Source organism: Simochromis diagramma, unplaced genomic scaffold (genome assembly GCF_900408965.1).
Source record: "Simochromis diagramma unplaced genomic scaffold, fSimDia1.1 OVJJ01000308.1, whole genome shotgun sequence".
Lineage (NCBI taxonomy): Eukaryota > Metazoa > Chordata > Actinopteri > Cichliformes > Cichlidae > Simochromis > Simochromis diagramma.
The window spans coordinates 565044-707226 of NW_024386785.1; the positions used below are offsets into that span (position 1 = coordinate 565044).

Consider the following 142183-nt stretch of genomic DNA (forward strand, 5'->3'; position numbering starts at 1 on the left):
TAGACAGTGTTGCTTGACCTGTGGTTTTCAGCCAGCCTCAGTGATACAGCTGAGATGTGCACGTTCCTAAGAAGCAACCTAGAACACAGATTGTGTGTCATGTTGTGTAATGTGCTGGAAATCTTGGACAGAAATCATTCTGACACACTTCTGAGCTTTTAAGGTGGAAACAGTGGCCTGAAAACACAAATTTAAAAGCTTGTTATACCCTAACTCTTATGTCTGCACCCAGGCACAAGAGGACAGCAGAATAGTTACTTTTGCATGAATAATATGACTTCTGTCTTTGTTTGTATCTAAACACAGGTTCCCTTTCAGTTGGTACAACACACAGTGTGGAATATCACAACCTCACATGTCATCCCATACGCTATATCTCACTTCCCTGTATCTTCAGGGAACAGAAGTTACAGACATAATTGTTTGCCTTTTATTGTTCTTTCGGTTAGTACTATGTACTTTTACTGGAATAACCTTGTACCAGCCTCACTTTCTGAAACATTTTCTTTGTGAGATACCTCTCTGCTCTCTCATTGTCTTTAAAAGTGTCGCATAAACACAGAACTTCACATGTCTTCACAGTCCCTGCTTCACTTTTTAACCCAGCCATCCTCTGCCTTCCACATCTGATACCGTGCTTCTGGCACAATCTTTGTCGCTGTCACTCCATCAGGATAGAAAAGCCTCTTAACAGCTTTGACACAGAAGCTGCATTCACAGCCCGCGTTTGGAAGAAACCATCTGAAAGCAGAGAGGGTTATGCTGACAGCTATAGCATTAAAGTAATGTGCTGGTGTTTCTGATCTATCAGCTTTACTTCTGTGTTCAGGGTGCCTACGCTGGCTTGATGGGACACTGATGCTGTCTTGCTGCCATCTGCTGATTACAGTCTGTAATGACATCACGATCAGAGAAGATGAACTGATGCACTGAAAATCTAAAAAAAATAATAATAATACCTTTAATAGTAACTATTAATAGTTACTTTTCCTTAATTAGTAATAGTGATGGCACTGGCTAATTATTATTACCACTGATTGCTCAGATGTTGCAAGTTAAAATGTTTCAAAATCATAGAGCTAAACTTTCTTAAAGAGAATATGTATAATATAACATATAATTTGAATAAATAATCCGTTATTGTAACAGGACATACATATGAAAGGAGATAAAGGAAGGCGTAATAGGTCCACTCGAACTTTGCTCTGCCCCTCTCTGCCTGCCTGTGTCTGTCAACTCTGAATTAGGACTAATATAGTCTTAGCATAGAGGCAATTTAAGATCCATCCATCCACTTATCCACTTCAGGGAACCTGTCCCAGCAGTCACAGGACAAAAAGCAGGGTACACCCTGGACAGGTTACCAGTTTTGCCAGGGTAACATAGAAAGACTGACCACCTCGTACAGTCACATTCACACCTGTGGCCAATTAAGAATTGCTAATTAGTCTAACCCATGTGGGAGGAAGCCTGGGTGCTCGAGAAAACTCATGCAAGCATAGGAAGAAGTTGCAAATTCCATGCAGAAACAACAACAATAATAATAATAATAATAAGCTCAGACGGTAAGCAAACTGATTTGGTAGTAAGATATTTGGTTATAAGTGTTATCGTGGAACTTTGCAGTTAGTTCAAAAATCTTATAATTGAATCCAGCTTCACAGCTTGTCCTATAATTCAGCTGGTTTGAACTCAGAGCTTCCAGCTGAAACCTTTAAATTATGTAACTTTTAACTTGAATAAATTTTGTTTTTTGTTTCAAATGAAAAACATCTCTGCTCACAGTTTACGAGAGACTGCTGAGCTCTTACATAGAAAAAGACTTGAGCAGGTCATTCTGAAGTTTTTATCAAGAATGATGGTTTTTATCCAGTATTTCATCTTCCTCTGCTTGTCCATGCAATAACAAACTAACAGCCAGACAACGTAAATCAAAACCTGCAGCAGATCAACTGGAAAACCTTCACAGACACACAAAAAATAGTTTTGAGAGGATTTTTTTTAAAGGAAAACGAAATCTAAAAAAAACAAAAAAATAAATCTGTGTTCAAGAAGAATAAAAATGTGAAACGGCCAAATTAAAACAAAGAACTCTATAAATTAGGCAGGAAAAACATAAAAACACACTCTTCAAATGAAGGTACGTCATGCTGAACTTTTACCTGCATTGAATCAGGAAACCTCGGGTTTAATGTGAGTTTTTTGAATCCCAAACCGACTTCATCACAAACACTAAAAGAAAGAAAAGAAGACTAAACACTCTCCAGCAGCCTATAAAAACAAAATCACTTTAGAAAAGAAGAGTGTGCTCAGACAGATAGCGCTGAATGTTCGTGCACGTCAGCAGCAGCTCTTACACATTTCATGTTTATGGAGAGAGAAGCTCAAATCTGCAGCAGCTTTTTGACTCCATTCTGGCAAAAAGCACCAATATCTTCATTTGTCTCTGCACAAAATGAATTCTGACGTATCAGCCCATTGTATGCAGTTTATCGGTTATCACTCTCACAAATGTTGCCTGTAGGAAGCCTCAACATGCAGACTCAGCAGGCTCAGAAAGACAGAACGGGAAAATGAAGAGGACGTGAAGATAAAGAACAAGTGCAGCGGGCAGGAAAATGGCGAAGATAAGGACTATATAAGTTGTAAATGACTTTAGTTTGATATATTGAGGGATGGCCTAGTTTCCTGTGGTTAGTATTCCACACCTAAGTTAGTAAAAGTGACTGACTTCACACAGTATCTGTGCTTGAAAACATTCCCTAATTACATGTATCGATTACACCAACTTTACTGTGGAGAAGTTTGTACATAAAACAAATAGATACTGTCTGTAAGCGCTGTGTGAAGTTTCCTCACAAGTCAGATTCACTTCATTTATCTCCTAACAGCTTCTCTGCTGAGTCCTTTTTTGTACACGGTCATTTAAGTTACTTTTCTTTCTGTTTTAGATTTAGTTGCATTTTTATTACCCCTCTCTGTCTGCACCTTATCCAGGATTTCCACTTTACTCAGTCCTCCAAACAAACCTGTTTTAGCAGTTACTCTATATTTGCAAAGCATTTGCTTCTCTGCCTTCACACACGTATGAACTTATCTCACTCTTAATCCACAGGTCTAATATTACGGCGGTCCACCCTTTCGGGCTATAACTGCTTCAACCTTCCTGGGAAGACTTCCCACTAGGTTTAGCAGTTGTTTATGGGAATTCTTGACCATTCTTCCAAAAGCACATTTGTGAGGTCGCACACTGATATTGAACAAAAAGGCCTGGCTCCTGGTTTCCACTCTGATCCCAAAGGTGCTTTATCGGCCTTGAGGTCCAGACTCTTCCTACAAAATTGGGAACATGAAATTGTCCCAAATGTCTCTGTGTGCTGAAGCATTAAGAGTTTCTTTGACCTGAACTAAGGGGACAACGCCACACCATAATCCACAATTCGGCACAATGCAGTCAGGCATGTACTGTTGTCCTGGCAACACGGCCATGGAAGTGATGGAAACACTTGAATTCAATGATTTGGATGGACGAGTGAATACTACAGTACAGCGTACCTGTTAACTGTAATATCAAAGTAGAAACACTAATAAAGTCTAATAAACAAACAGCCAACACTGATAATAAATAAAGGATTTTAATATTTATGTACTTTAAATATATCCAGTATACATGAAGTAAACATAATTGTACACAATAACAGGATATACTTTCTTTTTCATACTTGGACTCATATTTCAAGTATGCAGATCCATTATAGCATCAGATATGTCGCAGTGCTTTCTTGGCAAATGGAAGATTATTCAAATGAACAGCATAGAAGTTATCTGGAAGAATCCCATCATGCAGTGCAGTATATTGCAGATAACTTTGGTATGGTGTCGACCAAAACAAAGCATGTTAGTTCATTTACAAAAGCAGAGAAAACAGCATTTGCATCTATGTGGACCAGAAACATGCATGTTTCTCCATAGGTCACTAAAATGTTCCTAAACGTGACAAACATAGCAGACATGAACCCTGCTGCTGCCTCGCTTTGCATGATTTTGAATGATTCTTGTTTTGTGTCCCGTTTTGTTTAATAATTCATGTAAAAGCAAAATGTCCAAATCTGATAAAAGGTGTTAATACAATAAAAAAAAAATCCCCTTTAGCAACAGCGGATTTGAAGTTTAGCATCAGGAGCACCGGCTTTCAATTTTGAGGACATTAACTTCCCTCTAAAAGGCATCAAGTGTGTTTTTGTTGTATGAAATAGAGGCAAACTGAAGATTTCATGCACCAGGATGTACTGCTCCCATCACAGAGCCGTGCAAACTGGATCTAAGCAAGAGGACACATATGTACACGTGCAGTCTCCCCACAAAGCAGCACGATATGGGCACATTTAACAAAGCTGCCAGTTCAGGGTCTGTGAAACGCTTGGTTTGTGGTGGGAGCAGCACACACCAATGCACGAAACAATGATCCAGCTTTTGATTTTAATGACGTCTTTTTGTTGTTATAAATGGAGGCTGTTTAAAGAAGGGAAACTAATGGCTTCATACATCACAATGTACTGTTCCCTTCCCTGAGCTTCAGTAACTGGATATTATTAGAATGGAAAAGAGAGAGAAGACATGTACATGTGAAAATACAGCGTTTGTAGTTTGAGAACCAGCCCAGTCGGTCTTACGTGCACCTTTTAATAAAGTAGTACACGCCATTGTATGATGATCTGTTAACTCTGCATTAGGCAACACACTGCATGTGGAAAACTCAAGTGATGACTGCTGAAAATGTACCTGTAAAATCCTGTCCTGAAGGATTTCTGACCATTTTGCTTTAATCTCAGATTAAAGCAAAAGTGCTTTTCTTTCAACAACTGGGACGTAGTGTGCTCCTGAGTTCTTTTACGTTATTTCATGTTCCTAAAACCAAAAATGCAGATCAATCAGTGACCTCTGAAGAAACATGCGCTCTGAACTTTCACATCTATACGCCGTTTCCTGTGCAATTGAGCAGCAGCTGAGGAACAACAACACTGCAGCGTGCAGATTAAAACCTGTGATTATCTCTAATAATCAGTAACTCTGTACACATTATTACTGTAAACCCAGCCAACATTAAACTACCGACCACATCAACAGTTTAGAGTTACATTCAACAGTCATTTGTTTTAACCCAGCATTAGCACGGCTGACAGAAGCTTCACCTTTAGTCTGACTCTCCCCCGTCACATCACTTTGAACACATTTAAGTCCTAAAAGAAAAACACACAGGTTGCAGTCAAATAGTCAGTTTTCCTCAGGAAAGGTAAGCAGCTAATACCCATGCCTAATTTGCAACAATTATATGTAATTAGGTCAAATAAAAGAGCCACAGGGAAGGTTGCAGTATACCTCAGTTTGCATGGATATGTTCTCTTTTTGTGCATTGCTGTGTTGCCAGCTTTGAGGATTATTACTGTTACTTCAGTCACAGATACTGGAAGCCTTAGACAAAGGTTGGTGAGGAAGTCATATTTATACTCTTCCTGAAACAGAACACATGGGACAAAATAACTAAGACGAGATTTTTGCATCGCTGGAGACAGAAACACCAAAGCATCTGCTGCCAGTTTAGTGTGTGAGCAGCCTGAGCACCGTGGCTCTTTGAAGTCCTTATAAATCATCCTTTTGTAACATGTTTCATTGAAGTTAAGGAAAAGTGATTAGAAAATTACACAGGTGATCATTTTTTTTGACCATTTGACTGCAGCCAGTGTCCAATTTTATTCACAGAAACACAGTAAACACTCTGAATTACTACCTATAACGGCAACTCACCTCCACAATGTTTTATCGTTTCGTTTCAATGATTCACGGGGAGCAAAAGTCTGAATATTTTCAGTCTGATATCTTTTTCTGGCATTTAAAAAAAATGTACACCTCTAGAATCCATTCTAACTTTTTAAGACTTCAGACTTCAGCTGCCGTTCAATAAAACAATCAAACATAACGGAGGTGCGTTCGTTTACGGGCACTGGATGTCTCCAACCTCCCACAAACATCCAACTGTATGCAACATTTTTACAGCAGATTGAAAAGTCAGCTTCCTCTGAGTCAAACACCTTGTTCGATGGTTATTATTGTCTTATTATTTCTCTATTGCTAAGATTTCTTCACAGCTAAAAAATAAAGATTCACATCAAGAACAGCTTATCTCTTAAAAATATGAACACTCTTAAAACTGATAAGAATACAAAAAAAAATGAAATAAAAATAAAAACTGGCTTTTTGAAATTACATCTGTTTTTGAAGGGATGAAATCTGAAAACTACCTGAAGGTTATATGAATCCCATCCAGCGACACCTGGACTCTGTGCAGGGGAAGATTAGGTCTCAACGAGGATGTGAATCTCTTTAAAATGTTCTTTTGCAGTCTGTTTCCACACAGGCTAAAAACCACGAGCTGCAAAAAGTTCTTTATGAAAGAGAACGCGATGCTGCGTGTAATTTGCCATCAAAAATTGGGAATTTCCTATGAAATGCGCAACAGACAATCGGCTGACTGCTGGTTGAGTCTGTGCAGAAACAAACTTGTTTGGCTAATTCTGTTTAAACAGCAGCAATCAGTGCCCTGCATTTTCCTCTGACATGTCATGGGGTCTAATGAGGCAAAGGCATCACACTTTTCAACAGTCTCCATGACAAAAAAAAAAAAACAAAAACAAAAAAAACCCTACTTACTGATCTCCAATAAACACAAAAAAACAAAATAAAACTCCAGTTGAAATAAATTCTCTGTGATAAGCTATATACGGCAGATTTATGGTGTTACCGTCTCTTGGTATTAATATATATATATATATTAACAGTATTACAGTATAAAGTTCGAGTGTACAACACACACATGCAGGACAGCAGAAATCAGGTTCACACTTTCAAAATAAAAGCAAAGGTTTAAATTTCCACAGATGTGTGTTTGGCTTCTCCTGCAGGCTGTTTAATAGTAACACTGAAGTGTAAAATGTAATACTGCAAACCGAAACACAATCGGCAGCTCGACACAGATAAGGAGACCGCTGAAGAGCTGCGGGTTTGAAACAGAGAACATTCGTCTTCAGCCTTTAATGTGAAAACCGCGCCTGTTTTCCTCTCGCTGCAGGCTCGACGTTACTCTGACGGTTTCATCTCATGTTCGGTAGCACGTTAAAAAAAATATTAAAATAAATCAAGCTGCAATTTAGGGAAAACTTTGGAGTCAAAATTTTTGAATGTTTGTTTTTTATGTGTTTAACAAACTGAATTTTTATTGTGTTTCATCAGGTGTTATTAAAGTTTTAAGCAGGTACAGTTCAGCACGCTGGGACTGGATCGTGGCTTCAGTTTAACGCTGACTTTGCTGCCGCAGATGTTCACACGGGTGATATGACGTATACGGCTGTTTCCAGGGGTTTCCATGACAGCAGAGCTGAATTCCAGGTTTTCCAGGACTTTCACCAACTTGATATTTATGTGTTTAATCTTTGCAGTGAAGATGGAAGACAAACCCTCCTGGAGAAGCTTTTACTACTATTCACCCGTTCATCTCTCCGTGTGCCGAGGTGAAGCTCTGAAGCCCGTTTCCGTTAGTCACAATATTCTGTGCTCTGATTGGTCAGGTAGCTGCAGCGAATCATAATTTCCTCTCTGTGTAAACAACGGGCTTCATCTTCTCGTCATAAATAATAGTAACTTCTGTTTTCTTCTACTCTGTTGCACTTGCTGTTAGTCAGTAAAGTAACTTGCAGTAAATCCTCTAGCAAAAAAAAAGCATCATCATCATCGTCACTTCCTGTCCTGTCAGTTTCCCTTTGTTTGTCCAGCAGCAGACTCCGCCTCGCCACGATGTCAGAAAAGCATACTCCGCCTCCTGTTTGGACTGTTTGCTGGACAGAAAGACAAAAATAGACGATGTCAGTGTCAGACTAACCCAGCAGGGAGCCACGTGGCTCTGCTTCCTTCCCACACAGACTGTTACCTGGATCCGGTGCTGCTGCTGTTGGTCTCATCGTTTCCTTTTCAAGCTGAATCTCTGGCAGGGTGAAGATGGACGTCGCTGAAACAAAAACAACCACAGCGCCTCTGTGACGTTACCGTAACAACAGGGACCAAATGGGACCGGTGTGAACTTTAAACTTACTGTCAGGAAGTAACTTCACTCTCTTTCCAAGGTTACTGAAGTAAGAGTGGCTCATCGACTCGTCTGCAGAGATCCTCTTCTTCCCCTCAAACTAAAGTTTAAATAAAGTTTAAACTTAAAATTTTTATTTTCCCCATCACATAAATGAACACAAAAAAACCCCCAAAATGTTATTTATTGGTTATGATTCAGAAAGAAAAGGAGACGCACAAACACTGCGAGGTTAACTGACCTGCAGGAATTCTGACAACAGCTCCACTCCTTCAGTGCTGAGCCTGAACACAAAAACACAAACTTCGTTATCTGGTGCAGTGAGCCTTTAAGATTACTGCACATCTGTGTGCAGCTGCAGATCTGGTGACTTAAACTAAAAGTAAAGAGGAAGGCTCTCTGGAGGCCACTGCAAAGGAATCACACGGATCCTGGTGGGTCAGCAGCAACAGGGTGGACATATGGATGAGGAGGCTTAGTGTTTTAACCCCTGGCTACTAAAACATGTGTAGGTGTACATGTGTGCAGCTCTGCACCTGGGAGTGTGGTTACTCAGTCTCTCTGCTTTGTATTGAGGATAGTTAAACGCCACAAACTCCTCATTAGAAGTGATCCCAGGCCAGGTCTGCTCTGTGGGAGTACCTGCACACAAAATACATACGAGGTTTATTATAAATATAAATGCAAAAGCTTAACAGCTACTATTTTTTTGAAACATACATTTAAATTAATTTACAAAATAAAGCTAAAAACAGCAGCATGATGAGGTCTGGTGAGACGTCCCTCCCACGTCCAACCCAAGGCATGCTTTTAATCAACACAGGTCGATGGTGTCCTCAAAAGATTACGAAGTAGAAGATGATTGGTTCTCACCCAACAATTTAAAGATAAAGTGAAGCTCCTCCTCGACTGTGGAACCGGGAAACAGAGGTCGACCTGTCGCCATCTCGTAAAAAATGCAGCCAACACCCCTAAAAACAGACAGACAAGCGCAAAGACACGCACACACACGGCAAGAGGTTTGTCTCATCAGATGGTTTAACCATAGTTGATCATTTCACCACAGAAGAATCGATTTTTTTAAAATGTAATTTATCAAATTTTCTAGTAGCAGTACTACAATAGAGTAGTACAGTGTACTGCATCACTGACCACATGTCGATGTGAGTGGAGTAGTCGGTGCTGCCCAGCAGGATGTCAGGTGGTCGGTACCACAGCGTCACCACCTCGTTGGAGTACGTCTTTGTTGGGATCGACTTTGCTCGAGCCAAACCTGAAACAAACACACACACACGCACGCACACACACACACACACACGTGTCATTAAAGCCTCATCAACACTGTCTTTACACTGATTCAGATTACATTTGTATCCTAACAGCTAAAATAAATGTATTCATTCTCCGTAAGGACCACGACTCACACTGCCTCAAAAGGCATTTTAAATACTTTCTGGGCGTTGCATTACAAATAGACGATGGGATGATGTGCAGTGACTTCACCGAGGAGGTCATTCTGTCTCTGGTTGTGGAGGTCAGACGTGTGTCTGTAATCCTCCTCTGCCAAACTGCACAGAGCAAATCCATGTCTCTGGCTCATCGTCAAAGTCCAGGCATAAAAAGGGATCGGTCGCCCTCTGTGTCTAACCGCACGGCCTGAAGCAGTTTTAATATCCAATTCTCACAGGAACCAAAAATCGACTCTCTTCCAATAAAACTGTCTCCACAGGTAATACGGGAAGAACGGCTCTCTGCGATGCTGTGATAAATAAATGAAGTGAAGGTCTGAGAGAGGTCCCTGAAGAACTTCACATCTTCATCACTAACATGACATAACTGCCAGCTGGTTGGAATGACAACAACAACAAGATGAAGAAAATCACGAGGTTTAGTGATAATCGTGGAGCTGGAAAGGCAGGGATTCAGCCGGGGGCTCCCACTGGCCAAGGGTTCGGTCTGCAATTTAATAAGTAGCACTTGTTGTGTGTGTGTGTGTGTGTGTGTGTGTGTGTGTGTGTGTGTGTGTGTGTGTGTGTGTGTCAGAGATGGGCTTGGCAACAGCTGGGCAGCTCTTCACACACACAGTTGATTTGGTCTTTTACTTTCTTGTAATCCTCTTCCAGTGTCTTAATTTTCTCTCTACGCAGCTTCACTGAAGTCAGAAGTTGAGAATAAATAAAATTTGATATTTTGCTCAGACGAGCAAGATGTTCCTCCAACCAATAAATAATGGACGTGACTGTCGGTCCATTTCTTCACGTTTTGTTCCACCTTCAGAGCCAACTGGTCTTGTTTTCTTGTTTGCCTTTTCCTTAGTTTTAGCGTGACAGGTGCCGGTAGCTCACGCTTAAATCATTACACATTTACATCACTCAAAGGTGAGTTTTGCACAAGAAAAACCTCAGACGCTAAGATTTAAATAGGTCCTAACTTTACAAAAAAAAAAAAAAAACACACTAAGACAGTGTCTGCAGGACTCACCAAAGTCTGCTAGCTTGAGCTCTCCTCGCTCGTTGATCAGCAGATTTTGTGGTTTTAGATCTCGATGGAGAACTTTCCTCCGGTGGCAGTACGACAAACCTCGCAGCAGCTGGAAAAGGAAGAGCTGAGGACAGAAACACCACTGCAGTTACAGGAAAAGTCGATGAGCACACGATGCAAAGAAAAACCCTCAAAAACAGGGAAACAAGAGAAGAAGAATTCCTTCTGCTCTTTTAAATTCATTTTTTATCATTGTTTAAAAATCTACCAAAATCAGAAAAGTTAAATCACCAGCAGGTTTGTCACATCAGTTTGTGCCACACACACACACACACACACACTTTCATTATACTAAGAATAAAACAAACTTTTCTCACTTTGACATTGTGAACATGAATGACATTTCCACAGTCGTCCAGATACTGCTTCAGATCCTTGTCCTGAAACACATGAACACACATTCAAACACACCAAAGAAGAAGAAGAAGAAGAGTTTGTGTATTGTTGTGTGCATTTCTTACCAGGTACTCAAACACCAGTGTGAGGGATTTCTGCGTGTGGATGATGTCATGAAGCGTGACGATGTTGGCATGTTTCAAATCTTTCAACAGAGACACTGAGGAGTAAAAAGTACAAACATGCTGTCATTAGTACTTCTACTACTGTAGTACCAGTAGTACTTCTGTTGGTTCAGTGTCACTGATGCAGTACCTTCTCTGATTGCAGTACACGGAGCTCCTTCTTCATGTTCCAGTCTAATTTCCTTCAGAGCCACGAGATTTTCAGTCAGTTTACTCCGACCTTTATACACTGTGGCATAGGTCCCCTACACACAGGTGAGACACAGAGAGGAGAGAGGCGGGGCATTTGGGCCATCGGAATCTTATTTATTGATTTCTGGAGCCAAAAGCAAACATTACAACAAAAAGAGTGGACTGTCAGGCAAAGCTTTTTACACTTAATTTGTAGAAAAGGTCAGAAAACTTTACATTAGTTAGTGAGTCTGAAATGAAACCTTTAAGGAGTGTCACAGAGCAGCACGGAGCACTTAGATCCTGTTTGTGTTCTTTATTAAACAGTTTCAAAGATCTGTCTGACATCAACAGACAGAAGGAGATAATGTGGCCTCACCTCTCCCAGTTTGTCCAGCTTGATGTAAGTCTCCAGCTTCCCAAAACCAATCTCTGACTGCAGGCAAAGAGGCAGAGATGAGAGGGTTAAAATAACCTGCGCTGGCACACTAAATGCAAGAGAAACAACACAACAAACATCCTGCATTACTTGAAACAACAGAATCAGAAACTGGTTTCACACTTGCATCCCCCCCTACAGACACACAGTCTGCAGCCCAGCGTATCCAAATTCAGGGGAAGCATCCTTCGGAGGCCGCATTTGTAGGCCGATTACGTTACAGCGGCGCGACAAAGGCTGTCCAAATGTCTGGGTCACAAAATAAACGTTTAACATATTTCCAGGCGAGAATGTAGCTGTGTAAACCTCGAGTATCAGCTCGGTTTATCAAGACATCACATATTTGTAAAAGCGCTCCGACGTTTTCGGAGACGTCTGTTACCCACCAGCTGGATAGCGAGCCCGGGTTCAAGGCTCACTAGATCCGGCAAGAACAGCGAACTCCCAGCACATCGTTTTCAACCCCCCCCCCCGCGCGATCTTTCGCTACTCAGGTTAAACATGATTTATAAGTCACTTAGATAACTTAAAAATGTTATTGTTTGGCTTAATAAACCATCATCTTGTCTTTATTTTTAGTTAGAAATGATAGTTATATTAGAGCAGATGCTGGTCCAATAAGCTGTACTTTCCACGTCCACTGGACGCATGATCCGATTAGTCGACTGATCACAAAAATAATCGGTGACTAGTCGACTATCAAAATCATCGTTTGTGGCAGGCCTACCCAAAACTGCCCCAAACACCTGCGTGAAAACGAAAAGAAGCAGTTACACATACCAGAGACACTCTACGCAGCCGCCTGCTGATTGGCTGCTCGAACAGAGCTGGACCAATCACATTAAACTTCTCCAGGTAATCGTCTGGAAGACGGATGTCAGCCGGTAACGACAGACGTTTGTTGATGTCCTGAAACAGAGAAGAAACACAACAGAATTCACGTGAACGTTCACCTTCATCCTCCGCAGCACCTGACAGTTTATTTTCATCAGCAAAGACCTTTTACTGCTGCCGGTAAATGTTCAGTCATCATGAAAGGAACCGTTTCATTTTAACATGAAATGTCTGCACTGGATCTGAAGTAGCACTAAAAACAAACAAAGGGCAGACAGCACTGGAAATGCAGGCCCTGGATGCAACCTGTGACCACTGCAGCAAACAGTAATCGCACCCGATTCCTCTTAAAGATGGCTGCCTGAGCGAGATTAGAAAAAGAACCCACGAACTCCACAGCTGCTCGTTTGGCTCTCGGTCTCAGGGTGAGACCAACATGGTGAGGAATCCACCTCCACCTGTGCTTTAATGTAGCAGCAGAGGTCAGGATCTACAGGAGGAGCCGAAAGAAAATACAAAATCTGACCCAGCGGTAGCTGCAGAGCCAGACACATGGAGGTGCCTCGGAGGAGAAGCCTTTACAGACTAATGGAAGAACAATGTGAAATTATGAGCTGGATAAAGTCCCTCCCCTGACCTGAATCCATCAGAAAACCTTTAGAGGATTTTAAAACAGAAGGCAGAGAAACAAAACCTCCGGCCAGGAGTCAGAACATCTGTCCACAGATGTGTGACAGACTGGCATCAACCATTAGCCGCGAGGGGAGGTGGTGTGGGGGGGGTCACACATCTGCCTGCAAAAACAAAAGCCCACACAGAAAATAAAAAGCTCACAGATGAAAGAGTCCTCACTCTCTAAGCTGTTTGCTTTTAATGACACAGCAGCTCAATCAGCCCACACTTCAGCCTGACAGTTATTGTAGCCTGTTGGCTCTTTTACAGCTTTACCAGCACTGCACAGGTAAACCCAGCGTTGTTAAGCACCAGTTCGAGTCTGGTGCTGAAACGAACACATTTTGCTCGCTCGTTCCTTAAAAGCAGGACCTGGACCAGCCAGCATCACAGCTGTGCATCTGTACCCGGAGACCAGCCGAGTCTTTCAGTCGTGAAAAAGATGAAGACAAGCTCGCTGACATGTTTGGGAAGCTGCAGGCTAAACCACTCCAACGCATCTTTGCATCTGATAAATATTAATGTTAGAGAAACACACGGCACCGTCTCAGCCAGAGCAGTGTGAAGGGCCTCCGTCAGCAGCTACGACGCGCTGGACTGAAGAAGCAACAAGAAATCTCAAACCAGACTTAGCTCTATAACACTGAAGATGTTCCTTTGGAAGGAATGTAAGCCTGCAGAGCACGCAAGCTGAAACACCCACATCCAAACAGCTAAACAGCCAGAAAACGAGCAGCTGGAGAAGAAAATATCAAAAACGAAACCAACCAAGGAGGCGAAGAGCTGCACCAAACCGCTAAAAGGTCCTCAAGGCTTTGCAGGAAACAAATAGTGAGTGCTCCTTAAAGACTGGGGAATATCCCAACATCTCTGCTAGTAAGCTCAGTGTGTGTGTGTGTGTGTGTGTGTGTGTGTGTGTGTGTGTGTGTGTGTGTGTGTGTGTGTGTGTGTTTATATGTGTGTGTGTGTGTACCTCAGTAGAGATCTTCTTATTCCTCATTCTGACTTTAACTGGACTCTGAACATCATCAGAAGAAGAAGCTGGATCGCTTTCTCCATCTGAGCTCATTTTCACATCTTCATGGACGATCTCTGAAAACACACACGAATAACAGTCACACGCATACAAAGAGTAGAGCAGGCCTTAAATTCCCCATATCACCAAAATGCACCAAAACAAGTCCGATCTACAGAGGCTCCTCCCTACAACTCATCTCAGAAATCCCGTGTCCAGGCAGGTCAGAGCTGTTTTGGTGGCATGACTCACAACTAATCCTCCTCTGCAGTAGCGTCAAAAACAGGAATATCCTGCCTGAGCGTGATGCTGAAAACGCACTCCGCTGTATCTGTCACTTCCAGGCTGGACTACTGTAATTCATTTATATCAGGATGTACTCATAGCTCTCTGAAAAGCCTCCAGCTGATAAAGAAATGCTGTAGTAAGAGTACTAACGAGGACTAGAGAAAGAGCCATTTCTCCCATATTAATTCTCTCATATTAACTTGTCTTCATTGGCCCCTTGTGAACTCTAGTATAGAGCTTAAAATCATTTTCCTCACACACAAAGTCCTGAATGAGCAGAGTCCATCATATCTTAAAGACTTAATAGTATTGCATTATCCCAGCAGAGCACTTCGCTCTCACAGTGCAGGCTTATTGTGGTTCCTGGAGACAGAGGCAGAGCCACGCTGATCTCTTCTATGGCACAACATTATTTCCTGCGACACTCCATAGAATTGGAGGCAGAGCCTTGAGCTATCAGACGTCTCTGCTGTGGAACCAGCTCCCAGTCTGGGTTCGGGAGTCAGACACCCTCCCTGATTTTAAGCTTTTCTTTTTGGAAACAATTACGTTTCGGGCTGGATCAGGTGACTCGAACGCTCCTTGGTCATGTTACACAACTTCTCATATTACGCACCTCTCCTGTGCTCTCTTTTACTTTTTATATGCTGTGATTGCATGCATCCATTTGGTTTCTTCCATCTCCCCACAGTCTCTGCTCTCTCTGTATCTGTTCTGCAGGCTAACCTGCTCAGTATTTCATCTTATATTCTTTCTATTTCTACATCGCTCTGCTTTTTCCTGTCACTGCAACCGGTTGCAGCAGACGGCTGTTTAAGCCTGGGTCAGCTGCAGGCAAATTCTTATTTCTCAGTTCAGAGTAAATGGTAAAAATGGTAAATGGCCTGTATTTGTATAGCGCTTTACTAGAGAGCTGATATGCAGCAGAATGCAACTATGCAGCGCATGTTCTGCACAGCCAGTCTGCAAAGATTTGGGAAAGAATTCATCAGTTCATGGACAAAACGCAGCGCTGTTTGTATGACGTGGCTAAGAAAACATCCACAGAGTAGACTTTGTAAATTTACAATTACAAGAAGAAATACAAACACCATTTCTGTGTAAAATGATCGTGCACGCCGTGTGTAAAACAAAGTATTTTGACTGGTGTGTTTTTATATTTATGGAGTGCATCTCTGCAGCACGTACACTCTCAAGCCCAGAAAAGCCACTTTCATTGATTAGAGCAGAAGTGTGACGTTGCAGCATTCAGCCTGCCAACACATGAAGCCACAGCGTCCGTCGGACTGTTGTTTTCTGGCTGTACTGAAGTTAAATCGAGGGGAATGCCTCTTTCACTGCTCCAGCATTCAGATTTAAACTCACCAATTATGACTTCATTCCTGTTTCACAGCCAACAACTGATCTATGTTTTCACTTCACAAGAGAAATTAAATTTAGTTAGTCGTTAAAATAAAAACATCACCAGTTAAACTCCTCATCTACATTTTCAAGCATACAGCAAAATCAACTTCTATTTTTATGTTGATAGATGCGCAGTACATGATTATACTGCATATATTCAGCACGTATGTGTGTATTAGTGGTACAGTACTTGTGCATGTACATGTATTTGCGGCATTAGTACCCAGTCTGGTGGCGTGGTTCAGGTAGGAGCTCAGGCTGCGTCCGAGGCCTCTGGGTTTCCTCAGTGAGGTGCTGTACGACTGAAGTAAAGACTGAACTGAAGAGGATGAAGATCGAACCTTCAAACCTCCAGAGGAACGAAGAGACACCACCTCTGAGGGGAGAGATGAAGGGGTGAAGTGAGGGAAGGATGTGGGGAGGAAAGGAGGTAACAGAAGGGCGATGGAGGGATGAGGGAGGTGTAGGAGGAGGTGAGGGGAGGAGGCGGGTAACGGTTGGTTGATTTGGAAGGAAAAAAAAATGAAAGTGGGGTTAAAGGAGAAAAAATAAATTCAAATTAAACAAGTGTTATATTATTGATTAATTGATTGATTGACAGGTCCAAGAGGCAACCAATCAAATCACAGATCCAACCAACCAGTCAGATCAGAGGAGGGAATCAGGCGGGAAGTGTCAGGAATTAAACCAGCAAGCTTCCAGTTACTGGTTTGCTGTGTGAGTGGCAGACCAGTTTATAAAGCTGGTTAGCAGCTGGTTAGTTCTTGACTGTTTTAACTGGGAATAATTTTAATTAGTTAGCTACATATTTAAAAAAAAAGAGGGGGAAAATAAAATGAATAAATATATTTTATTCATGTTATTTACATACTAAAGCATTCAGCCAATCAGGACAAAGTTCTGCCATCACAGAGGTGGTTCCCTATTGGTGGAGCCGGAGGAAAAAGTCTGCAGCTCACTGCAGTCGCCAAGCTCACGGCAGGTTATGTCACCATGTGACACAGTGACACTCTGCAGCACCAGCGGACTTCAGACAAATCTTTAACCAGCATCCATCACGGCAAGCCAGCGCTGCACAGCCGGTCATGTGGTCGCCCGTACTACAACATATGTCCAACATGCCCAGAATATCTTTGCCTTATCGGGCTTCACTTTCTCTGACATCCACAGTCAGACTGAACAGTCACACAAAGGTGGCCATCGACTCGACAAGCTTTCAGTCAAGTTACAAGTGAGTTCCCACGAGCTGTGACAACCTGCTGGGATCATGTGGGAAAAACACAAAAACATAACAAACACTATACAGTTGCTGTGGTTCAAATGGAAGCGTGTGACAGGAAAAGCACTGGATAAACAGCATTTAAATCCAGGAACTAACACTGGGGGTGGGATTCCTTATTTTCTGTCATATATACATATACTGGTAAAACAGTCGATGCTAGGGCTGGGAAATTTATCAAGTGCGTAGTCTTTGGAACATAAAGTCTGGAGTTCAAATCCCGGGTAGAGCAAGCATCCAGGCTATTCAAGCCTACCGTGGAACATGAGCGAGGTAAGCATGGAAGCAGTCCCAGCTTAACAAGCTCTGTGTCAGGTGTTGCCAGGACATACTGATGGGAAGTGGGTTACTCTTTGCACTGTGTGACATCAGAAAGCGAGGACAACCCCGACGTGGTCACCACGGAGGATAAACACATAAGCCCCAAACAGATCAGTAGCTAAACTACTGCAGTAGAACGAGAGATTAGAAACAAAATGAGCACAAGTCTCCTTTATAGACTTGTCATGGCAGCACGAGTGGATACGACTATAATTACAACTGTGTATTGCATTAAATGAACGCGTTGCTTCGCTGTATTCTTATGTGTAAAACAGCATTAGCATTATTGTTTCCCTGAGGCTTTTTGACTGTCTGAGAACAAATGGAAACATAATTCTAAATGGTAAGTAGGCTGCCTTGCAAATTTCATATAACATATAAAGTATTTAACCCTAGAACACTAACGTCGGGTGATGTTCACCCACGCGGTGAATAAAAATCACTCGGAGGTAAATTCCAAGGGAATTTATACAGTTAGCTGGTCATTTTCTCTCTCTCACAGATGTCAGTAATGTAGGGAAACTGGACAAAGCTCACATGTCCCAGGAATGGGTGCACCAAAGAATTTCCCCGTTTCATTATTTATTTTTAGGACTTTTTTGTTCCACATGTTACCTTTTTTCTCTTTATGACACGTTGTATAAGGGGAAAATAAGAGTACTTTAATTTCCCATTTATTGTTGTATGTTTTTATATATATGCGTCTCTGTCCATCAAGGTTCAAGACATCTTCTAGGAATGGTGACACTATATCCAGTGGACAGCAATTTTCCATGCTGATCTCTCATCTCAAGCATAACCTGCACCTGAGCAGCCAGGTGTGTGGCATTAATTAAAGTCCGCCATCATAAAAATTGAAAACCCAGCGCTGAGCTGTAAAATCTCGGCACAGGCCTCTGTTCACACCTGACAGGATTACCTGAGTCGCTGTGTGACGTTGCTTCCTGAGTGATGGTGTCACTCAGTGTCCTGTCCCCTCCCCCTGACCCACCCCTCCCCAGAGTGAGTGACAGCTGCCGTTTGATCTTCCTCATCCTCTCCATTAGCGGGGGCCGAGGGGGGAGAGGGGGACGTGACGCCAAGGGGGGCGGGGCTGCCAGTCTGGAGACCACGCCTGGACAGGTAGAAATAAAAGGACAAAAATGTAAATAGCCAAACAGTTGGAAACACCTGAACGCCTCAACATCTGACTCATCATGCCTGAATTAGTAGTTATGCATATTCATCTACCATTCATTCACCATCATCACCTGCCACACCACAGCCGAATAGGTCTACCTCACAAGAATCACTGGTCTCACCTGAACATCATCACCTGTAGATCACCAGCTATAGATTCGGCTCACCTGTACATGACCACCTGTATTACCTGTGACATCATCCTCTTTGTGCTCATCTCACATTGAAATCACTACATGCACTCTCATCTCACCTGCAGGTAATCGCGTGACACTTAAAACGAATCCCACGGAACACCCTGAAAACGCGGGCACGAGTTTCCACAGGTGAATCTGACGCACACAGGTGAGTGTGATGTTACTCAGTGTTGATGAAAAGACTCGAGGCCTCGGGTCTGTGTAGCAGGAAGTACCCGCACTCACTAATGAACCCAAACAGCCACTTAGATCCGCTTCATGTCACGTGCACACCTGACGGCTAACACCTGGCTGAGTGACAGGACATGTACCTGACAGATGCGTTACGTCACTGCCCGTGGATCTGACGGCACGGAACGGGAACTGAAGCTACGTGTGTGTGTCCCCGTGGCAGCTGTTGTTTGTGTTCTGCCGCTTCGGGTGTCGTGTCTCCGTGGACCTGCCTACGCCTGTGTGTTTCTGAGCTGGAGAGCCGAGGACGGGAGCCGTGTATTTCCTGCAGTAAACCGTCCTCCTCACTGTTAAAAATAGCAGCGGAGGCGGAGCGGCCGCTGCTCCCTCAACGACTCACTCACCATTTGATAAAGACGGTTTTCCGGTTACACGCGAGGCCCGGGGGTGACCGTTACTCACCGGGAGGGTTTATCCCGGTCTGTCCCGGGTTATCCGTGGCTCGGTTCAGTCTGACAGCTTCTCGGATCTTCCTGGCTCCCAGTAATCTGCAGCCATGTTGCTGCTCTGCTCAGCTCCGCTCCTCCGGTGCGTCCTGACGGAGACGCTCACGGCACCGTCGGTGACGTAACAACCCGGCACGTGTCCCCGCCCCTTTTTCATTTCTTTATATATATTTTTTATTAAATAATATGTAAACATGTTGATTATACAAACAGAGCAGCTAAAAACAACAAGAAATCTGTTCCGAAAAGAAGCCAGTCGTTTGTTTGCTATACAAACAATTTAGTTAATAATAAGTCACACTTGGATATGAGGGATATTTTTATACTTTTACTAAATAAAAAGTTAAATAATCACTTTGTTAGTAGCTCGTCACAAACGCATAATTTGTTCGTTCATTGCTTTTCAATCTATAAAAAAATGACCAAACATGACTGTTAGACCAGCAAGCTGATTCGCTGTTATGTCCATATCTTGACATAATGTGGAGAGTAACTGGACACGTGGAGTAATGTCCTTTAAGAAACAGGAAAAAAAGCCCTGACACATGTCTGGTCTTTGAGTTGATCCACTCATCACTGAAGCCTCATCACAAATGGTATCAGTGGAAGGGTGGCTACAAAGGAACATGACTCAAAAATCCTGCCTCAGGTTGTACAGAGTTTGGTTTAAGTAGTCATCAATACGTATGGAGGAGGTCAGGAGAGAGAGAGTGTCTGCAGCCGTCTATAAAACAGCCTCTGTCATCATGTGGGTTTGGACTTCAGTGTTATTGGAGATTTTGTCAAAATCGATGGAATTATGAATGCAGATGAGTATCAACATCTTTTGATACATAAAATACCATCTGTGGGGTCTAATTAGCAACAACTTCATTTTTGAACGTGACAGTGATTGCAAACATACTGCCAATGCAGTAAAAGCTGCATATAAAAACACAATCAGTCATGGATCGGCCTCCCCAGAGCCCACACCTCATCATCACTGAAGCAGTGTGGGATCATCGTCACAGAGAACAAAAGGCAGCCGACATCCAAAGAAGAACTTTGGAGAACTATTCCTGAAGGCTGTGCTGAAAAAATAAAGGCGTCATATCAAATATCGAATTTCATGCTCATGAACCCATGAGTTTATTCAAACTGTTTCCCAATTTCCTAACAAAATATCAAGAAACCAGGAGTGGCTCAAGACCTTTGAATAGTAATTCTCCAGTGATCAGCAGATCCAGCCCACAGAATTTGTCCCCAGTGATTTTCTTCTCTCAGAAATGACCCCAGCTTCTGTCCTCAAGCCTGACGACATGTGAGCTGATCCCGAAAAGATACCCAGGCAGAAATGTCTGCTCACCAACACCGCATCGCTGGAACGGCGCACAAACATTAACATAAAATAACACGTGAAGAAAAAATATTGAATCTTTCCAAAAATATTTTAATATAATCCAGAACTCCCACTCCAGACTCACAGTGGACACTCACAGGGTAGCGTGTACCATATGAGGCCCTGTGGATCTTCGACTGCAGTCAAATATCTTTCTGAAGGTTTAAGAGACCTCGCAGCACCACATTCTGCTGAAGTGAGTATCAGCAGCCCGGAGCCACACATGGAAACTTCCTGCTCTGGTTAAACTAAGCTCGTAACGCCTGTTGGGAGTCATCACTGGGAAACGTGCTTCGAGGTGACAGACCAATCGGCATGTTTTAGCAGAATGCTAGCATCTTATGAGCAAACTCAACTTTGCTTTAATAAAATCTAAATATAAGTGTTGTGTATTTCAACTCAGACATGTTAGCGGCACTGCCATTAGCTTCACTGGGCGCCCTCTTCTGTACCTGTAAGTTAATCACAACAATTTCTATAAAATGAGCTGAAAAGGAAGTGGGATGACTCCTCCATATTGGCTCTCCTCCACTCCCTTTGCTCCGCCCCTTCCCCTGCCAAAACTGGCCTTTGATTGGTTGGGGAAAGGAATCTACACTTTCTACGGAAACATTTGTCCAGGAGTTCATGAAGCATCTCTCTGTTGTCATTGTGACGGTTTGGAGTTGAAAATTTTGGCCAGAAGCGAGACGTTCGATTGGCTCTTCTGCTCCATGAGGCGGGCCTTGTCCAGGTGCTTCTGCAAAACAGAGTCCTTCTTCCTCTTCTTCTTCATCTGGATCTCCTCCTCCGTCTGGCGCTGAGTGAAGTCCCACGTCTTCTCTTCCACCTGACGATGACAAACAGTTTTAGAGCGAACGTGCGTCTCTGCCTGAGCAGGGCTAACATTCGTCGCTTCAGCTCGTGCTTCAGCGTTTACCTGCTCTCCGTCTCTCTGCCTCTTCTTTCTCAGCTTGTCCAGGTGAGCGCTCTTCTCCACGTTGTTCAGGTAGAAGTTTGTTTCTCTCTTCGCCTGTGAAACTTCAGTCCTGAGCCTCTGGTTTAGGACCGTCTGCTCGTAGGCCAGCCGCTCACTCAGGTGAATCCACTGGAACCTGTGCAGGTACTGTGGACACACAGGTAAGCAGTAGGGACAAATTATTTGACACTATGATGACATTAAACAACTGTGTGTCTGCATTTTCAGCGTAATCGGTGTGCATTAATAGGGAAGAAGAGACCTACCTTCATGCACCACAGGTCAGAGGAGAAGCGCTGGCGTTTCCTGGTTCCCATCGGTGTGTTGTGGAGCGACGCCGCCACTTTCTTAGCCACACGTTTATCTCTGAACTCCACCCATCCTTCTGTGAAGTCACACCTCCGCAGCCCAGCCTTCTTCTTCCGTTTCCTCACCTGTCTGTCTGCAAGATGAGCGCATCGAACATTAACAGGTGATAAATATCTGAGGGGCTATGGTGAAAGCTGCACTTTTCCTCACTTGCTGTTCATGCAGTGGCGCTGACGTGTGAGATCAAGTGTTTAACATGGCTGAAACGTACCATCACAGGATCAGGTTAGCCTCTCAGAACTTTACCTGTCCCCCAACAGGACAGGTGGACCCACAAAACTGGTAGCCACGTTCTCCAACTCCACATCAGACCCACTGATTCAGGTTTTTTAATTTGTCACTCATTTGATCTTTGAGTGTACATTTTCCCAACACAGATTAGGTCCCTTAAACTTTTTTGGTGATAAATTTAGAATATTTATCGTAAAAATTTTAAACATGTTATGTTTCCTATATTTCAATAAAAACAAACCTTTTTGAAAGCAGCTGACTCAGTCTTATAGACATCCAAGGTCTCAATAAATACATCCGTTAAGAGTTTAAATAATGTTTAATAAAGATGTCACCAAACAGACTAGAAGTAAGGATATTTCCTCTATTTATTTTATTTCAGTTAGCCTCCCAAGGCCCTAACATCTTTGTTAGTTAAAAATCTTTTGTTGGGATGATCAGGTCAGCGGTAAATCTGGAGTCGAGTTATTGAGCAGTACAGACCCGTTGCAGTTCGGGACATCTTGGCATAACGCTGCCTCTTATTGATTTCTGGAGGAGGAGTTCTGTTTTCTTTTTAGGATGTTGTGGGCTGAAGTGAGATGTTCTGAAGGCTGACTCCTGCCCACATGTGATATAAAACCATTGACTGTAAAATTACAGCTCCAGTGCGTTTCGTGGAGTGTTTTATTTCGAATAAAATAACCCCTCGAGGAGAAATAGAACCAAAAAACAAGCAGAATGCAGACACTCGCTGAAAAATTCTGCTTTAAACATTTAGTATCGCTCCATAACAAAGGCATCCACACAAGGTTTAAGTCTGAGAGTTCAGAGCACTGCCTGTCTGTAGGTTAATCAAAAAAAGGCATTTTTGGACTGGACCCTCTGGAATTTTTATATCCAGGAGAAGCTTTTAATTGTGTATTTTTTTTTTCAGGACATAAACCGAAAGAACGAGATCGCGAATACAAGCAGCGGAAATGAGTTTCCTCCGAAGGGTGGCTGGCCTCTCCCTTAGAGATAGGGTGAGAAGTTCGGCCATTCGGGAGGGGCTCAGAGTAGAGCCGCTGCTCCTCCACACTGAAAGGAGCCAGTTGAGGTGGTTCAGGCATCTGACAAGGATGCCCCCTGGGTGCTTCCTGGGCGAGGTTTTCCAGGCCCCAAGGCAGACCCAGGACACGCTGGAGAGATTATATCTCTCGGCTGGCCTGGGAACGCCTTGGTGTTCCCCCGGATAAGCTGGAGGAGGTGGCTGGGGAGAGGGAGGTCTGGGCTTCTCAGCTCGGGCTGCTGCCCCTGCGACCCGACCCCGGATAAGCGGAAGAAAATGCATGGATGGATGGATGGACATAAACTGTGAAAAATGAAACAGTGACCCTTGTTTCATTTTTTAAATTCCATCACTCCCAGAAAGCACAGAGAGCTGGTACTCTAGATTACTGATCCAGGTACAGTTTGTTTTCGTTCATTCATTAGTGTTGTGTGTGTATCGAAGGAGTATATCTGCACCACATACTGTCTGTGTTATACTGTGGTAGTAATATCTGTGTGTATTCTGGTAGTACTTGTACCTTCAGGCTGTAGAAATATGCGTCCGATCTCTCCGTACACTGATAGCAGGTTCCTCAGCTGTTTGGGGCGGAACCTCGGAGGAATATGACCCAGGTAGATGATTCCAGGGACGCACTTCCTGTCCTGAAATACGTTCTTTACCTTCTTCTTCTTCTCTTTTACCTCAACAGCGTCTTTGTCACCAACATCTTTATCCTCATCATCTCTTCTGTCTGCGAAAGCTCCCTCCTCCTCATCATCATCATCATCAAAATCACCATCTTCCCGCTTCTCCTCCTCGTCGTCTTGTTCTTCTTCATCTTCACTCTGAGCAATCGCCTTCGTGTCCTCGTCTTCCTCTCTTCTCTCCATCTCTATAAAACAAAACGTGTTTGCACGTGACTCAGACTGAAGAGATAATCGCGAGAGCAGGAAAACTGGACCCAGAATAACTTCCGCGTGCAGACTTTTTCAAACTAAAACACTTAAAACTCACAATAAATGCTTACTTTGAGATTTCTTTGACGAACTTCTGTCACAGTTACGTTTCACGTGCCCAAACCGTCGCATGTGATTGACGAAACAGAGCGTTGCACTAACAAAGATCAGCTGACAGTTGACTTCCGGTTATGCCTTCAAAATAAAACATTAGGTGGGCGTTGTATAATCTTCTTTCATAAAGGAAAAAATTTTGTCTTTCCCCAGCAGTTTATTTGTTGAAATAATTTTTTAATCAGATTTATTTATTTATTCATTTATTTATTTATTGTGTAAAATGATGTCAAAGCTGTGGGCAAAATGTACCTTAAACTCCATAGCATTTTTATTAAAGCTTTAGGTATTACTTGTTATTTTACTACTACGTTCTGCTGTATTATTATAGCCATCGCTGCCTGGCAGTACAGAAATAATGAAAAACTTCTCAATTACAACATTAAAGTGGTATACACATTAATGGACTAGTATTTCTGATTCATTAGTACCATGGATATGATTCTGAATAATTAGTTATAAAGTATTTTCACATGCTGAACTTCATGTACTGTTACTTCTGTAGATTATGATATTTACTTAAATAAAGAGTCTGAAAAACCCTTTCTCGACTTTGTAAAATATTTCTTAAAAACAAAATGATGTTTGAATTCTAGCGCAGCTCCATCTTTAGGACATTGGCGGTTCATGAGTCTAAAAATCCTGCAGTGTTTTTCTCTACAAACTTTAATCTAAGCTGTATTTCTTCCACCTTGTTTTTTCACTTTTATAAATCCTAGGAACCATGTTCTGCACTCAGTCATCGAACCTTCAGGAAACCTGGCGAGAAATGCTGCAAACAGGAGGATCCCAGATTCAGGACCAATATTAGATGTGTTTTTCAAAAAGTGAAACAAGAGATCATTAACAGCCGAAGGAAGTCAAACGGCTCTTATTTTGAAGTTCAATCCGGATGTAAGTTTTTGTTTTCGCGTGTGAAACGCACGCCGGTGACGGCGGGTTGCTTTGAAGCTGTTAGCGTTTAGCAGCGGAGATGCAGAGACCGGTGTCCAGTTTGCCTCTGAGCCAGGCTGTGAGGCTGAAACTGGGTAGTGCTGGTTTCCAGCTCACCGCGGACCTATTGGACTTCAAACCGGACAAGCTTAGCAAAGGTACCGCTCCATTTCCCCCCACAGTTCCCAAAAACTCCGGTCAAAATGTGTCACATTTTAGCTAGTCTGTCTTTTAAAGCCCTGCAGCAGTAAAAATCACAGCTAAAACAGGTTCACAGCGTCCTGGTAACTCATGGTTTTCTCATAGTCTCTGAGAAGACCGTTTGTAATAAGGAGCAGGGATGGCTGAAAGCTGTTTGTTTGTTTACCTTTTATATTCTGCTGAAATGCAGACTTATGGACAGGAAGGTGCTCAAAACACTGACACTGAACTGAGTCACGTTCTTCATCACAATAAACATCAAGCTGCTTTTTATGTGAAACACAGCTGAGCCTTTGGAAGAAAACAAAGTACGTGAGATTTATCGAGGAGTTTCATTTCAGAGACCGGCCTGAGCGAAGAGGAGGCTGTGGAGGTGCTGAAGGCTGTGAAAGGTGGAGGAGGAGGAGGCGGAAGTGGTGACATCTCAGCATCTCTGACCGCTCTGGAGCTCCTGCAGAAGGAGGAGGAGTTAAGGAGCATCGTGACATTCTCCTCTCAGCTAGATGAATGTCTCGGAGGAGGAATCCCTGTCGGGAAAATAACGGAAGTCTGTGGAGTTCCAGGAATCGGAAAAACGCAGCTGTGGTAAGAAATACACACACACACACACACACACACACACACACACACACACACACACACACACCATCATCTATAACCTTACAGATGTTTTGGAGCTGTGATGATGGCGTGAGGAAAACAGTCGAGGAAAATTAGTCACCGTGATGTGGATCAGTAAAGTGAGTGATGATGTCGCCCTTTCAGTCTGCAGCTGGCGGTGGATGTTCAGGTGCCTCAGTGCTTCGGGGGGGTCGAAGGTCAGGTAATGTTTATTGACACAGTGGGCAGCTTCCTGCTTCAGAGGGTCACCGACATCGCAGCAGCCGCCGTTAGACACTGCTCCTTATTGGCTGAGGACGATGAGCAACGAGCCGCCATGGAGACCTTCACCGTGGAGACCATCCTGTCCAACATCTTCTTGGTAATGTCTACTAAGTGATGTATGCAGTGATGTCACTATGCATCTGCAAACGTCTAAAATTCTGATTGGCTCTCTATCTCGCCTCACTCAGGTGCGTTGCCATGACTATGTGGAGCTGCTAGCTGAGCTCCATCTACTTCCTGACTTCCTGTCCCAGCATCCAAAGATCCGCCTCCTGGTGATCGACAGTGTGGCATTTCCTTTCCGCCTGCTCTTTGACGAGCTTTCACAAAGGACACGCCTCCTTAATGGCGTCGGCCAGCAGCTAATCACCATGGCAATAAACCATAACATTGCAGTGGTAATCACCAACCAGATGACGACCCGGATCCGGGACGGCCAATCCCACATTGTCCCTGCCCTTGGGGAGTGTTGGGGCCACGCCCCTACAATCAGGCTCCTCCTACAGTGGGAAGGGTCGCGGCGTCTGGCGACCATCTTTAAGTCTCCATGTCACGTGGAAACCATGGTGCAATACCAGATCACCCCCGAAGGCTTCAGAGATGCCGATCAATCAGAAATGCCGCACAGCAAACGGCCTCGAATGGACACTGACCAATCAGCTGCTGAGCCAAAAGACACAAGCAGCTGATTGGTTGGAAACTGTCCAGTAAGAAGAGGCTGATTGAGCATTTGTCTTGTGTGGATTTAATGACACTGCTGTGTTCACACAGGAGGTTCCTGTTTAAATAAAGTTCAGTTTGAGTCCAGCAGGTGGAGACACAGAACTGGTTATCAGTCAGTGGCTCCTCCTGTCTGCGCCGTTCATCCCCTGACTTTCCCGAGCAGATGCTGAATACTTCTGCGTTTAGAGAAGCTGCTCTGCAGAAGAGACGGGGTCAGAGGTTAGAGGGTGGCCCTCTTGCTTGCAGATTCTTCATATTTAGATATGTCGATATTTATAGAGGGAGATTAGCACTACAGACACATCTGGATTCATTTAGTTTATTAAAACATTGTTTCTGTTGTTTCTACTGAGACGATCTTGTCTTACCCTCAGGTGCAACACACATTACTGTTGTGTTCAAGCTTTTCTTCTGCTGGAAATAGGCAGAAACACTGGCTCATTTCCAGTCCACCTTCTCAGTCCATGATGAGTGTGATTCTGTTTAGAGTGCCTAAGGGTCGCTTAATTAAGGGGTGGGGTAGAAATACAGCGGCGAGCTTTGGGATGTCCTCGCTTTTCACTGATGGAAAACAAGAGGATTGATGTGTTAAAGCTTCTTACTGACTGATGACTATAAGCATCAAGCCACATTGGAGAGCTTCATGACTGCTTGTAGAAATTGTGTCTGGAATTTTCACCTGTTGAGTTTAAATTTCATTTAGGTCAAGTCAAAGTCAAAAAAACTTTATTTATCCCTGAGGGGCAATTAAGATAAAGTTTTTTGACATGAAATGGATTTATTCTTTTTCTTTTATTATTGTGACAGCAACAATACAACAACAATACATCTCAATACTTTTAGTGGCCCCCATATGAAAAAAAATTCTGGAGGCACTCGTGGTTATGGCTTCAAAATCCAGACGCTAACAGCAATGCCCGGTGTCCATCTTTTACATACAGTCTGTCTTTTCTCATGGGAGAGTCCACACACAAAGCCTGTTGGGGTTACTTCAGGTAGGACATCTGACATAAATACAAATCTAGCAAATTAAAACATGTCGAGCTGCCTGCTGTGCTGTAGTGAATAAGGGAGCAGCTGAAAAAAGCTTCTTCAGTGTGTGGATTTTCCACACAGAAGTAAGGAGAGAAAGGGCAACTAATAAATAAACACCATCTCCCATGATGCACTTCTGCTGACATGATTTTCTGCTGCAGAAATAAACTGAAATAATTTCAAAGAAGTTTTTGTCATTCCGAACTTTTTTATTACTATTATTGTTTTTGACACTGAATATTTACAGGCAGATGTTCCCTAGCAACAGATGTTGTTATCACTACACACAGGAAGATCAAAGTGGGTTTAAACATCAGGAGGTAAACACTGAACACCTGTCCGACACCTGAGCAGGTAAACACTCAGAAGTGACAGAAGCCAGCAGTGGTGGCTGTCGGTAAACAAAGGGTCAGCTTGGTACATTTTGGGCACTTTTCAGGGCATTTCTTACCACTGCTGCCCAGAGATGTTTCTGAGTTACAGAAATCGGATATGCATATGCTTTATTAAAAGTTGGGTGGTTACTGTTTTCTCCAGCTTAGTGAAGACCAAACAGAAGTCCTTCAGCACAGATTTGTGCCTAAGCTAAAGGAAACTCCAGGTCCTTTTCAGAAACCTCGGTTTTCACTACAGATGTTCACTCACTTAAAAAATGTTAATGTTTTGTCATTAATGCTTTTATTTCATCACCCCTGGATTTCTGTTATTAATTGTTCATTTCTCTTCGTAAAACCTCCTCATTAGCTTCAGAGTTCACTGTAAGAATCTGGTTTTTAATTGTAGAGCTCCGTATGGACGGTGAATCATCCCCATCTCTCAGCCTGAGATCGGTGGATTCAGTCTGTTTATAAAAAAAATACTCAAAATCATTCTTTTAAACTTGTTTATAGGTAACTTTTTTGTTGTGAAGCATTTTATATTTACCTTGAAATGTCCTATATAAGTAAAATTGTACTTTTTGTCACACCTGACCTTCAGAGATCGACTCTAAAATAATCACTGGGCTAAATTAAAAAGCTAATAATAAAGTAAAAACATGTTCACGGAACACACACACCTACTTTCTCGTTGTGTGCTCGCAAAGACCCTCATTAACATGATTCAACCTGATTTGCAGAAACCTTCAAACAGCAGCGAGCAAAACGTGGTCCTCGCGCTGCAGGGAAGTCCTCAGCCCAGTCCTCATAAGGATGGTAAAACCAGTGCACGCCGAGCGTTAGTGTGCATGTTTTAATTAGACAGACAGACAGGCAGGCAGGTGGAGAGACAGACGGGATATTCAGTCCGCTGATTGGAGGAGCAGCAGGAGGTGAACCGGAGTTTGACTCAGTCGCCGGGACCAGCGGAGAGTTTACCGGAGAGGAGCGGCGGCTGTCTGCGGACCTGCAGGCGGAGCGGAGCGGGTTCGGGACTGAGCTCGGACCGCGAGGAGAGGGATCCCGCTGCGGTGAGTGCAGAACCTGGTGAAGGAAAACCAGTCAGAGAAAATGATTCCAGCAGAACCAGTGAATGAAACCAGTCCACGATACAGCAGGACTATCAGGCGAACACGGAAAACAAGCTGCTTTTATGTAATGGTCAACTGTGAGGCTTATTTTTCTTTTAAACCCAGATAACTGTTTAACCTCCGGGGAGGAGTGAGTGTGATGTGCAGCACGCATTTGGCTGTGTAAACATTCAATGAGCTGAACTCATCTGATCAATATATTTGTGACTTAACTGATCAATAAATAGATACATGAAAGTGATTCATGTCTATGTTCTGATGGTCGCTCTATTACTGTTAAACTTTAGATTGCTTTTTTCAATAATATTGAATTTTTGGAGGATGTTGAGCTGAGAGATGCTTCTTGCCTCACACGCTGCAGATCATTTTTTCAGGACTTCCATCTTCCTCTTTGAAGACTCATTCTGTTGAAAGCCCCTCCGGCTCACTGATAACGGGCTCTCGCTGCTCTTCAGTAACCACCAGGCTCACTGGATGATCCTGTTAATAAAATCTTAATTTAAGATTAAAATATGACACATATCAAACTGACTTTCTACTTCAAGAACAAACTGAGCTGCTGATGGATCCAACATCCTTAATTAAATTCAGCACAGACATAAGTTTCTGACTTTCACTCAAAAGTAAAAAAGGCTAAGTCTGCATTTTTTTTTCAGTACTGGGAAACAAAATTTTTCCATGAATATAGAGATAATGCTTTACCAGGGAGTGCTTAGTGAGAATACATCATCTGACCATTACTAGACTGCTAATCTAATCAGGAAGTGTTCCTCTGGGAAAATCAAGAAGGAAGAAGGAGGAAAAGATCTGAGTGAAGCTGGAGTCTCGTTAACATGGCTCGCACTTTTGTTTAATTTGTGTAAAAAGCGTTTTTTCTTTTTTTATGGTGAGTTTGAAACATGCAGTTAAGCTTATCTTTGGTCTTCTCTGGTGCTTTCATCTGCCACGTACGATGTGTCAAACTGCTGAAGGAGCAAAAAATAAAGAGTACAGTAGAGCTTAGAGATTTGGAGCATTTTATCTGATTCAACTTTAATTTGATTAGTAGTGTGTTAAATGGCAGTGATTATTGGAGTCATTCATCATTAGATAGTTTATTATTTCTAACGGAGGTTTGGAGACTGTGACACTGACAAAAGGATAAGAGGTGGTGCAAGGTGCAAAAGACAGCTCAGCGGTTTGGAGGCAAAGTTAGAGACATGAGGTTGAGAAGGTTTGGACATGTGCAGAGGAGCAGATATATTGGATAAAGGATGCTGAATATGAAGCTGCCGGGCAGGGGAAAAGGAGGAGCACAGAGAAGATTCGTGGATGCAGTGAAAGAGGACATGCAGAGTGTTGAGGGGATGGTTTAGAGGGTGCAGTGGAGGTAGATGATCTGCTGTGGTGACCCCAAAAGAGAGCAGGTGGAAGAAGAAGAACAGAGGCAGCTTTTCCTCTGTTCCACTGGAACTGTGATTGCTAATAAAGTTTATCTCTTTAAAATGTTAGCACAGCTGAAAACTGCTGTGATCATCAAAGAGGAAGTAATAAATCTGGCAAACTGAGTGTGTGAAGCAACTGTGGGTTTGACTGTAGCCTCAAAATGCCCCTAAAAGCTAAACTGTGCGCTTGTCCTTTCACAGCCTCGCAGAGTTTGGCTCTGACCATTTAATGAAGCAGCCATTTGAGGACCTGTGCCAATTTCTGTTTGTATTTTGCTTATCACAGGACAACCTTTGAGTCGTAGTGGAGTTACTGACACCACTGACTGTTTCTTGTCTCCTTAGGTTTCCACAGCAGGATGAAAGCTCAGTTCTGAACATCACCTCAGTATGACATCATCAGGCCCTGCCCTATCCTCTCTCCCCCTCCACCATCATCATCATCTTCATTACCTTCATGTCTTCTTCTGCACTTTCTGCCAATATCATCTGTGGCCCCGCCTCCTGCTATCTCTCTGCCTCTGGACTGGTGGACAGGTGGTCCAGGTGAGCGCTTCTCACCAGCACTTCCACCCCCACTCCATAAAGATACCAGGTGACATCACTCTGGGCGGGCTGTTCCCCATCCATGCCCGCGGACCCCATGGTGTAAATTGTGGGGAGCTAAAGAAGGAAAAGGGGATCCACCGCATGGAGGCCATGCTGTACGCTCTGGACCAGATTAACAGCGACCCTGAGCTGCTGCCAAATATCACACTTGGGGCCCGGATCCTGGACACCTGCTCCAGAGACACCTACGCTCTGGAACAGTCACTCACCTTTGTGCAGGCTCTTATCCAGAAAGACACATCCGACATTCGCTGCTCCAATGGCGAGCCGCCCATCATCCGAAAGCCGGAGAGGGTGGTGGGAGTGATCGGAGCATCAGCCAGCTCTGTGTCGATCATGGTGGCCAACATCCTGCGGCTTTTTGAAGTAAGAGCACACCTGTCTTTATACAGCATGAATATAGAGATTATAGCGAGTTAGCCCTAAAGATGGTTAAAATAACTGGAGGTTGTGAATTATTGAACTAAAAACTGAGACATTACTCAGTATTTACTCCACACAGAGCAAAATACATCAAATGTCTTGTTTTAGATTATATGGGGTTGCAAAAAGACTTCATAAACATACACTGGTGCTGGAGACTGGTGCACATATGGACTGGGATCCCTTTAAAGTAAGGTAATGAACAAGAAATAGAGTGGCTATTGGAGTATATGTATCACTGGCATCATTTGGATGTTAAAGAGCTTCTCGGTGGATTTTCTTGAGCAGTTTGAATTTATAGAAAATAATTTTTGAAAAGCAACTGTGGAGGGGAAGGAGTTCAAACACAAAAGCTGGGCAAAATCCCAACATTGTTGGTCAGATTAAATCTGGTAAATCCAAAAATGGAGACCTTATTGTTTGTTAGATTACAATTACAAAACAATAAATATAATTTCCCAGTCAGATTAGACTCTGCACAGTTAACAAAGGGATACTGCCATTGCATAATGAAACAGGAACACAGCAGTGTGAGTTAAATCAGGTGTAGAATGAAGTTCAGTTTGTTTTATATTAGATCATCATTTACAACAAAAATTGTTTAGAAAGTTGAGAATTTGTTAGTTTATTTTTTTTTTTACTTTATGGTTTATTTATTTATTTATTTATTTCATTTTTGAACGACATAAATTCTTCATGTAAGTGAAATTAAAATGTGTGTTCATTTGTATGGTGGTCTGAAAAACACGTGCAGAATTAGATTTGTTTTTTTTTCAAGTTTATTCTTTATTTATTATTTATACAGCACTGATCCATTCAAAGCAGTTTCTATTTCAAGATAAAAACCCTGGGACTCTATAGAGAGAAGGCCAACTGTTCTCCTATTAGCAACATGAGGGAGAATAAAACACCCTTTTAACAGGAAGCCGCCTCGAGCACACTTAGAAAAGATCATAGGGAGACAACAAACAAAATAATAATAACACACATTGTTGATTTAGCCCAGGAGCCGATGATACCAGTACGAGGAGGTGTAAGAATAGCAGTGACAAAGCACAAACTACAGGAGACCAAAAACGCAAAGTTAATGATATTTAATAGTTATTAATAACACATAAATGCAGGGAGAGCAAAAGACAGCAGAGTTGGTTGAGGTGGTGAGTGCATTATAAGAAGCCCCCCAGCAGTCTGGGCAATATTGAAGCATAACCTTATGGATGGATCTCAGTAACCTCATTCAGCGCTGACGATAAGACCGTGACCCAGACTGTGACCTGTAAAGTTTAAAAAGTACCGGCTCTATCACAGAAGCCTGTTTGCATCATTCTTCATTAACATGAACTAAATGCAGGACTGAGATCCAGCAGGACAAATATGGAGACGAGTCCATGTGTGAGTCTTTGAGGAGATAGTTAGAGGCTGTCAGCGTTAGAGGCTGGATATCAGCTAAAAGGCTCAAAGTTAAAGGTTTATATATGCAGCCCAGCCGTCCCCAAACTTTTTTGTGCCACGGACGGTTTAATGTCAGACAATATTTTCACCACCGGCCTTTAAGGTGTTGTGGATAAATGCAACAAAATAAAATGATACGACCGAGACAAAAACTGTGGTATTTTTTTAAAATATAATAATAAATTCTGTTTGTAATTGTGTAACTTTATTAGCAGCGTCCTCCTGAAATGCACCAACAACATTGAGAGTAACACCCTCCTCTCTGCCCCTTAGTGCTCTCTGGTCGCTATGGTAATGCGTAAATATTTATTTCAAAATAAGACACAAAACTACAACAGAGGAAAAGACCCAGGGAAACTGAGTTAACAACAAAACCCCTCAAAACCATAAATTTCACACCCGAGCCGGGTTTGGATGGAATACTGAGGTTGGTTTAGAAGCAAGTATCTGTGCTTGCTGATGTATCTGGGCCATCTGCAGGAAGCAGCTGAAGATCAAAAAACTAACCACAGCCTTTATTTATATAGAACTTCATAAAGTATTTAATTCTGAGAACTAAAGGATTACAAGGCTCAACAGAGCTGTGACCCTTTTGTGTTAAAAAGAAGCCTGAAGTTGTTCTTGGTTTCTTAATGATGAATATGAGTATACCCGCCACCACAACTTCTATAGATTAGCATTTTTGAGTTGTACAATTTCTCTGAGTTGTTTCTTTTGGTTTCAAATGGGCTGCATCAACTTAATCGACTTATGTAGGAGCACACTTTAGATCGCCGCTCTCTGTCATATATCAAGAGTGACTGTATTATAATAATTAAATGTGGTGTCTGGCTTTCATTTTCAGTATCTATAGTTCAGGTTTCCCATTTTGGGTGCAAAACTAAGAGCAGTCAAGTGTAGGTTGATTGTGCATGTGTGTTGTAATGGTGCTTTTTGCAGATGCCACAGACAAATTTCACCCACAGACCCATGCATATACAATATGTACGTATCTTCTAGGTGTGGAAGGTGAAGACACCACTATCTTAAAACTGCCCTCCTTATAAGAGCTTTGTGGTCAGCAGGCAGTGGCTCTTGTTAGAAAAACATGAAAGGGCATTGGGTTCAAAGGTTAGTGCAAAGGTAAGAGCTAGTATTGGGGGTTGGAGGAAAAGGTTTGGTGAGGATGGTGAAGGTCGCACATGCTCTTTTAGCAATAGTTTTAACTCATCTTCTGTTGGTAGCAGACTTCTGCAGGATCCCACAGTATTAGGGCCTTTATGTTGGATGAAGCCAAGAACTTTCATTCAACCAGCGCACGTAGAAGGACGGCTAGAAGAACGAAAACAGTGAGGGTTAGGAACAGGGTTCGTTTTTCGGTCTTTTCGCACTAGAAAAGAGCATATCATAGATAGAAACTGACTTTGGACTTTTCATTTGGAGTAAAATAGATCATAAACAAGGTTTTTTTTGTCATCGAAGAGTTGCTTTCAGATGATTGTGCAGTATTGTTTGGTTTCTCAGTCAGATCCGCCCCTCTTTCATAACAACCCAGACAGCAACGGCGTTGATTTTACAACCTAGTAAGTGATGTCACGACGATCACGCCCATGTTTTCTATACAACCCATAACTTCTTATGGATTGTGTGTATATATATATATATATATATAAGGATGGCTAATCTGGTTTAACATACACTCTTAGAGACAGACAGGTACAGTAGGGCAGACAGTGGATGGATGAAGCCGTCTGGTTGGTGGATTAATGTTTTAAACAGACACTTTGTGTCTGGATGACTGACTGACTCTAATGAAAGCTTTTAATGACTCTGTTACGGGTGCTCTCTGTGTGCGTTTTTGTGAAGATGTGTGTCCTCAAATTAGGTCAGATTTTTAAAGGGTTTTTGAGCGTTCAGAGCCGGGTTTGAAGGTTCAGTCTAGAACCGGGTTTACACTCCTGACTGAGTGTCCGTGAACCACACACACGTGTCTCGGGTATATTTTCAGCAGCTGAATTTTAAAGCAAACCCCAGCAGAATACACGTAATCACACATTACAAACGTCAGCTTCTGGCACATATGGAGCCCCATCTGTATTAAATCATGACTGTTATGTTTTGACCGATGAATGGAAAGTGCACTGAAAGCCATTTTCTCCATTTACGTACTTTAAGCTCATGATTTGGGATGGGTGTCGTGCTCAGAGACACTGCTGCATGTATACTAGAACAGCCAAGTGTCAAACCACCAACCTTACAATTATAACCCAATTGATCCCATGAGCCATAGCTACCAAATTTAGCAAACTGGTCAATTAGCTGCAAGCAGCGTTATCTGCGTTAACGCCTTCTTTTATAGAGAACCGAAAGCTGAGAGGACCCGATCACCTGAGCACAGACCTGCACCCCTGCTAGGTGATGTCACAGAGAGTTGGTGGGGGGTTGATGGTGCCATGGAGCGTTCCTAGGTGCTCACTGTTGACATAAATTAAGTGCAGAGGAAAAAGTGAAGGCTATAAAGTGAGACTCAGTTCATGTCTGTTTCGCTCCACTGAGGATTCTCCCTGATGATGATGATGGCTGTCATAACGAGGTCTGCTCTCATTAATGTGGAGACCTTCATTATTTTGCTCACAGACACACACACATACACACAGGCGCAGTGTTGTGCGTTAATGTGATTGTTATTCTGTTTATTGAGGCTCTGACACACATTCTGCTCAGCTGTTACACAACATTAATCCTCTATGTGCGTGCGTGTGTGCGTATTGTGTTCCTGGCCTGTTAAACTCCAGCAGCGTCTCCAGTCTGACCAGTGTGTTTAATTTAACCTGAGCGCTGACTGTCAGGATAAAGGACGCGTCTTTGATCAGATTCTGTTTAAACCTGTCACCTGTTGGATGATTGTCTCTCAGATCCCTCAGGTGAGCTATGCATCCACTGCTCCGGAGCTCAGTGATAACAACCGGTACGACTACTTCTCCAGGGTGGTTCCTCCGGACTCATACCAGGCTCAGGCCATGCTGGACATCGTCAAAGCCATGGGCTGGAACTACGTGTCCACCCTGGCCTCGGAGGGTAACTATGGAGAGAGCGGAGTCGACGCCTTCATGCAGATCTCCAGAGAGGCTGGTACACAGAGCTTTCTTTCAACTTGCGTGTTTTTCCTGATCTGTCCATCTCTTGGTAACATCTTTCTTTTTATGTCAGGTGGGGTGTGTATCGCTCAGTCGGTGAAGATTCCTCGCGAGCCAACAGCTGGAGAGTTTGACAAGATCATCAAACGTCTGATGGAGACGAGTAATGCCAGAGGCGTGATCATTTTTGCCAATGAGGATGACATCAAGTAAACACACAAACATCACTTTGTAGAAATCCCCTTTTTATTTATGTAGCAACAGTTCACAACAAGGTCCATTTCACAACTGTCTCACTGTATGGTAAAGACCATGAAGTATTAAAGAGAGAACTACAATGACACAATCTCCAGTGAGAAAGCATTTGGCAACAGTGGGAAGGAAGAACTCCTTTGTAACAAGAAGAGATCTCCAACACACCAGGGGCAGCCATTTCTGGTGACATTATAGGAAGGTTCAACAATCCTATGGGAGCTTAAATAAGGGATGCTTCAGGATCAGCTGATTCAGCACTTACTTTAACCTTTAATAAAACCCAAACTGAGAGCTGGCTCCACTGATAGCTGAAGGCGCTGCCTCCCATTTTCCTTATTGAAACTCTAAAGAACCATAAGTAAGCCTGCAGTCTAAAAGCGAAGCGTTCTTTTGGTATAATATGATACTTTGAAGTCTTCGAGACACAATGGAGCCTGATCATGAAACTTTGTATGTGAGGAAAACAATTTAACAGGGAGCCAATGAACAGAAGCCAATATGGGACACATATGTTCTCCATTTCTAGTCCCTTTCAGTAATCACTGCAGCTTTTTGTGTCCACTGAAGGCTTTTCATGGAGCTTTTAGAGCAACCGGATAATAAAGACTTACAATATTCCAGCTTAGAAACAAATGCATGAACTAGTTTTTCATCAGCACTTTGAGACCAGATGTTGCCTGATTTTGGCAATATTGCACAGATGAAAGTGGGCGGTCCCAGAAGTCTGTTTAACAAAAAACCCAACCTGACCACAACTAAGTCCATTAATCCTTTTACGTTTAGTCCAGATCAGGAGTTTTGACCAGCAGTGCAGGTGATTAGACACTATGAAAAACCAGTGACCTCCAAAAACCACCAGCAGATATTTTACAACATTGTCATAATATGAAGAACTTATTGGAACTTTTCTCAGGTTTAACTGATTTTATTTTACTTCTCAACCGTTTAAGGTTGATGGAATTTGAAGTGTTCTGAAAATCCTGTTAATGCGATAACTCAAGAAGGAAGTCAGAATTTTCAAATTAATGCCATAGTTGCATCTATTTAAAAACTCAGATGAGTTTCAATCTCTTTGACCTTGACCTCAAGGTCAGAGGTCAAGTTTTCTGGGGAATGAGGCGACTTTGAAATCGATACCATATGTGTGTCTGCTCAGAGGCTGAGGAGTAGCAATGGCAGCGGACTCATCCTCATGTGTTGTCACATCACTTACTGTCTGATTCTTTCTGTCTCTTTCTGGTAGGCGTGTCCTTGAGGCAGCAAAACGTGCTAACCTGACGGGCCACTTCCTGTTTGTGGGGTCAGACAGCTGGGGTGCAAAAAGCTCACCGGTCACTGAGCTGGAGGATGTTGCCGAGGGTGCAGTCACCATCCTGCCAAAGCGGGCTTCGATTGACGGTAAAACCAAGAAAACAAAAACGCAACAGGCTGGAATCCCAAAAAGTTGATTCATCTGGACGCTTTCAGACTCGATGCTGTTCGTGTTTTATGCGTGTTATACTTTTGTTGTGCAGGGTTTGATCAGTACTTCATGACTCGCTCCCTGGAGAACAACCGCAGGAACATCTGGTTTGCTGAGTTCTGGGAAGACGATTTCAGGTGTAAACTGACCCGGCCTGGAATCAAACTGGACCCCGATAAGAAGAAATGTACAGGTGTGGCTACACCTGAAGGGCGTCTGGGACCAGCTGTGAGTCAACTTATCGAGTAGTTTCCCATTATATGACACAGTGTGTGTTCCTGCAGGTGACGAGAGGATCGGACGGGACTCGCTCTACGAGCAGGAAGGAAAGGTTCAGTTTGTGATCGATGCGGTCTACGCCATGGCTCACGCTCTGCACAACATGCACCAGGATATGTGTCCCGGCAGCTCCGGAGTCTGCAACAACATGGACCCTGTGGAGGGACAAGTGCTGCTGAACTACATCAGAACCGTCAACTTCAATGGTAAGAAAACACGCAGACAACACATTACACTGTTTTACGGTAACAGTGCTTTACCTGAAGTAAAGATACGAATGTGTCCCCATACTCAGACCTGGTCTTGAACCTTGGCTCGTGAGGCATTGTGGTTGCTAGAGGAATGGGCAGAGTGCTTGGTTTGGTTGCTATTGTAAAACTGGTTCCATGTACATCATCTCTCTGGGGAAAAAACGTGATGCCAACTGGGTGTAATTCGTCTCCGCACTCTGGAAACAAACCCTTGGAGAGCAGCTGGACTGCCTTTCCGGAGATATCAAGGTTGGGATTCACACTACGTGGCAGTAGTAAGAAAAACAAGTGGCCCGAGGGGCGGATGCTGTCATATGTGGGTGGTAAACATTAAATTGGCATTTTTGAAGCACCAAAACACCTGAGGACCAGGATGTGGTCAGGTGTACATCTTCCACACTGAGGTTAAGAGGGGAGCAGAGCTTCAGGGCAGAATCAGTCCTGGCTGTTTTGAGTGAGAAGATGATTTGCATGCACTGACCAGGGATAACTGACAAGCAGCGGAAAGAATCCTTTGAGGAACTCCTGAAAGTGACGGATCTGTCCTTAATAGAGAAGGCTAATCTGTAAGACTTAGAGAAAAGCTCACACATATCCACGTAAGAGTGTGCTGATGTGAGTCTGCAGGTGTGAACAAGATTCTTCTGAAGATGCTGAAGGCTCGGGACCTGACTGTGAAGCATCACGGCAGAGAGGAGACACAGGGAGGAGGCTCATGAATCATTTATGTTAACTAAGAGCTTAATGTTAACACAAATGGACGATACAATGAATGTGGCAGTCAAAGGTGCGCCATGTGGTGAAACGACGTTGGATTTCATAAATCAAACATATGCAGGGGGAGAAGAGCTACACTCAGACTGAGGAACAGTGAGAGTTTATAGCAGGGAATGGGCTTTTCCTCCAGCTGTTGGGTCTTTAATGGACTCCTAAAGAAATTAACTAAAAGGTAGTAAAGTGAATATAAACATGTCCAAGTTGTCTGTGTACTGCTTGTAGACTTTGTACTGCAGGATTGTGTAGTTTGCTCTCAGTGCAACACGAGTGGAAGAAGAAGCTGCACAGCTCACATTTAGCAAGCAGCAACCTCGAGGGCTGAGGGTTGTTTTTTTTAAAGCAACCATTTTTATGCAATCTATCATGTTTAAACAGACACAACAAAAACTGAAGCTCCTGCCAAGTAACCTTCAGTGATGCCACCAAATCCCAGGAACACACCCAAATTGACCACAGAAGGACAAAAGAGTAGAAAAAAATAAAGCACAACATGAACATGAGACAGATGAATAATCTTCTGACTAAAATATTTACCGTATGACTGCAGTGTAGCCTTTTTTTTCTCTTTTAATTCATATACAAATATGTTTCAGTCAATTCAATGAACTTTTTTCTGTTTTTGCCATCAAACATTTAGACGTTGATTAACCGTCAGCTGCAGGTCTTTTCATGACGTCCAATCATAGTTGGACTTTACCATGATGTCGGCTTGAGTTACATCTTTGTTTCATTAGTTTCTAATAAGAATGATTCCTTATTCCGGAGTTGCTTCCTACAATCTCTGCATCGAATAAAATGTCAAATAAAATGATATAAACACATTTTTAAGCAAGTTGTTTGATAGAAAGAATAACAAGAATCCTCCATGTTTCCTACTGGAATAATTGACTTGACATTAATCAAGCAGCATTCCTGAGTCTGTAAGTTCACCAAATGAAACAGAAGTGAAATTTAAATAACTCGTGTTGCAGCCTGTGCGCGTCTATCCACAGTCATGCTGCTGTTGTCTTTTTTTTTAAAAAGATAAATGTGTTTCATTCTGATCTCTGTTTCTACTTTTGTAAGAGGCAGTTTGATCTCTAATCTTTGTGGATCAATATCAACATTCACACGTCTACAGTTCAGTTTTTGCCGTTGTATCGCAACCAGTTTTGACCAGAGAGAAGCTACAAAAAACTCTTTCTGTTATCAGACTCAGAATACTTTATTAATCCATAAGGAAATGATGTGGTTACAGGTGCTCGAAGACAATAAGAACAGCAACAGACTGAACTAAATGAAATAATACAGCATATTACAAAGTTACTGAATATAAGAAACAGCTCTAATACTTACAAATAGCTCAATTAGAAATATCCAGAATATTACAGAGATTAAATATACATGATTGACATTTTAATCTATTTAAATGCTGCATAAATGCGTTAACGGCAACTTTAGTTCAATTTTCAAGAGGAGTTTCACATTTTTAACAGTTAGCATTTCATAGATATCAGGGGCACCAGCCGGGTGGTCTGCAGGATTTCACTGTCCCAGTGAAGGAGCCTCCATCCATCCATCCATCCATCCATCCAACATCCATTCTCTTCCATGTATCCTTATCGGAGTCATAGAGGGGCTGGAGTCTATCCCAGCTACCACAGGGTCAGGGTACACCCTGGACAGGTCACCAATATGATGCAAGGCTAACACAAAGAGACAGACAACCATTGGCACTCACATTCACACCTGTAAGCAACTTAGAATGAATCAACCAATCAATCTAACCCCATCGATGGTTTTTATTTTTTGTTTTTTTAGCATCTCTCTACATCTACAGAAACTCCTCAGGACCAGGTTTTAGATTTTTTTTTTTTTTCAAGCAACTGAACAAACTGTTCCTGTTAGACATCAAATCCATATTTTATAAAGATGTGAAGCTGCAGCAGCTGGAAGACCGAGAGGATTTAATCTGTAACCACCGGAGCTGCATGCCACAAAGCACGCCAGTCTCTCTCATTCCTTCGTCTCCCTCTACATAAACTTCATCTTCTTCAAATCATCAATATTTTATCATTTTAGTCCAACTGTGTTCTTATTTATGGTTCTTTCTGATTTTTAGGAGATTGAACTTTAAGAAAGGCTGATTTTTGGTTCTGTGAGACTAGACACAAACCTGAACAGGGACAACACAACCAAAGGTGAATCCTGCAGACAGACACCTGGTGGTCATGTGATCTCTGAGGCCCTCTCATACTAATACTGGGATTTTTCTCTATAATGAAAATATTGCATCATAAAGAGCAACAGAATACGAGGAGCAGTGTTTTGAGTTCATGTTCTCTTCATTTAGACTGAAAGTTGCTTTTAAAGGAGAGCCTGGTGATATATTGATATATTCGGTTATTACTGTAACCTCGGTGTTATGGGCAGCGGGTGCTGAAGGGAGATTGCTCTGATTTTTCAAGTTTTATTTATATAAAAAAAATACAAAGTGCCTTGAAATCATAATAATTCTTATTTTTAACAGTAATAATCACAATAATGACCAGTTTAAGGTACTTTTTATTGTAAAATCGAGTCTTTATAACATTATTGTGAACTACACAATGATCGACAATCCCATTTGAGGAGCACTTGGTAACACTGGGGAGGATAATATTATTACATTGAAATCTATCTAACTATGTAATAATAGGCAAGAAACTGGGGATAATAATGTTATAATAAATTAATGCCTTTGAAGCAAAACCAGTTTTTATAGGACAGTAATATATTTGTAACAATGTCATAACCTGCTACCAATAAAATGACAATATCTTTGCATAATGTGCAAATTTTTATAAAGTGACTCGTGAAGAGTCAAAATTTCACATTTATATCTAATTCCATGTTAATAGCCTATTAAAGTAAACCTCAAGAAGAATGATGATAACCTGGAAACACATGTGATCGTTTATTTATAATTCCCTAAACAATGCAAAACTTCATTGTTCATTCTTAATGTGGAATTAGACAGAAACAGGACCACCATGCATGTTTTCAGTTAATATCACACAATGTTAAACACATAATTTATAATGTTACTTTCAAACAAAAAATACTACTGCAGACATAAGGTAGGATTTATTCAACCATTATTACATGGTAATAATATCTTGAGCCACGGGGCGATCGTGGCTCAAGAGTTGGGAGTTCGCCTTGTAATCGGAAGGTTGCCGGTTCGAGCCCCGGCTTGCACAGTCTCGGTCGTTGTGTCCTTGGGCAAGACACTTCACCCGTTGCCTACTGGTGGTGGTCAGAGGGCCCGGTGGCGCCAGTGTCCGGCAGCCTCGCCTCTGTCAGTGCACTCCAGGGTGGCTGTGGCTACAATGTAGCTTGTGTGTGAATGTGTGTGTGAATGGGTGGATGACTGGTTGTGTAAAGCGCTGGGGGGTCCTTAGGAACTAGTAAAGCGCTATACAAATACATGCCATTTATCCTAATATGGTATGGAATCAACCAATATTATGCTCATACTATGAGGTTATTGCCACATGTCAATATATAGAAAATTACCATTTTATTGCTGGCAGGTTATTATGTTGTTACCAAAACATCACTATACTACTACAAACTGGTATTGCATTACAGGCATTCGTTATTACCTGTTCTTACCCAGTTACATACATTTCAATCTAATATAAAACCACTAAACAGATAAAACCACTGACGCAAGATAAATATTTGGGTATTACTTTGGCAATTTCCAGTAATTAAGAGGTAAAAATTTGTTTCCATACTATTACTGCCTTGTTTCAGCTTATTACCACACTGTCACCATGTTATTACCAAGTTGTAATGGAAATGACTCTACGAGGACAACACGTTCTGGATCAGCTGGAGTTCTCTATCTTCTGATCGCTGCGTGGTTCAGGTGTTGGTTTAATTTCCACAGCTGGTTTTTGTTTTTATTCAGAGTCACGGAGAGATAATAAGTTAATGCACTTTGCCTGTTTCCCCTGTGGACTCGGTCTTTCTGATGCACCGTGTGTGTGTGTGTGTTAATAATTAAAGGATGCAGCTGCTGAAAACTCTGAAGAAGCTTTCTGCTTAAAGGACTAGCGAGAGAGTTGTGAGAGTTGAGTGAATGTGCTGCAGTTACAGGCAGTAAAGGTAGTTCTGCTCTCTGTGATCTCAGGATAAAATCAGATTTAATACAACCATGAATTTCTGATGTCTTGTCTGTATGCACAAATGCAAAAAGACCAGCAGGTTGGCTTTTGTTGGGATAGACCTCAAGAGCAGTTAAACCAAAGTTAAACCAACACAGAGCTTTGAAAGTCTGAGGTAATCCCAGCAGGAAGTCCAGCTCTGTCAAACTGATCCTTTAAATCCCTCCACCTGAAGCTTCAGTGTTCCCTTTGAGTTCATTAATATGTTGATTCATTCTGTCCTACTGTCAAACTGGATTATGTTCCTGCTATTTCTTTCAGCTCAGGTCCACGTCCATGTGAGAATGACCAACTTTTAGCTAAGTGTCCTAACTAGCTACACTCTGAGTTGTTGGGTCTTTAACTGTCTTGTCCAGCTTTCTATCAGCCAAATAATGTAGTTATTGTGCAGCTGAGTGTAGCTGCTGTTTCCCCTTAAAGTGGAGATGCCACATGTGGCCTCACAGAGATGAGCTGTTAAAGGTGACGTGGCCTGTCTGTCTCGCAGGAAGTGCTGGTACAAGCGTTTTGTTCAACGAGAACGGAGACGCTCCTGGACGCTACGACATCTTCCAGTTTCAGATGACCAATCACAGCCACCCTGGCTACCATGTCATCGGCCAGTGGACCAACAATTTGAGACTCAATGTAAGAAGAGTGAACATGAAAGTACTCCTGCTGGGTTTTAGTGTTCTGTCTTTCTTTGTGTGGCTGTACGCCTCTCTTTCTTCCTGGGTGTCTGTAGCTGGAGGAGATGCAGTGGTCAGGAGGGGATAGATCCGTTCCAGAGTCCATCTGCAGTTTTCCTTGTAAACCAGGAGAAAGGAAGAAGATGGTGAAGGGAGTTCCTTGCTGCTGGCACTGTGAGGTAAACGTGCAGCATGCATGCATCTTTTTATCTGAATTCTGAGAATTTATAATTAATTTGCTGTTTAGATCATCTTCGCTTTATCTGTGCACTATTATTAAAATTAGGAACATCCTGTCTTAGAGAAAGCCTGCAGTTGATGCAAGACGTTGCAGCAGAAACTAGAAATCAAAACTATGTCTCTCCTATATTAGCTTCCCTTTATTGTCCCAACAAAATCTGACTACAGTTTAATATAACATCACTCTGCTGACATGCAAAGCCCTCAAGCACTAAGCTTCATCAGTTTTCTTCCTGTTAAAAAGATTTTTTTTCCCCCTCACTGGCACCAAGTGTTGCACATTACGGATCACTGGATTCGAGTTTGTCTTCTAACCTGTCGTTTCTCTGATCGTTTGAATGTTGTGCTTCTAAAACCGATGACAGTCGTTCTTCAGGCTAAACAGTTTCTCTCCCCTGTCTGCAGCTGTGTGATGGGTATCAGTACCAGCTGGATGAGTTTAACTGTGAGACCTGTCCGTCAGACATGCGGCCGGTCCCCAACAGAACCGCCTGCCGTCCCACTCCCATCATCAAACTGGAGTGGAACTCTCCCTGGGCCCTAGTGCCTGCCTCTCTCGCTATGCTCGGTATCCTGGCGACCAGCGCTGTGGTTGGCACCTTCATCCGCTTCAATGACACGCCCATTGTCAGGGCGTCAGGGAGGGAGCTCAGCTATGTACTGCTGACAGGTGTGTATCGGTAATTACATCATCAGCTGTGATGATGACGCCATCATGAGGGTGCCGTCACCTGTCCGCCCCTCTCTCTCTCGCTCGCTGCAGGTATCTTCCTGATCTACCTGATCACCTTCCTGATGATTGCGGAGCCAGGTGTGGTAGTTTGTGCATTCCGGCGCCTCCTGCTGGGCCTCGGCATGGCCATCACCTACTCTGCCATGCTGACCAAAACCAACCGCATCTACCGCATCTTTGAACAGGGCAAGAGGTCGGTGACCCCGCCCAAATTCATCAGCCCCACGTCCCAGCTGATCATCACCTTCATCCTCATCTGTGTCCAGGTGAGTCCACATGACTTCCTGTTTCTGCCTATAGCATCTCCTCACATGATTCCCACTTTTTGTTCTCTGTGTGCGCGGCAGGTCCTCGGTGTGTTTGTGTGGTTTGGCGTCGTCCCCCCTCACACCATTATCGATTATGACGAGCTCCGCCCTCCGAACCCTGACCTGGCCCGGGGGATCCTGAAGTGTGACATGTCTGACTTGTCAATCATCTGCTGCCTCAGCTACAGCATCGTTCTCATGGTAACACACTGACCTGTAGCAGATACGTCAATGACCATCTCATAGAGCACAGATTCATCGATGTTGCTAGGCAACCTTTATCAATCCTGCTTGTTTCGCTGTTAGGTAACGTGTACGGTGTACGCCGTGAAGAGTCGTGGCGTTCCAGAGACGTTCAACGAAGCAAAACCAATTGGCTTCACTATGTACACAACCTGCATCGTCTGGCTCGCATTCGTACCCATCTTCTTTGGTACCGCACAGTCCACCGAGAAGGTAAGAACCAGGCCAAACCGAGCCAAGCTAGGTCAAGCTGCAACCAGAATCGGGTATATTTAAGAAGGCACGTACAAAAACATAGATATAATCATGTGACCTCACTTACTGGTTTGCATAGAGCTGTTTTATGGTGGAGTGCATTACATACACACAGTTAATGGTGAGTAACGTGACGTTCAGATGCTGGAGTTTCACTCACCAAAACTAGACTGCAGACTTTTTAGAGTTAATCACACCGCGTTATATTATCTGTTAGATAATGGCATTAAGAATACTCCACAAGACACCAACAGCACAAATACAGTGAAGTGACCCAGTTCACTGGCACATATTAGCTGAAGTTCAGCAGAGAGTCTGAGCAGATGTGCTTCTAAAATGCATAATGTATTAATAATATGTAGATCTTTGAATTACATTAAAAAAAAAAGCCACCATACTGCTGTTACGGTGGGGGGAAAATAACCCAAGGATTACAAAGGCGTTTATGTAGCAGGTTGTAACATGTTTATTTCTGATCTAATTTCCTGTTTGTAGAAGATGATGATTCACTTTTGGACGCAGCCTCAGGTGGACATTCAAAGAACTGCAGTCAACTTGGTCAGACCGGGCGGTACCAGGCTGACTGTCTTGTCAGCATATTGTTTTCGGGGTTAATCGAACTTCTCTGTCATGTTTTGGTGCTGCTCTGTGAGTGTTTTTAACGGACTTATCAGACAAACGCATGTCCATGCAGGAAGCCTGTGCTTTGATTGGACGAATTAGTTTTATTTTTATGCACTAATTACCAAATATCAGTCTAACACACAGAGTTCAAAATGTGAACGGTGTGGCTGACATCATATTGGCTTCATCTGTTATATGCATCAATAGATCCTCAGTTTTTCTTGTGACAGACCGTCAGGGAGATTGAACCCAGCAGACACATAAAAAGTCTTTTGATGCTAATATAAAAAATGCATTTCTTTACTCTCATTAACAAATAACCTGAAACGGTGAACCTCATAGGATCTCGTTACTCTTTAAGGAGGAAACCAGGAGTCACTGTTGAATTCTGGTGAGCTGTGCTTGAACTCATTTCTGAACTCGTCCTTCCTGCATGTCCGCAATAGGACCTTCATCATCACGCTGAGGAAGGTCATGTGATATAATCGCGAGCTGTGCCTAAACGCTGGCCTTATTTATTTACAGCCACGGGGAAACACAAATACGTCCTCACCTGCAGAGCGACGAGCTCCTGCTTTTGTTTCCTGTGAGGGGAAAATTAAAACTGTGAATTGACCCAGAAATGTGGTGAAAGCGGGTTTTAGTGTTTGTGGTTTAGTCTGAGCTGAGGGAGGGACGAGTCTTTAATGCTGCAGATAAACCGGAGCAGAATTAGACACAAAGTGGAGGCTGAGAGGGGAACAGCTGGATTATACAGATTATGGACAAACACAGGACGTAATTATAGAATAACTTTTTTAAACCAAAGTTACAAAGAGCTCCACCAAACAGATAAAAGAGACAATAAAAGACTAAAATAAGAGGAAGGAAAGAGCAGCGTCAGAAAGAAGCACGTCCAGCAGATTTATCTCAGAGCGGAGAGGAAACCACAGGGGAAGAAGAAAAGAGGCTTCTGGGAAGAAGAGATTTAACACGAGTGCAAACATAAAGATACAGAGCAGACCATCCTCGTGTGTTTTTGCTTCTGCTCTTTCCACTTTAATAGCTTGGATCCTGTAGCCTGAGGTCACCGCTTAGGCCAAACTTTCATGGTAACAGCACAGTTTGCAGTCCTGCTGAATGATTTGGTGACATGTTGTCTGCATGTTGTGTGAAGCTGTACAGCAGACCACAGCAGCCAGTCTGGCAGGTGTTTCATTAGACCGGCGCTGAGCAGCCCTCCTTCCAGCTGAAAACCAACCAGAGCTGCCAGAAACAGCACAGAGGTGAAGCACGAGCCAGATTTCCTCCGTGTTGGAGTCGATCAGCTCACACGGGCTCCTGCCTGTCACCGTCAGCCTGAACGGAATAAGCTGCCGTCACCACGGAAACCGAGAAACGCTAAAACTACATTAAGTGCGATTGTTTGTTTGTTTGTTTGTGTAAAATCCAGGAAAGAGTGTGCGATGTTGTGGAGGAGCAATCACTAAAATTAGAATTAAAATCCTTCCGCCTCCTCCTCTTTTGTTCCTCCTCTGCTCCTCCTGCCTCACTCTGATAACATTCAGTCCTCCTCGCTCCTCGTCTCTCCTCCTCCTGCCTCAGAGTCGAGGAGTGACGGATGCTGGATGGAGGAGAAAATAAAAGAAGCTGTTTTTATTGTCGTCTTTTTTTTTTTTATCTGAGGCCGAGAGAACAAACACGCACACAGAGCTGCAGGAGGATTAACGGAGAGAGAGGGAGCGTGTGTGGTTTGACTGTGGGGACATAAATCTGTTTGCACACTGTGGCCACTCGCCTCTCTTCTGGAGACAAAAACAGGTTCCTGTAAATCACTGCGGTTCAGCAGTAAGATTTCGAGTGAAGGTCAGACCCCAGAAAGCGAATCCAGCTTAGTGTGATATCGTCTGAAGTGATGGAAACACAGCTGTGTGGTTGAGGGAATTAACATGTCTGCAGGAGTTCACACGCACTTAAATAAAGCAACGCGATGGAAACTTGCTGGCACTGTGTTTGTGGGTTCCTGTGCGTGCTGCAGTGTGTGTGCTGTATGTATTTTATGTCCTCACATGTCACACACAGCATTGTGCAAATGTCCTGAACTCTTCCTTTCTTTATTTTTTGCTTCAACAAGCCAGAGTTATTTCTTTAAACTGGTCTTGAACCATCGCTCGTCTGAAGAGGTTTTTCTTTGGACATTCGCTGCTTTTTCTCTCATTTTCAGTCCAGTTTCTGTACCTCATCATTTTTTTATTCATTAAAAATTTTAATGTTGACCAATGAATCCTTCAGGCATAAAAAACTCTCTATGGAAGTGTAGTGTCTACACATAACAGACAATTTTGTTTTTGTATATTTAGGCACTGCTACTAACACACAATGTACTCACATTTCTTTAGCTGAATCTGAATAGGCAAAATGGCAGAGATAACAAAGTTTGACTGGCATGAAATATTATTTATGCACCGACGAGGTGACTCACAACGAGGTTGTAGCTGAAAACGTGGCATATCTCAGCACCGTGAGCAGTTCTCTTACAAATTTGAGGAAACTAAACAAGTAGAGGACAAAAGAAGAAGTGACAGGCGTATAGAAACATCTACAGCAGATGAACAGTATCTGAACCTTCAGCTGATCTGTCTACTGTTCGCTGAAGCCTCAGTAAAAAGGGAGACGGGAAGAAGAAGCTGAGGTACCAAATTATTCCTGAAGACTACTTAAAGAAATTACAGAAAGCTGCCTTGGAGATTTCAGCATGTGTTGAAGAACAGAAGTATTCATACCAAACTTTTATTTTCCAGCTTGTCAGTCTTTCAGTTCAGTTTTTGTCTTAGTTTCTGTATTTCCATCTATGTTTCTACTTGTTTTGATAAATTTCCTGTTTCACATGAAGCATAAACTGGTAAACTGCACAGCAACACCCAGTACTGTATTACACCTCCGTGTTGCAGTGTGTGTTTTTGCATATTTCACAGGTGCACCAGTAAAACATTCGAATAGCAAACTGGTCGTCCAGTTGTGACCTTTAAAAAAATGTCCCTTTAAGCCTGATTTGGTCACAAATTGATTGAAATTCTTCTTTTCAGGCTGTTACAAAGGCTTACCGAACTCCGGGCGTTCACCGATATCCCGCTGAGCAATTTTCTGCTGATTGGAGTTCTAAAAAAAATCTGCCTCGACCATGAAAAGTTTAAAAAATCGTGACTGTTGGTGAATCTGCTAGACGTCGGGGTTGCTAGAAGTCAAAGTAATGAATTTGCACAGAGGTCACCTTTACGTGGACAAACGTTCTTCAGCATCAGCCTCTCTTTCCACAGATGTTCATCCAGACAGCCACTCTGACCGTCTCCATGTCTCTCAGTGCGTCCGTCTCTCTCGGGATGCTCTACATGCCCAAAGTTTACGTCATCGTTTTCCATCCCGAGCAAAACGTCCAGAAGAGGAAGAGAAGCTTCAAGGTCTGAGAGCATCTTCGTCTTCCTGTCGTTGTCGTTGCTTCCAAGTTGCTGTGTTGCCTCACAGTTGCTGTGTTGCTGTGTTGCAGGCTGTTGTCCAGGCTGCCACATTGTCTCAAAAATCTACAAGTGACAAACAGAATGGAGAGACAAGGATTGAACCTGACAGAACGCAGTAATGCTGCAGTAATACTACAAACTAAAGGTACTGAAACTACAAACTGTACACACTGACGATCGGCCTTTGTTTGAAATGAGTCTTAAATGTGGGATAATTAGACCTCCCCTTTATTGCCATTGGTAAACTTTTCCAATATTTAGCTTCTTCCTGTCAGCACAGTTTGTTCGGCTTATGAGGCATCTCACAGTGCCCTCTGGTGGTAGCGCTTTTGCTAACGCAACAGTGTAGTTAACCTTCAGCAGCTGCCCCTTCTAACACCAGTGTTGGATGAGTGGATGAAGCTGTCCACAGAGGCTGAGCCTTTTTTCTTTACCAGGCTGTTAGGTCTCCTAACATGTGAGTTTATGATAATTCACTCATTTTTAGAGGCAGCTTCAAGTGGCCATTAAAGGAATTGCAGTTTTTTGCACTTCCATCTTTGTCTGGTACTAGTAAGAGACGGGCAGGATGTGAGGAAACACAACCCTGAAGCTGAGATGACTCCAGCACTCACGTGAATTTATTCTGCTGGTTTGCTGATAGTCCAAGACTCCTGCATGGATGGCAGGTGGAGGTTACATGTGTCTAATGAACAGAAGGCAGACGACTCCTGGCTCGTGGAAGCCGCTGCAGATATTTTTGGAGCTTCTGATGAATATTTCAGCCGCTGGTTAAAGATTTATCTTGATGTTAACAGCTGAGGTTCTTTGTCCTCAGAAGCAAGGCACCAGCACTAACGGGTGGCGGTTCTATTCCCTGTGGAACAGGGCGTAGCGTAGCATCTTATTCCTCTTCTGTATTCTCTGCTGGCTGATGCGACTGCTACCTTTCTCCTCGGGGAAAAGCACCAGACTGTTAGCCACAGGGTGAATTTAAGAGAGCAGAGGAACACCATCTTTGCACGTCCAGTGGTTTCCAGTGTTGTGTTTGATCACCTTTCAACTGTTACACAACTCTGATTATTGCTGATAAAGAGGTTCTGCTGCTTCTAAATTGAGGTTTCATGTTTTTAAATTTGAAACCCTAATCGTTGTATACTCCACAGCTGAGCTCTCATTCACTTCAATACAAACTGCACGTTCTCCATGTACTCAGCTCCTAAAGTACATTTATGAAGGCAGACCATAACGCAGACACAAAACATGAATAGAAAAGGATGCCAACACAGAAGATGGGTGGGTGAAGTGGAGCAGGAAGGATAAAAAGTGATTTAAAAAATGCATTTTTCTGCATTTACAAGAAGTCATAATTACTGCATCTTCTAGTTTTTTTTTTTATTTGCTTCAAACTTTGATATATAAGTTCAAGACATTAAGATTGAAGTTCTAGTCGGTTAAAACTGTTTTTATTATCCAAAATCTGCAGAAAAAAATCAAGACTCATCAGACCAGGCAACGGTTTTGAGCCTTCTATTGTCCAATCAGTGGTCCCCAACCCGTCCGTGAGTCGCTTGGTGCCGGGCCACGTGAGGCTCGGGGGGCAAAGTTATGGTTTTCAGGGTTTTTATAGTTAACTCTGTTTCCCTGGGTCTTTTCCTGTGTTGTAGTTGTGTCTTATTTTGAAAGAAATCTTTACACATTACCATAGCGACCAGAGAGCATTAAGGGGCAGAGAGCAGGATGTTACTCTCAATGTTGTTGGTGCATTTCAGGAAAACGCTGCTAATAAAGTTACATAATTACACCGTGAATTCGTGTTTATTATTAGATTTACAAAATACCACAGTTTTTGTCTCGGTCGTATCGTTTTATTATGTTGTATTTATCCGCGACACCTTAAAGGCCGCTCCATGAAAATACTGTCTGACATTAAACGGGTCCGTGGCCCAAAAAAGGTTGGGGACCGCTGCCTTAGATCACCTATCTTCATTTTCAGGCACAAAGATTCTTAAGATCAGGAACTGAATCTCTGACCAAAAATGTCAAAAGCTAAAATGACTTTACTTTTATGAAACAGGAAGTTGTGATGTTTTACAGTGTGCAAAGAATGTGAAGTGTAAAGCCCACGTCAGTCAGGATTTATGTTTGTATCCTGCAATTGTCTCAAACCTGATTGGCTGATATCCAGTTTGTTCTTAATAAACAACAGCACGATGTTACACACTCCCACCACCTGCCAGTAAATAGCAAATGTTGTAGCACTAAACTTTTAATAAATGCCCATGTTTGGGGTTTTTTCTAATTTTGTAATTTTTGTTGAGTGAGAGATGTGGAGTAGGATCTTTTAACACTTCATTATGTGTCACTGGCAGGTCGTGATCAGCTGTTTGCAGGTCGGACAGAGAATCAGAGCAGGCTGGGTGTAACACCGAGCACATACCTGTGTGTCACTTCGACAGCTAGGTTTGCTCTGCCCTTATAAGACATTCAATCTGGTAAAGTGGCGACATGTTGTCAGTCAGATATGGGTCACTCTTCTGCTGGTGTTTTCTACAGCTTTAGTCAGAAACAACAGTGAGAGAGAGAAATGGACAGTGCATCAGCTGCATTTTCTTTAAATCATATTAAGAATTTCATTGTCATTTAGAAAATGCTTCACATTTGGAAATCCACAGATAAAAGCAAGTATCAGCACACTGCGTATAATAAACACCTGTGTGTGTGTGTGTGTGTGTGTGTGTGTGTGTGTGTGTGTGTGTGTGTGTGTGTGTGTGTGTGTGTGTGTGTGTGTGTGTGTGTGAGAAACATCACCAAGATTAAAGAGTGCAACTAAACCAAAATAAAACCACCAGATTATTTATGACGAGGTTGAACTTTAAAATGTGTTTTCAGCCAAAACATCTACAGGAGGCTGTTGCACCACCTCAGTGCAGCCTGGTGGTTTTGTGTGGGTAGCTCCCGAAATGCACAAAACATTCGTCCTTTGGTCTCGTGTGGACCTTTCAGCACCAGTTACATCCTGTAAATCTGGAGTTTTACAGTAAATGCACTGGAAAGACGACATCAAACCAGCTTCTGGTTCTTGCAGTCTGGTCAGTTTGTAATAGATGTGAGACTGCGGAGAAAAGTGAACAATGGAAAACTAAAGATTACTGATGATTTTAGCTCCGCCAGCTAAAGGCATGCAGGTCTCACTGGGTCCAAGTTCATGTCCTTGGAGGTTCATATATGGACCATGTGCTAGTCAGTGGTACCCTGACCGCTGTTAGGTACCAGGTTAAAATCCTCACATTACTCAAATTCAAATTCAAATTCAAATTTTATTTGTCACGTACACAGTCATACACAGTACGATATGTAGTGAAATGCTTGGACAACTGCTCGTGACCCAAAGAAAACAAAAAAAGGAAAGGCTATGAATAAGATAGGAAATAAATATGAAAAATTAAAAAGGGTAAATTTAACTAGGAAGGAATAAAATATAAATTAAGGTTAAAAATGAAATAACTGTACAACACAAATTAGAATGAAGGGTAAATTTAACTGGGAAGAATAAGATAAAATATATAAATTAAAGTTGAAAATAAAATAACTGTACAACAAAATACACAATACACAATATAGAACTATATAAGAATGTATGAAGAAATCTAAATATAAATATATATACACAATAACAGCAGCTGTACAAGTATTACCGGAAATGAAGAATATAGTGACCAGTGTTGTGCAAAAACAAAGTCCAGAAAGTCCAGTGTGTGTGTAAGAACTGTATGTGTGGGTCAGTACTGTGTGGTGGTGTGATTGAGAGACCGTATCGCCTGCGGGAAGAAGCTCCTCCTCAGTCTCTCTGTGTTGGTCTTCAGGGAGCGGAATCGCTTTCCTGACCTCAACAGAGAGAACAGTCTGTTGTTGGGATGTCAGTCATACTGTCAGTCATATCCTGATGCACTGGGTCCTCAGTTCATCCTGGTCCAGGACAATGTCATGCCCCATGTGGCCAGTGTGTGTAGACAGTTCCTGGATGATTAAGCTTCTGACAGGACAAACCTGCATCCAATTGAGAACCTCTGGGATGTTATGCATCCAAATAACACCACAAACTGTACACTGTACACTCACTAATCATCTATTGTTGACTTCCACAGAAAAATGAAGAGGTTGCATATTCAGATATGTTTAGTTGCCATCAGATTAATGAAACGAGCGCATGTCAGACATAAAACTTCTTTCACCTCATTGTCTGATCGACTCCTGCTTCTTTCTGTTCAGACGTGTGCATGAGATTCAGGCATCATGTCATTAGAGGTTTGTGTGCCCACCTCCAGCAGACTTTCAGATCCACACTGCAGAAGACAACCCATCACTTTCAGCGTGGCTCGTTGCTCCGATAAATAAATACCAACGTCTGCTGACTGCTCAGAGTGCAGCACAGCAGCTGGTTGTCAGCCGCACCTGCCTTTAGTTCAAATCAATTTTATTTTCAGTCCCAAATCCAAAGTTATGTAACGCAGAGCCACTTTTTCATAGGAAGGTCAAGACCTTCGGTATTAGAGTGAAAAAGCCAGCCATTCTCCACTGAGCATCAGATTAGTGCCCCTGCTTTACATGAGCATTCAGGACGTGTTGTTTTTGGTGTTGGTGACGGAGGCTGGGCCGTCACATAGGCAGGCGCTTTCACACAGTTAAAAATTAAATCAAAAAGGAAATGTGAATAATAATCAGGACTAATGGAAACGTGTCAGGTAACACGACTCAAGCACTCACTCGGTTTTTGCTTTTTTCCCCATAGGTAGCTGTGGACCAATCCCCATGCAGAGCCTGATGACATCATCATGAAGATCACATGGTCATACACACACACACACACACACTCAGAACAACAATACACTCAAGTGCATAATATTATGTCAAAATGAAACTATCAGCTGGAGCATCAGGAGTTCCTGTGGGTTCAGGCAGAAAATCTTCATCGCTCATCTGTGAAACTTAAATACGAACAGGAAATGTTACAGAGACGTGCGCTAATTGGCTCAAATGATTGGCTGAAGCATAACATTCGTCATTATGTTGACGATGCTCTGTTGTCACTAAAGAGATAATATCAGTGAGGACAAAAAGTCACAGTGGATCCTCTAACATCTCAGAGGTCACGTTGAAGCGCCTGTAGCCTCTCCCTTTGATTAAAGCCACACGGTGACCTTTCCACAGCTCTCAGATAACCAGGTAAACCTGAGAACTTCCTGTCTGAAAACAACCGACTCGGCTGTTCATCCCAAGGTTCACCCCCCCCCCGACTTTCAGATAAAGCAACACCGGGAGCCTCTATTCATAACCATTACATACACACAAAACTAGGCCTGGAACAGTACGGCACAGGTAATATTTGTGATCTAAACTCTCATTTTGGAAACGAGGGAAAATGAAACAGGAATACGACACATTTTATTTCTCACTTTCATCATTCCAACTTGTTCCTAAACACTGAAATCAGTCATTTTATCATCATTTTCTCCTGCATTAAACCTTTCAACTATAAATCAACCAGCTTAGACTTCAAATCAAATTCTGTTTACCACGGTCACCATCACACTCACCAGCCCTGGAGTGCAGATGAGAGGCCCAGGCTGTGTGCTGTGACTCGGAAAAGGTAAACCTGAGGATTTCCTGCCAGGACTGTTTCTTTTTTTTATTATTCCTTTTACACTAATTATATTTGGTGATATAGCTCTGTTCTGGGACACGTCCGCTCTTAAAAGCAAATATGTGTAAAGCCTAAAGGCAGAGAACTAAACAGAGCAGCCACCGGTGACAATGATTGTTTAAGTCAGAAGTAGCATGAAATAGAGGTGTTGGGGTGGTGGTGGGTATCAAAGTGGCTTGCAGAGATTTTTCAAAAAAGGTGTGCCGAATGGCACGCACTGGAGTGAGCTGATCTACTGGAGCTGCTGGCTGAGCTTGACTGAGTGGCAAACCAGAGCTAATGTTATGTCTACTTAGTGGAGTAGCTCAAATGAAATGCATTATGATGCCGGGATGTAGCAGCTGGATTCTGGAAAGTCAGACTCAGTTTTCCCCCAAAATTAACCTGTTAACCTGTCAGAAATTTTCTTCACCTCACACAAAAAACATGATCACCGGCTAACCAAGAAAACCAAGTCCCAGTTTTAGTGGATCACAAAACATTTAATAGTTGTGAGATTTTTTTTATTTCAAAAAGGAATTTTCATATTTTCTAGGAAATATTTAAAGACTTTTTTTGTTTAAACTTTGAAGAAATCCAATATCTCAAATTATCAGGACATTTCATTCTGTCCTGATAAGTAAATCATTAAATAACTTACTATTAAGACGGCATAATTACTGTGTATCTCTCAGTCTAGTTGGTTGCTGAAAAACCTGGCTGTTCAGAGTGATGTATAGACGCATATTAATGGAAGGTCGGCTGGAAGGTAAAGGTATGCCTGGAGAAAAGGTGCGGAAGCAACAGGGATGACCACAGCCTCGAAAAGATTTACAAGAAAAGTCAGTTCGAGAATATAAGAGCTTCACAAGGATTGGGCTAAGGCTGGTGTCAGCGTGTCAAGAATCACCACTGATGCATCAAGTCACTCCTGAACCAACGACAGCACCGTAAGCATCTTACCTGGTCAAAGGAGAAAAAGAGCTGGACTGTTGAGCAGTGGTCTGGTTTTAGAAGAAAGCACAATCCTAGGATTGTAGAGAAAGTCCCAGAGTCTGGAAGAAGAGGTGAATCCAAGGTGTTTGAAGTCCAGAGTGAAGTTTGGAGTGTCGTATCATCTACTGTTGGTGGTAACGCACTGTCAGGTGCCATTCGGTTCATCTGGACGCAGCATTTTCAACAGGAAGAACATTTCTTTAGTCATCCAAGTGAGTTCTTCAGTCTTCAGCTGACTGCAGGTTTCCCCAGCGCTATCAACAGTACAGATTCAGTTGGGTGGCTGAAGCTCAGGAAGCAGAGCAGGTCACCTGCTCCAGTCTGCATCCCAAATATCCTTGGACAAGATAATAGCACATATTAACAATCATGAAACTGAGCTTGTGGATTGTTAAGCAACGGTACTAGTTTTGGTTGTAAGATGGTGAGATATGTACTCTTAGGCCCCCTCTCTGGTGCAGAGATGGTCTTCCCCTTTTCATGTAAACCGCCTCCTCGACTTCCTGCTCAAACTTGTGTTCCTGCCTGTCCAGGATGCACACATGCTCCTCTCTGAAAGAGTGGTTGCTTGCCTTCAGGTGTAAATAGACTACAGAGTCCTGGCCTGATGGCGTATCTCTTCCGTGTTGTGCCATTCCCTGAGTCAGCACTTGTTTGGTTTGCTCAGTTCAGAACCTGATCCATGCGCCGGATCACTTTTTGGCATGGAGCGTTTTCAGGTTTGAAAGCCACAGAGACCTGATGTACTGTAAAATATGTCTCACCTGTTCCAATACTTCTGACTCATAATGGCTTACCGATGGTTTCTTAGGGTATCTTACTAGTTTTGACACATGACCAGCTGGGATAAGCACATTTGATCAGGGTCTCTTTGATTGGATGTTCTTCTGCTTCTCTGCCCACTTTGTCTGTGGGACTGGTGTTCGCTCTGTTTTGCAGAGTCCTGTGGAATGTGGGAATTTCACAGTCTGAAAATGCACAGCTGTAATTTTTATATCCTCTCTGGTGAACGTGATGTGTGTGTCCACCAGGTTAATAAGATCAGTGAACTGTGGTTCATCCTGAGATTTGATTTTCACCCAGGTGTCATCCGCATACCTGAACCATTAGCTCGGTGGTGTTTCAGGAATGATATCAGAGCCCTCTTCTTGACTTTCTCCATATGCAAGTTAGTCACAATAGGGTCAAGTGGAAAACCCACGGTGCATCACTGTGTCTGTCTGTATATGAAATATGTAGCTTGAAGTAACAGCTCTCAAAAATCTGAACCCTTCAGCCTTGGTTAAATAATGCCACCCAAGCACTCAGATGGGTGTGTAGGAGAGCTGAACAAAAATAAAGGATAGACTTCTGGTGTCTTTTCATGTTCTTAGAGAGTCTCTGTTAAATTATCAGAGGCGTTCCAGTAAAAACAAAGTGTTTGTCTGATATTGTTTCTCACAACTGTCACAGACGACCCTGTTTTATTCAGCATTATTAACTCTGTTGTTAATCCTCCTGGTTCCTCCTCTCATAGAGTCCAAAGCAGTAGATGAGAATTTGATTTTGATGCCAGGATTGTAAGTATTCGGTCTCATATCATCCCTCCTGGCTCTGACCCATCGTTTCACACATCCTCTGTTGCTTTTGACCACTTTGAGTCTTTGTCTTTGCCCCTTAAAACCCACAAAATGTCTCCTGGACATTCATCTTGGCGACTGATGGATATTTTTGGCACTATAGCAATGAGTTTACTCACTATTATCAATGGCAGTGGCATACTGTGGTGGAGTCTATTGTTTCAAAGCAAAACCTTGAGCCCACAGTTTTATCCGACTTCAGACTGATGTCTAAACTTCTTTCTAGTCTAAGGTCCTGGAGAAAGCTGTTTTCCTTCTCTCTGTTCCTTTTTGGATCAAAGCAGTGTTACTGAAGAGTTTCAGAATAAAAGGGGCTGGAATGGTTTAAATCTTGCTTTACCAAACAATTTTACAGCTTAGGCGTGCATCTTCCTTTCTTATGTGGAGCCACTCGAGTCCATTCTTGGTCCTTTTTTCATTTTTAGATGCTTTTAGATGCTCTGGCAGTTGACAGTATTTTTATTCTTTGGCTTTTAAACCGGACTGCGTACCGATGACTTTTTATCCACGCTGTTTTACTTATCTTCTAATCTTTTTTAGATATACAGCACTTTTTACATCTGTTGTTTTCAAATGTGCTTATAAATAAACTTGACTGGACAGAGACACTTGGTTGGTGTTGAGGGTGGGCTTGTCCTCTAATCTCTTATGAGCTGGTCCGGTAGCTGTAACACAAGTGAAGAAGATGTAACGGCCTCATAAGAGGCCATTGTTTCATCTGGTGTCGTCCAGCGTGATTCGAATGTTGCGTTTGGTGCTGCACACGAAGCGATTCAGGACCAAAGCCAGAAACTTGGAGATAGGTGACAGAAATGATCATATAAAGTTGGGGAAACCTGCAGTCAGCTGACATGAGCGATGAAACCTTTTTCCCACAGACAATGCTGAATCCAGATGAACGAAATCAACTTTCTGAGATTTCCTTATCTGGATCATTGAGTCGACACCAAGACATCTACCAGGAGGTTTTGAAGAAATGTTTCCTTTCACTGAAAGCTTTATGGAGAAGCCAAATTCGTTTTCACCAGGACTTAGCACCACTCACAATGTTAAAACTGCTCCCAAATGATTTGCTGACCGTGTTATTATCATGTTATTATCATGTTATTATCATGCTTAATCATACAGCCAACTTGCCTGATCTGGATCCCACAGAGAATCTGTGGAGATTGTCAAGAGGAAGATGAGAAAAACCTGATCCACAGAAGGCTGCTGTCAAAGCAACCTGAGCTTCAGTAACATCCATACCTCCATGCCACGCTGCATTGATGCAGTAATTCATGGAGCCTCAAAAGAGTACTGTGTATACAATCAAAACATAATAAACTACACATTATTACATCATTATTATTATTATTAAAATATATTCTGCCCACAATTCTAATTTTAACCTTTGATTTTATATATTTCGGGTTTTTACTCAAAATAATTGCTTCATGTTTATTGAAGATGACAAATCTTTTTTTTTATTATTATTATTATTATATAATAGATACAGTTTTCAAAGGTTTCTGCATTTCCTTTTTAGATTGATCTTTGGAAATATCCTAATAATTTGAGATACTGGATTTCTGATTTTCATTAGCTGTAATGGTGTAATTAGCCATAAACACCAAAATGAAAACAAAAAACATCATTTTTAGTCAATTCATATAGAATATTCAAAAGTTATTTATTGAAATTACCACAAATGTATTTTTTTGTGATATTCAATGGTTTTTAGATGCACTAGTAGATGGTAGCAACACGTGATCCTGTTAGTTTTAATTTTGTTTTGTGGAAAATTACTGCAGTTAACAAAACTGTCCTGTCAAATAAAAAAATAAATGATGTTCACGTGAGAATCCAGAGGTGAAGGTACTGTAGTTGCCATAGTTTCGGAAAGTTGTGGGTCATTTTCTCTGGTGTAAACGTACAAATACTGCAGATAAACGAATGCGTAACGATGGTTAAATGGACTAGTACTTAAATGGCACTTTTCTATTCTTTTCCTCCCTGACATGCGTGTAAACATGTCTTATGAATGAGGCTTCTGGACTCCTGTTCGCGTAGCATTTATTTTATGAAGAGGACTTAGTTTGATGGTGAAGTCACGCGAACCAGCATCAGTTTGATGTTGGCGCTCAGACTCAGATCGGTGTGCCAGATGTTGATGGTCAGAGGAGTTCGGGATGACTCACCTTGTAGGTGACCAGGATTTCTGCCCCGCACACGCTCAGTAACCTTTATTCAATTCAGTTTTATTTATACAGCGCTAACTCCCAACAACAGTCGCCTCAAGGCACAGATGTTATCCAGCTGCTGCACAGACTTCATGTGTTTTAAACCAGCTACCATTTGAAGACGCATAAAACATTTCTACAAATATATGCATCAGAACCTAGACGCAACTGAAATAAGCCAATGACTGCTCAGAGTGGGCGTGGTCATAGACAGGAACCAATCACAGTGCTCGGTGTCCTGGATTAAGACCCAGAGACTCTTCTGCAGCTGCAGCTCCATCGTTGCTTTTAAACCTCCTCATTTATTGATCCATTCATGTCAAAGTGTTTCTTTTCCCATCTCGTTCAGACAGGATTTAATATTTCAGACAGAGCAGGTGATGAAATATTAGTCTGATACTCAAACACCTGCAGCTGCTGGTCCAGGATCTGGTCTGGGTTCTGGAGCCATGAAGGGTTTTTTGTTTTTTTCTGAGGTTTCTAAATTCATATTTAGTTCTTAAAAATGGAGTTCACATCCAGATCAGCCCTCACGCACTGCAGGAAACATCACATACATACAGAGGATTCACAGATAAACGTGTGGGTGCTGAAATCAGTAAAAGAAGAAACAGAGCACGAGAAGGAGAGAGTGCAGGAGGAGGATTAAAAGCCTGCAGTGAAATCCTGTCTGAATGAGCTTTTATTCTGAAAGAAAAAGAAGACCAGCAGGATTTTCACAATAAATTGGTTGTCAGAGAGACAGAAAGCTGCAGGTCAGCAGCTGATTAATTCGACCCTCACTTTTCTGTCTGTCTGTGAGGACCCGTGGTTTCATACTGTACAGCCAAAAGTACGTGGACGGCACCGGCTGGGTGTAGCCAAATATTTAGCATCTTGTTGCCTGTTAAAGAAGAAACTCCCAGTTTCCATCTGTTGTGTGCAAAGATGATGTGGTGATGATATAATGAAGTGTTCATTATTTAGACGAGGTTGGTTTTTTTCCAGGTTAAATCAAATATTAATGACATGTCTTATTTTATAAAGACTGAAAGTTTTATCTTGAAATAAACACTTGTTTTACTTTATATTTATCATGTAATTAGACGACTTTTTGAGGATGAGATTACTGAAAGATTTTAAGGTACTGCTGAAAGATTATTTTTGCGGTTTTAAAGTTCGTCTTGAGAAACGTCATCAGTCCTTTTGGGCGTTTGTGGTGATTTTACGGTTTAGTTCCACATAAATGTGTTTTTAAGGGATTTGTTGTGTTTGTGTTTTAACACAAACAGCTGCATGTTACGCTGTCATGTGTGTACAGCTGTCCACATACTTTTGGCCATAAACTGTTTCTATATTTGCTGTGTTTATAAAGTTGATGTGATCGTCATTTCTGCACTGACAATAAAGGTTTCTGTTAAACTGATCAAGGATTTATTATTGTTATTATTATTATTTATTTTAATAAGCTTAAGAAAAATGATCATTTTTCTTTCTCTGAGGCGTCCACGAACTAAATTCTCAGACACATCAATGTTTCTAAATAGATATGGAAACATGACAACCACCTTCCACCACTTTAACCCAGTTAATTTGCAGTTTTTATTTCCTTTTATCAGAGGTAGCCTTCATCATATTCCCCAAAAAATTGTTGCATATGACTTTCAACTTTTGGCGGAGCACAGAAAGCAAAAGATGGTGACCAGCTCACCAGCAGGCGACATCTTCATCAACATGTATCAGAGTCCCCCTAAAGAGGGACATCTGCTCACCCTGAGCGGCACATGGGGGACTGAACAAAGCAGAAAGGGAACACATTCAGTGTAAAGAGCTGGTTTAGAGCAGAGTGCATTGGTTTTGGTGATCACGGGGCTCATGTGCAGCCCTGGGCCCGCCTACTGATGTATTATATGAAAAATGGCTGCACAGTAAGTTTAAACATTTCCCTTCAGTTTTATTTCTATAGTGCCAAATCGAAACAGCAGTTGCTTCAGGCTCTAAAACTCTACAATAATTGTATGGACAAAGTTTGCATCCAAAATTTTAATAAAGCAGAAGAAGGAAGCATAACACAGAAATACTTAGCAAATATATTTGGACATTGACACGAGTTTATGTTTTTTTTCACCTGTTTACTGAAGCATATTCCAATTCTAGTTATATAATGGACATGGACATAATGTGCAGACCCTCAGCTTTCATTTGAGGGTATACGAATATTTATGGACCTACCTGTAAATGACTGAAAGCTCAAATGATCATTTTGGAGGATTTCTGGTTATTTTTATAAATTATATACACTGCCAATTTCCAATATATGTATTCCCAGGACACTTTAAACTGTAAGGTAAAATAAATAGCAACGATCACAGAGATAAAAGCATGTGGAGAGAAAAAAACTCCCTTTTAAAAGGAAGAAGCTTCCATCAGAACGGACACCAAATATCTGCCTTAAAAGGTTGGAGTAACTGGAAAAGAGAAAAGATGAACACAAAGGCACAAAGGGATGACAAACAGCAAAAGAATATACGAAAAACAACTCAGCAGGTTAGTGGAGCCATCAACCAAACATCAGGAATATGCAGGTCCAGTGTCAGACATTCCTTTCTGTGGGAATTTCTATTATTCCAGGAGAAAGGCACAGAGATAGAGCACAAACTGTTGAAGAGAGAAGACAGAAAGGCAACGGCATGCAAGAGCGGTACATAAATAAATTCAATGAGTGCGAAGGAAATTAGAGATGAAGAAAGCTCCTCCGGGCCTATAGCGACAGAACTAATGCATGCTTCAGGGTCACATTTAAAAATATAATACAGACTAAAAGCAACACAGCTGCTGCTGCCGGTGCTGAAGGAAACCTGGAAAATGTGACTGTGAACATGTGAGTTAATATTAATAGGATCACTGGGGAGGTGAGGAAGCATGCGTTGCATCCATTCATTAGGTGAATATTTGAAAATGTCTGGAAAAGTGAAACAGCTGCAATAACACAATCTCCACAGCTGCAGACTCCGAGGTAACGTCAGCCAATGAACTAAAATTCTTCTTTGTGCTTTGATTGTGCGATTAAAGTTTAGTTATTATGCTTTTTTCTTATTCTCTGTCTTGTGTTACGATGATGGATGTTCACTTTAAACATGGCTGAAGTTTTAAATAATAAGTTTGGCTATAAAAACGATCCCTATGAGCCAAAACCTCCAACATTTTATTCAACAGCGGTGCCGGGTGGAGATCAGCTCCATTTCATTAAATGTATGAATTGTTTAATACAGTTTCAAAATGCAGTTCTGGTTGTGTTTAAAAGGTTGTAGGAAGAGTGAATACACAAACAACAAGTAAATGATTTCAGGGTCTGCAGTTTAGGATCACATCCCTGTACAAACACTATGAAACACTCGGACTGCAGCTCAGCGCCTCCCTGAGAATCTCTTTTTCACAGTGATGTTAATCAGTGAAAGGTGTCGAAAAACTCCTTAATAACTCTCACGAATGGCACACTGAGACCTTTTAATGCCATATTCCTGAGAACTTATTGCTTTCATATGAGCTGAACTGATATCTGGAACTTAACCTGCTTTCACTCAGACCTCCATCCGGAGGCAGACATTTGAGAAGCCTCAAACTGAATCAAATCCTTCCTCAGACAGCAGATGAAGACAGCATGAATGTAGAACATTTCTAAGTAAAATAATAATAAATAATGTGGACAGTAGGTTTGGTTTTTTTGTAAGTCTCGCTTATGTTTAGGTGGATTTCTGTTGAGTTGCTGCCACCTGCAGGTGGACAACAGAACCTGCACAGACCGAAACTGGACAACAGTACATATTTGATTCTATTATGCGTAAATACATACCAGTTAATTCATCCTACATTTGTGTTGAAAAGGATGATGATGGTGACCCTGAGAGGAAAGAGAAAAAATGCTGCAAAAGCTTTAAAAAAAATCAGGAAAGAAAATGGAAGTGTTTCTGGGACACTTGACTGAACAGCTGCAAAGAACTGCAGTGAGGCACGTTCAAAAGAAGCAGAGGGTTCGTTAGTGTTGTGAGATCTGAGGGTGTAAGGCAATGAGTGATTTAATCACATTATTCGTTTAATACTCTACACACATGTTTGTTACTGTTTACTGTTAGCGTGTCACTTCCACCGGGGTTCAGTCAAGTTTTTGTTTCCCAAGAAACGCTTCTGTTTTCTTTCCTGATTTTTTTCCTCAGTTTTTTGTTGCTGTTTTTTCTATTTCCTTTGTGTTTTGTGTGCTTTTGCAGCATTTTCCTATTTGCTGGTGTGTTTTTTTAAAAGTTGCAGTCCATTTGAACTCTCAGGGCCGCCGTACAATAACAGTTGAGCAGTCTCCTGTGTGTGTAATGTCTGGTTTAAAAAAAACAAACAAACTAAAATGACAACAGTGGAAACCAGCAGCTACATCCATCATTTATATACAGTCTATGAGAGTTTACGTGTTTCTCCTTTTCTCATTTGTTATTTAAAAGTAAGTGCGGTTAGTCAATGGTCTTCCTAGTGGAAGACATTCCTTCGGTTACATAAATGGTTACATAATCTGTAAAACCTTAGATCTTCCATGTCACGTTCATCCATTTATGACCACAGTGTGCCCGTGTTCTGATACCAGGCTAACATACAATGTCACAAAGCTAAAATCATCTTAAACCGGTTTCTGGTTGTGGTAGAAAAGGACATTCACATCATGGACAATTGTGGAGAGCTGGGAGTGGCAAAACGGATTAATTAAATAATGAATTAAATGTTTCATTAATTATTTAAAATTGGAATGAATTCATTAAATAAATATTTCAATAATTAATTAAATGGCCATTCATTTCATTTAAAACATTTAATTATTTATTTTCAGTTGTATTTAATTGATGACATTTTAATTAATGATATATTTAATTAATTATTGACACATTCAATTCATTTTTAATGATGTATTTATTTAATTCCTTTTGGCACTCCTGGGCCTCCACAGTACAATAATGTCAACATGGACGGAAAGTTTCCAGCACCTTGATGAATCTGACAATTAGAGCAGTTCAGAGTTTACATGCATGTCTGTTTATTTCTTTAGCTTTTTGTCACAGTCCCGTTTCGATTGGAAGGAGCACGCTTTTCCTGAACAATCGCTTCTGTCTGATCTCTGTTTCTGCACTCGGCTCCTTCCGTCTGTCAGACCCAACATGGCGGCCTCCGCGGCTTCACGTGAGGTCTTCACGGAGGGAGTCCGAGCGGTTCTTCGAACCTGGCCGGTTCTTCAGGTGAGTTAGAGCCGATCGAGTGCCTCCTGAGCGGCAGGCAGACGGGTCCAGCTGATACCCAGACGGGTTACTGATTCAACGATAACCGATATGAAGCTAACATGCTAACAGCTTCTCACGTGAGGAGCTTATGTTCTATTAAACCAAATCACAGACCTACACAGAGCATTTTTATGGCAGCGGGACCTTTTAACTGGATAAATAAAAGATAAATACAAAAGTCACTCTGCCACAAACTGACGGCGACTTCTACCTTGTGAGACGAATGTTGTTTGTGGCTCAAGATGACTTGATATCATACATGAGGGAGACAGTTCACATATATCTCACATATTATAGGTCAAAATGTCTTTTTTATGGAAGTGTAAATACCGGGAATCACTTTTTGGCACACGGGCGTTGTGTTGTGATTGTTTTTATGTTGCTAAGTAGACTGTAGTCGGCAGGATTTAGAAAGCAGTTTTATATCAAATAAACAGAAGACCTGTTTTGGAAGTATCTTCGTGATTCTGCGTTACTGTACCCACATCATCATCAATCCAGTCCTTCTTGGTCAAGATGAGTGTTATTTATTGAAGTGTGGAGCTCAGTTCGGATGTGTAAAGATGGAGCTGCAATGCAGGAGGACAATTTGAAGACCAGGATTAGATTCAGCGATGTAGTGAAGCAGCACATGCAGAGAGTTGGTGTGACTGTAGACAGATGATCTGCTGTGGCGATCCCTAAAGGGGGCAACCAAAAGAAGGTGATGAACTTTGACCTTTGGATAGTTCATCTTTTTAAATGTTTCAAAATGATTCATTACTTCAGCAGAATGCAGGTAGAGCTTGGAGTGTGGGCGTCTGGATGCTGGGTGGTGGAGTCAACACATAGAAGAAGAAGTGGGGAAATTTAAACAGACGTGTAGGGAGGATGTGTTTGAGTTGGGTGCCTGCAACATCTCGCAGGATTCTCTGTTTATGAGAATTTATTAATTAGCTCGTTTATTCTTAAGTCAACATTAGAAATCTGATGTTATGTATGATGTGAGGTCACAGCAATAAAATGTACCATCTCTGTTTGTCGGACAGATTGCGGTGGATAACGGGTTTGGAGGCGTCTACGGCCAGCAGAAAGCTGATTGGATGGTGGATGTGGTTCAGCAGTATTTCCATGACAACGGTGGGTATGTGTAGTTGTTACGGTGCTAATTAGAAGTGGGTGAACCCTTTAAATCGAGTTTAAGCTTTCAGTGATCATTAGATGTGATCTGGGTCGTCTCAGTTTCAGCTCGTGAGGATGCATGAATAAAAGTGACTTTGAACCTCCAACGGTTCAGCCTGTTCTTTGAATCTGACAAAGGACAGCGTGAGATATGGATTACATTTAATGTTGCATAAGAAAAGACAAATAATTAGGCAAAGTTTCTGTCGATATCAAGTTGATTAAAGGGAAACTCAGTCAAGTGTGTCTCAGAGGTTTAAAGGGCTCCTGTTGTCCTTCTTTTCTGCTCCATGTTCACATCAAACTTAAGTCTCAAATAATGAGGTATGAATGTAAAAGCAACCCATGTGAGCCTAAAGGCTTCAGACTGCTCCAAATGCTCCTCAATAAGATGCCAGAGAAAGAGGATATGTCTAATATGTTCATCTGAACACGGCTCTTCCTGTAGATGCTGAAACCCCGCCCACCTGTAGTTTAAACCCTCTGTTTACAAGACGTAGCCTGTCAGAAGAAGTTTGGTTTAAAGGGAGATGATCTATAATATTTCAGACAGGATGAACTGAGGAGCAGTTTAAGATGTTTTGAACTGTGCGCCATGCAGAGCTTTACTAGTAGAGTCTAAGAATAGAAATAAGGAGCAGAACCACGTTTAATTAAACAGCAAAGCTTCAGGGTCATTTTTGATGTTGTGTTAACATCTCCGTGTGTCTGTGTGTCAGCTGACCTGCAGCAGTACGAAGTCGAGGACTTCATCGCTGAGCTGATGGATCAGGAGTTCAATACAGTGGTGGATGATGGGAGTTTACCACAGGTACACACACACACAAAGACAACAGCAATAACAGTGTTTCTTTTTTAAATCCTGTTTTTAAAACGCACTCATCTTCACTATATTTAAGTCTTCTGTGGAGAAAAGTAAACCCTCGGGATCAGAGGCTACATTTCTCATTCTCTGCATGGATATGATGTTATAATAAAAACATGTTTATGACATGTCTGCATGTAAATTCTGGTTGTCTTCATCACCCTCCTGCCTCCTGATGTCAGCATTATATCTGCGTGGTCTTATTAACGTCTTCATCAGTTAGTTCAGTAGGACGAGCGAGGCATGAGTTCATCGGTTCTTCTTCTCGCCAGGAGAATATTTAGTTTAGTCTTTTTGTTGTGTTTGTGAAAAGCATGATACACGGCAGTTCTCGCGCTCGTACTGCCTCACGAACGAAGCTGCAGCGTTCACTATGATGTGATTAATGATGCAGAACTCGTGGTTGAAAATGGGCTGTTCGTGTTTTATGGTCGAGCAGAGGTGGTGCGTTCGCTGTCCGCTCCAGAGCTGGCAGCGAGCTCTGTAGTCAGGTGGAGGCGGTGCACGATGTGCTACAGCCAGTCTGTGGTTCGCAGAACATAAACACTGTGTGATGATGAGCTCCCAGATGTTTCCATAACCCCGTCCGTCCTGCTGCTTCATCACTTTTCTTATCTGATGCCTCCTCTTTCCTTTATGCGGTTTTTGTTCCTGGGTGTTTCCTGGTCGTCCTTTTGGAGCTGGCGTTGAGTCCTCAGAGATTCATGTCGGTCTCATCCTGGAGAAGAGTCACACCTGCTGCTTTTCTTCAAATTTAGCATCCACCTTAACAACACCTGCTTCTCTGTCACTTTGAAGTTTTGCTGCCTTTTGAACAAAAGCGCTGCGGATTCTGGTAAAGCGGCTCCGTTTGATCTCTTCTGCTTTGTTTGAGCCTCGTTATTTCTTCTTTCCTGACGCTTTCCAGGACGACTCGGTTTCTCTGAGCTCTTTGTTCTTGTAAACATTCAAGCGGCCAACTTTTCACTGTTCAAACCTCTAAACTCTCCACACAGTTGTTTCCTCATTGACGTCAACTTGTTTGAACTAAAGCGCAGCAATTAAAGTAGTTTTATTATTTTATTCCACACCGAACAAAAACTGAAGGAATGAACACAGAATCGTCTGCTTGGTGCTGGTCTGCAGGTGTGGATGTTTGAAGGTGGTGTGTGTGTGTTTGTAGGTGTCCGCCAATCTGCTGCAGATGTTCGGTCAGTGGCGGCAGGGGGCACTGGAGCAGCTCAAACACACCATCAACACTCTGACACAGAATAAGAGTCAAAGGGCAAAGGTCACGGCTCAGCCCACGCAGTCTGATGAAGAGAGCAACGATGACGCACAGGTACGGCTCACCTGACAGACACACACACACACACACACACAGGTCAGAATCAGGACTGTGGATTTTGATCTCCGTCACTCCCACTGAGAATCTCTGAGCGACGTTCAACCTTTTTGAACGAGTAATCTGAATCTTTCACACCTGAATTACATTTTATAGGCTTTGTTAAAACCTGCAGCCCGATCAGTTGTGCGCCCACTCAAGCAGAAATCTTCAAAAAGTGTATTTTGTGTGAGTTTTGCAGTGTTGTATCCATTTTGATCTTCTAGCCGTGATTCCTTTTGTGGTTTAAAAAAAAAAAAAAATGACTGTATCACATAATTACGGAGTATTTGCCATGGACTGTCCAGTATGTGTCTTGCTTTCAGCTCCAGCTCTGGATGGAAGGAAACTGTAGTTTGAAAATCTTTCAGCTTCTCCTCTGATGCAGTTACATCCTCGTTCTGTCCGTTTGTAAAGTTGTGCTGCTTCTGTGCTCATATTATAATCGTAAACAGACAAACATTACGATATGTGGAGTGGGTGTAAAATGGATTTGGTTGCTGTTTTAAAACAAAACTCAAATGTGTTTCATGAAGTTATGAAGGTTTAAAATTCCTGGAAAAACCACGACACTAAAAAGCTAAATATGGCCCCGCCCCGTGTACGTCAGGGGCTCATTCATAGTATGAAGACACAGCTGACTGAGGGCTTCAGGTGGAAACTTTTTATATATATAGATAATGAAATCACCCGGGTTGAGTGATGGTTGTTTGTGTGTGCAGGAGATGGAGTGTGAAGCGTCTGGTCCATCGGTCAGCAGGACACATCCTCCTCCTCCTACTCAGGATGAAGAAGATGGCTGGACGGTGGTGAGGAAGAAGAAGTGAAGATTTTAGGATGAACTGTTAAACTGAGAGACTGAAGCAGCTGACCTTTGACCTACAGGAAGAGACTTTTTAGTGAAAGCTGGGCCTCAGCCTCCACCTGCTCCAGACTGAAAGGGTCCTGCAGGCTCAGAAAGGCGTGCTGTTTGTCAGCCGCCTGCAGGGACGTTCAGTCTGGAGCAGGTGGACGGGGACGAGGACGATGTCCTTAAACCGGAGTCACTCTGCTTCCTGTGGATGAATTTTTTATTATTATTATTAAACACTTTGACCATACGCAGTGCTGTCGCTATACTGTACATCACAACATATAGAATTATACACTCACTGACCTCTTTATTAAATACATCTTACTAGTACTGGGTCAGACAGCCTTCAGAGGTTCGTGCAGTTGCTTCAGGTTTGTGGAGACCACCTGAGTCCAGTGAACTCGTTTTCATAAACATGCGTATAGAATCAAGCACCCGGGTATGCCGACTGCTTCTGCAAACATTTGTGAAAGGAACCCCAGCGTGGTACCGTGATTGGATGCCACCTGTGCAACAAGTCCAGTGAAGTTTCCTCATTACTAAATACTCCAGTCAGCTGTTAGTGGGATTATAGCAAAGTGGAAGTGATTGGGAATGACAGCAACTCAGCCATGAGGTGGTAAAATCAGAGCGGGGTCGATCGCTACAGACCTCCAAACTTTATGTGGCCTTCAGGTTAGCTCAGGAACAGTTCGCAGACGGCTTCATACTGTGTTTAAGAAACTGGTCCTCTGTGCTGTGCACCACTGCATGGATGACATCGAGCTGATGAGCCTCTCTACGGGAACACACCAGGTTCACGTCCGACAGCTTTGTTCAAGCTTTCGCTCAGCTGGAATTTCAGTCTGCGTGGGGTCTTAATTTGAAATATAGACTGCCTCTATGTGCCAGAACTCCTGCTCTCCTTATTTGCTCTGTGCAGCTTGACTTTGCATTAAAGGAAAAAATATATTTTTAGCAGTGAGCAGAGTCAACTGCAAATGCATCTGCTCGAAATGCAAGCATTGTTTTGAGTGAACGCGAGCAGCTTAGTCTACAGGCACCTGTAGTTGAACTACTCACAGCAACTTCTGGCCCGTGTCTTTCTCTGCAACCAGTTGCATTTCTCACCAACCAGCTGGGGAATACACGTTTTTCCCTAAATAGGGAGGGGGGGTCACTGATCGGTCACTGGGCCTGTGTGAGCGAGGCCTTAACCAGCCCACCACAGTTGGAATGTATTGCAGCTGCAAGTGGTGTTTTCCCAGGATCAGTTTCTGCCACAGGCCCATCAGCAGCTAAATCCGGCTCTGACACAGAATCAGCCCCGGCTTCTTGTACACTGATTTATGTGTTGAAAAGCAGGCTCCCCTTCAAATTAAGCAGATGCAGTGAAATAAGCAGACGTCTCTCGTCATCTCAGGAGGTTATAAAGCAGTGAGAACGGCTTCAATCAAAGGCAACGTCTTCAGTTTCAGGTTTTTCTTCTAATGACTGATTTTAAAAAGTAAGAAGAATTAGCCATGAAATAATGAATGCATATAAAGGAGGTGATAAACAGCAGTAACCCAGCATATACTGCAAGTGATCAATAAAGCTTCAACTAAAAGTCAGGTGAGTGTTCGTTCATCTTTATTTTCACAGAATAAACATTCCACACTGACATGTAGAAAAAAACAACCTTATTATATCAATGTGATGGGGAGGAGGGGGTGGGGTTATTTCAAGGCACTATTTATCATATGAACATAGAAAGAGGTGAGGGCAGGTGAACAGGGGAGGTCAGAGGTCATCAGAGGACAATTCGGTTTGACCTTCAGCTACAAAGATCAATACCATCATCAATAATACTGTGGTCAGTGTGGGCGGGGTGGGTGGGTGGGGGTCAACTGTTGTCGGGAAGCTACAGTGTGCTCATCTAAACAAAAGTCATCAGGGAGATTCACGAGTCCTAGAAGTCTCTGATCAGTAATCAATAATCATCATCTCACAGGTTCAGCAGGAAGTGACAAAGGGACAGTTAAATATGAACTCAGCAGAAATCAGAGAAATGCAGCCGAGTGACCGGGACAGAGACAAAGTGCAGGAAGGAAACTTAAAACTCGCTCATTCAACCGAGCCAAAGGTCAGCAGAGGTGAGAAGACTGAGGCTGAATCCAAATGTTTCCACCGTAAGGCTTCGTCAACACCGGCTAGGCTCATTGTAGCATTTCAGCATAGTTTTATATTTAATTAAAAAAATAAAATAAAAAATAAAAGGCTGAAAGCAGTGGATTGCTTATAGAAAACTGCAGGAGGAAGAACAGCAATGGCAAAAGGTTCAGAGCTGAGATATCCTTGCTTTACTGAAAGTGACAGACAAGGATGAAGCAGATTAGGACGCGAGCCCAGCTTTAGTTTTCCCGTCATTTTTGTGACTAATAACAGATCCAAACTCTGGAGTAAAGTCGACACAAAGGTGCCAACGCAGCAAACACACAAAACAAAAACCTCTCGCTCATCAAACGCCCTCACACACTTCACTGGCATTCACTGGTGTCGTTCGCTTACAGTGAATGAAACGTAACTAATAAATATTAAAATGTACATTTTTAAAAAATTCTTAATATAAGGAACTTTGATGTGCTCTGATTCAGTTCTGCATTTCCTTCTGCCGCAAACCAACACACTAAACGTCATTTCCCATGCTTATTAACACTAAAACTATATTTAACGTCACAACACTACGCTAATATCCTCAAGCAAAGCCTGCAAAAATGCAGACTTTTGTGAGGTGTGCATAAAGAGATAAAAACGTCTGCGAGCGGCTGATAAAAGTTAGGAGCAGGACGGCCCTGATCGCTGACGTTTGACCTCGGGGAGGGCAAAAAACTCACCTCCGCACAGTCAAACTTAATCAACACAGGAAGATCAAAGGAGGAAGAGTACAGCTTATTTCGGCTTCAGTGGACACATCAATAAAGACTGCATGTTGGTTAAACTGGTCTTTAGAAACAGGCTGTGTTTACTGCTGCATCACCTGTTCGGACTCAAGTCCACCTGACTCTTATTTAAGCACAGGAAGTCCCACAACAAGTCAGCAGGAGACGCAGGTTTAAGTTCGATGTAGAAAAAAGAGAAACTTGGAAGAACTGTGGAGTTTTCTATCAGAAATTATACTGAACATATTAAAATACTCACATATGAGACGTGAGGACTCAGATTCAGTTTGGATCCAGCCTCAGCCAATCAATCAATCATCCAGTTACTTCAGGAATCAGCGCAGACACATGATCAAGATAACAATTTCCCACATTATGTGAACTCAGACGCATCCAACCCTCCCCGACCGCCGACTGTCTCTGCGTGCAGCCCCTGAGGCTGCGTGCGCATCTATGTCTGCAGCCACGGGTGCTGCAGGCACTCCGCCGCCGTCGCCCTCCGCTCAGGCTGCAGCTCCAACATGGTCAGCAGGAAGTCACTGAACTGAGCCGCCTGGTCCAGTGGCCACTCGTACTTCTCCAGCAGAACCTCGAACAGACCCCACGGCTTCAGGTTGGAAATGTGACGCAGGTCACCTGAGACAGGAAGAGTGAGGCATCTGGTTTTAAAAACAACCAGGTTCACTGAATAAGGAGGACAGGAAAAACTCCCAAGCTTTACCATCTGCAACAAGAGTTCCAACTTTCCCCCCCTTTCTCTACAGTTTAGGATCACTGAAGGTAAACTGTCTCACCTCTCCTGCTGAAGTACTCTCTGGAGTACCTGCCAGACAAAGCGAAGGGCAAAGGAATCGGCCCCAGCAGCTCGATGATGTGAGCGATGTGATCTGAACACACAGTGAAAAGTCACACTGAGGTAGTGTAAACACAGTCAGTCTAACACTACAGTACTGTGTGTGTGTGTGGGTGTGTGTGTGTGTGTGTGTGTGTGTGGGTTACAGCTGAGTGTACTGCCAGCTGTGCAGTAGTACCTTCATCTCTGGTGTAGTCTTCTCCTGAATGGGGCTCGAACAGGTAATCTCCTGTTGCCAGCTCAAACGCCTGAAACACCAAAATCAATGATTCATTTAGTCATGTGACCACTGACTGAATCACACATCAATAACTTGTCAGGGAAACACAGATGAAGGACACACGGGTGGCAGTGTGTACATTCTCTGCATAGATCAGTGCACGCAATCAGAAGGTCTGCTGCCTGCACCTATAAGAATACCAAGTGAATTTAAATGTGCCTAAAGCAAAACGTCTCAGGACCGAGCTCGCAGTAAAGTTTACACAGTTTACTCTGCCTTACAGAAACCTGGTTGCAGCAGGATGATTATGTTAGTTTAAATGAATCAGCACCCCCGAGTCATTCTAACTACCAGAAACCTCGAAGTACAGGCCGAGGGGGAGGTGTGGCAGCAATTTTTCACACCAGCCTATTAATCAACCAAAGACCCAGACAGACTTTTAATTCACTTGAAAGCCTGATGCTTAGCCTCGTCCACCCCAGCTGTGAAACTCAGAAAGCAGTCTTACTTGTTATCATCTATCGTCCACCTGGGCCTTACACAGAGTTTCTCTCTGATTTCTCAGACTTTATATCTGATTTAGTTCTGAGCTCAGATAAAATAATTATTGTGGGTGATTTTAACATCCATGTAGATGCTAAAAATGACAGCCTCAACATGGCATTTAATCTGTTATTAGACTCAATTGGCTTCTCTCAAAATGTAAAAGAACCCACCCACCACTTTAATCTCACTCTAGATCTTGTTTTAACATATGGCATAGAAACTGAACATTTAACAGTGTTTCCTGAAAACCCTGTCCTGTCTGATCATTTCCTGATAACATTTACATTTACAATAATTGATTACACAGCAGGAGAGTAGACTTTATCACAGTAGATGTCTTTCTGAAAAGAGAAAGGCTCTCCCTCCCATTTGTTCCTAGAGTATTTAAAAGTAGAATGGGAGGCAGAGCCTTCAGTTTTCAGGCCCCTCTTCTGTGGAACCAGCTTCCAGTTTGGATTCAGGAGACAGACACTATCTCTACTTTTAAGATTGGGCTTAAAACTTTCCTTTTTGCTAAAGCATATAGTTAGGGCTGGACCAGGTGACCCTGAACCTCCCTTAGTTATGCTGCAATAGACGTAGGCTGCCGGGGATTCCCATGATGCATTGAGTTTTTCCTTTCCAGTCACCTTTCTCACTCACTATGTGTTAACAGACCTCTCTGCATTGAATCATATCTGTTATTAATCTCTGTCTCTCTTCCACAGCATGTCTTTATCCTGTCTTCCTTCTCTCACCCCAACCGGTCGCAGCAGATGGCCGCCCCTCCCTGACCCTGGTTCTGTCGGAGGTTTCTTCCTGTTAAAAGGGAGTTTTTCCTTCCCATTGTCGCCAAAGTGCTGCTCATAGGGGGGTCATATGATTGCTGGGTTTTTCTCTGTATCTACTGCACAATATAAAGCGCCTTGAGGCAACTTTTGTTGTGATTTGGCGCTATATAAATAAAATTGAACTGACACCACCACACCAAATCTGAGACTTGCAAAATCTCTTCTGAGCATCATTTTGTACAGTGACAGCCAACACTCCCATTACTGTGTGACCCTCAAACCAGTCAGAATAATAGAAAAACACAGATCAGCAACTTTTATGTGTTGCCAGATGGGTAGAAACTGCATTTCATAAACAATCTGCCAGATCAACCTTGAAACAAACAATCTTCATCAAATTATCCAGATCAGATGACTTTAATGGAAATGGGATCGTGCAGGGACCGTGTATAAAACACAGAGTTTAGGCAGAGTTGTTTCACACACCACTGCTCTCATCTCGTTTATTTTAGGGAATTGCTTTCGAAATAAAAGGCCTATTTATTTATACACAGGGACAACATTTAATGGCTACATACAACAATGGTCTGATGAATATGCTGTAACAGTCAGACTGGGGAAAATCCCGCATGTAAAGCATGTCTATGTATTTTGCACCAGTGAGTACGTGTACCATGCAGGCAGTGCTCCAGATGTCAGCCGGGGGTCCGTACTCTGCTCCAATCAGAACCTCCAGAGCTCTGTACTGTCTGGTCTGAATGTCCTCTGTGAAGTGTTTGTGCTGGAAAAGAGAGAGGAGCCGTCTGATTGGTCTGACGGGAAAATAAACGAGAGGAAGAGATGACCGTGAAAAAGGATTCTCACCACCCAGCATGCATTTCCCAGATCAGCGATCTTCACTCTGATCTTGTCTGCGTTCTGGGAATCCAGAGGACTCAGGACAAAGTCGGAGGCGCTGAATGCTGAAATTTAAAAAAAAAAAAAAAATCAGTTAAACCTGATTGGTTTAACTGCTGTTTGTGTTAATGCAGCAGTTAGAAGGATTTGGCTAATTTGCAGACACTGAGTGAGGTGCTGGAAGAACTTCTGCTGGGTGGCTTCAGTGGTCACGTGGACAAACCTGGTGGTCCGGGGTGGTGGTGTTCTATTATTGGATTAGTTTGCCCATAACACCATGTTTGAGCATTAGCATGTTCATCATGAGTCCAGTTAGCAACAGGACATCCTAGGCTGCCACTCAATTCTAGATTTTCTGACTGCATCATCGGACCTGTGGCTGTAACTCTTTCAGCTGTTTGGATGAAGACGAGCCAAACTGTCAAAAGATCACCACTCGGCGGCGAGTAGGATCATGAGGTGGGGGAGCATGTCTGGCATACTAAAGCATATAGCGAGGGTGGAGTGGGAGCGTTTGGCAGAGGTCCCAGTCCAGGAGATTTAAACTTTCATTTGGCAGAGATTACAGGACTCTGAGAGTACAAATGGGCCACGTTCCACCTCCAGTTCAGAGTTCCCTAACCAACCATTGAGCTGAAGAAGTCCCATCAAGTGTGGTTAGCTTATGCTGTGTACAGAACATTTTTGGATAGAATTTTGGGGACAGTGGGCTGTCTGAATTGTTGAGTCTGAGGATCACTTTGATACAAGGAGCACAAATCAGCTTCCTCTGAAAGATCTGTGGGAGGAGCTAAGAGTAGAGCAACTCCTTAGCTTCATCATCATATCATTGTAGGGGATGCCTCCCTGGGCTGGTCCTCAGTCCCCTGATCAGAACCTGCTCTTTATCCTAAAATCTGTAGAATAACTTAGAGCAGTGTGAGAAAGATAGTAGTGAAATATAAAACTGGAAGTCTTTCTAGGGAGAATGGGCCAAAAATCTCTCAGTTGCTACAAAAACAGACTACAAACGATGACTAAAGGTGAAGTATTAAATTGAAACGTGTGAGCGTGTCCAACCTTCTCGTCCACTCGAGTATCCGGACTGAGTAGAAAGTGCCGATTCAGACGTTGCTGACATCACTGAGCTGGAGAACCCTGATAGGCCAGAAGCGGGACTTGAGAACCGTCCGGGGGCGTGGCCGTTACACCCATCCTCAAACCAAGAGCAGTTGGACTCTGGGCTGGTTTTGCTATTGGCTATAGAGCAGGACGTGTTGCCATTGACAACCAGAGAGCCTAAGAACAAAGAAACACCGTATTTACACTGTGTTAGACAACAAATTCTACTTCAGCCTTTACTAACGGTCACACTCACCGATACTGTCTGCATCCTCAGCCTGCAGCACACCATCCTCTTCCTCCATCCTCTGAACACACAAACAGAAGAGTTAACCCTGCAGTACTGCTGGAGGACTGGTGCAGCATGTTTCACAGTACTATTACTGCAGTGCTACTGTACCTGTATATCAAACAGTCTCTCCTCTAACAACTTCTGCTGTCGCTTTGCTTTTCTTTTCAACTTCTTCTTCTTGTTTTTAGACAGTTTTCCGATCTGTGCGCACACAGGGCGAGACAGGCAGCGGGACAGTGAGGCTTCAACAACAACAGTAACAATTTTATGTTTCTGTAATCAAGACGCTCAAACACACGCCTGTTGTTACTGACAACACACACCCATGCACACAGTGCCTTTTCTTGACCTTCGGCCAATCAGCTTGCAGTAGTTTACTACAGCTATAACGTATCTGATACCTGTACTACAAGGCAGGATCTGAGGCTGAGTGAGGTAACTTCAGGTTTGAACTCATCTTTTCAGTGTCACAAACGCAGTTCTTATGGGAGAACAGCAGCAGGATAACTTATCCTGTTTGAGATACCTTAGAGCAGGAGTGGGAGAACTCCAGGCCTCGAAGGCCGCTGTCCTGCAGGGTTTAGATATATCCCTGAGCCAACACAGCTGATTCAAATGGCTAAATTACCTCCTCAACATGTCTGGTAATGAACTAATCATTTGATTCGGGTGTGTTGACCCAGGGTGAGATCTAAAACCTGCAGGACACCGGCCCTCGAGGCTGGAGTTCCCCACCCCTTCTTTGCAGGTATGCAGCACATATAATGCTCGCAGAAGGAGTTTCTCCAGTTTTTTGAGACCCAAATAATTTTTCATTCCTGATTAGCTTCAGTGAGAGATACAGTACTCAGCAGAAGTGAAAACATAATTCCTGCCTAAATTTCTGTCCCACTGGCAGCAAGTAATCTTAGAGCCATTTTGCTCCATATAAAAACAGCAAACCCTTTTTAGTTGCACACCAGCGTATTACCAGGTTGATTGTGAACTTTTTACCTACTTGTGGCTCCATAGTGTAACATGCAAAAGGTCCCTGGTGTGAAGCTACCTGCTGTGGCGACCTCTCATGAATAAGGGAGCTTCTACATTTATTACTTTTTTATATGCCTGCTTTCACATTTCAACACGAGCTGAAGAATAATTATTTTAAAAATGATCTTGCTGTGCCTCAGTGTTGGGACGGTGATACCAATCAGTCTAATAATTCACACAGTCTGATTTTTTTTCTGGTTTTAACAGGACTGGTTCCAGGGCTTTCCAGTTTTACTGGCCACTCACACTGTTTTACACTCACACATTAATACAGTGCTTTTTTACACTATACCTGCATATAAAAATATGCTAGTAGACCTTTCCATGTTTCCAGTCGACTACATACTGCCAAACAATTGCCACTGGAGTTTGTGGTGATTCAAACTAAACGTATCAAGCCGATAAGCTCCACGTGACTGCTTAGCCTGATTGATGATTTTAGGGTATTTGAAGCCAGATAAGGAAAAGATATCCTAGGTCAGGGGTGGCCAACTCCAGGCCTTGAGAGCCGGTGTCCTGCAGGCTTTAGATAACACCCTGGGTCAACACGCCCGAATCAAATGATTAATTCATTACCAGGCCTCTGGAGAACTTCAAGAAATGTTGAGGAGGTAATTTAGCCATTTGAATCAGCTGTGTTGGATCCAGGACACATCTAAAACTTGCAGGACACCGGCTCTGGAGGCCTGGAGTTGACCACCCCTGACTTAGGTGTTTAGAGGTTGCACTTGAATACAGTAGGCATCACATCTGGACACTTACCTCTAGATCCCTGGGAGCCGTGCTAACTAGAGAGAGAGAGACACACAGGGACAGACAAACAGGGAGGAAACGGCAGAAACAGGAAGAAGAAAAGGAGGAAAACAGAGAGACAGGAGAAACAGTGCAGTTAGAGCTGTGTAAGAAAGGAGAAGGAGACAGCTCAGAAAGCAGACAGACAGGCAGGTAGATGTCTCTCTGGATGGAGTGGAAACCACAGCTCCCAGTAACTGTGTGTAACACGTCTTAGCATTAAACATTTCTGTTTGTCACTGATCACTGAGCTCACTGATCGATTTCTCACTTTGATTGGAAAACACTTGACAAAAGCTTCATTAGCAGGTTCCTAACACTTAACAAGAGACATTAATGCTTCCTAGTTCCAACCAATCACATAGCAGCTGATCACCTGATGATCCAGAAGGGGGTGGGGCTCCAGCTCTCTGCCAGATAGTAGCTTCAGCTGCCAATCTCCTGACGTAAACCTCATCAACCTCCAGCAGGATGTTCTCTGGTTTGATGTCAGTGTGGATGATCTTACACTTGGTGTGGAGGTAATCCAGACCCTGCAGCACCTGCAAGCGCACAGCCGAGTCCATGCGGGTCAGCAAGTCCAAGTCACTGTATATATACTGTATAGATCTGTTTGCATGCGCTACCTGTCTGATGATGGCCTTGACACAGGCCAGAGGAAGTCCCATGTAGTTTGACTTGATGATCCACTTTAAGAGCTGGTGGCCCAAAACTTCCAGAACCATACAGACATCTGAGAACGGCTGAGGAAAATAACAGCCCGCTCTTTCTAAAATTAATTATTAAACAGTACCACACAAGTACCAAGTCTACTTGGTAAAAACGAATGGAAAAACATAATCAGCTTCCTCTCCAGCAAGTCTCCTTCACGGATGGATCTGTCCTGCTCTGCAGCCTCGCTGAGCTTCATATAGCGGCTCGCTAACCGGTTCTTCGTGTGCTGGTGAATCTCCAGAACAGAACCAGCAGATTTGCTTTAATATGATGCCTTCAGCCTGCATAGATTTACACAACACCACCTTAAAATACCTCAACAAATATAAAAATTATTAATTGATAATAATCAGGAAAGTACAGCAAAGAGTTTAATTCATTCTCAGCTTCTTCTTCTTCTTCTTCTTCTTCTTCTCGATGTCTTTAATCTGCCGACCTTAAGGGCGAAGAGGAAGGATTCCTGTTCACAACTGTGCAACGAAAGACCTGTGACTTTTCACATTCGCAGTAACAGGGCTCAGGATTGTGTCGATCCGAAACACTGTGGTGTATATCCACAGACAATGAAAGGATAACACAGGTCTTCATGTCTGTCCCACTGCAGGGCCAGACTGTGGCACAGCCGCTGAATGATTCAATGAATCACAACAACAGCGACTGGTCAGCTTTCCAGTATGAAAAAGCTACATGGGGAATGCTGGAGGTAAGTGCCACAGCAGCGACTGAACTTTCAAATTACAAACAAGGGGGTCATTTTTTATATTGACCACTAATTAGCGTGTAGCGTCATTCTGAAAGATGGAAAAATAAATCTTTTAAAAAAGAAATTAGAAAACTTGGTTAAAGGATACGCACTCCATTGACTCCAGAGATCTTGAAGTCATCAATGAGCTGGACGATGGTTTCTCTGTAGGGGTCAGAGGGGTCGCTGTCTCTCACCTGGAGGGACCGACAGACACTCTGGTTACCTGAGCCACAGCCCACGTTGTTGCCGTTGTTTAGAGAAAGCATAAGAGAGCAAACACTCACACATCGCAGCAGTTTGATCTCGTCCAGAGCCGTCTCAGTGTAATGAGGAGCGCTCTTCACCACTTTCAGCGCCACAAAACGCTTCTTCCTGAATCAGACACACATTCAGATCATGTGACAACAGAAACCGTGCAAAAAGCCAACGAACTGTCTTCAAAACATCATGTGTGCCATACTGCAGATCCCAGCAGAGCCAGACGGTGGAAAAGTGTCCCCAGCCTAGTTTCCTGACCACGTGGTACCTCCCGTTAAACAGATCGCCAATATCCACAGGGTAGTAGCCACCTGGAGCGCACAGAAAGAGAAGAAAACAAAGCTTTTATTTGATTTTAAACCCACGTCAGATCTTTACTCTTGCAGGGATCCAGTATGGACTCCTGAGGTTTCTCTGATAAATTCTCACCTTTACAGTAATCAGACGGGTCCTCCTGCTCCTCATCATCAGAGCCCAGCAGCTGGGCTGGGGGTGGGGTTAACTCTGGAGGGGGCGGGGTCATAGCTGGAGGAGGTGAGGTCAGTTGATGGGTTGCCGTTGGCATCATAGGAGGAAGGCTAATGGGAGGTCCCAGAGAGTCGAGAGAGCGCATGAAAGAGGGGGAGGAGGAGCAGAGGGGGGAGTACAGGTGGGAGGAGACACTGGACGTAAAGGTCACTGAGGTCAGCAGGTAAGGATCGGGTTGGGAGGGGCTTAATGGAGGAGTGGGAGGAGCTTTGGCAGGATGCGTAGCAGACACTGACGGGGACTTAGAGGCATTGTGGGTAACCGTGTGCGGTGAGGTAGGAGGCGATTTGTAGAGCTCTGTTTGACCGTCTGCTGTGACGGACAGAAGAGTTCTGTGAGGCGATCTGGAGGAATCCTGGGTATTATTACTCTGAGTAACAGTTGGCAGTGGTTGGCTGGGACTGTGAGGAGAATGTGGAGAAGCTGCAGGAGGTGACCGGTTGCAAAACTTATAGCTGCTGAGGGCAGTTTGAGGAGGTACCAGGGGTTCCTCGGGGGAAATTATTGTGCCTAGAAATGGTGATGAGATCTGGAGGGGAGGTGGTGACGGCGTACGGGGAGCATTCAGCGCTGTGATTTCAGTGGTTAACGGGGGTGTTCGTATGGGCTCCTGTGGAGGTTCTTGGTGGGGTGCCGTGGTGGTTTCATAGGGATCTTCTGAGCATGCTGAGGTGTTTTCATGTGGCGTGGTTACTTCTGGAGTGCTTCTAGGATCATCTGGAGATGTTGACATGTTTTCGTGTAGTGTGGTTGTGTCTGAAGCGCTTCTGGGATATTCTGGAGATTTTGATGCGCTTTTGTGCAGTATGGTTACTTCTAGAGTGCTTCTGGGATCTTCTGGAGATACTGACATGTTTTCATGTAGTGTGGTTGTGTCTGGAGTGCTTCTGGGATCTTCTGGACATGCTAACGCGTTTCCATGCGGCGTGGTTGTGTCTGGAGTGCTTTCATGGGGTGGCAGAGCGGTCTGTGGGAGTGCTGTGGGTACCCTGCTGTCAGCATCCAGAGTCTGAAGGTTACAGAGGTCATCAGACCTGATGGTAAAAGAAAGTAGAGTATATTGAGTGGATTGAGAATACAGGGCAGAAAACTCCCAGTAAAAAAAATAAATAAATAAAAAATAGAAAATTCATAATCGGCAAGAATTATGGGGACATTTTTTAGACATTTAGTTTGCTGACAAAAGTATTAAAGATAATTCAGCTGTGAATCTTAGACATGGGTTGCAGGGGAAAGCTACAAACTCACACAAGTGGCAGCTACGTGAGCCCGATCAGGATTTCTCTTATTTATAAAATGTTTCATCCACCAAAAGTCAAAAATGGACAGTGACAAAAAAAACCTACTTTTTTAATTAAATTTTAAATTAAATGCCTTTGTGTCTCTCAAAGGGCTAAAAACACCAATAAATGCCGAGATTTCAGTCGAATAAAGTAACAAAGACTCTGTGTCTCATCATTATGCAGCTTTTATATACGACCAGGGGGCCAGTCGTGCTTAAGTGCAATCAAAAGGCACATTTTTAGCCAGGAAGAACCCCAGTTGATACAATAATAACAAAAATAATAATGATAATTTCACAGTGTTCAACCATGTGGAAAGATTAAAAGACTTCGAGAAGGGAGTAACTCATGTGTAAGAAGACTACTTCAAAGAAATTTGAAAAGCTCCTTTAAATCTGGGAAAAAATAAACCAACGAGGATGAACCTCAGTCGCTGAAATGTCAAAAAGTTACTGGAAACGTTTCAGGAATATGAACTCTCAGACCACACGACAAATCAGGTGAAACCTCGTACACACAAAAAAGATGCGGACAGTAAAATATGAAGGTCGAAGGACTCTTTTTGACATTTGGATGAAGATTTGGAGAAGTTTATTTTGTGCTTTTTGAAATGAAGCAGGTGTGTGTGTGTGTGCGTGTATTTGTTTGCTGGTGTACGAACTGCCGTGGGTGGAATCAGACAAGCAGTTTGTTTTGTTTGTTTCTGTAAAAATAATTTTAAAAACTTTTGAAAACAAAAACAAACAAACAAAAAGACTAAACCCTTAGCTCTGTGGACTGTTACAAGCTCAGTAATTATCTCATTCTGGACACAGACAACCTGCAGAGATCAAATAACACTAACACACAGACACACACACACACACACACACACACACACACACACACACACACAGAGCTGCTTTCCATCATATCTGAGTCATGGACATTGTTGAAGTTTGCCTGAGCTGTACTGAAATAGACTGAAGTGCGCACGTGTGTGTGTGTGTGTGTGTGTGTGTGTGTGTGTGTGTGTGTGTGTGTGTGTGTGTGTGTGTGTGTGTGTGTGTGTGTTGTGGGATCATAATTCAGTCTCCGGTTCTATTATTGGATCTGAGTGTCTTCAGGCTGAGACCAAACCTGTTTCTGTCAGCGGGACAGCAGCTAGCTTAGCAGGAAGCCTGCAGCAGGCTAGCTGTTTCGCTGACATTTTGTGTGTCGTTATGTGACGAGCTGTTTATCGACAAGACTCACAGCTCAAAACTTTCACTGGAAATCTGTCAGTCCTCATTCGTGGGCAGTTAAACTCAGTAAATACCCAGTCTGATTGAGTTAACTGTCACATGTGTTGATGCCCTCACTTCGGTCTGGCAGGCAGCTCTTCAGTCATGGAAAATTAAAGGTCATTACTCAGCCAGTGCAATGCCAACCATGAACCATGAAAGGAGACATCTGCTTCGTCTTAACGTCTGTATTACTGTTTCTTCAGTTACCTGAAAAACCAAAGCTACCAGCAAACTTTGAAAAACTTGAGCTTGTTCTCCATCACTCCAAATACTTCGCATGGAAATCAGCACCTACTAATCAACTCATTTTCAATCAGACCCAGGTAGCAGATAGCAGAAGGCAGGCTGGATGGCTCCACAGAGACTTTCCCCTTCTGTGCACAAGTAAAAACTTTGTTTGTCCCTGTCAAATATTTAAAATACTGCCAACCGCCAGTGCTACCCCTCAGCCTCTGTGTAGACACACCTATGGTATCAATTTCAAAATGATACATCGCCTTGTTATAGAGTTATTACATTCACAAGATATTCAGAAAACTTGACCTCGAGTTCAAGATCACTGAGATTTGAACTCCTTTGAGATTTTTAGCAGATACACCTAAGGTGCTACTACGTCACCTCGTTTTTTAGTTATCACATTCACAAACTTGGGTATCAACACCGGCTGCCTGCCCCGGACGGTGACAACAACACCTCGTCAGCATTTTACAGCTCAGGAGTAAAAATACTAAACATTTGACGTGGTAGCTGTTCTTCAGTTTAAACCTGCAGAGGCATAAAGTCAAAGGTAAATGGTTGGGAGGCCATGTGAACGAGGCTCTGTGTAGTCTCCAAAACAGCCAGTGACTCGATAGCCTCAGTGTGAAAAGGTAAAGTACTTTCACCTGCATTCTTTCTAATGACCAGCAGGGGTCGACTCAACAGAAGTCTCACTAAACGCAACCTGATGCCCAGTTTGTAACGTATGGTTCCATGATCAATGACAATGACTATCATACACTGTGAGATATCAGTGAGTACCCCTGATAACTACAAGTACTGCCTCTCAGCAGGCTTCCTGGAGTTGGCCAATCAGAAGAAAATGGGCTTTTGGGCAAGGTGGTCTTAAAGAGACAGGAGCTAAAAGACCACATTTAGACATGAGGACTGAGGGGGCTTCTTAAACTGCATAAACATAAACAGCTGGATATTAGCAGAACAGAAACACTCAGGTGCAGATGTTGCACTCATTTTGTTAGGGTCCGTGTCCACAGCGAGAGAGATTGTTGGTGCTAGGTTACAAAAACCATCTTCTTTAAATTTTTCTTCTCTATCCTTAACTACAGTGTTGATACTGTAAGTAACGACCGTCCTTGAATTTAAGTAGTTGTGAGAGAGAGGTGCCAGTGAAGAGCACAGAAGTGTTCCCAGAGATGGACCGCGAGAGCAGAGCAGAGGGGAAAAAAGAAAAAGAGTGTGCTGAGACTGTTTTTGTGATGGATTTCAAATACCATCAACGCAGAGATTCAAAAGATTTATTTTCTGTAAAAAAAACAAACAAAACAAAACAAGAAAGAACAGATGACAAAAGTGCAAAAAAAAAAAAAAAAAGGACTGTCTGTGCACTCAGAGCTTTACTCTGGTACAGCTGATCTGCAGTTTTCTATATTTCTGCACAAACATGTCATAGAGGTAGAAATAAGAACCATATTAACCAAATTCAACATAAATATTGGTCTTAGCTGTTGATTTATTTACATATAAATAAAAGGGAAACAATATTAACTCTTGATTAGTCCTGCACACCGGCTTGCAGGAGTTTTTAGTCCAAACTTTAGCTCATGTAACTGACGTGAACGCCTCACTTCCGATTATTTCACGGCCATCTCCATTATTCTCTGATCATTCTTTGCACTAACAGTGTGTATGCTGATGCTTATTTTTTTGGTGCATGATCGACTTTCTCCTATTTCAGGTTTCCTGAAATTATCCTTCGAAGTTTGCTGGCATGATTCAGAATTCAGAAAACAAGCCCAAACCATGATACTACTGCCACCATGTTTCACAGATGGGATTAGGTTCGTATGCTGAAATGCAGTGTTTTCCTTTTTCTACAGATGATGCTCCAAAGTTAAACCTAAAAAGTTCTGTAACAGGCTCATCCACTTACAAAGCACTGCTCAAACAGCCTTCTGTTTCCTCCACATAATGTGTGGAGAATGTGCACCGACGTTGCACAGTGATGACACGCTTATGAACATTAACATTAACATGGGTTATGATAACCACACTTTGATAGATCTATGACCTGCAAGGGAAAAAGCGGGGCTTACTCACACCTGATTGCAATCCCACTGAATAAAAAACATCTGATAACAAGTTCATCTTCAAATCTACGGCTAATCCCTCACACACTTTCACCTTCCCCTCACAGATAAATAATACTGAGTCATTTTCTGAAAATAAATCAACAACAAATGACAATATTTTCATTTTATCCATTTAGTTAGGTTATTTTTGTCTAGTTTTAGAACTTGTATAACGTCACTTTCATGCAGAAATAAAGAAAATCTAAAAAGGTTTCCCCACAGCTGAAGATGCTGGTTAAGTTCAGGCAAGGGGAAAATGAACAGGTTGGTTCTAATGTGTTTCTGTGATATTAAAGAAAAATATAACATGAAGCAATCTTGAACTTCAAAGTTACACAAATTAGAAAAAATGAAAGCTCATTAAGACACCAGAGATGATTCTTTGATAAGATAAATGAGCTCAAACTTTTCAGAACTTGTTAATATGACGCGATCAGGAAATCAGATTAAGGAGTAAAAATCAATGCTCTAAATGAATGGAGGTGACACACAGGAAGTTAAAACCAATTTTCTTGGAGTGCACCCACATGCACTCACATTAAGACACGCCTCTAAATTTAGCCTGTGACTTTGTGTATGGGGTAAGCAGCTGATCCAGTCTACAGTCTCTGCTGGTTTCTTACCGGTTTTCTTCGGCTCGAATTCTCCGGTGTTTCTTGCCTCTGCGGCGGTGTTTCTTGCCCGTGCCGGCAGGGTTTCCGGATCCGGCACCGACTGCTGCTGAGAGGAGGAACAACGTCTTTAAAATACATCATTAACACAAGGTTCAATCACATAACAAACACCATTAAAAATGTGAAAATCCAGTGATGTGAGCCTTCCTGTTAAAAAAAAAATCATCATAAATAAATAATCAAAATACTTTAAAATAACACTATAACTGATAAGTCTGTTCCATAAATATTAGATAATTTAGATAAGCATTATGTTACCAGCATTTTACAAAAAGTAATCTTTTGTATATTGTATAGTTTAATTTGCGTAAAGATGTAAAACTGCCAGATTACATGTTACTGTTTATTCTGATGTTTGATACTAATTAATAAAATACAAGAAAACAGTACATAGTACACACACATCACTGCTACAAATATCCAACACATTGTAACCAGCTGTCATGCATATATTCCCTAGATTCACGACAAAACAGCAGAACACGAACCAAACACCATTCATAAAACTCTTAAATTTGGGATCTTTAATAGTTGTGTAGCACCTACACAACTATTAAAACAGAAAACAGCACCAGATGATGGTAACCTGACACAACCCTACAGTACGACCTGAAAACACATAACACAAGATTGCACGTTTATGACCGAAAACCATAACGCCAAAGATCCTGTTCTCCATAACCCTGAACCCGGGATGGGGTGGTGCAGAGGCGACAATCATGAAATATATTAGAGATTTGAGTTAATGAAGTGTCACCTGGAGGCTCAATCGTGTGCCGAATTTATCAGCAGACGTTTTTATTTAAATTGAGACTTAAGTCAGGTCAGAGAATTCGACAGTTATCTGATAAAGAGGCAAAACCCCTTAAATGCAACATTTTTCGAATGGAGTCTGGCATTGAAGTTGGCGGAACCCGAAACCCCAGTCCGTGTGTGTCACAGCCTGGTACCTCAAGCTGATGCGAGCTAGCTTAGCATGTTAGCGTTGACTCTAACTGTATCGAGCCGGAACACTGAACTAAATCCAGTCTACTTTACCTATCAGCATCTCGGCTCCCGGTCCCCAGTCCGAACCGGTCAGAGAGCGTCTATCCCGTCCGGGCTGACGTGCTCTGACGGCTCTCGAGCGTCCTCGACCCGGTCGAGCTTCACAAAAAAAACAGCCGCTGGACTCCGTAAACAATGCGGCTGCAGGAGGTTCCGAAAGTCCAAAAATTAGATCGGGTCGAGGTGGATCCGCACGGTGCAGCGTGGTTACCACGAGCCGCTGGCCTGTCCGTTAGCCCGTTAGATAAGAGCTGTCGGTCCGCTGTCAGTTAGCCTGTTAGCTCCAGCTGCAGATCACCAGCTGGTCCTGCTGAATCCGCCCCGACCTGTTCGTCTCTGAGCCGGTCCAGAACCTGGTCCGCACGCTTTATTTGGGTGTGTTTAATTCGCTGTCTCGGTCTTGCCGTTCATGGACTCAACAGCTGCTGACAGCCTGACACCGGACACCGGGCTTTACGCATGCGCAGTGACCGGCCACGAGCTAAACTGGGAGCAGTGGCGCATCTAGAACGTAATTTAGGGTGTCTGTGATAACAAAACAGCAACAACCCAGTGCAGCTTCTTATTGTTGATGTGCAAAAATGACGTCAGAGAAGTCAGAGGAAGTAAGCTGAATCTGCTGCTGATGCTGATGTTGGGTAACACCTGGGAGACCAGGATAGAATACATGTGTACATAGTTACTATTTCTATTTATTTATTAGTGTGTGTCCTTGAGCACGATGCTGCTTTCTCATGGCATTCCTGTCAGTGGGTGAATGCGAGACACATTGTTAAGCACTTTGCAGGACTGCTGAGATTAAACGGTGGAATATATGCACAGCATTGGCTGTGGTTTCTGTTAAAATAGACCCTGTCACAATGTTAGGCAAGCTTAGAAAGAATATCTGTCAGAAAGCTTTTCTTCTTCTTCTTGCTGTCATAAAGTGCTGAAGGCAAACTTCTCCTATGTGTGCTGGGATGTGGTTAATTCACTATCTGTAATCACAGCAGGATGGCAGGCTTCATTTTCCTCCAGCATATGCTGCAGCAGAGCTGATGCTGAGGCAGATTCCAGATGCATTCAGCTCAAGAACTTGTATATTGTGGGTTTTGTGCACACAAAATGCTTACATTCATCAAAGGGCTTTCGTCATTTCTCACATTTTTTGTCTCATCGACGGGAAATTGATCTCTGTGAGCCATGCTCAAGTTCAAGAAGTGCATCTGGACGTCAGAGGTGGTTTGCCATATGATGCACATATAAGAGCCAACACACACACACAGCTGGAATATTAAGTATTTTTCTCTAGAAGTAGTTTCAAATATTTTTGATCAGTAAGAATGATCACACATTCTTACTGCCCTTTCTTTAACTGAAAGGTATGCTATCTTGTCACGTTGCCTTATTATGAATTTAAATAAAGGTTCAATATGAAATATTGTAATATATGTTACCATAATCTCCGTTACAACTGAGATCATAAAAGCAGCTGTAATAAGGCAATAATATAACAATAAATGATGCACACTGCAGCTGTGCCAGATATTATTTCAATATGGAGAGATCATTCGGAAGAACTGAACAAAATCTATTGAGACAGAGAAATTAATTCATCTATTTGGCCACTGGACTCTGATGACCCATCATGGCAGCCCTAAATCCTGTCCCCCCCCCAGCGGGGACAGGATTTAGGGCAGGACCCCCGTAGTTTAGGTCCTGATGGTGGTGAAGATTAAGATGAAGGCTTGGATGGAGTGAGTAACTCGGGTGAGGTGAAGATGGGAAGGAGAGTCTGAAAGGGAGAATGTATCTCAGTGCTCTTCTTCAAAGCATGCAGAGTGGCGGCTGACTGGGTCAAAGAAGGCGGCAAGAAGATGCCTGGACTGGTGTAATGATGCCAGTACTGAGTTTGACAGCATGGGGAAATGGTAGTGACTAGCAGCTCAACATCCAGGAAAGCAAGCAGATGAGTTAATATTACAGATTGTTCTTGTTGAACTTATGCATGAACTTCATATCTTATTTGAAAAGCTTGAAAATGAAAGAGATGAAGAAGGTTTCACGTTGTAAAAAGCCTGTTGTCCTGACTATTCTTTCCTTCTCTTTGGAGCAGAGGGAGACCAAGGGCAAAACACAAACTACAGGAGAGAGAGAAGGCAAAAGTTTGTGACTTTTCCAACACCAACATCTCTGCTGCTGCTCATTCAATGGTCTGAAATCAAAATGGTTGATGCTATAAAGTGGGTCATGGGGCTGTGACAACCCTAGGAGCTAAAGAACGGTGATTTATTACAATTCATAAAAAGATCCAAACATATTGTCTCACCTCTGGCGTCAAAAACATGATAAAAAATAATCCAGAAGGAAAAATGTTTTATGCTACAGGTCCAGAGGGCCTCGTTATCGCTCGCTAGCGCCCCCCAGGAAACAGAAAATCCAGACTTCTCATGATGATGTCGTGAGAAATGATGTCATCATGACATCAGAACTGAAGTTTGAGACGCCACAGCACAGCTGAGAACTGTTAAAATTATAACTTTATTTTTACATGATACAAATTGTGTTTGGCCTCCTGCCTTTTCACAATAAAAGCACATTTCCATTGCAGACTGAATCATCATCATCATCATCATCCTCAGACAGGTATTTACAGGCACATTTACACACTGTTAGCAAACTGTACACAGTCAGTAGAAACAACTGATCCTGGAGTTCTTTTATACAAACCCTTAAAGTTTCTTTTATTTATTTTTTATTCCCTTATAGTAGAAAAAAAAACAATTTCGTAACAAACAGAGCTCAACCAATTAGAGCTGAGGATCAAACTGTACAGAGATCAGGTGACATGCGCATCATCACTGACAAGGCAGGTTTTAAGCCCCGCCCCTCACCTTTAAAACAAAAGAAAGAAAATTATACTGAAGAAGCACCATAAATCTGCATCTGCATCATCATCATCATCAACACACGCATGCAGAAATCTATTGTGACCGAAGAACTACAACTACGGGTCAAACACAGGCTCAAAAAGCACACAAGCAAAACACAGAGTCAGAAATAGAAGAAGAAGAAGAAAAGTCCAGCAGGAAGAACTGGGTCAGCACAATCTGGTTCAGGTCTCTGGTTTGGTTCAGTTCAGTAGCAGGGACCATCATCAGAGTCCACCTGCTAGGTTCAGTCCAGCCAGAGGCCATAAACACCGGGGGCACGCACCCAGTGTCGTCAACGCCATCCACAAAGACCAAGACGACACACTAACAGCTGAAACATCACGGCTGCCTTGAAGACCCAGCTGTGACGTCGAGCAGAATCCAAATATCCCGAGAGATGTCGACTCTTTAAACCGGGATCTGGAATTTACACGACCCTTTAATCCCGGTATGTGCAGTGAGTCCGGATCCTCGAGGGCTCCGACCGTTTTTGTGCTATAAACATTACAATACTGATGAGAACGAGAAAGCATCCATAGATTTAAAATGTGGTACTGGATGTGAACAGCCCAAGACCTGAAAGCTCTGTGGTTGGTGATTAAAACCACGCAGGGCATCAGCAGCATCCATCTACCCAGTAAAAGTGATACTGGTGAGATACATGCACAGATAAAACCCACCCCATCCACAGCCTGTTCACCCTGCTGCCATCTGCCAAGCAATGCAGGAGGATCCAGCGGTGCACCACCAGATTTCTTTCTTTTCTTCCTTTTTTTTCTTTTCTTCAGGCTGCTGAATTCATCATCCATCCTTTTTTCATTAGTAGCATGCAGCAGCTACGTCTACAATTTCCTTTTACCACCGTGTGTTGGGTAATGGTAATAAAAATGAGCCTTCGATCTCTTAAACTTCACTCATTAGATTCGGGCAGATCTGATATCAGAGCTGTAAACTAACACCTGTCACGTGTAGCTCAGCAGATCTAAAGTAGATGAAAACGGCTACCATAACAATGGATGTGGCAGCAGCCGGTAACAACCGTGGCACGACACCTGGACCAGTGTTTCAAGTTACTCGTAGCTTCGTTCTTGAAGTACACAGCGTCCACCTAATGATAAAAAACATTTTTAACAGTTGCAACTCAGCAGAAATGCTGGGGGACATACACGCCAAGCAGAGAAAAACAGGAAGCTACAATCGCCACAATCTGTGACCTGAAACAGCAGCCGAGCACAGTGTGGTACGTGCTGTTTGTGCTCAGGGTTTGTGGCTTTACTCTGTTGTGTTTGGTGGGGGTGGGTTCTTCTGGCATATTGTCAGGGTTTGTGTAAGTTGCTGTTGTTGTTTTTCCTTCCCTGGTTCAATACAAGTTAAGCATTTAAACTGATTTATTTTCCCAATGAGCAGGGGGATACATGATCAATAAGGCTGCTGTCAGAACAGACAGCGCCACCTAGCTGCAAGAGTGAAGGCACAGCTGGGATTAAATAAGTATAAATAGGACTTACAGTATGTACACACAATAAGTTAGTAACTAGCTAGCACACAGCCACTCTTTATCTCTTTATGTCGCTTACACAAACACACAGACACACACAAGCACACACACACACACACACACACTCTTTAACTCCTCCCACAGATTTTAGATTGTTTTTTCAGCAGGTTTGACTTCAATGTTTCAGTTCAACATTCAGTGTGACTCCAGTCTCCGTCTCCACCACTGCCTCCTTTCACCTGCACAATACTGTCTAAATTAAGGACATCAGTCATTCATAGGCTGGACTTTTGTTCAATTTCTTCGGTCCTAAGAAGCTCCAGCTGCACTCTGAGAAGCCTTCAATCACCTAAAATGTTCCAGCAAGCGTACTAGCAGGAACAGGGACTGAAACAAGACAGAAAAGAGCTTCAAGGGTTCCTTTCAAGGAGAAAAGAGTTAAACAGTTTCTTGCACACAATAGCCATAGTGACCTGCTTCTTAGCTTGATTATGGAGTTACAGGAAAACGGTTATAAACCCTTCTGAATAGACAATTCAAAAGGGTTTATTTATAACATTAAAATAATCTATGAACTTTAACAATTAGAAATAAAATGACATTAGAGCACATATCCTTCAATGCACGTCAGCAATAGGCAGGGAGAGCAAGATAAAGACCCAGCACAGGGCAGAGCAGACATCAGTGAAGACATATCACTTTGATGAAGTCAGATGCACCATGAAAGGTGAAGCTGGGCTGCAAAGCAGCTTGCACATCAAAGCAACTGCGGGCAGGCTGAAGCAGTTAAAAACATGCTGACCTACCAGCTGATGTGGGTGAGGACTGTGGCTGAAGTTTGCAATTGTGGTGTGTATGAGCATGCATGACACCCACCTGATTCATAACTACTTCTGTAAGTGGTAAAAGTACTTTTTCCTTTCAGCATATCAGAGTGGAGAGATGCTGCTGAACACATCTGGTGAAATCAAAAGGATTGTCTAGAGTAAGGGTTTCCTAAAATAGAAAGAGAAGTAGAGCCAGCTCCCACTTTGGCTTTGGGAAGCAGACACCCTGTTTACTTTGAAGACTAAGCTTCAAACTCTCACTCTTCTTAAAGCTAAAGTTCAGACTGGATCATTAGTCTGGGACAGTCTAGGAGAGGACTGTCACACTGGATGCTGTTACCACTGCAGTCCCTTCCATGGAGTCCACAGTTTAAAAAAAGATGTGGATTGAATTTGTTTTCTTCTCTGACAAAGATCCTCACTTGGTCACATTCAGCACTCGCTGGTTTAGTTTCAAACTAAATCTAAAGCTGCACTCATACAAAACAGATTGATGAAGCAGTCTGGACCCACACCTGTAACTGAGGAAGGCTGGAAGAACTGGGACCAGCAGGTCACTGTTAATGAGAAACTGGAGTCACGCTGAAACGTGGTTTAAATGCTCCCTGATTTTGGTTCTTTTATTGCGCTTCTTAAAACTCCGCCCAGATCGGCAACATCAGAGCTGCTGGTTTCAGTAGAAAAGGCGAAACTTACAAACAGCACGTCTGCGACCAGGAGCTCAATAATCAATACATGAGAATCTGAGTATTTCACTTGTGCTTTTTGACTCACAGACAGTAGAACAGCAGGGATCTCTGGGAAACATAGTGCAAGGCAGCAGGTGATGGTGATATTCCCTGATCTAATTGGTAAGATTGTCGTTCTCCACCACAGGCTGGTGTCAGTCGGCGTAATGCGGCTTCAGGTTTGGTTTAGGTTAGTTTAACTTTAGTTTCAGTGCTGCTGCTCTGTGAGGAAATCTAAAGACCTGGGATCTCCTGAGTCGGACTATAAAAGCTCATATATCCTGACACACACACACACATACACACACACACACACACACACACAGATGCACACAGCAGGAAGACACAGTGCCACAGCAGTCCAGTCATTTCCACTGCTTCAGTCTTTGTAAAGATGTTTCTTATGATTCTTCATCCCCATCCTCCATCATCCTCCTCTCCTCATTTAAGATAAAAACACATCAGAGGTCCGTGACCTTGTTCTCCACCAAGGCGGCGACCTGCTGCAACCGATAGGCCAGCTGCATCTTCTGCCCTGAACTGTCCTCCTCCAGAGACATGATGATCTGAGCAGAAGACACAGTACAGAGAGTTGGACAAGTGCAGAAGTGTAAGATTAGTCTAGAGAGCTGCTAATAACCAAATACATGTTTGTTTCTTTTTTTGTAATCTGTCATTTTAACCACTGGATTGCAAAAATGCAATGTAATCTGAATACTTCGTGATTTCTTCAGAAGAAAAGAGTGCACCTGTTACCAAGTATTTTATTTATATACTACACTTAATGCACTGCAAATGTATATAAAACATTTGTAGTGCAATTAAAGTGCTAAGTGAGAACTTACAGGTGTTCACAGTAAATAAACTTTATACGAACTATTCAGACACAAACTGTTTTTTAATCAGAAGACTTGTGGAGGACTCACATATTGTAGTATAAGATACGTTTTCCCTCAGAACTACTTTTATATTTTATTTTTCCTATAAATAAAAACAAATAAAATGGCTATTTTTTCACAGATTATCATGAAAAACAGATAATGATCTGGCAGCGTGACTTACTTGGATACACTGACTTCAACATTTAGATTTATTTAGAAACAGATGCTGAGATAAAATCAGATTTACTGTTCTGTTTCTTTTCTTGTAAATAAAAGAATTTATTTTTTATTTTATTTTATTTTTAAAAAGTTATCAGGTAAACCTGACAATGAACCTGTAATCTACTTACAATTGCTTAAAAAAAAAAAGTCAGGGCTGAAAATAGATTTAGTGAGAGGTGAAAATGCCTGTCAGACGATCCCATTCTTTACTGTTTTTATCACTTTTATATAAATACCATGTAGCACTCTCTCACAGTATAAGGCCCTCATTAATAGGTGGCACCTTTATTTTAACTATGTTGCTTATTTATTGTAGACTCCATTATTTTTATTTTTATCCTGCTGCTGTAACACAATATTGATGCCACAAGGGAAATTAAAGTATTAAAGTATCCATCCATTGATCCGTCCATCTACATTCATCCCAATAGCATCCAAGCCATTACCAGCCCATAGCCTGTGTGTGTGTGTGTGTGCGTGTGTGTGTGTGTGTGTGTACATGTTTAGACATCTATGTGAGGACAGAAAATTTGCATGCTACTAAAATTGTGGAGACCAACAATCACTTATGGGGACAAAATACCCATTCCTACGAGTTTGAAGGCATGTTTGAGACTCAAAATGTGGTTTTAGTGTCAGGTTGAGGGTTAGGGTTAGGCATTAATTTTTGATGGTTAGGGTTAGGGGCTAGGGAAAGCATTATGCCAATGAGATCTCCTCACTAAGATATAAAAACGTGTGTGTGTGTGTGTGTGTGTGTGTATTACCTGATCATAATATTTGTTGATGTACTTGTAGAGCTCATGGAGAGCCACAAGATTGTTCATTTCTGATGCAAAACTCTGGAGGCAGACAGGCAAAGACAGTTTTAACATCAGTTTTTCTTACAGCTGAATTTCAGTATTTCAGGTTCTGTTCAGTCTGTGTTTACTGACCCCAGAAAGTTCAGTCAGAGTGGAATTCATCTCTTGATAACAGCCTGACGCAGCACTGTGGATGTCACTGTAATACCTGAGCGCATACACAGAAAGTTATCAGTACTGCGGCTCTCGGGCTCAAAGAATCATCAGCTAAATTAGATCTTATCTTCCCCACAGCATAAAAACAGTCTCTCTATAGTGCATTATGAGTTAAACAATGGGGACAAGAAGCTGTCTCACCTTTCCACCAGCTGTTTGTATCTGGGGATCTCTCTGGCGTACAGCAGCTTGTTTACAGGCGAGTCCTGATTGGAGAAAAAGTAACCATGAAGCCTAGAAAACAAAATCAAAAAACCAAAACCAATACATAGCCAGGCTGAACAAGAGACAGAATTTTTACCCGTCCCACTTTGTGCTCAGAGGTGGTGCAAGAGTCTATGAAGGTCTGAGCGATGACAGACAGAACGGCGTCGATGCTGTCGGTCACCTGAACGTCCAGAACGAACTGAGGGTTCTTCAGGATGTTGACCCAGAACCTAAGAGGGAGACTGGAGGGAGAAAGACATGGGTCAGAGAGAGGGAAAGGGGTGAGAGGGTTGTGGGAGTTGAAAATCTCGATCGGATAACCAGATGTGTGCCTCACCTGTTGGTCTTCCAGATGTGGACAGTTTCTGGGTCGTCAATTCCATGTTTCTCAGCCATGTCGTCCAAAAAGTCGAAGAAAAACCTCACGGCGATCGGAGGAGGACGCTTTGTACTGAGTATCGCCACAAACACGTCATCCACAAACTTTTGCAATGTCCCCTAGTGAGAGACAGAAAAGTAAAGCTGAAGGACAGATAGCCAGGCGGTCAGTTCTCTGGCGTGTATTTGTTTGTACTTATCACATGGCAAGGACAGCTACCTGATAGAATGGAGACCAAACAAACAAGTCTGCACAAAGATAACCTTAAATTTAACAGGTATACCTGTAAAGGTTTTAGTGTTTATCCCACACACCCCTCAGACCAAGAGTTTGTCTGTGGAGGTGTGTGGTGGAGAGTTAACTCTTTACCGCCCCCTAGTGGTAAAAGATGGTATGGCAACAACACACACACACTAATATCAGAACACACACACACACATCTATTTTGCGCATATCTCCACCATGTGAAATTAATTTGCTGTTTAACCTCCAGAATCAATGGTGCCCACAATGTCTGACGTCCCCACAATGCCTAAAGGTAAGGATATGTGTGTTACCTTCATGGACAGCAGCCTGGTCAGGTAAATCTCTGGGATGGCCTTGGCTCTCTCCCTCTCCCTCATACTGCTCTTTCTGTGTTTTGGGATTTCAGGATCTTCACTGCTCTTCACCAGGTGCCATAGACGGAGACCCTCCTCCTCCTCACCCTCCAGCATTGGCGTTTCTGCAGCCACCATAAAGAGACGGTCAGCCACCATGTTTTGGTGTAATACTTTTACACAGAGTTTTATTTTTCCTCTTTTTTGTGCTACATTAATTTTAATCTCTGGGAGTATTAGATTTTAGGGTTTTACATTATATTTTTAATATTGAGATATTCTGTTAAGATGTGTTTCTTACTCTCTCCAGTTTGGAAGACCTGGTTGACTCCCACTCCACCTGAACTTTGAGAACGAGGGATGAGAGCGACTGTGGCGCCGTCGGGAACCTGAAGAACCAAAGAGCAGAGAACGATGTGAACAAGGAGATGGACAACTGGAAGGAGGAGCAGAGAAGGTGGTGATGGTGGAACACAATTGGCCAGTTGTTTTCACCTTATAGTGCTGCAGTGTGTTGAGTCGTTTCCAACGACCTTGAACCACTGCTGTGACATCATCATCCGACAAGGTCAGATGACCTGCTTGGCCTGAACGCCACTCTATTGACAAAGAAACAGGTACATATGAGCTGCCAGTCTGGATCTACGGATATGATGACACTATGCATTCTCAGATCCACTAACCGAATATTTAAAACACCCACTAATGCTTCGGCCAATTTAATCTACTTTCAGCCATCTCATACAACAGATAGGTGAGACAGGTGTTTACCGAGGTCAAGACTGTCAGCTGATGGTCTCTGAGAGAATGGAGCTCCTCTGTAGACCTGATCCAGAATCTTATCTTTCACCTGAACACAAGCAGACAGCAAAGTGACAAAGGTATTTAGAAATCCCAGTGGAATTAAGAATATAGACGACTACTTCTATGAATCTGAAATTAAATGCTGCAGTGAAATTTTGTATTGTAGTGCAACAGAAAGAACATGCCACCAGAGGGCACTTTTTATCGATGGATCGATGTAGCTGAGCTCAGTGAGCTGTGAAAAATAGCGAGACTGGGAGGGGCTTACATTGCAGAAGGTCAGAAAGGTGAGACAAAAGATGGCAATGCTAGACACTGCAAATGCCACTGGACCCTTCGGCAACCAGAAACAAGAAGGTAGGCATTTTCCCAAAGAGTAATTGCCTAAATGAAAACTCTAAAAGTAAGAAAACTAGTCAAAGGTGGCTAACTTTAGCAGTTACTAACTGCAGGGGCTTTTCATTGCAAATGAACACTGCAAATGAACACACACAGTATTATTAGTATTATTAATATAACCAATACAGTTTAGATAAAATAACACTTTTTTTAAATCATCATTTAACACCTGTTCCGCCTTCCAGCTTGCAGGTTTACATCAGGACTTCGGTTTTGACAGAGTACAGCTGCCCTCAGTTGCAGCTATACGGGCTGTAGCCACTGATTAATAGCTGCTTGCATGACCTAACAGTTGTCCCTTGATGAAACATCAGTAATTATTAAATCATCTATTATTTCTTATGCAGCAGCAGATGGTCGCAGCAGATGGCCGCCCCTCCCTGAGCCTGGTTCTGGCAAAGGGTTCTTCCTTTTAAAAGGGAGTTTTTCCTTCCCACTGTCACCCAAAGCGCTTGCTCATAGGGGGTCATATGACTGTTGGGTTTTTCTCTGTATGTATTATTGTAGGGTCTACCTTACAACATAAAGCGCCTTAAGGCGACTGTTGTTGTGATTTGGTGCTGTATAAATAAAACTGAATTGAATTGAAATTATGCCAAGCAAGGTTTATTCAGCTAATCAAATATATATTTGTAGCCACAATAACTTCTATCACCATCACATATCACTTACTATCATATGCAGTATAACCAAAAGGTGTGAAGGCATTAAAAATAGACACCGCCCTACCATACAAACAAGCATGTACCTGTGTGATCGTGTCGGTGTCGAGCACTTTAACAGGACATGGCTGAACTTCGACTCCGTTTTTCACCAGCACTGTCAGAGTCTGAGAGAAAGAGATGACTTGTCATAAATGAATCAGTGATTCAGCTGCAGATCAGTGTGATGTCTGTTACTCTGGTTACCACTGAGCAATATTCAATGTCCTCCCGCAGCAGGTGACTGTCATTGAGTGTTCGTTTGGCTTTTCCCGTCACAGCATCCACCGGCCCTTTGTCCACCTGATACTTTATGGCTCTGTAGAGCATGTAGAGAGGCTCTCCCGCCACCTCCTGATAGACAAAAAGAGCAGCGACCAGGTGGCCAACATTATGCATGGTAGTGTTATACCCAACACTGAGACAATCTCGCGTTTTTTGATTGGTTCTAATTCACAACACTCAAAAAGAAATGTATCAATCTCTGGATACACTCTGCTGAAATGTGAATTAACAATTATGGCAAAAGAAAAATGGACTACACCTCAATGATTCTACTGGGATGTGGTCAGGGACCTGGTGAGATGGGACAGGCAGTGGGACAGAGCCAGAGAGACAGTTACCTTCAGGAAGGAATAGAGGCAGATGGACATCCAGTTGGTCAACATCTTCTCAACGACCGTCTCTGTTCTGAAAGACAAACAGGCAAGCCAAGACATCAGCAGGACAGACACCTTTAAACCTGAAAAGACTTCCTGTTGAGTTCTAATGTGACTGAAGTTGCTTTTGCTTTGCGTACCGGCGCAGCATGAGTTTGGGGTTCTTGGCAACATACTGCTGCACCAGGTCCTGCAGCAGGCTCTTCATGACTTCAGTGAAGTATTCCAGTTTGTCGTGCAGAGCCATGGTGAGCAGGCTGGCCACGTAGCCACGATCTCGCTGGGAGAAACCCTGCTGGGCCTCCAAAGTGTGGATGAACTGACACACACACACACACACACACACACACACACACACACACACACACACACACACACAGAGGCATATAGAAAAAATGTCACCTGTGAGTCTTAGACGTCATATGACCATTCTCCTGCCTCCTCCCACTATCTCCACTCACCCTGGTGAGGAAGAGTCTGTTATTGAGCAGGTTGTTGAGCTGCTGCAGGCCCTGCTCCACAGTCTGCCTCCTCGACTCAGGCAGATCTAGCTGACGACTCAGTGGCGCCGTCTGCTGGCCAGGGAAGAAAACTCTCTCTGCATATATCCTGTAGTCCAAGAGGGGGACTCCTGGTCCTCCCACATCACTGCTCAGATCCATCATCTCTGTCATCAGGTCTGAAGGACAGGAGGTATACGAGGAGCAAATGGCAGCTTGAGATTTCAAAAACTTAAAGAGTTTAAATTTAAATGTATCCAATCAAACACAGAGGGCTCAGTAAATCTTTAAAGTTTTAACATTTTTGGGCAGATCTGCCATCAGGAAATCCAGATGAATAAGAAGTCCAACACAATATGAAGGTTTGCAGTTCATTTAAAATGTGTTTTCATACCAGTGAACTCTTTGCGGCACTGATCTCCCACGTTGATCTCCAGAGTTTCTAACTGCAGTAAAACCTTTTTATAATCTCGGAGAGCCTGTTTACTTTTCCTCCTGCACAAAGCAAAAAACAACAAAACAAAAACACTGAAGATTAATGATGAGATGAAGAATATTCTCATAAAAACATTGAGTCGACTTTTAAAATGTCACTGCAGACAAAAATGAAGTGATTGTCCTTTTTGTTTTTTAAGCACAAAAATACAAATAAAGCGGTTTGAGAGGAAACAAAATCCAAAACAAGATGTCACAACAGCACAGGAAAGTCGCCTAAAAACACACCTGGTTTCAGACACAGGTGGATACTTACCTGTACATGAGGATGATGACCAACACTGACAGGATGATGACAGCTGCTCCTGCCCCCAAACCGATCTGAGCAGCCAATGGGACAGCAGGCAGCAGAGAGTTGCTGTCGTACTGAACCAATCCCAGGTCCACTTGCAGGTTTCCCATGAAAACCTAACAGAAGACATGCAGACATGCAGACAGAGAGTGAAAAAGGCTGAGTGTGAGAATGAGTAAACCACTGGCCCTTGTATACCAACCGAGCTGGAAAATCCCTAAAAAGCATCTCTGCCTTGGATATGAATCCCTGTAAAAGCCAACAGCTCAAAACCAAAGATCACCTTGAGGCTAGGAAGTTCATGGCTGTCATCCACACTGAGTGGTTGGACCTCTGGAGGGTCACAGTACAGGTGAGTACTGTCCAAAGTTTTCACGTCACACTCCTGATCTCCAAGCCAAGCCTTCACTTCCTCTTTGGACATGGCTCTGGTCAGGTCCTGGCCCTGACGGACGAAAAGAGACAGAAACGGAGGTTAAATCTGAATTTATTCCGTCTGCATGGCTCAGGATTCACGTACGACAGTTGCTGTACCTCCACAGCGATCACTCCTCCAGGTTTGAAACGGAACGGCACATCTAGATTTTCTCGGTTGATTGGAAATAAAACTGGGTTTGGATAGTAAGTGAAGCTTTTACCCTGGAAGACAGACAAGCAGAGAGACAAAAAGGTTTTCCATCAAGCATTAGAAGTGGAAAATTGTTCAGTAAGGCTTCATTCACACTGGATTCCTGTCTGTCAGGCAGGTTTCAAAGCACGTATGCCTCATTTTTCAGCCTCGGGAATAATTCCAGTTAAAATCTGCTTTTTTTTAATCTCCTTTTATTTAAAACCCTTTCAGTCCCTTCCTTTTCTTTTAAGTAAATTGCTATTCAAATCCCTCTAGAGCCGCATCCTTTATTTTCAATCATCTGCATCCTTTTTTTATGCTTTTATATTTGACTATGTGAAAATTAACGAAGTGGAAATTTTTGTGGGGCTCTGCTAGACGTTAGGGAAGCAACGTGACAACATATGCCCCATTTGTTCATATTAATGCGTCACACTGTGTTTAAAGTGAAGTAAAAAATTAGGCTTTGATAAAGAAATGCATGTGTGCCGCTTCACTCCTAATTCCAATAAATCCATACAGCAGCCCAGTATCACCCCTTAAAAAGTATTTGAACTGACAAAATTCAGATTTTGGAGATTTAATCTGCTCCTGTGAAAGCAGCAGAACTGACTCTGAGCAGCTCCTGTTCGCAGTGCATCGTGGATGTACGATCAAACGTCACAGGACCAGACGCTGAAGAAAACTGGACGAGTGAAGGAAGTCATCAAGGATGTATTCTCACTATAATCCACCCTGGTGTTTGACCCTTTTAATCATGGGAGGTACCTTGATGCTCTCATAGTGGACTCTGACGTTATCAAGCTGAAACCAGACGCCCTTAACTTTGACCTCTGGGTTCACTCTGGGGGTCGGGCAAGTCATCTGAGAGGACGACAGGATGGAGCAGCGCTCTGATACCTGAGAGGCAGACGGGGAGGTAAAACAGGCGTGAGACAGGCTAAAAATTTTAAAAGCTCGTCTCCGATTGGTCCGTTTGTCTTACCGTTGTCATGGTGCTGTTAAAGACGAGCTGCTGCTTGGAGGTGAGAAGAGCCAGTCGTTTCTTCCGTTTCACCCTTTGTACCTCTAGAGGCTCCACCCACACAGATATGATTGGCTGCTGCACCACATCCAGGTTCCTGCCCTCCACTCGTATGACACGCCCACCCCTAAAACGGTCAGCAGCTAATTAGCAGGTGTGCGTGTGTGTGAGGATCGAGTGCAGGTGTAAGGCGACTGGCGCTTACGCGTAGAAGCTCTCGGCAGGTATGGCGCTGGTGATGACGGGGTCTTCGAGGTAATGGAAGGTAACGTTTGGAATAGTCCGCTCGGCTTTACCAAACAGAACCCGAACTGGGACGAGACCCGTCCGATTGCTGGAACCAGTCTGACACACCAGCTGCGTGTCATTCACCTCTTCAACTCTGAGAACAGGCGAGGAGACAGAAAGTCAGGCAAGTAGTAGTATTGGTGCTGCAGTACCAGAAGCCGTGGCGTTGTACTTACATGTAGCAGGGCTGGGTGCCCAGGAAGGCGCTCAGGTCAGACGTCTGCCCGGTGAGCAGCTGTCGTCCTTTGATGGTCAGCCGGGTTCCTCCGGAGACGGGACCTTTATTAGGAATGAGATCCTGCAGCAGGGGATCCTGAACCACAACACGTTAGACATCAGATATACCTTTATACTGGTGACCAGATACCACGTAACACTGGGCTACTCAGTCTTACCTGATAGGTGAACATCTTTGTTGACCTCCCACGAGTTGTTCCCACAGTAACCAAGATGGGCCCTTCTTTCTGCTTCCCACTAGGCTGCAGCTCGCACACAACCCTGATGCACACACACAAACACACACAGAAAAAGCAAACATGAGCTTGTGTGTCTCCATGCAGAGGAGGACAGCTACACTGGCGTACCGACTGTGGAAGATTCCTATTGGTGGAACAACACTGGGAAAAAAACAACTTTTGTTTATTCCTTTGAGCTCTGAGTCACCATAACCACATCCCAACTCTTCTGACGTGTGTCACTTATGTGTGTGTTTATCTATTTATCCAGTGACTGTTTTGGAAACTCAATTTTCAAGGTCAAAATCACATATTCTGATAACATAGCCCTGCTATAAGACACACTCGACTCACTGCAGTCTGTCTACACCTACACGACAGATGTCACACCTCAGAACCTGATTGGTTCCACACTGGAATAGAAATGGAAAAAGTCAACTCAGGAACCAAAGTAACCATCCTCAGAACTTTCTAGATTTTTAAACTGCTGTAGCAGTCTCATCCTCACTCTTTTTACTCTTTAAAACATTTTCTTTCTGATTAAGATAATAGTTAGGGCTGGATCAGGTGACCCAGAAGTACCTGTGCGACAACCATATAATAAACAAGCCTGGTTAAACCCTGTGAATCTCATTTATCAAATGCACTGGAGCATCCTTCATGGAAGCAAAGGAGATGACGATAACCCACAATTCAACGAGTGCACCATAAGACTATTAATGAAAGCAAAGATAAAAATATCTGACACGATGATGGAGGCCAGCGTGTAAATTACAGCTGCGGCTTCCATCTTTTACAATAATGCATATGCTTTGAACTTATAATAGCCTTTTATTAAAATCTGCGTGTTATCTGTAATGCAGATTTAGAAATATAATAAGCTTAATTAAAATGATCAAAGTGAAGCGAGGGTTACAGTGTTACACTGGCTATGTTCTCATTTGGGATATTTCGGGATTAGCATCAATTAATTCTATTTCAGAGATGCTAAAAGCCTTAAAATGGTTAGGAGATGTTAGATTTAACGATATTTCTTAATACCAGCATTTTATTTCACCAGCATTGATGTTACATTATATTGTTCATAGTTATAAAGCCTCCATAAAACGTCAAGCTAAGAACACAAGTTTTTGTAGTCCCTCTACTGAAATTGTAGTTTTATCACGGAAGACCAGCGTAAACAGAATTCACTGTCACAAGCTTTTGCATCTTTTCTTGACCTTGTGACATTTTCCATGAAGGTCAAATAAGATGTGACCCAGTTCTTTTTTTCCCCTTGTTATTTAGCCTCGTTCCAACCTCGAGGAAGCGTTAACGTGTTTGTCTTTACTTGGTAACATCAAGCTGAAGTTGAGATAACAACACAAAACTAAACTGATAAAGTTTTAAACTTTGGAGCAGGTCCCAAAGTTCCTAAAGATACGAAATCCCCGAGGCTGAGTTGGTGAAAGTGTTCTAAAATTAAACAAAGTCATGCGGAAGATTTCAATCTGATAGCTTATTCAAATAAAGCACGGAGGCTAAATCAGAATGGAGATTTTGCTCCCGAGGGAGTGAGTTCAAACAGAATCAGTTCTGAAGAGAAAAAGGCTTCGCTCCATAAAAGCTTGTGTTTGAATTTTCTCCCTGTGTGAGCATCAGATAGATTTGTCTCCTGTTAAAGGTTCTCCCTGATCTAAATCGAGGCTCTGAGGATGGGAGGCGTTATGCGCTGTACAGGTTGTAGAGCTCCTTAGGGCAATAAAGAAAAGTGACTCAACGGGCTGCTAGTGTCACACAGACAGGAATAAGAATATTTGACTATGTTAGAGCTGCTGAAAGGAAATGAGAGAGGACACGTTAGAGTGGCATCCTTGGAGGATTTCACCTGATTCTAGACTTTTTCTGTTTTGAGGTGTTCACTGAAGACTGTTTCAGCGCTTTAATATGAGACATATGAGCTCAATCGAGCACTGAAGCATGGCTGGAAGTGTTTCTGATTTTATTATGATGTCGAAAAGGTGACCTGTAACTGTTTGGATTTAACAGGTCATTTCACGTGTCAGAAGTCAGTACACAGCCTTGTGATCACATCCACAGTACGAAATAAAATCGTAAAAATGCAGAAGTGTCTTAAACCTGCATGGTTTCTAATGGCCAGCAGGGGGCGACTCCTCTGCTGCTAAAAGGTTCTAGCGTGTATGGAAGTCCATGAGAAAACAGGCCTGGGCTTCCACACTGTGATGACATCATCAGCTCAGTCACTGATTTCCAGTAATAATGAATAAAACATTTAGTTAATTTTTTGTAAATTATAGTTATTACTAGGGTCAGAAAGGAGGACTATCCGGGGCGTAATCAGCAACATATGCCAATGAGCCTCAGTTTCTCCATCAGATCACACATATGGTTTAAAAACACCAAGATGGCGACAGCATAAAGACTCACTTGAGGCTTCTTAATGGGACTTCACTAACCAGTGGGTGATGTCACGGCTGCTACGTCAGTCTACAAGTGGGTGTCTGTGGTTTTACACCATTCAGAAGAATATTGTTGGATTGAAAACTTCTGGACTATCATCATCAAGACATCGAGAATCCCAGTTATTGATATGTTATTGTGCTGAACTGGTGACTGCCAGGTTTGTTACAGAGCAGACAGAAAGGGAGGTCTCATCACATCTCTCTGTGATTCAGTTATGTGCTGAACGTTTGCATAAACGAATCCCGTAAACACTAATGTAATCATCATGTTACCTGGTGGAGATCTTGTAACCTTTAGACTGAGGCAGGCATTGAATACCCGCCACAGTGACTCCGCCCACCACATCCTCATACTTCATGCCCAGGTTCGATCCTGTGATCGTCACCAGAATGCCGCCCTCTAGAGGACCGGAGGCAGGCTCCACCTGCAGACAGACAGGTAGAAACAGTTTGAACGAGCTCTGCAGACACACAGACTGATCTTCCGATCATTATAAAAGGACGAGAGACGGAAATCTGCGGGAGAATTGTAGGAACACAAAGATGGCAGCTGTCCTGCCCCCAAATAGCCAATAACCACCTTTGAAGCTGCTTTTATTGGACGTGACTGATGATTCTGTACATGCAGTTTTTAGGTCCCAGTGACCACTGAAATTAAAGTTATACCAGGTTCACTCAGACAGGGCATCAAAATTACTGCCTGGATTTGATCCAGTATGGTGCACAGTTGCGGGACTTCCTCTACGTGGACTTTGACGAGACCCACCTTTGTGATCTGAGGAGGCGGGCAGGTGTCTGCAGGTTTACTGGAGCAGGTTCGACTGTACACACAGCTCGGGGCCGGGCTTCCAGGACACCATACACAGCCGTACTCTTTAGGCACCGCCCTGCACTGTGAGCAATCTGATTGGCCAGCTGAGCAGTCATACAGCTGGACTGTATATTAATAAGAAAAGGAGACAAATATCATGAATGCATTTCTCTTTCTGTCTTTGTGAAAACATTAACCCCCATCCTCACCCACATGCTGACTTTGGTCAAACACAGTGGGCCTCATCACTGTGTGAATGCATGAGTCTGTGTGAGTGAGTGTTTTTCACACAGACTCAGACTGTATGCACGGGTATAGAATGACACACAGCTGTCCTAGAAAATGTTAATGCAGATATTTAAACTGAATAATACTAGTAGTGATATTAATACCAGAAACAATATCAAAAATAGAGTTAAATCTATAGTTGCTCGTTTCTAATTCTAATAAGCAATTGATCTTTTATACTATATAAAAAAGATCCAAAGACTTAATAAAGATAATATCTGAGTTTCAAATGTTTAAATTAGAATTATTAAAATGCTTTAACATTTATAAACCATTCATTTTCTAATGCTTTGCTATTAGAGCTGTATGAAATAACCATGAAATTGAAGTCCTTTCATCCTTACTGCTGAACCTTCATTTCTTGGCAATATTCCACATATGGTTTCAGTAACTGCAGCAAGGCTTTTGTCGTAGGTTGGAGCTTTCCCTTTCCCTGCTTCCTCTTCCCCTGGTCTGTGTTTATTTTATGTATCACATACAGTTCAGGATTCAGGGGACACAACACTCTGATTCACTAGTAAAAACACTAGAAACTTGTCATGAATCCAAGTGTAATTTCATGTGTGTACTTATTTTTTGTCTAAATATTAGTAAAGGAGGCCCACGCCCTCAGTGTGCACTACATCCGCACACAGGTAAGGCTCTTACGTCGGAGTCCAGGTGAGGCATCAATGCGTCGTTCCCCTCTCCGCAGGTAGACAGGAGCAGAATACTGAAGTTGACTGACTGGATGTTGAAACTACAGACAGTGGGACAGGTGGACAGACAGAATTTTAAATATCAGCTGTGTGGTTACTGCCATTAACTAATTATCTGTTTGCGTGCGTCTCTTACTTGATGCTGCGTGCAGGTGAAGGTGTGCGTGTTGTCGTGCATTTTCTCCACAGAAGCTGTCAGATTAGTCCGGGATCCTTCGATTTCAACAACACACACATACGGAGCTTCATCCTGCAGAGAGACCACACACAGACACTCAGCTGTTTGATTTTAGTGATTCAGGTCAATAGAACAGACCAACGCCCGAAGGCTGGTACCACGAAAATAGTTCAACATACCCGGGATACCTTTGCCTTATCTGGTTACATTTCATCTAAACGGCCAATCTCTTTAAAGTAGGTACCAGACAAATCCTGGGGGCTAGAATCAGCCTGCCACTGATTCCAGTCTTTGAAAATGTGAAGGAGGGTGTATAATCTAGACTTTTAACTGTGTTTTTAGAGCTTGTACTACTGATAAAAACCTCCCCCACGCCTATTCATACTACACGAAAATAAATACGATATATATAAACAATTAAATAACAGAACATTCCCGTTTTTTCACTACTACAGGAATTCATGATTTTTACAGTGAGTCCACAGGAAAAACATGAAAAAAGAAAAAACAATCTGTGCACTGAGCTAACAAAAGTTTTACACATTAATTTCTTACAATTTAAGCTAAAAGTATCATTATTGTATCACACAGACAAACTGAGATGCATTGTTGAATTTGCACTTTTTTGTTGTATTAAAGCATCTCAGGAGTTAAGTGTGTGGTTAAACTTTACACTGACAGAAAGAGGAGTTTCACTGATTCAGTCCACGATCACAGTGGGCTGTATGTGGCTCATGATGTAAAATGAATTTGAGATCCCTGCTATCGACCCTCTCACTATCTGCACACAGAGGTTCACAGGATTTTGCTGCATTGGAATGATTGGTCAGTAAGCGGTGGTTTTGCACATGTTGATCTTGTTTCTAGTTAAGAAGAGTAAACCAAGATTAAACCTAAATAAATTCAACCGAAAGTCCCAAATCATAAATTGCAGCACACGCTTACGTTTTATTAGCAGACTGATGGATGAACATAATATAGGAGGTCGTTTAATTGAAAGCAATACTTTTTAAGTGCATATTATCACAGTAACATGATGGAGCTGCAGCTGCTTTCAGGATTAGTTCAAAGCTGAATTTTTATCTGATGTTGGAGGTTTTTTGATGACAACAGCTCTGAAGATGAAGAAGTAACTGAGGCTGCTGATGAGGATTCTGTGCCTTTTACTATTTACATTCAGAGTTATTGCAGTTGAACACAGGCTTCATAAATGTCAGTTTACATAAGAATGAAATTAATTTATCCATCCAGCAGCAGCAACCTGAGAATTAGCTCACACTAAAACACTGAAAATGAATTTATGATTCTCTCAGCTGCCTCGAACTCGCTGCTGTTAACAAACAAGCAGATATCGAGTAAAAATGTCCTTTTTGTGGAGCCAGAAGACCTGACGCACTCCTGGAAACGCCTGCCTACAGCTGCTGCAGACACAGATGTAGAAACACGATGAGGAGCCAAGGCTTACGGAAACTAACAGAGACTCCTACACTCTTCAGTCTCTGAGCGTTTCTTCTTCACTCACCTCTCTACGTGTTCATTCACCACTTTGCATTTAATCGTTAGTTATGATTAATCTCTGGCTCTTTTCCACAGTCTGGTTCTGCTGGAGGTTTCTTCCTGCTAAAAAGGAGGTTTTCTGTCCCACTGTCACCAAGTACTTACTCATAGGGGTCATCTGATTGTTCGGGTTTTCTCTGTAATATTGTAGGATCTTTATCTTACAATATAAAGCACCTTAAGGAAGACTGTTGTTGTGATTTGACGCTATATAAATAAATCTAAATTGAACAGCATCAGATCGGCTTCGTGTTTATGTGCACGCCACACTCAGACAGAGAACAGTGTAGCAGTGCAACCAGATACAACAACCAGGCTCCAAGAAACAAAAGCTCTAACTTGGTTACGCTAAGCGTCACTTTTTGGGAGGTTACAGCAGATGTTGCGGCACCAGACAGTCGAAACATGAAATATCAGTCTGATCTGACTTATGTTCATCCACTTCAAACAAAGACTGTTTTTACAGTTTTAGACATGAAAAACGTTTTTTTGGTGTTTTGCATTAAACTGTTAATGGGACCATTCGATTAGACTCCATTTAGATCCCCGTCAGACTGAAATGAGGTCAGAGACGTGGACTTACAGTGTAGACGTCCAGGTTTCGTCCCCGCAGCACCACTGTGGCGCTCAGGCCCATGGGAACTAAAGCAGAGCTCTGTAGGTCGTAGACTAGCGGACAGGAAGTAGGACCAGGAGAGTCCTGTGGACAGAGAGGAGGCGGGGTTAGAGACAGGCTGACAGACAAAAAGATGGAGACAGACGGGGCAGCGGGCCGTCTTACTCTGTGGTTGAGGATGATGTGCTGGTTTGGACAGCTGTGGTTGTGAGTGCAGAGTTGATCCAGAGGACACCAGTTACAGCGCCACACACTGCTGACACACGCCAAACACCTGAAACACACACCACGGCCTTCAGCGTCTCCTCCATCACTGATTTAGATTCAGATAAACGTACAGCACTGTCACTGTGCCTACGTGACTTACTGGGAGCTCTGGTTCAGTCGGCTTACAGCCATGCAGTCATAGAAGGTCATGTTGCCCGTTGTGACGGTCACATGACCAAACATCAGTGACACGGGCAGGATCATGTGATCTGCAGGTGAGAGGTGACAGAAGTTACACAGTAGCACACCTGAATGAAGACGTTTTTACTGTCACTGCGTGCGGCGCTCGGACTCTGTCACCGGCGCTCAAACTGCTGCGTGCTGTAAAACGCTTCACATGCAGTTAAACCTCCTGATATTTTTGGCAGACTCATTCTGAAACACTGTGTACTGGGACACACTAAATCTGTTTCTGGCATGCTAAGTAGGATGGTATTATGGAGGATTGGAACGCGCCCACAGTTCCTACTCACCGCTTCCTGTGGGCAGAGGTGGGAGGTGCTCCGGGGCAGGGGATTGGCAGGTGATGCTGTTTCCCATGACAATGGCAGGCTGAGGCGGGAGGAGCCCGAAGATGCAGGACAGAGACTCCTCCTTTGCGAGGGCGGGAAGCTGGGGGACCGACAGCGTTACCTGAGAGACGAACACAGAAACACAGTTACTGCTTTTCCATCGGGACGCTTCTCTCTGTCTCTAGAGCAGCTGTGTCTCGTATCAGCAATCCTTCCATTGTCTTACTGTCAAAAAAAGAAACGCCCATTGACAGTTTGGGGTCTTTCTATTATTTTTCTTTACTTATTTATATATTTTAGGTTTACAAACGAGAACAAAACCACTTCTGTGCTGGCTGAAAAAGCTCACAGTGTTACTTTTTTCTCCTTCTATTTTAAAAATAAACAACTTTACTTCACATCACAAAATCTTAAAAGGTTCACAACCACGGTTATTGTCTGAATTCATTTCACTCAGACCGCAATAACTCCTATGTTTGCGCTGATCCTTATAAACCCTGTGAAGATACTCGGTGAGGCACTAAATATGAAGATGTTTCGTTCATCCTGTCAGCGCTGCAGCAGTAAACAGCTGCTGCAGATGTTCATCGGCTGCTGTGAATCTTGTCTGAAGGATTGGAACTGGCTGGACTTGCAGTGCCTCTGCAATAACACACAGCCAACACAACAACACAACTGTGTTGAAACAGAATCAGCAACCTTCAGTCAATCAGAGAGCTGCTGAACTAGCACCTCAAGTTTTCTTTCAACCTGGACTGATACAGACACCTGCCAGCAACACCTAAGGGTACCCTGACCCAGGCTGTCATCACTGCGGGAGTGGCTGACTGCATCATAACGCTGTCAGTCAGAATCAGATCAAAACAACAGCAGCCTACCTGCGTCTGCTCTTCTTTGCTGTGATTGGCCGGCTGCAGGCTCTGCACTGTCACGCACTGACTGGTTGGTTCAAAGCTCCAGAGCCAGTGGTTGGGCTGCAGGTGACGCTGACACTGATGTTTCCGGGAACATCTGCACAAAATACAAACATTTGCAGATTAGTAACAGCAACAAACAACCAAACGCAAAACGGCGTCAGAGCGATGTCACATCAACGTGCAGATGCTGCTGTGAGCAAACCAAATGTACTACACTTTCTTCTTCTACTGTCAGTCAGACTTTTTACAAAAAAAGTAAAAAGTTTACATAAAGTTTACAAAAAGATATAAAGAATAAAAATGTACTTTTGAAAAGTTACAAACCACCAGCCGACAGGTAGACCTACCTTCCCTCCAGGACACACCAGCCACAGTACGGGTCTCTGACAGCCAGACAGGAGCGACAGTCTGTCTGTTTCTCACAGGATGACACAGGAACCTTCGACAGCTGGGAGAAAGACAGGAAACAGTTTGTTTTCATTTTTTCTTAAATGGATCGTCTGATTGGATATTGGGGACAAAAGGAGGAAGGAGGAGGGGGAAAAAACTGAAGAAAAGAAAGTGAGACAGGAACTGAGGAAGGAGGTCGACTGTCTCTCACCCTGCTGTTTGTTAAAACATAAACATGTTCCTGGCTCTCATCCAATAGGAGATCAGCGCTGACGGCACTGCCACTGTCCACCAACTCGCTGCCATACAGATGGCCTGACTGATTGGAGATCACCAACACCTGAAAAACAACAACACAGGTGAGTCCACAGATTCCGACACTGTTCTGTTGTTTGGTTTGTGCAACCTCAATCCCTTTCCTCACCTCCTTTCCTTGTGTCCTTTATACCAAACAACAAATTACACATTCTGTTACACACACACATATCAGGTATTCATATCTTGTGGGGACATCTAATTGACATAATGCTTTCCATAGCCCCTCATCCTAACCATAAAAAATGAATGCCTAACCCTGACCCTAAACCTAACCATAACCCGATTACAATTGTAACCCTGTCACTAAAACAACATTTTGAGTCTCAAAAATGCCTTCAAACTTGTGGGGACCAGGATTTTGGTCCCCACAACCATAGTAAACTACACACTCTCTCTCTCACACACACACACACACACACACACGACTGGAGAAAAGCAGAAAGCTTGACAGCAGATTTCTAACATAAGGTATGAATACAAAAGAGAATCATTGTCCTCCCGCTATGTCTAATGCCTCTTTTAAACATCACAGGTGAAAAGACATCCACAGAGGGGTACACCTGTGCCTCCTCTAATCATGGTTCCTACAGCAAGCCTCGCGTCTCCAACTTCAGGTACTGACAAACCCCTTAAGATGGCATGACTGACTTCCAGATCAGAGACACGGAGACAGAGAGAAACAGGTTGGCCCTGGTCGGACTCTCCCTGCTGTCAGTAGATCTCAGTGAAGGGCGGAAAATTGGCTGATTCCATCCCAGTTTCACTAATTGGCTGACTCCATCCACACCCTGAGATGTTCTGGATCTGTACTAATGCCACTAAAACACAAACACACATCTCTGTGTACTGTTCATTCTTTATTTATTCTGAGTACAACAAAAGAACGCTCTTTCTCTGCTGCACAGTATTTGTCACTGAATGACTTTCCTGCTCGAGCGATGAGACGGGATCCTTTCATGTGGACTCCTGCTGTGCCGACTGTGTGAAGTATTTTGAAAAAGTTAACTCAAGACGGAGAAACTCGTGTCAGCAAATATAAAACGTCTAAGAGCTGAAATGTTGTGACAAGTAAAAATGATGATCATCAACATTTAATTTCAGTAAAGTGACAACATGAAAGCAGCAGCGCCTGCTGCCGCTGCGGCAGCAGCAACGACCCGCCAGCAGGTGGAGCTGCTTCACCCCGACAACACCCCTCAAGGCACCTCCACTATCAGCAGCGTGTGACAAAGAGAACAATTCAGACAGTGAAAAATGCAGAAAGGAGGATCGTTTGAGGTTGAACAGACTCGATCCTGCTGTGCCACATCCAGTTTATTTTTGTCTTTTTTTATTCTTGCTGAGATGGAACAGCAGCATCCTGACAAAGTAGAAACTCTGGAAATCTCTACCATATCTCAGCCACTTCACTCACTGATTGGTCAATTGTGTGCAAGTATAAAGATATGGCAGGACTTTAGTGTCTCTCTTATCCCTCTGTGTTCAATCTTCACTCAAATACTTTTGTCACGTTTCTTGTGTACAGCTGTGAGTTTGTGAAACACTGAGTTTTTTAGAAGAATTGAAGTACTGTTACTGCTTTTTCCTGTAGAAATGCGAACCTGTCTCCTGGATTTCACCTAAAGGCATCAGGGTGTAAATCTGAGTTCAGGAGACACTTCTGCACCGCAGACTGCAATAACCTAAAAACACAATGCTTAGTGGAGTTTAATGCTGAGCATTTTCATCATCACCGTCTTCTTCTTTTAAACAGGATGCAATGAGGAAAGGATTTTTCTGACTGGGAAACTGAGGACATCACAGGTTAATTTATGTTTAACAATTTAAAAAGACAAAGACTATCTTCTCTGACTTAAAAGAACCATATTTGTGTTTTAACAGTAGACGGACTAGTTCTTACATACTGCTTATCTACTCAACTTGGGCATTCAAAGCACTTCCTACAGCATTTGTCATTCATCCATTCACACAAGCACTTTCTTCTACACCTGAGTCCTTTCTATCTTACATTCACACACATTCATGCTCCGCTGAACGCATCAGAGATCAGCTTGGGGTTCAGTATCCTGTCCAAAGATACTGAGACATGCAGACTACAGCAGCCAGAATTTGAACCACCAACCTTCTGATTAGTAAATGACTTTCTCTACCTCCTGAAGAACAGCCACCCCCACTCATAATGACCTGAATGACCTGAAACAAGTGAGTGAGCCCACAAAGTCTACAGGGCAAAGAAGCCAGAGCTGCTTTCACATCGATTTCTATATAACTAGAAGTCCTTTTACAAGCAGAGGAGTCAGGAGTCACTGTGCTTCTAGTATACATCCGCACAAAAATTCAAAACAAGTGCGGGGACTCTGCCTTTAGATATGTTAAAGTGCAGGAGGAAAACATGTGCATATGTGTTTCTTTAGTTCGGATAGCCTCGGGTGCCACGCCCACAGAAACACTGCAGGAGCGTCACATGCTGGAGAAACTGGTGCTTGAGCACCTTTCTGATAGATTCACTATTTCACAATCCCAACAGAAGCACAACAGTTAACATGTGCCCGGGTTCGCCGCGAAAAACGTGGTGTTGCACTTGTACATGCCTCTTGTTGTTGATTGGTTATTGGTCCCTCAGGTGCACTCTGGGTAAGGATCCAGCAGGAGGCCCTGAAACATTTACAGTGTGTGTGATTAAATATTAACGGGGAGAATCAAAGCTCTGCTGTTTACCTCGCTGAGGCTCCGAGGCAGGATTAGAGCTCATTAACGCACACACGCACACAAGTTTGTCCTTCTAACTTTGCGAGGACTATGAGTCACACGGTGCATTCCCAGGACCCTTACCCTAAACTTGAACTTGATAAAAACTTCGAAATGAAATGGAAAAAAAATGCCTCTTAAGGTGTCCCGCAGCGAGAACAATTGGGTACAGAATCTCATCACTTTTCAAATGTCCTCTCTAACAATGTGTAAGACTGGGTCCTCATAAGCCACATGTACAAGTACACACACACACACTTACACCCAGTTAAAAGCTTCAGGGGTGTCCTGCTGGATTCTTACCAGACTGCACCTGAGAGACCAATCACCAATCAACAACAAAAGTCTGAGCATGCTCCCATGTGACCCTTCCCACTCTTCCCAAACGCACCACACCCTCGAGCTAAACGCCTGTTAGTCACACACACACACGCATACATAGAGTGTATCATTGTGTTGCTTATAAAGAGCTTCAGGCTACAAGCTGCTCTGTTCAGTGTGTGTGTGTGTGTGTGTGTGTGTGTGTGTGTGTGTGTGTGTGTGTGTGTGTGTGTGTGATCATTTTCCTGGTGCTTCTCTTCAGACCTTCCAGTTACAACATAAACAGGAAACAGCTGATTCCTCCCTGTAGCTAGAGATGGAGACACAAACGCCTAAACAGGCCTTTTCACTGCCAAGTAAAAACCAGTCTCACCAGCTGGTCTCTTAGCAGCTCCATTAGAGTGGAGGGGTCTGAAGCCTGTTCAATTAAGCATTATTCATATATGCATTTGCACCCCAAAACTTTTCATGTGAGAGTACAAACGGTTTTATACTACAAGTAACTGTCTGCTAAATTCACAGCAGGGAGATTAAGCATCATGTGTCTTATCGCTCCATGTTCAGCCACAATCTGCACCATTTCAGCTGTTGTGTGGGACATGTGGGAAAGGGTAACTGAGGTCAATGGCCCAACCGACGCCGTCTACTTCATGTGTGAAACGGCTGTAAAACATGTTGGTGGTGTCACCTTTTGCAGTTGTCCCTTTCTGTCTCCCAGGAAAGCGATGGTGTGGCCCGCCTCAGTTGCTGTGGTGACAGCGGTCAGCTGTATAGTGGAGTTGACAATGGGCGTGGCTTTGAGGGGCACGGCGCTAGCGATGGGGTTGGGGGTGTGTTCCCCTCCACAGGGGTACTCTGAGAGAGAGACCTGGTAGATGAATAAACAGAGAGAGAGAAGCCAGTGAACACAGGTATGTGGTCAGCCCTGCTTTATCTGTTTACGTCTCTAAACACAAACAAACACAAACAATATTGCTTCCATTCACCTTTAAAACTCGTGCTTTTTTCCACTCAGCCTGTCACTTTAATCTGTGTGTTTTTGCTCTATGTGGGTCAGCTCTGTGTTACAAGCTCTGTGTTTGAGTGGCAGCTGTCTGATGATAAGTCCAGATGCTGAAGATAACCACTCTAATCCACACACACACTCACTCACACACACATAGTATTAAGGTCAGCAGCGAGGCAGATGACAACCATCGACAGCTTCTTGCCTAAAGCAGCTGCTAATCTGTGATGTCATCACATGTAAAATGTGATGTCATACGATGTCCCACTTGGCCGACCAGGACCTCAGCGATCCGTGGGATCATCTTTGGACTCTCATTGGAACAAGTTTACTGTCCCATTGTTTTCAACTGTCACCCACACTTCTGTACTGCACTCTCATTACTAGCAGTAACTCTAACTCTGTCATCTGCAGTATCTGGAGTTTATATTTGGCTCTATCGCTCTTTGCTTGGACCTACTTCTGAGAGCAGCAGCAAAGACAACAGATTGGTCAACTTTATTAAAAAAAACATGAAATTAAGGACTTGGGGTGGAGGTGGGTTGCAAAGTGACTTGCAGATCAGAGCAACCATTGGGAGGGGAAAAGCAGCTTAAAAGCATGTCCTATATGAGATTTACCAGTTGAAATCAGCTGATTACAAATAAGCTTGACTTTGTGGTCTGAACTGAAGCTTTGGCATCAGTCCATTCATATATATTTTCAACGTAGAACTGATATTAACACATCCATTCATTCTCCGACGGATGCATCGATACACATCCAGCATTCATTCTCCGACGGATGCATCGAAGAGTATCGATTTAGTATCTTGCCCAAGGATATTTGGTATGAACACCACCAACCTTCTGATTAGTAGATGACCTGCTCTACCTCCTGAGCTACAGCCACCCCCAGTGCCAATGCTGGGTGCAACATGTTACTGGTACCACATTATATTTTTCAGTCATGCAGTAATGTAATGAGTTACTGTACAAAATTCAGTAGTTGCACTACAGTTGCAATTATGTCATTACTTGCATTACAAAGGTTCTTTAGTTCTGTGCACACTGAGCAGATAGAAAGAAAAAAACATTCACTTTTTCTTCTGCACCCCTACGCAAAAAACAAACACCTCGTTTTGATTGTGTACAAGGAGGAGGGAAATGGTTTAGTGGTCAACAACATTTGTTGAGTGGTGATATGGAAATTGCTTTTATTACAAGAGCATGATTATATAAAGTGCAAACTGTGTCCAGGACAAAAAATGACAGTGTTATACCGCTAACATCGACTCTTTGTGAGCATCTGCACAGACAGCATGCTAATACAGAGCTAACGAAGAAGCCAGTGTGATGTTAAAGCTGAGCGTATGCTGACCCCAGGCCTGCATCCAGAGCCTGAGCTTCAACAGGTAACAAAGGCAGCGATTAAGTGACGCAGCCTCCACTTCTGTTCATGTTTCTACAGCAAAATCATCGTGGCAATGACTTTGAAGTCTCATTGAGCTGGTTTCAAACTTTGTTATGTCGACTTTGTGTTCTTACATAGCCTCAGGTTTACATTGTGTTTCAGGTCACGTTACAGAGTAGCAAGAAAGTAACGTAATGAGTACTTTCTCTGGGGACAAATTCATAGATTACTTTGTTAATCACCCCAACACTGCTCAGGTGTTTGTGAGTTTACCTTCGGCAGTTTGAGACATTTTGATGACACGCCGTACTCGATGTAGGCCTCCTCCTTTCCACCGCTGCCTTGTCCTCCCTCTGTGTAACACACTTCCTGTGCTCTCCGCAACATTGTGTCTAACTCCGCCATGCCATAAACGCAGAGAGCTGAACGATTTGTTGCTACGGGCGTGGACGCCTGCCCCGCTGCCATGACGACAAACAGGTGGGGTTCACCTGAGTGGTTGCCTAACCATGCCCCCTGTGCCAGGTTATACCCGCCCTGGCACAGCAGCGGCACCTCAACGTACGAGTAGAAGCTACGATCAGAGATGCAGAGCCTAGAGGCATAAGTCCGGTACTCCTTCTTGTGCCGCCGTGAGAACAGGAAGTAGACATGGTTGCCATGGACAACAGCCTTCACAAAGTGGTTGTTGTAATCGGAGTAACTTCCTACAACAAGTTTTCCAAGCTCCTCCTCCTGAGAGAACGCTCTGCGTGGTGGAACAACTGGAAACAGCCGCCGTGTCGTGATTGGTGGGATGTCACCAGGGCCTTTGCTAGTGTAGCTTCGACCAACCAGCATCAGACGCAGCACGTCACCATCCCCACCCCCTTCCTGCTTATTTTTCGTGGTTATTACCACGGCAACAGTGGAGACACCTGGAGCGTTGGCTGCGACGTACTGAGTGTCAACGGGATTGGACGTCTGATAGATGAGCTGAGAAATATTGGACAGACTCCTGCAGAGAAAGACAGGACAGAAAAGTCATTCTTCATACGTGTTTTGGCTGATCCAGACATCAGTCACCGTTGATACATGCAAAGAACAGATACAGTGTGAGAAAAATGTATTTGGATAAACTCTGGGAACACAGTGAGGAAAACTAGCACAGTAAACTGACGTACCTCTTTTCACAGATTCCCTGGAACAGTGATCCACAGACTATCAGACTCCCTGGCTCCGCCCCCTGCCCCGTCTCCATCAGCAGCAGTTTGTTGTAGTTGTCGGTGTCCTTGGCTGATGGGCATTCCTGGAGCACGATTGGTGGGAGGCACTCTGGGGAGTCCCGGTAAGGGCCGGTCTTTACGTGCAACAACACCTCGAGGCCAGTGGTCAGCTGGTACAGATTATTGACCCCGCCCACATAAATATGTCCCGCTCCAGGATCCAGGAGCAGGTGCGACAGGGGGGCGCCCTTCAACTCCACATGTTTCGAGGCATCCACAGGTTGGGAGAAAGGGGAGAGGATGTGGAGGAAGAGGAGGAGTGACGGGGGGATGGAGGAGGCCAACATGGCAGCTCCTCTTTACCTGAAACAGATTAAAGTTCAGGAGAATTAAAACTTGTGGAAAGCAGCTGCTTATGATTATTCACTGGTCAGCAGGCCCACTTGCAGTTAATCTCACTGCCCGCTGGTCAAAAACAGACAAAACTTGTTTTTCTTGTTTTATCTGTCCAAACCCTAAAGATATTCCCTTTACGGGGCAATCTGGTGGAAAAAGGAAATGAAATAAAACCCTCCGAGAAACTGAAACAAGACAATATTGTAGATTTTTGAATTGTGCAGAAACTGACCCCAGATCTGAACTTCACTGTAAAATTTGAAATCCACTAAAGAATGTCTTCTTCGCTTCACCGTCCGCCCACAGAAAGTCAGCGGTCTGTCTGAATACAAAACTCAAAGCTGTGATTGCATCTTATTTCCACTTTCTCCCCTGCAGCAGAAAACCTCGCCCGAGTTTCAGAGCAGAACTGAACCATGACTGTCTCAGATTAAGGTGGAGAAACACGGATCTATTTCATACCCCAAAAAGAAAAAAAAAATCTTAAATATGTAAAATACACCTGAGCAGGTGAGGCTCAGCCCTGCAGACTCTCTGCACCGTTTCTCTTTCTCTCTCTGAAGTTATTAATAAAATATTTTTGCTGCTTCACACTTTTCATCTGGCGGTCAAACTGTAGTTGCCTGTAGTAACATCACCATGGCAACAAACCGGTATCCACGGCAACGCTGTGAAACGACTCAAACCTCTGGTGGGTTGTTTGGTTTTTATGACAGAGTGGAGTTTTAAACTGGTGTCAAACTGGTTTCAATCTTGCGGGTCCTTCTGTGTCTTCAGGTTGCATCACTCTGTCAAAGTGTAAAATATTCCTGTTAAATAATCACGGCTCAGACCTCATTCCTCTTCTCCTGAGGATAAATCCACGATCTTTCCTCAAGCTCTCCCACTACTGCTACAAACAGCCTCCGCCTTCACTTCACCTGAAACAAGCTGATTTACTATACAGCCGAAACGAGGAGAAAGATTCACTATTTAAAGATGAAATTTCAAGCAGCACAAAAAGTGTTCTTCCAATGCTCAACATTCAAACGGTTTTATTCACAGGCCGCCTACAACAGACACGGTCAGCAATTAGTTAGCTGTTATGGGGTTTGTTTTGTGGAAGGCAGAAGTAACCATATACTGATGAGGGTGGAGTACTACGTTATCAGCCTTCGTAGACTGCAGGGGTGACTGGCACTAACACAAAACCTGCTAATTAGTGCTGATGATATTTTTGTTATTCCATCTGTAGTCATCTCTAATTGGTTGTGTGGCTTTAAATGGAAAGCCAGAAGGCAGTGAGAGTAGCACCACCTACTCACAGAGCAGAGCATGTATTATTACAATGGCTGTGTTATTGATAAAGTCAAAGATAGCATGAATGGCCTGAGACAAGCTGGGGGTGGAGGTAAGGTTGCAAAGTGGCATGCAGAGGTACCAGTAACCCTATGTTGAACAGCTTAAATAAAATGTTATGTATAAGATTTACCAACAGGATGTACAGAGGGGTTTCAGGCGACATCAGCTGGCACTGAATTATGCATCTCTGCAATCCCCAGGGATTTGACGGCATTTTTGAGGCTCAAAATGTGGTTTTAGTGTCAGGGTTACAATTAGGTTATGGTTAGGTTTAGGCTGAGGGTTAGGGTTAGTCATTCATTATTGATGGTTAGGGTTAGGGTAAGGAGCTAGGGAAAGCACTATGTCAATGAGATGTCCTCACTAAGATATGAAAATGAGTGTGTGTGTGTGTGTGTGTGTGTGATTATGAAGGGATAAAGCAGGTTTATTTGTACTGTAGATCTGGGCATTTTAACACAGGAGTCTATGGGGGCTGACTCGCTTTTTGAGCCAGCCTCAAGAGGCCATTTGCACTACAGTTTTTGGCGCTTCTACTTGGACTTCATATCTCTGTCCCAAGTGGTTGCCACATGGTTCTATCCAGTATGTGTTGGAAAACACGCCTGTTTAGATACTCAAAATATGGAGAGAATGCACACAAACAGCTTAGCTTGTCCATCGGTGTAATAATGTGTAAACATTTTCAGTTCAGATATAATCTGTTTTGATTTTCATTTTTACCTTATAAAGAGAAGCCCAGGGGTTTTCTTTGACTGGTATTTTCAGATAGTGGGGCCAAAAAAACTTGAGCAGAACCACGCGCAGGAGGAACTGTTTGGAAACATTTTTGCAAATCTGTATATTTTTTGCTTAAAGACAACATCAAATAATCCTGGCAAATATCCAGTCTTTCAAACAACCATCAGGTCTAAATCAAACCGCAGCAGTTAGAAAAGCCAAATTCTATCCATGACATAAACTCACAGTTATGACATTTGATCATCAAACTCCCAATAAAATGTTTTTTAATCTCCTTTTTTTTAACAAAGGTCAATCAGATTAATCTTGAGCACTAATGTGGTCAAAGGTTTTACCACAAGCCTCAGAATTTCCTCTGAACGCTTTCAATCAGTCGTCTTTTTCTCGACAGCAAAACAGATCTTTAACTCACATTTCCACACAAACAGCCAGCGCATATCCTCTTTTTAACAATATTCACAGTTCAGCAACAAAGAGGACTTTCTTTTGCTTTCTCGACACGTCAAAACAGTCACACATCAGATCTGATTCAGCTTCATGCAAATCAGAGGAAGAAAAACTCATTTACATCTGTAGTCTCAGAAAATACCACAAACTGTGGGTTTTACTGTGCTGTGGCGTGCCTCTGATTAGAGCCTGGGACCTCCAAACCAAAAAATAAATCATCAGGATTTTTCCTCTTAATCCAGCTGGAGCCTGAGGGAGACGATACACCAGGCGTGCACCGATTGTGAAATTCTGGGTCAGTACTGTTTGCAATTTTCAAAATAAAAATCTGCATCCTAGTATATACATATACATATAACACTCAGAGGGTGATTTCAAACAGAAAGCCGAACATTAAGCCCCGATTAACATTGATTAACAGTATTGTTAATACATCACATGTGATGACATCACATAAAAGAAGGTCTATGAAAACATGAATTAAGAAGTTGTTTAAAGGAGGAGGTTACTGATTTCATCAGTCGTATCTCCTCAGGCAGGTTGTTCTAAAATCGAGGGCCCTGATAGCAAAAGCACAGTCACCACCCAGGAGGATCGACATATCTGGTATGTATCTCAGGCTCAGACCCAGATGTACTTTGAAAGGGATCAGCAAAATCTTACAAGTTGACTCTATAAACTTACAGATAGTCAAAGCATAGAAGTCAGGACTGGGGTGAAGCTCTGCAGTCCACCAAAACCAATAAAACCCCAGCTGTTGCATTTTGAATGAGCCAGAGGCGAGAGAGTAACTTTGTGTTTATACGAGTGTGGACAGAGTTGCAGTAGCCAAGCCTGGAGAAAACAAACATGGGGATGACTTTTTCCAGGTATGACAGTGAAAGCTGTGATTTAATTGAAACAAGACCAGGCGGCTTCTTTGATGTGTGCCTCAAAGCTGAATCAACTTGTGCTCACAAGATCCTGGCAATGGGCTTCACTTATGTGGACCAGGGTCAGGGTAATGGGCGCGGGTAAAGTTGAGTTGGAAAAAAGAAAAGACTAACATGGTGGGAAACAGCAATTAGGCTCTTAAGGTCACCGAAACTCATGGGAAGGTACACTGCATGGACAAACCTACTGGGTCACCTACACATTACACCTCATCACCACAGAAACCCAGCCATGAAGCTCCTGGTGTGTAGTTTTTGTGCAGCTCAGCACTTGGTAACAACACTCTTTAACTTTTCTGCAGAATTTCTGTGCTTCTTAAACACTTTCCACGTTCGAGTTCAGTGACCTGTTAATAGTGACTCATTATAAAGGCAATCGGCATGGCTTGGTGCTTGACTTTATACACCTGTGGATATGAGACTGAAAACATTTTAGTCCACACATCTGTATGTTGTGAGAGTAGCGAAGAAAAAAGATTTAAGATTTAGCTGAATGGAAATGAAATTGAAATTAAATAAAAATAGGACCTAGAATTGAACCTTGCGGTACACCACGGTTAGTGTGAACAGCAGCTTAAACACAGCAGCTTTAATGCGTTTTGTGCCCACAAAGGACAAACTACAATGTGAACTTCAAGGCCATTTTAAGACACGTTTGACAGCTTCTCCTTCATCCCTTTATCAGATACCTTAATTCAATCACACAAACAGTCTCACTGAATCTGGTTCATACCCAGTGCTTTATAGCAGTGGGCCATGTTTCCATCACTGATACTTGGTGCCATTTGCTTGGCACCATGTGAGTATAAGTCAAGTTATTCACTCATAGTAAGCCATAAAAGAGGTGGCTTTATGTGTCAACTGACAAGGTTTTTTCTCTCTCTCTCTTTCATTTGGTTTTAGGTCCTGTGCAAAGGTGGTTAGTTGTGGTTGTAATCGATGCTCCTGTATATGAAACACCTCAATGTCAAGCGGGGCCTTTGATGTGCCACAGTCTTATAACCATCCCACAGCTACACAGACACTTTTTACAAATACACAGAGACACTCTGGTAAGGTGAACATAGCTGTAGGGAACACACGACCGAGGTAACGAGGCTGGGAAAGTAAAACTGAATACTAAATACAGAGACAAAGGCTACCAAAATAAAACAGGAAATAACATTACGGGAACAGCTAACACAGAGACGAAGGCTAGACAGGGTACTAGGGAACATGCGGGAGGCGGAGAACTGTAAATATAGACCTAAAGAGACAAAACTGAGTACAAAAACAAACAATACCTGTAACTGGGGATATATATACACTAGGAATCAAGCTAAACATAAGACCTTATGAGTCCAAATACAAAAAACGATGGGTCAAAGACCATCTCAGACCGCAAAGGTACACCTGCACTTGCCTCAAGGCACACCATTTGGAGATCACTGTTCTCAAAGATAAGAATTAAAACCAACCAAATGCAGTGTCCTTGATGCAAACTCATTTTCCAACAGGGGGCAGTCGCTTAAAATGGCATGATCTACCCTGAGTGTGACGGGCAGATATCAGTCAGCAGGGCTCATATCGGCTGATATGCACATCCCGGTGCCGTCCTGCCATGAAGAATAGGAACTGGATGTGACAGCTGATTTGAACCTAGGTGAGCTGGTCAGATAAAAGCTGAAGTTGGAGTAGATAAATAAAAGCAGACTACTGAGTGTAACAGTTTTTTAAAAGAAAATGAATTTAAAAAATCTCTGTGCAGCTGGGCTGATGAAGAAAAAGTGAAGGCTTCAAACCAGCAAGGACAGAAGAGGCTAATCTGAGTTCGGCTAGCCCTGTGTAGCTTTCAGCCAACTTCAGTTCGGTCCAAAGCTTCAAGAGGACTTTACACGGTCAGTTTGGCTTCATATCTCTCAGGAAAACAAGATTTTCTGCCCCAGTAAAATTAATAAGAGCCTCTGACATGTTTTACAGAGTGTGTTCCTCTGATACAAAACACTATTCATCTCTCTCTCTCCTGGTTAACTCGTGCTCGCTCTACCCTCCCTCCTGCTGCGTGTTGGTACAGACTGAAACTCGCTGTTTAACTTCCCCCCCAGTGCATGCTGGGAAACAGCCAGTGAGGCCTCGGGACACACAAACACACGGTGCCGAACACACACAGCAAGAGGCACACATGCTTCAACATTTCCATGGTAATACTGATCATCCTCACACAGTCAGTCTGTATGCTAATCACTTCCTCCTTCAGCCTGATGGGTGGGGAGGGGGGCTTCATCTATAATTCATGCTGCTGAGGAGAGAGAGAGAGAGAGAGTTGTAGGCTGTCAGAAAGTAAAATGAGAGGGAGAGTTAAAGTTGGAAGAAAGAAAAAGAGAGAGAGGTTATAAGAAGGACAGAAGAAGGCGAGAGAGAGCGCTGGAGGCGACGGAGCGTTAAAGTAAAAAATGAGGAAAAAGACTCAGAGAGAAAATAAATTCATGTTTGATCTGCTGAATTCAGATCAGCTTCTGTCAGCCTGTCTATCTGTCTCTCTGTTGACCCTGAGAGCTCTGCACACTGCAGCTTAAGAAAGCTCAGGCATGGGAAAGTGCTACGGACACGTCCATGATACCTTTTTAAAATCAAGCCAGTCTCCGTCCATACTAACGCGCCTAAGAACATATCGCGTACACCGAGCCACGTCTCCTAAGCACAGATGCAGAAGCAGAATGATAAAAGGCAAAGTTGAATGGCAACAGCTGGTGCCAGACATCAAGGTCAGCAACGCCTGTTATTCATCCTGCGTGTTAGTCAAGGCTGATGTCTTTGTTATCTTCTCAAAAAGCATCATATGATAAGAGTGTCACAAATCAGAGTGGAACACTTAGCGCCCCAGCAAACACGTGCGCCTCCATCGCCGTTTCCAAAAGTCAAAGTTTCCGTGAAAGGCTCGGTTTTCAGTCTCAACTCAGCTGCATTTACAGAAGCCTCCACATGCCAGGCGAGCATGGATGCTCGGACAAAGCACAGAAGAAGAAAGTACATGAAAATAAAATGCATAGTTTATGGCTAGTTGGTTAACCCTTGAATTGAAATTTTAATGTTAATTTTCATGTTGCTCTTATTATACTCATCATGTTTTCAGGATTATTTAAACAGGAGGGCGAGCAGGGTCAGAGAACGAGGCAGGGGTGACTGCAGGAAACCAGAATAGCTCATCATAGATAAATACACTGTAAAAACTGGTGCATTGTCTTAAAATACTATAAAAAATTAGATTTCACAAAAACATCTATAATATAATGCTGTCTATAGTAATATGTCCCAGTGTAATAATAACTAAATAATAACTAAAATCAAATCAGGGATGTGGAGTACATTTACAGCTATAATATATTAGAGTAAACTATATTTCAGTAAAGTACTCGAGTAGATGTACCAAGTTGCATTCCCCCATTGGTCCCATCTCTGTCATGAGGTGGCAAATTAACCGTAATTTTAGTCCAGTGGAATTATTCAGGAGGAGAGGACCCCCTGAATGAGACAGACAAGCTCATTGTCATAATAATTGCTAAAATAATTAAACCATAATTAGCTAAACAAAAAAAAAGTACATTTGAGAGACCACGTTTTATCTTCAACGCTTCTCTTTTCAATGCAATCATTAGCTGTCGTAACCTGTCAGCTGCTGTAAGAGCTCACAGAAGGAGAAAGCAACAAACGCCTTCGTGTTCACTGTGAGCAGAAAGCCAGCATCTGAATTTAATGACAGCCAAAACTCCAAAAATGTGTTCAGGGTTTAAATGAAACAGCTATACAGCTGAAAAGTGAGGCGTGATTTACATATTTGTGTGATGCCTCAGTTTCCTAATGACTCTGATCAAAACAAAGCCAGGAAACAGACTGTGCCTGGAAAAAGAGTTTGATCAAGGCAGTTGCTCCCGGCCATCGAGACAGACAAAGATCCACAGTGAAGCAGACGCCCGAGTTTCTCGCTAGATTTAAAGGCAACTTTCCCAAAAATCCTGTTGACATTACACAATTACCACAGATATGTTATTCATATTTATTTTTAGGTAAAACTTTATTATTTAATGATAGTTTGGTAACACTTTATATGGTTCAATTTAAGTAAGCTGTTTAGTATAATGTCTTATGTATTGTATTAAAGCTGTTAAAATATTAATAATTTAATTTAACATATAGAAACTGTTAAAAACTGTATTATGTATTTGCTCATGACTGTGTCCGTTAGTAATGGGTCATGTGATACTTGGGCTGAATTCCTTGCTGTCCCATTTTAACCTGTTAAACACTCCGGGGCATCAGTTTTTCATGTGCAGGGCTAACAATGTGAATTTTAAACCTACTCAAGCAGTTCTGCAGCCTAAATCTGACCGTGTAGTGAGTGAAAGTGACATTAGAGGACACAGCAAACTACCAATATACCTGAAAAACTATCTGAAGTGTCCTGAAGTGGCCTTCAGGTCAACACTTCGTGTATTTTAAATGTGCTGTACGTGATAATAAAGCTGACTTGACTATAACTACAGGTTAATTAACTCTCATTTTACCGTTTATTACTGATGATTGTTACAAAGTCACTGCTCAGAGGACAGTTGTCTGAAAACTTATTTCAAAACTGGGGGTATTATTAAAAAAGGTCAGAGAAGCCCTGATCTGGGAGAAACATGCAGGCAAAAACACAAAAACTGAAACATGACCGAGGAGAATCCTTTTCCCTTCCAGGCTGACCAAACCCCCTTGAAGGATCCCCAGAAACTATTCCAGTAACCTTCATGCCTCCTCAGGGGCTCGAGGAACATTTTTACAGGCTTATTTAACCTCCTTAAAAGGCCTGACAATTTCTTCGACAACCCCTGGAAACTTTTCATGCTCCTTTGGAATCACCCCAGGGGCCATTTTCACATCCTCCAGGTCCCCCGAAACTTCTTTTGTGACCCGAGTCCTTTCCAAGGACAGACCCGAGGAATTAGCTGCACTAAAAGGCACCTGAAACATCTTCCATTACTTCTGAACCCTACTCCTGCTTCCTCAAGGACCACCGTCACTTCTCCAAAAGCCTTGAGACCTCCTCCAGGACCGCTAGGACTTCCTGTGCGACCTGGAACTTTGTCTAGCGCTCAGAATTAAACAACCGTGAAGAACAGGTCCTGCTCTCTGATTGACCGCCAGGTGAGCAGATTAACCTCTGTTTCTGCATCGCAGCTCCAGGTGTTTTATTGTGCTAGTAACCGTGGCAACGGGGACGATGCTGCAGGTGTGTCTGCAGTGAAACACGCAGCAGTTTACTTTGCTAATCGCAGCAGTTTGTACTTCACTCGTCTTTTGTTCCTGCCCTCCCTCCCCTCTCTCCCTTCTCTCTTTCTCTCTTTTTTTAATTTTCTCATGGGTCCTCTCCTCGCCTCGCTCGCCCCCCTTCTTTTCTCCACTTCCCTCCTCTCTCTCTCTGTATGTAAATGAAGGACAGCCTGCTTTCAACACAGTGAGGTGATGATTACAGGCTGCCTTACCTCAGGCGCACACACACACACACACACACACACCTCCACCCCCATATTATCTCTGTGGTTTGGTGCTGACTCTCACACTCACTCTTCAAAGAGACGACAGAATCAGACGCATACACAGCTGTGAGTGTGTTACTGTGTGCAGTTAAATTTCTTGTCTTTGTTCATTTCCTGTCCTTCCCTCTCGGCGACTCCCCTCCCTCTGTGTTTGTACTCGTCCTAGTTTCAGTCTGCTGAGGAGCCTCAGAGCCAGGCAGCTGCAGAATACCCTCAGCACATCAGGGTCCATCCTGAACCCGGTCTCAGCACAACCTTTGGCTCCCGCTTTCTACCTCATAAGAAAGCAGAAATGAGCCAGCCACACCTTCCCGCTTACATTCCAGTGGAGGAGATTCAGACCGCCGTCTTCCTCCCTCTTTACCTTCAGGCAACATTCCAGAGTAGGAAAAATTTCATGCTGATGCATCAACGGCCTCGCAGAGCATCACATGTTCAGCATCATATAATGCAGAGGCTCGTCACATGATCTGTGGTGCCTGAATCTATGCACTGTGTCTGCAGCACTGACAGGATCCATGCAAGTATTCAGTAAAAGCATCTGAAGTGTAACACAAAGTAAGACGCTGCACAATGCTGTAATGCTGTAATACATTAGTGTCTGCAGCCTCTTCCATCCACCTCCAGTTTTTGGCACACTGTATGTTAGGCACATGTAGCCTGATGGCATCATTATGACTGCATTGTGACATGCCACAAAGGGACATCATCCAGCTCTTTTTACAGGCCGATGGAGAACAACCAGGACACGAGAACCTCACAGCTGCTTCTGGATTCACATCTATCACAGCATCTCAATCGGGGAACATCTGCAGACCAACTACAGCTGATGTGGACGTGCCAAAAACTACAGTTCCTCTAATGACCACATCACAAAGCTGACTCTTAAAGCGAGTCGATCCCTTCAACTCCCATCTTTAAATCCCCAACCTAACAGCAAAAATGAGCCATGTTTGTTTCGGTCTGTGGCTGTTGTACACTTTGATCAGCTGCACTGGATTGTGCACTGTGTTCTAATTCACCCATTAAGGCTAAACTGAGGCTTAAAGTTAGGGCTGGTCTGGTCTGATAGCTGCTCAGCTTCAGTAAAATTCTATTGCTTTATTTGTGCATTAGTACATTTGCATTTTAAGTACACCCTGCTGTTACTATAACACTCCACCAAATCATCCAAATACAGTCACAAATATATGTCTCCAGAAACTTTCATTGCTATGGACAAAACGCTACTATCAAGGTTTCAAAGCAAAATGCAATAATAGAATGATAATACAGCGGTAAGAAAGCAGGAGAGAGCAGGGAGAAGACACGCACTGTCTGCAATATCCTTACGTCATATGGGTCGCCTGCTAATCGGTGGACTCTGGACACCCCCGCAGAATACACTTAGTGGGAAGGAAGCGCTTTAACAGGAAGAGACCCCTAACAGATCGAGGCTCACCCTTAACCATGTGACGTGTTGTTACAACAACAACTTTCTTGTACAGACAGAATTATTTGCTGAAACGTTTTATAATAACATGAAAAATATTCAAATGCTTCAGCTGGTAACAACAGTGTTGTGGTAAAAACACGAGAAGTTTCTTTGTTATGAGGAGAAAGCAGGTCAGAGCTGCTGTGGGACAGAAAACGGGAACAACGGCTGATGAGACTCCTAACAGTGCTGGAGGTCCTGGGGACAGGTACACTACAGGGTACAGACACACAGCAATACTACCTCAAATGCTAAAGAATGTGAACCACACACACACAAACACTCATGTCGGGTATTCATATCTTGTGCAGACATCTAATTGACATAGTGTTTTCCCTAGCTACGAACTCTAACCATCAAAACTAAATGCCTAACCCTAACCTTACCCTAAACCTAACTATAACCTTATGGTAACCTGGACACTATAACCACATTTTGAGTCTCAAAAATGCCTTCAAACTTGCGGGGACCAAGATTTTGGTCCCCATAACGGCTCTTGGTCTCCACAAGTATGGTAAACTTCACCTTTTGGTCCCCACAAAGATATGAATACACACTTACACACACACACACACTCAGAGGACTACCACTTCTCTATGCATTTCCTCTCCCTTCCTTTGTTTTTCTTTTCCTTCTTTGTCCTTTTCTTCTGCTTCAGGATTATTTTGTTGTGTGTTTGGCTTTGTTATCACACACACACACACACACACATACACACACACACACATTAAAAAACACTCCCCTGGTGAGCTCATGAATATTTTTTGGTGTTCGAAGAGACGAGGACGGTTTGATATCATCGAGGGTGTGTGACAACTGTGACACACAGACACACTCCGTGACACACACACTCTAAATCCCACTGGGATTTAGAGTGTGTGTGTTTCTCTGTGTGTCTCTGTGTGCGTGTTATGAATGTTGTCAGCTACTGTCACAAAAAGTCATTTCCCAAAAAGGCATTTTTTATGTCTGTGTGTGAATCATAGAGCTGACTGTACACAGACCTTCATCATCGTCCCCACAGGAAGTCAATTTGTTGCCGTGGTGATGCAGCTCATTGATGTAGAAACATGATGAGATGTTTAAAAACAAACAGCCCATGCTCCGGTGCTATTATTACGGCAGTTACTGTACAGCAGGCTCGTAGCAGGGTTTGAACTCGCAGGTCTTTTAGTGTTTGTTGGTAAATGTTTAGCATTTGAATTTAAATAGTCTGCCTCTGTGTCGCTTTTTATTCTGCTGCTGTTCAGTACAACATATACACAAGCTGGTAGAACTAAAAGGAGGCCTCGGAAGCATATTACCAGCCAACAAAAACTTACAGAAGGGCCAACTTTGTCAAACTTCTAAACAATGTTGAGGTTTTATTAAAAGGTACAATGTAAGGGTGTGTCTGCCAAATGAAAAAGCTTCGATTTAAGTCTAGAAAGTCACTTCTTTATTTCTGCATCGTTCTCAGATAATGGTTCCTAAAGTTAAACCGTTGAGGCTTTCACTTTGATAGTGACGTCCCACCTGATGTTCTTTAGCTCACTAATCAACAGGAAGCTGTCCAAAGGGGGTAAATGTGAGAAGGTCAATGGTTGAAATTTGGTTGAATTCAAGAGAAGATTACTTTTCACCTTTCACTTCTAAATTCTGACTTACAGGGGACATGTTATTAAAGAACATAATGGGTCAAACTGTTACCTGCATATTGTGTCATAGCAACGTGATGCATATCATGTTACTGGGATTAGATTTAATCATATATCTCAATACTTTGTGATACTCTGAGGATTTCTTTCAGGAAATCTGATTATAAAGAATTTGTCTTATTATAAAGAAAACCTCACTTAATTATACCGTTAGATTTGTGGTCTTTGTATTTGCTTTCATCACAGTTCAGTCAGGAGCACTTTCATCAAAATATAGCTGTTATTCGGTCTGCAGTAATTCGTATTTGGTGGAATGGGTCTGAAAAGCCTGAAAAGGGGGACCTGACATAAATGTGGGTTGCAGAGCAGCTTGCAGAAGTGTGGGAAGGCTGAAGCAGCTTCAATAGCCCACACTGTCTTAGATTTTTCAATTGGATGTGTAGAAGGATATCAGCTGAGCTATCAGGTCATGTCGACGGCCACGGAGCCGCTGATCTCCCGTCATTACAGCTAAACTAACGCTGTGCTACAACCCAGGAAGGTAGCAACATTTTCCCTGTAAAAGCTTTGCTTGTTATTTGCTAACAAGTGGCTAAATAAGATAATAAGATAAAATGATGATAAGATAATAAGTTGCCACAGACACTGAACATCACTAAGCGGAACAAAGGAGCTTAGTGATAATGACCTTACAGTCATGCGACAGTGGTGTAGTTTATTTTTGTCATTAGAGTTTTATTTTGCCGAATGCATTTACACTCAGAATCCACAAAAACAGACTAATTTCTGTAGATCATCTTTCTAAATAAAGTCTCTTAAGTGTCATAAACTTTGATGCCAAGCAGACCTTATTTTTTGTGATAATCCAAAAACCTGAGGGAAAATCCTTGTGTCGAGGAAAGCAATGCTAACTACCAAGGTGGCCTATACAAGCAAGCTATTCATGCAGAACTGTTTTGATAGAAGTGTGTCGATAATTTCTCACGGCTAATCGCGTTAGCTTGATGTGGACACAGGACCGAACTGTAGCTCAGACTTTAGTTTTTGTGCAGCAGATGTCTTTGTCTCCGTCTGAACTGTTTTCAGCAGCAGTGGGACTCACTTTGATTCTGGGCCGTTGTGTTCTGATCCGATCTGAATGGAGCTAATTCCTCTTTTTTTGCACAGACAGAAGAATGGTCCATCGGGCTTTAAACTGTAACTGTGTGCTTTCACATAATCATCAGCTCACACTGGGTCTTTTTTTGATGATGACAAGGCTGCTGAGCAGCTATTCCTGCCTCTGTGTCTTTAATCTGGATTAAATCCTGTTTGCACTGACAACACATGTAAACACACTCAGAGCCGAACGCTTGACAGCAGGATCAGATCAGAATAAGAAGAATTAGAGATTCTCCTCAGCTTAATCCCAGACACCAGATCAGAATAATATGTGAATAACAGCAGATTAACAGCAGTTCTCCTGCAGGGAAACAACAACCATCTAAAAATATCTGAAACTCGAAGGAATTAAAGGAGTCGTAGCGTTTCTGTGAACAACTGCAGCTCAAGTTTGGAATTCACATTTCTGCTGCGCATCACATCTTATTCATAAAAGCAACAGTCCAGCAGTCTGTAAATATCTCTGTTCTGAGTGCTTTTGGAACCCGTAAGAACCTGTGCAGACTGGGTTGCAGGTTATGACTGCTTTTCATTGTGCTTTCAAACCAGAAGCTTTTAGATAGATGTCAGTGAAGGCCAGCACTGAACACGAGGTGTTTAAAAGGCAAATATTGACACCAAATATTTGATTCAGGCTTTTAGGTACACGGGTACTTTATTGTCATTCAGTGCACTCCCGCCACAGTATGTGAGCACACTGTGAATGGAAATGCTCAAAGTAAATAAAGCAGTAAGATACTAAGTGGCCTGAACATACATTTATTTTAAAATTCTAGTAATTTAAATATTTTGATATACCTGTTACAGTTTTCTTTCTTTCTGTGCAAGTTAAACTTTTTATGTTTGATTACATTTAAATATTTAGTAGATTGACTCAGACACCTACTGAGTCAATAAAATGACTTTACTGCTTATTTCTATTGTGTGGATCTGTTTTTCTCTGTGCTTGTCCATTACTGCTGTAAGATCCAGACTGAGCATGTAGGCAAAGCTGCAGGTCTGCAGGAGCAAATTACAGACGTTAGCTAAAATACTGCATGCTGTCATACAGGTTGTTTGTTTTACCTTCATGGTAGAAACACTCTGAAAACTCTGACACCATGAATACATTAGGTTGCTGGTTTCATCGCCGTGTCAGCACTGATAGAAGTGTACTGAGGGATGGCCTTCTTATTGTAGAAGGGAAGCTTTTGAAGTAAAGCTATTTTATTGCCGCTCGTCAAAAGTGAAACATCACTCACCATAAATATTTTAAGAACTAGTAAGGCAAAAATGAGATCTAAGTCATGATCTGTGATGACCCCCAACCCTACGGCTTTGTTGTCAATATATGAGTTTTTTTTATTGTTCTCCCATATTGCAGGGAATAAAGCAAATAGTTCTAAGCAACACATCAAGAACTCTTTATTTTAGGGTTAAAACCTAACAGTTGTGTTCCTTCAGGGCAAGCAAGGCAAGGATTACTAGTTTCTAATTTAGCACTACCAAGTTCGAAAAACAGACATCAATTAAAACCAAAGTAAAGCAATTTCTCTACTTGCATCTAACACAGTCTTAAAGCTTCTGGCTTGTTTGCATTGTACCTTTAAATTTTTGCCATCTTGTGGCTGCAGTTGGCCAGTGTCTCTGGAAGCAGTCTTAACTCTGCTTGACTATGAGCCACTGAAATCTGTATCGTGTCAGCAGCTTTTCCTGGTTGTGTTTGTGCATTGCGGATGAACCTAAACTAACTCAGAGTAACTCAAAGAAAAAACAAATCCACAGACTTCTATTCTAAAAAATATATATATTTCTTTATTCATCACATCCACCAGGTTACAAATAACTTGGTGGATAAACTGGTTTAGTTGTAGGGTTAAAGGTCAAGGTTAGGCTCCTACTACTCCAACCTAACCCTAACTGTGGGGACATAACAGTTATTCAAAGGTGTAGCACTGGACCTCAGTTGCCCTCTCGCTTACATTTTCTGTCAACTTATTGGGTTTCACAGTGAGCGCCAAACGTTGAGGCCTCAGAAGTCATCTGTGCTGAGTAAAAGCAACAACTGTGCTTGTGCTGTCAATAGATTTTTGTAATCAGATACTTGCATTTTTTCCTGCTGAACATAAATATTTCAAAAAAGTGGCCATGCAGCAAAATGTTAACTGAAGGTGAAAGGTCGCTGCTACACTGACAGCAGGACAAAAGTAAAAGGGATTGCTCCGTCCAAAGCTCAGAAAGATCAGCAGAGGAGTTTCTTCTTCTGCACAGACAGAATAAATCCACTCGGCCTCAAACACACATCAAATCGTTTCTACTGCTCCCTTTCTGCACTGATGTTTGGGGGTCTCTACTTGGTTTTCCACCACAGCATAAAATCTTTAAATTTGTTCATTTCACAGTTTTCATCTCACACTGTGCTCTGCTGCACTGTACTGTACTCTATTGTACTCTACTGTAATTGTTTCTACTGTATTTCAGTGCAGTCCTCTGCAGCCACAGCAGCAGCAGCCTGTTCTCCTCCACAAACTGAATACTGATCACTGCAAACATTAAATATTAATAACTACAAGACTTTGATACTCAAACTATAACACACACACACACACACACATCTGTGTGTGTGTGTTTGAGGGTAAATGTGTGAACAAGTGCAGGGAGGTGATGGGCGTTAATGATATTGATGCTAATTCCATCACTCTAAGTGCAAGTATGTGTGTTTCTGTGTGTGTTTCTGCATCCGTGTCTGTGTGCGTGGGTATGTGTGTGAATATATTATCTCTCCAGCCTCCTCTCCAATTAGCAGACTATGTAAGTGGTTCTGATCAGCAGGAGATCACATGACAGGATTTACCTACACCTCCTCGGCTCGCGGGTCCATCACAGCTACACTGAGAGGCTGTTAACACACCTCAGTGAGCCAGAGTAACACTTCCAGTCCCTGTCGGCACCCCTGACAGGATGCAGCCTTCAGAACAGAAACGATGAGCACAAATGATGTAAACAAATAATCGTTCTCCGAGGAGTGCCTTTTTATGCAATCGTAATCCTCCACAACATAAGACCATCCTTTAAACTCTACACAGTGTCACTCTCTAGAGAGTGAAGTCCTGTTTTAAGCCCTAATATTAGCATTTGGGTGTTAGAAGCAACCCCTAGCAGCCATGTGAGTACTTGTAAAATGTATAATGTGCACTGGTATCACCACTTCTAAATGAGGTGGTAGAGAGGTAAGAGATGGTTTGGACATGTGCAGAGGAGGGATAGAGGATATATGGGACAAAGAGTGCTGAAGATGGAGCTGCCAGGCAGGAGGAAAAGAGAACTACAGAGATTGTTCATGGACGTAGCGAACAAGGACATGCAGAGGTTGGTGTGACAGGTTTGGGATAAGGTGAGGCAGATGATCCTCTGTGGTGACCCCTAAAGCCAAAAGAAGGAGGTACTCAGCACCCTGGAAACCTAAAAAAGGAAATCTATTAACATTTATTTAACATTGTAAAAGGGGGCATTTCAACCACAATCATGATCTTAATAATGCTTAACATTAAAGGTTAAAGTTGTTTTTGTACCTAAATTTAACAAAAAATGAAAATGATTCTTAAAATGAGTCCATAATGAAACTCTAGCTCCAGTCTCCCAGTTGATTCATGTTTATGGATGTATGGACACATCACACAGACACCAAAACTTAAACCTTTTCTTTGTTTTTGAATTATTAGTACAATTAACCACACATCAAACCATATTATTTGTCAGATAGTTGTACTGGAAATGCTCCAACAGTCGCCATCTTCCCCCCGTTCAGCGCAAACATTCAGTGAACCAATGGCGCTAAGGTAAAGTCAGCTACAGCTTCCTGTCACTCAAAGTGGCCACTCCCCTTTCTTTAAGCCTTAATAAAAATTTTAATAAAACAATCTCCCTCAGTTCCTTTGAAAGGCAAGCTTAGCAAAAGAGGCCTGAACCGTTTTTGTGCCAGACCGTAAACACGTGTTCTCTGCTGTAAATTTGCCCATTTAACACAGGAGTCTGTGGGGATCTAATCAGTTTGAAGTCTCAAGTGGCCGTTAGAGGAACTGCAGTTTTGGGCTCTTCTGTTTCTCAGCCCCCGAGGCTGTTTTGTTGGACTGTCCACCGCTCTGCTGGTTGGGGTCCACCGGGACCAGCCCCTCCATCAGATCTAATTCTGGCCCCCAGGCTATTAGACTCCCTCCTGGACCCAATCCCAGCTGAGGACCAGGTGTTTGCCTTTAGACCAGAATGCTGAAAACAAATATGTCCAGTATCAATGGATTAAATGATAATTGTTTAAGGTAGTCCTACCCCTCTCACAATACGAGCCCAGCTGAGGATCGGGGGTCTTTCTGAGATATAGTGATTTAGTGTTTGGGGTTGACAAAGAAGAGGGAAACAAAGTCATGTTTAAATCTGGTGAAAGTGTCTTATTCTGAACCCTGGACCTGAATTCACTCCAGAGCCTCACCTGGACCCGGGGCATCATCTCAACAAGTCATCTATTCAGCCCCCATAACTGCTGCCGGTAATAATAACTCCTCAGCTGCGGCACTGAGACCCTCTATTAAATCGCACGTTGGTCCAGATTCAGTTGTCATGACAACAAACACAAAGACGAGCAGAAGAAGACAACAGCTGGACGGAGAAATGGTTAAAACGGGAATGAAACAGGAAGTCGACCTCAGAGCGTCGCCGCTGACACCGATAATCCAGTGCGAGCATGAAAGTGACGCATCAGCAGATTCAAACTACCGAGGCGCAAACAGGGGAGAAAAAATGAGGGCTACATTTTCCTGCATCAGGGTGGAGACGTGTAGAGGAGAAAGAGGAGGAGGTGCAGTTATATTAAAACCGAAACCCTGACTGTGTTTTACAGCTGCTGTCTCTGCTGCCTGCCGCCCCTCCCTCTGTAGCTAACAGGCGTGAACCAGCTTCATTATGTGTTTATGAGAGAAGAATTTTTTACAAGATTAAAACAAGGCTTTGAAGGGGGGTGGGGGAGGCAGAGGGGGGCAGTAAATGACAAAAATACTGTAATAACAGAGAGGAGGAGGAGAAAGAGGAGGAGGGGGGAGATCTGAACTCTAATAAACATGGGGGGAAAAGCAAAGGGAGGAGATTCCTTTATTTAGCAATCTGTTTGATTCCCCACAGAAACAAGAAGATCAGGACGAGAGGAGACAACTGGACCTCCATCATCTCCTCCCGCACCGGAGGACGACTGAAGCCAACGAGCCTCGTGGAGCACAGATTTCCTCTAACAACCTAATTGAATTTCCGAATGCATGAGTGACTCCAGTGTTGAAGTCACTCGTGCAATAGATATATATATATATATAAATATAAAAGAAGGAATATGAAAATAAAATGAAGATAAAACACAATAATGGCTGCAAGTTCACCGCTTTTATGATTTTTATAGTCACATTCTCTCCTTTAGCATCTCCATAACCATTACATTAGACCTAGTCTTGTCTGAACTGCTCATTAGATCCGTTTTTATTGCTTTTTTATGTCACACTGTTCCCCCTCTTCTGTCTGCTCCAATGGCAGCTTTATTTTTAATATATCATCGTTTCAGTTGCTCTTATATAACCCCCGACTGTGGTAGCTGTAGTGTTGGGGAGTAGTCAGAGAAATGTAATTAAACCCGTAGTTGAACTACATTTCACTGCATCTTGCTGAGCTTTCGGCTACAATCGCAATCATCCCTCAGGTATTTAGATTACTTTTTTAGCATTTTTGTTGAAGTTAACTATTGAATAAGGAGCACGGAAAGAGAGGAATGCTGTGTTAACTCATTTTACCGGTGCTCCTCTGTTGCCTCACTCCCTTCTCCTTTCATCCTGACCACTGTAAAGGCATGCAATCATTCATCAGTCAGCCGCCACCACAGACTTTAACTTCACCGGAGTCCACGGGGGAAAAGAGCGGGCGTTACCCAGCATTCACACAGCAACAATGCCATACATCTCCTGCATCTCAACCTAAAAAAAGCATCGCCACAAAAGTCACCAACAAGCCCTTTGTTCGTGTGCGAGCAGCGAAAGCCGAGAGTAAAACACACTCTGCACTGCAAAGACTGATCTTTTTTTTTACAAACTAGTTTAGATCACCTTTATCTGAGTAGCTTTAGTTAGCTACGCTAGAGTTCTCCCTCAGGTGGCTTTTATGTAATTTGGTTTCTCCCTGTGCAGAATAAGTGGTAGGTCTGCTTTCACAGAAGTTTCCCCACCAGCAGATATCTGGAACAGGAATTTAAAACATTTTACTTCCTCACACAAAGCAGAGCAGATAGCAGATCGGTGGAAATTCAGGTGGTGATTATGCTTGTGTTGTTTTTTGGCTAATGCACTTCATAACTGAGGTGCTTCCATTGTCTGTGTGAGGTCATCACACAGTTAATTAGTCCTGAACGTGCAGAACTTTTGCACAGACTTTTTAATGATATTCATAATTCACCGCACTCAATGGAATATTCTTCAGATAATTGAATTAAAAATGCTCCAAAAGGCCTTCATATTTCAAACACAGTGGATTGGTTGAGTTCAGTCTGTAATTATGAAACTTTAGGCATTAATGCAATCTAAACTCTCTGGGTTATAAAACAGTTGCATCCAAAGCCTAAAAGCCTAAAACCATTTTTGTATCAGGCTGTAAATGTTTATTTCTGCTGTGCAGTTTAACATTAGAGTCTAAGGGGAGGGACTTCGTTTTGGAGCCAGCCTCAAGTGGTCATTGGAGGAACTGCAGCTCTTTTTAAGCACTGGCTTCATTTGTGAGCAGAACTCAGGTTAGAGAAGTTCATGAGAAAAGACTGAATTGTTTTCAATGAGACTCAAACACTTTAAAATGAAATTTGTATCAGCAGCCACAGACTCAAACTTCTGCTTTAAGTAATCGGTAGATGTGCTTCAAACACTGAGTTTCATCAAAAACTGGGTCTTTGCTGCCAGAGCACAGGCGAATGCGCCGACCATCGGCCAGAATCCAGCTGCTTCGGGCTGTTTTTCTCTTTGGTTCATTCATAACAGAAGAAAATGATCAGAGACTGTCAGCGATGAAACAGTAAAGTGTCTCCGTCACCGTCTGTGCTGCACACATCTGCATCTCTCAGAGTCTCAGAGCAGGAATGCAAAGTTGTCAGGTGCCAGACTTCGGCACAAACAGGTAACCACAGAACAAAAGGCCCGTACTGCAGCATCATGTGGACCACAGCACCGATCTGATTGGTTGATCTGTCCCCTTACAGAGAACCGATTCAAGTCATTAACATGTAAACTGGATGCGGTCGCCCATAGAGACGCACGCCGACACATTCAGGCCGACACATCAGATGGTTAGCCTTCCACCAAAGATCAGCTGAACTTCTAGAAAACGTTCAAAAGAAAATTCTGACTGAATGTTCGTTTCCATGCACTGCGGCTGATGGCCGGTCGGGCGAGCAGCAGGTGGAGAAAATTCATCACAGAACCACCGAAGAACCCACGCGGTCGAGGTCATTAAAATGACTCCAATCGCAGCTGAAACAGTGCAAAAGGGAATCAGAAAACATGGCAGAAACAGGCTGTTTCTGTTGGCTTAAAATGACACTAACAGAATCAGGATTTCCCTTCATGATTATCATGGTTTTGGCATTATTGCAGCTATAAAAAAAAAAAAAGCAATAAAGCTGTCAGTCAAATTCAGATTATATTACTATACTATCTGTGGCAAGATAATTAAACTCATAGAACAGGTGCACGGAGGTAATGAGAGTCTGTAAACTAAGTCTAAAGTGTACAAAAAGAACAAATATTTATAATATTTTCATACGTGCATAACTAACACGACCTTTCGGTTGTCATGCCACCGCTAGTCAAAGATTCATCCTAGAACGTGCCCTCGTCCAAGCAACAGCTGGCTGTGTCACCTGACAGCAGCCAACAAATTTGTTATTTACAGAGACGACATCCGTTTAAATGTATGTCGAGAGCAGAGAAATCCAAACTCAGCATTCATTCGTTCAAACATGTGCTTCAGCTCGAAACTACTCTGGACAAAGAACATAAACGTAACCTGCCAGCTCGCTGGCACAAAGACCGTGCGTTGTTCAGAGCCACAGATGTGCAAACAGTGGAACTAATTCCAGTGCACTCCCTATTAAAGGCTGGTGTCTGCCTCCATCCAGGCTGCTCCATCACCTGAACCACATACAGTCTGTCAGTGCAGAAGTTAAATTGTCCTCAACCTGCCAATTC

General features: G+C 42.8%; 7 protein-coding genes across 15 annotated transcripts in view; 3 read left to right on the plus strand and 4 right to left on the minus strand.

The window, feature by feature from the left end:
* Nucleotides 1-4075: 4075 nt before the first annotated feature.
* On the minus strand, nt 4076-19775 carry cdk16 (cyclin-dependent kinase 16). 5 transcript variants are annotated; one of them, XM_040022614.1, is made up of 17 exons: nt 19629-19775; nt 18539-18733; nt 16243-16395; nt 14286-14404; nt 12587-12715; nt 11747-11803; nt 11327-11441; nt 11137-11231; nt 10993-11055; nt 10616-10739; nt 9287-9407; nt 9008-9105; nt 8671-8776; nt 8376-8418; nt 8144-8234; nt 7982-8059; nt 4076-7889 (listed from the first exon to the last, which is right to left on the minus strand). In XM_040022614.1, exons 2-17 carry the CDS (start codon nt 18660-18662, stop codon nt 7852-7854), a joined length of 1554 nt encoding a protein of 517 aa, XP_039878548.1. In that variant the 5' UTR covers nt 18663-18733; nt 19629-19775; the 3' UTR covers nt 4076-7851. The 5 variants fall into 5 exon arrangements, with proteins under 5 accessions (XP_039878548.1, XP_039878550.1, XP_039878549.1 ...); XM_040022616.1 differs by having other exon boundaries at nt 19571-19775; XM_040022615.1 differs by lacking the exon at nt 19629-19775 and adding an exon at nt 19052-19265.
* A 979-nt stretch (nt 19776-20754) lies between these two features.
* On the minus strand, nt 20755-24776 carry abt1 (activator of basal transcription 1). The gene is made up of 5 exons (XM_040022621.1): nt 24648-24776; nt 24159-24512; nt 22275-22450; nt 21970-22155; nt 20755-21879 (listed from the first exon to the last, which is right to left on the minus strand). Exons 1-5 carry the CDS (start codon nt 24706-24708, stop codon nt 21697-21699), a joined length of 960 nt encoding a protein of 319 aa, XP_039878555.1. The 5' UTR covers nt 24709-24776; the 3' UTR covers nt 20755-21696.
* A 786-nt stretch (nt 24777-25562) lies between these two features.
* Nucleotides 25563-28652, plus strand: rad51c (RAD51 paralog C). Its single transcript, XM_040022620.1, has 4 exons — nt 25563-25781; nt 26166-26409; nt 26590-26806; nt 26898-28652. Exons 1-4 carry the CDS (start codon nt 25664-25666, stop codon nt 27396-27398), a joined length of 1080 nt encoding a protein of 359 aa, XP_039878554.1. The 5' UTR covers nt 25563-25663; the 3' UTR covers nt 27399-28652.
* Nucleotides 28653-29306: 654 nt separating this feature from the next.
* grm6a (glutamate receptor, metabotropic 6a) lies at nt 29307-57228 on the plus strand. The gene is made up of 16 exons (XM_040022622.1): nt 29307-29914; nt 31744-32373; nt 36777-36993; nt 37072-37207; nt 38497-38651; nt 38768-38908; nt 39000-39200; nt 44703-44842; nt 44940-45062; nt 45529-45793; nt 45887-46122; nt 46204-46365; nt 46471-46620; nt 50583-50723; nt 50810-50925; nt 55552-57228. Exons 2-15 carry the CDS (start codon nt 31789-31791, stop codon nt 50897-50899), a joined length of 2742 nt encoding a protein of 913 aa, XP_039878556.1. The 5' UTR covers nt 29307-29914; nt 31744-31788; the 3' UTR covers nt 50900-50925; nt 55552-57228.
* A 9149-nt stretch (nt 57229-66377) lies between these two features.
* tsr2 (TSR2 ribosome maturation factor) lies at nt 66378-71556 on the plus strand. The gene is made up of 5 exons (XM_040022631.1): nt 66378-66531; nt 67602-67692; nt 68454-68545; nt 69762-69920; nt 70685-71556. The coding sequence occupies exons 1-5, from the start codon at nt 66454-66456 to the stop codon at nt 70787-70789; spliced, it is 525 nt and encodes a 174-aa protein (XP_039878565.1). The 5' UTR covers nt 66378-66453; the 3' UTR covers nt 70790-71556.
* An 848-nt stretch (nt 71557-72404) lies between these two features.
* On the minus strand, nt 72405-89717 carry srpk3 (SRSF protein kinase 3). Of its 2 annotated transcripts, none has more exons than XM_040022627.1 (17): nt 89069-89717; nt 87980-88076; nt 82362-83494; nt 82135-82243; nt 81959-82046; nt 81781-81868; nt 80842-80948; nt 80592-80757; nt 80186-80211; nt 78503-78595; nt 78359-78410; nt 78061-78279; nt 76969-77066; nt 76778-76885; nt 74747-74816; nt 74510-74602; nt 72405-74351 (listed from the first exon to the last, which is right to left on the minus strand). In XM_040022627.1, exons 1-17 carry the CDS (start codon nt 89076-89078, stop codon nt 74167-74169), a joined length of 2742 nt encoding a protein of 913 aa, XP_039878561.1. In that variant the 5' UTR covers nt 89079-89717; the 3' UTR covers nt 72405-74166. The 2 variants fall into 2 exon arrangements, with proteins under 2 accessions (XP_039878561.1, XP_039878563.1); XM_040022629.1 differs by having other exon boundaries at nt 87980-88073; nt 89069-89716.
* Nucleotides 89718-91578: 1861 nt separating this feature from the next.
* Nucleotides 91579-142183, minus strand: part of plxnb3 (plexin B3) — a 92250-nt gene continuing 41645 nt past the window's right edge. For all 4 annotated transcript variants that reach the window (XM_040022623.1, XM_040022625.1, XM_040022624.1 and 1 more), the window contains 38 exons: nt 120221-120625; nt 119331-120054; nt 117348-117527; nt 113484-113612; nt 113230-113330; nt 112844-112976; nt 111927-112086; nt 111554-111662; nt 111352-111460; nt 111154-111270; nt 108972-109085; nt 108786-108876; nt 107805-107974; nt 107312-107463; nt 104517-104619; nt 104298-104434; nt 104039-104215; nt 103795-103960; nt 103578-103709; nt 102734-102838; nt 102483-102644; nt 102164-102315; nt 101807-101907; nt 101374-101591; nt 101053-101231; nt 100877-100943; nt 100461-100607; nt 100301-100381; nt 99121-99199; nt 98845-98948; nt 98651-98738; nt 98308-98474; nt 97709-97869; nt 97466-97613; nt 97306-97370; nt 97081-97156; nt 96913-96987; nt 91579-95608 (listed from right to left, as the gene is read on the minus strand). In XM_040022623.1, coding sequence (XP_039878557.1) covers nt 95504-95608; nt 96913-96987; nt 97081-97156; nt 97306-97370; nt 97466-97613; nt 97709-97869; nt 98308-98474; nt 98651-98738; nt 98845-98948; nt 99121-99199; nt 100301-100381; nt 100461-100607; nt 100877-100943; nt 101053-101231; nt 101374-101591; nt 101807-101907; nt 102164-102315; nt 102483-102644; nt 102734-102838; nt 103578-103709; nt 103795-103960; nt 104039-104215; nt 104298-104434; nt 104517-104619; nt 107312-107463; nt 107805-107974; nt 108786-108876; nt 108972-109085; nt 111154-111270; nt 111352-111460; nt 111554-111662; nt 111927-112086; nt 112844-112976; nt 113230-113330; nt 113484-113612; nt 117348-117527; nt 119331-120054; nt 120221-120609 — 5673 coding nt within the window. In that variant the 5' untranslated portion in view covers nt 120610-120625 and the 3' untranslated portion in view covers nt 91579-95503. The remainder of the gene's footprint in view (nt 95609-96912; nt 96988-97080; nt 97157-97305; nt 97371-97465; nt 97614-97708; nt 97870-98307; nt 98475-98650; nt 98739-98844; nt 98949-99120; nt 99200-100300; nt 100382-100460; nt 100608-100876; nt 100944-101052; nt 101232-101373; nt 101592-101806; nt 101908-102163; nt 102316-102482; nt 102645-102733; nt 102839-103577; nt 103710-103794; nt 103961-104038; nt 104216-104297; nt 104435-104516; nt 104620-107311; nt 107464-107804; nt 107975-108785; nt 108877-108971; nt 109086-111153; nt 111271-111351; nt 111461-111553; nt 111663-111926; nt 112087-112843; nt 112977-113229; nt 113331-113483; nt 113613-117347; nt 117528-119330; nt 120055-120220; nt 120626-142183) is intronic.

Bases quoted from the DNA above. Each gene is read 5' to 3' on its own strand.
- cdk16 (XM_040022614.1), bottom strand. From the start codon at position 18,662: ATGGAGAGGATGAGGAAGATCAAACGGCAGCTGTCACTCACTCTGGGG. The intron at 11,804-12,586 runs GTATGTGTAACT...CTTTGCCTGCAG, and splicing joins GGCTGCGTAGAGTGTCTCTG to TCAGAGATTGGTTTTGGGAA. The intron at 11,442-11,746 runs GTGAGGCCACAT...ACCTGTGTGTAG, and splicing joins AGCTGGACAAACTGGGAGAG to GGGACCTATGCCACAGTGTA.
- abt1 (XM_040022621.1), bottom strand. From the start codon at position 24,708: ATGCGACGGTTTGGGCACGTGAAACGTAACTGTGACAGAAGTTCGTCA. The intron at 22,451-24,158 runs GTACAAGTACTA...CTCATCTTGCAG, and splicing joins CATATTTCTACAGCCTGAAG to ACAGACAGGTGAGGAAACGG. The intron at 22,156-22,274 runs GTAGGTCTCTTC...GTGTGTCCACAG, and splicing joins CTGACCTGTGGTGCATGAAG to TACCTGCACAGGTTCCAGTG.
- rad51c (XM_040022620.1), top strand. From the start codon at position 25,664: ATGCAGAGACCGGTGTCCAGTTTGCCTCTGAGCCAGGCTGTGAGGCTG. The intron at 25,782-26,165 runs GTACCGCTCCAT...GTTTCATTTCAG, and splicing joins ACCGGACAAGCTTAGCAAAG to AGACCGGCCTGAGCGAAGAG. The intron at 26,807-26,897 runs GTAATGTCTACT...CGCCTCACTCAG, and splicing joins TCCTGTCCAACATCTTCTTG to GTGCGTTGCCATGACTATGT.
- grm6a (XM_040022622.1), top strand. From the start codon at position 31,789: ATGACATCATCAGGCCCTGCCCTATCCTCTCTCCCCCTCCACCATCAT. The intron at 38,909-38,999 runs GTGTGGCTACAC...GTGTTCCTGCAG, and splicing joins CGATAAGAAGAAATGTACAG to GTGACGAGAGGATCGGACGG. The intron at 45,063-45,528 runs GTAAACGTGCAG...CCCTGTCTGCAG, and splicing joins CTTGCTGCTGGCACTGTGAG to CTGTGTGATGGGTATCAGTA.
- tsr2 (XM_040022631.1), top strand. From the start codon at position 66,454: ATGGCGGCCTCCGCGGCTTCACGTGAGGTCTTCACGGAGGGAGTCCGA. The intron at 66,532-67,601 runs GTGAGTTAGAGC...TTTGTCGGACAG, and splicing joins GAACCTGGCCGGTTCTTCAG to ATTGCGGTGGATAACGGGTT. The intron at 69,921-70,684 runs GTACGGCTCACC...TTGTGTGTGCAG, and splicing joins AGAGCAACGATGACGCACAG to GAGATGGAGTGTGAAGCGTC.
- srpk3 (XM_040022627.1), bottom strand. The intron at 80,758-80,841 runs GTAGCGCATGCA...GTGCGCTTGCAG, and splicing joins TCAAGGCCATCATCAGACAG to GTGCTGCAGGGTCTGGATTA. The intron at 74,603-74,746 runs GTACTACTGCAC...CTGTGTGTTCAG, and splicing joins AGACTACACCAGAGATGAAG to ATCACATCGCTCACATCATC.